General features: G+C 52.2%; 7 protein-coding genes across 9 annotated transcripts in view; 3 read left to right on the top strand and 4 right to left on the bottom strand.

The window, feature by feature from the left end:
* Positions 1-1,524, top strand: part of NES (nestin) — an 8,849-nt gene extending 7,325 nt beyond the window's left edge. Inside the window, exon 4 of the mRNA XM_081306868.1 lies at positions 1-1,524. This exon is cut by the window's left edge and continues 3,027 nt beyond it. Within this exon, the coding sequence (XP_081162994.1) occupies positions 1-1,121 (1,121 nt within the window). The 3' untranslated portion in view covers positions 1,122-1,524.
* Positions 1,525-12,733: 11,209 nt separating this feature from the next.
* BCAN (brevican) lies at positions 12,734-29,245 on the bottom strand. Its single transcript, XM_081308102.1, has 14 exons — positions 29,193-29,245; positions 24,562-24,672; positions 23,645-24,016; positions 23,250-23,424; positions 22,893-23,020; positions 22,207-22,500; positions 20,369-20,602; positions 19,005-19,598; positions 15,784-15,891; positions 15,162-15,320; positions 14,392-14,474; positions 13,902-14,046; positions 13,211-13,401; positions 12,734-12,902 (listed from the first exon to the last, which is right to left on the bottom strand). Exons 2-14 carry the CDS (start codon positions 24,650-24,652, stop codon positions 12,780-12,782), a joined length of 2,697 nt encoding a protein of 898 aa, XP_081164228.1. The 5' UTR covers positions 24,653-24,672; positions 29,193-29,245; the 3' UTR covers positions 12,734-12,779.
* A 13,780-nt stretch (positions 29,246-43,025) lies between these two features.
* Positions 43,026-48,379, bottom strand: HAPLN2 (hyaluronan and proteoglycan link protein 2). Of its 2 annotated transcripts, XM_081307831.1 has the most exons (7): positions 48,091-48,379; positions 47,716-47,890; positions 45,091-45,201; positions 44,515-44,868; positions 44,217-44,333; positions 43,922-44,104; positions 43,026-43,608 (listed from the first exon to the last, which is right to left on the bottom strand). In XM_081307831.1, exons 1-7 carry the CDS (start codon positions 48,262-48,264, stop codon positions 43,328-43,330), a joined length of 1,395 nt encoding a protein of 464 aa, XP_081163957.1. In that variant the 5' UTR covers positions 48,265-48,379; the 3' UTR covers positions 43,026-43,327. The 2 variants fall into 2 exon arrangements, with proteins under 2 accessions (XP_081163957.1, XP_081163958.1); XM_081307832.1 differs by lacking the exon at positions 47,716-47,890 and having other exon boundaries at positions 48,091-48,182.
* Positions 48,380-56,024: 7,645 nt separating this feature from the next.
* GPATCH4 (G-patch domain containing 4) lies at positions 56,025-65,845 on the top strand. The gene is made up of 8 exons (XM_081308843.1): positions 56,025-56,815; positions 60,333-60,461; positions 60,920-60,993; positions 61,088-61,180; positions 61,280-61,363; positions 63,469-63,560; positions 63,944-63,994; positions 64,203-65,845. The coding sequence occupies exons 2-8, from the start codon at positions 60,383-60,385 to the stop codon at positions 65,047-65,049; spliced, it is 1,320 nt and encodes a 439-aa protein (XP_081164969.1). The 5' UTR covers positions 56,025-56,815; positions 60,333-60,382; the 3' UTR covers positions 65,050-65,845.
* A 140-nt stretch (positions 65,846-65,985) lies between these two features.
* Positions 65,986-69,076, bottom strand: NAXE (NAD(P)HX epimerase). 2 transcript variants are annotated; one of them, XM_081308845.1, is made up of 6 exons: positions 68,814-69,076; positions 68,606-68,714; positions 68,373-68,483; positions 68,176-68,289; positions 66,671-66,874; positions 65,986-66,239 (listed from the first exon to the last, which is right to left on the bottom strand). In XM_081308845.1, exons 1-6 carry the CDS (start codon positions 68,993-68,995, stop codon positions 66,180-66,182), a joined length of 780 nt encoding a protein of 259 aa, XP_081164971.1. In that variant the 5' UTR covers positions 68,996-69,076; the 3' UTR covers positions 65,986-66,179. The 2 variants fall into 2 exon arrangements, with proteins under 2 accessions (XP_081164971.1, XP_081164970.1); XM_081308844.1 differs by having other exon boundaries at positions 66,727-66,874; positions 68,814-69,074.
* A 3,431-nt stretch (positions 69,077-72,507) lies between these two features.
* TTC24 (tetratricopeptide repeat domain 24) lies at positions 72,508-79,869 on the bottom strand (the record flags this gene model as incomplete). The annotated part of the gene is made up of 9 exons (XM_081308743.1): positions 72,508-72,678; positions 73,124-73,217; positions 74,470-74,573; positions 74,668-74,765; positions 76,485-76,583; positions 77,320-77,432; positions 77,603-77,731; positions 78,842-79,045; positions 79,179-79,869. 9 exons carry the CDS (start codon positions 79,867-79,869, stop codon positions 72,597-72,599), a joined length of 1,614 nt encoding a protein of 537 aa, XP_081164869.1. The 3' UTR covers positions 72,508-72,596.
* Positions 79,870-86,459: 6,590 nt separating this feature from the next.
* On the top strand, positions 86,460-126,087 carry IQGAP3 (IQ motif containing GTPase activating protein 3). Its single transcript, XM_081308483.1, has 38 exons — positions 86,460-86,538; positions 88,834-88,921; positions 90,702-90,858; positions 91,588-91,665; positions 93,427-93,503; positions 94,140-94,207; positions 94,296-94,409; positions 94,632-94,810; positions 95,266-95,344; positions 95,927-96,090; positions 97,419-97,506; positions 99,153-99,316; positions 101,165-101,322; positions 102,881-103,002; positions 103,105-103,268; positions 105,391-105,481; positions 106,440-106,607; positions 106,698-106,837; positions 106,941-107,111; positions 110,579-110,662; positions 110,822-110,893; positions 110,994-111,063; positions 112,877-113,085; positions 114,465-114,617; positions 114,825-114,988; positions 115,720-115,944; positions 116,885-117,025; positions 118,171-118,255; positions 118,585-118,817; positions 119,165-119,297; positions 119,424-119,526; positions 120,092-120,218; positions 121,898-121,985; positions 122,679-122,891; positions 123,335-123,501; positions 123,742-123,843; positions 124,319-124,427; positions 125,000-126,087. The coding sequence occupies exons 1-38, from the start codon at positions 86,502-86,504 to the stop codon at positions 125,111-125,113; spliced, it is 4,899 nt and encodes a 1,632-aa protein (XP_081164609.1). The 5' UTR covers positions 86,460-86,501; the 3' UTR covers positions 125,114-126,087.
* The last annotated feature ends 11,338 nt before the right edge of the window (positions 126,088-137,425 follow it).

Below are 137,425 nucleotides of genomic sequence, written 5' to 3'. Positions count from 1 at the left end.
TGGAAGGCGGGGCTGAAGCCCTGAGAAAGGTGGAGGGTGAGCAGGAGGAGTTAGGTCCTGGAGACATCTCTGAAGACCCCCAGGAGGAGGGAGAGGAAAGCCGAGAAGAGAGCGAGGCGGATGAGTTAGGGGAAACCCTTCCGGACTCCACTCCCCTGGGCCTCTACTTCCAATCCCCTGCCTCCCCCAGATGGGACATGGCAGGAGAACAGAGGCCCTCCCCATTAGGGGAAGCCAGGAAGGAGGGCTGGGATCCCACTGCCCTGGTCTCCAAGGGCCCCGGGGCCCAACCTTCAGAGGAGGAGGAGGAGGAGGAGGAGGAGGAGGAGGAGGAAGGGCAGGGCCAGGACTCTGACCTGTCAGAGGAGTTTGAGGATCTGGTGACTGAGGCGTCCCTTCTTCCTGGAGACCCCCGGGAGCTGGCAGAACCTCTGGGCCAGGTGCCCCAGATGCTGAAGCCGGAGGTCTGGGACGGGGATGGGGAGTCGGATGGGTTTGCAGATGAGGAGGAGGGTGGGGAGGAGGGAGAGGAGGAAGAGGAGGAAGAAGAGGAGGGGAGGGGTCCCGGGGCTTGTCGGTGGGGGCCAGGGGCCTCTGTTAGCAGCCTCCAGACTCTGAGTAGCTCTCAGAGAGGGGACCTGGAGCCTGAGACCGTGGGTGTCAGTGTCCCCTGGGATAATGGCTTGAAGGCCTCTGTGACTGCCCTGGAGACTGAGTCCCAGGACAGTGCTGAGCCCTCGGGCTCCGAGGAGGAGTCTGACTCCGCTCCTTTGGAGAGGGAGGACCCAGACTCCGGGCCTTTACAGACTCCCAGAGGGGAGGAAGACCCGGGCCCCCGGGCAGGGGACCCCCTCAGTGTCAACGGTCAAGACCACAGCTTGGAGGAGGAGCCAGAAGACGGGGATGGAAGGGTGATGAATGGGCTGCAGCAGTCCCAGGGCACAGGGCAGGGGACGCCTGAGGCCCCTGATGGGGACAGAGAGATCCCCTTACAGGAAGAGGAGGGGGTTGCCCTGAAGACCCCTCGGGCAGGGGCTCCTGTCCACCTGGGCCCTGGCCAGTTCCTGAAGTTCGCCCCAAGGGAAGGAGAGGGGGATTCCTGGTCCTCCGGGGAAGACTAGAAGTGTGGCACCCGGGACTTGGTGGTGGGCGATTGGCCCTAAGTCCCCTCCCAGCTGAGAGGCAGCACCCTTAATGGACAATCCTAGGTCTGTGGTTTCTGAGGGACGAGATGCCCGGCTGGCTAAGGTGAAATGGGGTGTGTCAGGAGCCTGTCCCTAAAAACAAAGCCTTGGGGAGTAAACACTTCAGATTCTGCCATCTCCCAAGGGAGGGGACAGTGGTGGCCTCCACCAGGGCTACCCAGCCCTGTGCCACCCGCTGCAGCAGTCTCGTCCTCCTGGGAGGCCTGCCCTGTGGCTCATGGACGTGAAGAGTGTGCCCGTGTCCTGACCCCTCATCCGGGCCGTACTGTCACCCTGCCTGGCTCACCCCTGCTTGAATAAAACCATGCCTCCACCTACAGAGTCTGTGCTCCTCCTTCCCACACTCAGGGGGTCTTCAGGGCAGGCAGAAGAGCAGAAATAGTGGGGAGATTTGGGGAAGGAAGCAGGAGAAGCCAGCGTCAGGAGGGGCTGCCTCCCGGGAGGCCTGGGGGCGGGGGACACTAGGCGAACAGACCCACGGACTGGGGCAGCGGGCAGCAGCCCTGCAGAAGGCCAGCCTGGGTGACCTCAGTGTCTGCAGACGCCGGCCCTCGTCATCTCTGCCTGCAGCACTGATTACAATGATTAGGTCTTGGGCCACCCCACCCCTGTGCGTCCTCCCCATCAGCCCCTCAGTTCCGCCAGCATAATAAGCCCCCTTGTCCCCAAACCTAAACAGTTGTCTGGCCTGTGATAACCGGCTGAGTCGGAATGGGGCGAGGGGGGGGACGTCTGGTGTGCATTAACCTGGCTGTGTGGCCTCGGCTCAGGGCTTTCTGCACCTCAGATTCAGCCGTGCAGGGGGGAGTCGCACCCCGTGACTCCATGACTGGTGGCCTCCTGGGGCAGGGAGAACAGGAGAGAGGCTGGGGAAGCCTCTTAGAGTTTTTGGAGGGGGTGGGGACTGGGAATTGAACCCAGGGGTGCTTAACCACTGAGCCACATCTCCTTTGAGACCGGGTCTCGCTGAGTTGCTTAGGATCTTGCTAAGTGGCTGAGGCTGGCTCTGAACTCACAGTCCTCCTGCCTCAGCCTCCCGAGTGGCTGGGATCACAGGCCTGAGCCACTGGAGCCAGCTTTAGATCTTCAGCTTAGATCTTCAGTAGGACTTTCCTCACAGGATAAGCAGGAGAAGGGAAAGTGGGGAGGAGGGGAGTAGACCAAAGCCATCAGGGGTCAGAGCGAGGGAGTGGGATAGTTGGGCTTTGTTAACAGTGGGTGACAGCCACAACCAAGCCTCTGCTGGGCCCCCAGACCCCCACTTCCCAGTTCTTTGGTCCTGGTACAGGCCAGGGAGGGCCCGGGAGTTCCCGGATTAGGCGGAGCCCGAGGCCTTGAAGTCAGGATACCTAAATAGACCAGCTCTGTGCTCAGTGCTGGGGGGAAGGAGGACCCGGCGACCCCTCTGAATACCTGGGGTGGGGTGGCAGGGGCTGCCAACCAAGGTTCCTCACTTGGAGATGCTCCCACGCCTGGGAGTGGGCTCTTCTGCTCCTCGGGCCCAGGGCTGAGGGCTGGGGAAAGAGCAGGGAGTCAGCGCCCTGCTGGCCCTGAGTCGGGTCCTCTGGCCCAGGAGGGGCGGGCGGGAGATCCCTGGCAGCCTGGCTGGTCTGCCTCTGTCTCATCCAGACCGACTTGGGCACCAGACCCACTTCCCACTCTCCTGCCCTGGAGGCCCAGGATTGCCCCCCCCTCCTGGCAACACAAGCCTCCTGGCTCTTCCTGTGCCCTGCTAACAAGGCCCTATCGGATCCCACCAGGCGGCCAGACACTGGCAGGAGGCAATGAGGCCTCCCTGACCCTCTAATGGGACAGGCGCACCCTGTGCTTGATCCTGCCAGGCCCATGGGCACCCCTGCTTGGGCGAGTGCCCAGGACAAAGGCCCAGCCAAGCGGCCCTTCCCTGTGCCTGGGAGCACATTCCGCCTGGCTCCTTAAGTACCAGGGTCCCCTGCAGAGTTACCCAAACAATAATCCCAAACAGGGGTTAGGGATATAAGTTAGACAGAGGAAGGACTTTTCTAAAGGGCATCTGTAAGGTCACGTTGGAAGTCAGAGTGTGTCAATGCAGCAAGAGAAATGAGGCTTGGACAGTTTCAGGGACATAGGTTGTGATAATGGGAGTGATTGTCACTTTTAAGATTTTTACTTGTTTATTTATGGTGCTGGGGATTGAACCCAGGGCCCTGTGCATGTGAGGCAAGCACTCTACCAACTGAGCTATATTCCCAGCCCATGACTGTAATTTTCAGCAGCTATTTTTTTTTTTTAAAGAGAGAGAGAGAGAATTTTTTAATATTTATTTTTTAGTTTTTGGCGGACACAACATCTTTGTTGGTATGTGGTGCTGAGGATCGAACCCAGGCCGCACGCATGCCAGGCGAGCGCGTTACCGCTTGAGCCACATCCCCAGCCCCTTCAGCAGCTATTCACTGAGCAATTAGTATGCACCAAGCACTATGCAGGCCTTGGGAATCCAGGGACAAACAACAACCTGCTTCCTCTCTCTGAAAGCCCTTACCTATTAATTGAACAAAGTCTTCCATGAGGAAATCTTTTTTTTTCTTTTTGGTACCAGGGATTGAACCCAGGGGTGCTTAACCACGGAGCCACATCCCCAGCCCTTTTTAAAAAATGTTTTCTTTAGAGACAGGGTCTCTCTGAGTTGCTGAAGACCTCCCTAATTTGCTGAGTTTGGCTTCAGACTCGCAGTCCTCCTGCCTCAGCCTTCTGAACTGGTGGGATTCCAGGTGTGTGCCCGGCATGGAAATCACATTTGAAAAGAGAGAAGTCCCCTAGGTTTGGGGACCATAGAGCAGGTCACCTCACCCGACCAGGCCTGGGGTATTTCGACAGGGAGCGGTCAGGGAAGGCTGCCCCGAGGGCCTGGAGGATGAGCAGAAGTGGCCAGTGGGTGGAAAGGAAGGAGGGGCGAGGGGCTAGTCAGTGGGAGCAGCATGTGCAAAGTCCTGGGGCCCGAAGAGTGATGGGGCCCTTGAGGGGCAGGGAGAAAAGGGCATGAGGGAGGGGTCCTAGGGGACTGAGGAGAGCCAGGGGCTTCCTCCCAAGAGAAACGGGGAGCCTAAGTAGGGGCCGTATGGCCAGAGGGCCAGGTTCCATTTGTGAATGTTGCTTTTTTTTCTCCCTCCCTCCCTCCCTCTCTCCCTTCCTCCCTCTCTCCCTCTCTCACTTCCTCCCTTCTTTCCTTCCTTCCTTCCTTCCTTTCTGTCCTGGGGATAGAACTGGGGGTGCTCCACCACTGAGCCACATCCCCAGCCCTATTCTGTATTTTATTTAGAGACAGGGTCTCCCTGAGTTGCATGGCACCTTGCTTTTGCTGAGGCTGGCCTTTAACTCGAAATCCTCCTGCCTCAGCCTCCTGAACAGCTGGGATTACAGGCGTGGGCCCTGCTCAGGTTTTCATTGTAAGTAAAGCCTGGTTGCTGCAGGAGAATCTATTAGAGCCGGCAGCAATGCTTCAAAAAGGCCACCCAGTGGTCCAGGCCCAGAGGGCAGCAGCCAGGATGGAGAGGAGATGCGGATGGGGAGCAGGGTCTGCTCCTTGGTGAGCCCTCGGGGGAGGTGGGGGACACAGGGCAGCAAAGCTCCCTGTGGCTGAGATGGAGAATCTGGTGGGGAGTTGTGACCTCCAAGACAAGGTGCTGTGGGCGAGGGTACCGATGTGGATCTGGAGCTCAGGAAAAGCTGGAGGTAGGAGTTGGGTCTCCCAGGACAGAGCATGAAGGAGGAGGAGAGGCCAGACAGAGCCCCTCAGGGACACGCAATAGAGAGCAGAGGCATGCGAAGGCCTGGAGGAGCCACGGAGACCAGTCGGAGGGTCTCCTGGGAGGCTCTGGGAAGCCAAGCAGTGCAGCAGGAAGATCTCAAGTTCAAGGCCAGTCCTGGCAACTCAGCAAGGCCCTTGTATTTAAAAAATAAAAGGACTGGGGCTGTAGCTCAGGATAAAGTTCACTACTTCTCAGTGTCCGTCCCCGCTCCACCCCCCCCTCCCCACAAAAAAAGGACAGGAGGAAAACGGGTCGAGTCCCTGTCATTGTGGAGAGCTTGCAGAAGGCCAGGACTTTGTCCTGCTCTGCACCCCGAGGCCAGATGGGTGCCCGGGAGCCCACTGGATGCGCCATAAACACAGTGAATGACCAGGAAACGGGACACACTGCTGGGGTGGAGTCCCCAGGGAGGATCTGAGGAGGGACTGAGGAGGGACAGCACCCCCGCCCCACACACACACAGCAGGAGGACAAGTGGGAGGCTATTCTGGGGCCTCCTCTGGGTAAATATAGCTTCTGAGTGGGGCGGGGACAGGGTGGGGGGCCGGAGGTGGCTTCCTCGGTTTGTTTGGGGCATTTCCTTATAAGGCAGCGCAGGCTGAGGCGCCTCTGAGGGTGAGGTCAGGGGCTGAGCTCTCCATTCAGCCCAGCCTCACGCTGTCCCCTCGCTGCCACTGCGGGCTGTTGCCAGAGTCTCAAAGGAAATCAAAGCCCAGGCTTTGGGATCTGGCCAAGGTTGCTCAAAGTGTGGCTCTTAAAGGGCCCCTCTGCTGGCCTGTCGTGTGGGAGCTCAGCCCCGAGCCCGGAGCTCGTTCTTGCAGGGTCCTCTCAGAAGGAGAGGTTACAAGGATCGCTCCGTGGAGCCTTGGTTTTCCCAGCTGGTCCAACTGGATCACTCCGCGAGGCTCAATGCAGAGTGGGCGCCCCTTGGTCTAACCCTTGCCCCTCCTGTTGCCATGGCTACCACGGTGGCTCTGGCCTCTGGGGCCAAAGAACCACAGCTGAGCCGGAACAGTGGCCCATGCCTGGAATCCCAGTGGCTGGGGAGGCTGAGGCAGGAGGATTGCAAGTTCAAAGCCAGCCTCAGCAACTTAGCCAGGCTCTCAACAACTTAGTGAGACCCTGTCTCTAAATAAAAATATAAAAAAGGGCTGAGGGTGTGACTCCATGGTTAAGAGCCCCTGGGTTCAATCCCCAGTACCTCCACCCCCCAAAAAAAAGAACCACAGGAGGTAGGACCCTCATAAATTTGAGGCCAACCTTGGCAACTTAGTGAACCTTTTTCAAAATAAAAAGGGCAGGGATGCGGCTCAGTGGTCAAGTACCACACACGAAATCTCAGCTCAGCCACGGCCTCCAAAGGAAAGTCCTGGCCCCTCCACTCCCTGCAGCCCCGGCCCCCACCCAGGGGGACCAGCTGCTGTGGGCCTGACCCTCTGGTGTCACAGCTGCTGTCAGTGATGCCATCCTCCTGGGGAGGGATGGAGGAATGTGATTTAATTTCATCTGGAATGTGCCCTCTCTGGCTGCCCGTTGGAGGGGGAGGGGACAGAAAGCCAGCTCACCCTGGCCTCCTGTAGGCCTGGGAGAGGCCTCTGGGTTCCTAGTGGACCCCCACCCGACCTGACAGGGGAGGGCCAAGCGCCAGGATTGGGTCCTGCAACAGGCTGGATGGAAGTTAGACTGGAGGGTCTTCCTGGGAGGCAGAAAAGAGAAAGTTTCTCCGGAAGGCAGTACGAGGGGATCAAGGCGAGTCCGCAGACCTACCTTAGGAAGGAAAGGAGGGAGCCCCGAGCAGAGGACCCTGGGGAGGGGCTGCGTGGCTCAGGACAGGGGAGAGAGGCAGAATGCCCTCAGGTGAGGGGCCTCAGAATCCGCTTTTGGAAGCAGAGAAAAAGGTGATCCCATTTTTTTTTCTCAGGGCCTTTCCCTCTCCCCGTCCTTTTCCCTGTCTCTCCTGTCCTCTCTGGGCAGGGCTAGGGACCGGACACATGGGCACTCCACCACCGAGCTACGTTCCAGCCCTTTTCATTTTGAGATAGGCCCTTGCTAAGTGGCTGAGGCTGGCCTTGAACTTGCAATCCTCCTGCCTCAGCCACCTCCGTCACTGGATTACAGGGGAGTGCCGCTGAGCCCGGCTCACCTCCTTTCTAACCCAACATCCCCGGCTGGGCCAGGCCTCTCTCTTCTGCAACCTTTCAGGAGCAGCACATCTGCCTCCTGTGGCCAGACCCCTTCCCCAGCCCCGCCACCCCGGGGACTCCAGTGTAGACGACCTGCTGTATCTAACTCCAGTTCTTGACAATCTGCTCTGAGGGATGACTCCAGGCCCTGAATCCCAAGTCCTGAAGCCTTTTCCTCCTCCCCAGCCTCTACCTCTTCCATCCAGACTCCCCTCCCCCCTGACTCAGCTGTGGCTCCAGAAATAGACCAAGGCAGGTGCCAGGGGCCTCTGTCGAGGAACCCCCTCCCAGCAGCTATAGCTCAGCTGCTGACAGTTGGCCCCTGGGCCCCTGGAAGGGTGGCTGGGACACTTTGTTTGGCTCTGGGCCCCTCCTGCGTCCTCCAGGACTCCGTCCTCCCCACTAAAGACAGACACCCCCAGCTGTCAATCTCACAGGACTCTCAGGAATCCAGCTCTCCACCTGTTCTCACCTACCTTCTGTCTTTTCTAAAAGGGGGCACCCCGTAGTCCCTTGTCCATGTTCTATAGACCCTACGCAGCACCTCAGGACTCCTTGGATCATCGGCAAGGGACATCTCACTGTGCCTCAGTTTCCCCAGCAAAGTGAGTTGAAATTCACTCTGACATAATTTGGAACCCAGGGGCGCTTAACCACTGAGCCTCATCCCCAGCTCTATTTTGTATTTTATTTAGAAATAGGGTTTCACTGAGTTGCTCAGCACCTCGCTAAATTGCTGAGGCTGGCTTTGAACTCGCCATCCTCCTGCCTCAGCCTCCTGACCGGCTGGGCTCACAGGTGTGCGCCAGGCACCTGGCATAGCCTCTGTCTTGACTCACTCTCCCCCTCCTCCCTCCTGAGTCCTTGGGCTCTTCAGGATTCCCTGTGGTTCCAGTGGCCTCCTTCGCCAGGAAATTATGTCAGAGTGAACTTCAGCTCACTTTGCTGGGGAAACTGAGGCGCAGCGAGATGTCCCTTGCCAATGATACAGGAGTCCCGAGATGCTGCTTAGGGTCTATAGAACATGGGCAAGGGATTGTGCGTGGCCCCCCTTAAATATGAGTGCAAAGGGCTGGGGATGTGGCTCAAGCGGTAGCGCGCTCGCCTGGCATGCATGCGGCCCGGGTTCGATCCTCAGCACCACGTGCCAACAAAGATGTTGTGTCCGCCGAGAACTGAAAAATAAATATTAAAAAAAAAAATTCTCTCTCTCTCTCTCCCCTCTCTCACTCTCTCTTAAAAAAAAAAAAAATATGAGTGCAAAGTACCCGGCTTGGTGGCACCTGCCTGTAATCCCAGTGGCTCAGGAGGCTGGACAGGAGGATCTCGAGTTCAGAGCCAGCCTCAGCAACAGTGAGGTGCTAAGCAACTCAGGGAGACCCCCTGTCTCTAAATAAATACAAAATAGGGCTGGGATGTGGCCCAGTGGTCAAGGGTCCCGAGTTCAGTCCCCTGTGTGTGTGTGTGTGGTCAACAGCTCTCCTTCTGTCCACAGTTCATCTAAACAACAAGGAGGATGCATCGGCTATAAACACAAGAAGCCACAGGTCCACCCACTGGACAATGAACTGAGTCCAGAGTCTTCTAGAGGGGACAGTTTTATGTTGCATCCTCCTTCCCTCTCAACACGGCTTGTTTCTCCTCCTCTTCTTCCCATTTATTTATTTGTTTGCATTTGGGATTGAACCCTACTTTGTATTTTATTGAGACACAGGGTCTCACTGTGTTGCATTAGCACAACACTTTTGCTGAGGCTGGCTTTGACTTTTGATCCTCCTGCCTCAGCCTCCCGAGCTGCTGGGATTACAGGCTTGTGTCACCGCGCCTGGCTCAATCTTTTTTTTTTTTTTGAGAGAGAGAGAGAGAGAATATTAATATTTATTTTTTAGTTTTCGGCGGACACAACATCTTTGTTTGTATGTGGTGCTGAGGATCAAACCTGGGTCGCACGCATGCCAGGCGAGCGCGCTACCGCTTGAGCCACATCCTCAGCCCCTGGCTCAATCTTTTCTTAATGCTCTGTCCACCCATCTTTCAGTTCTCTCTTCCAGAAGCATGTAGGCAGCTTTGCAGAAGGCGGAATAGAAGTGAGACCTCAGGAAGAACCTTCAATCCGGGGAAGGAAGGAACTGTGCATCGCTGGGAGAAAAGGCACCTGGGTCCTCACCCTGGGCAGGGATCTAAGGGCAACCCCCACCCCAGGAAAGTCCTCCCGCCCACCGGGGTCTGAGGGCTGAGCATTTCTGGAAGTCTTCGGGAGCTGCTGTGTCACAGCGGGCAGCCAGGACAATGGGGTCCTTTCATTTACTGTGCAGGAGACAAGCCCACAGACAGGGGTCTCAGCACTGGGACAAAGGCCCCAGTGAGGTCAGGGCCGCGGTGTGAGGGAGGAATGGGAGGTGGGTGTGGGTCAGAGCCGCCTGGGGAAGCGGGACCTGTGGATGGGGACCTCTGGAGGGCCCTCTCCCGGCTCAGGCCTGGGGCAATACTTCCACCCAGTCTGAGTCTTTCCACTGACACTCAGACACCCTGACCCTCCTCATCCCCAAGGAAGAGGGTGGGCCCCATCTTAGACAGTGGGAGGGGGGTGGAACCAAACTGAAGGGGCACCCCCTTTCTCCACTGAAAAGCCCTCTTCACCATGGCTAATCAGTCATGGACTGTCTTTAGAAGAGTTAGGACTGTCAGCCAAAGTCTCTGAGAAAGAGTCCAATGTAGATAAACTTCCTATTTTCCTATTGCCCTGTTTACTTGGCCACTGGCTGAGAAGATACCAGCACTCCAGGTGCTGGGCCCCCCTTACTAGTTTTTCACAAACGTATCCAGTATAGTAATTTGTAGAAACGTGCAAACAAGGCCTCTGGCCTTGAGCTGGGCTTCACAGAGATGTCTACATTTTTAAGATAAGTTACAGTTGGGCTCCATGGTAACAGCTGGCAGGGGGAGGAAAGAAAGGGGAGAAGAAGCTCTCCCCTTCTCAGGTGTTGTCCTTGAAGAGTTAACTTGCCCACAACAGTGAAAGAAAAAGCTGCTTTTATGGGAACTTCTGCAGACTGGGAACTTCTGAGCCCCTCCCCTTACATGCTGGGTATAAAACTCTGAAACTCCCTGAACTCAGGAGATTGATTGATTACAGCAGAAGCTATGCCCTCTGAACCTGGCTGCAGCCAAACAAAACTGTCTCCTGCTGTTTTCGATGCCTTGCCTCTTTGACCCTACAAGGGAACCACTATCTAGGGCCTTGGGGCGGGGTGGGGGGGGTGGACAAGGGCAGATCTGTGCTGTGCAGAGGCAACCCCAGGTGTGGCCCTTGCTCCAACACCCCAGAGGGGCCAGGACCTTTCCTCAGGGACAGGAGACACACGCTGGGCCGGCTGGGATTCTGCACAGGCAGCTCTGCTGAGTCATCCCCAGGCCAGCTCCCCTTTCCCCAGGAAGCCCAACAAAGCCAGCCGAGGCTTCCGTTTCCGGCCAGGCCACAGCAGCAAGCAGGTGTGGGGAAGGTGGGGGGGTAGAATTCTAGTTCCAACCCTCCATCTATCTCTGAGCCCTCCTGACCAGAGGGTCAGGGAAGACCGGGACCCTGCCTAGATGGGACTAGGTCCCAAAGCCTCTATGCTCCCAGAGGGAGTACCTCCCATAAGACCCTAAGGACAGTCAGGCTCAGTGACATGCCTATAATTGCAACCACTCTGGAGGCTAAGGCAAGAGGGTCACAAATTTGAGCCCAGCCTGGGTAACTTGGTGAGATCCTGTCTCAAAATAAGTAAAGTTCAGTGGTGGAGTAGAGGGAGCCTAGGTTTATCCCTAGAACCACAAAAGAAAGAAAAAAAGGACACATCCTGCCCTCTCTCCCCCTGCCTTTTACTCTTCTGGCCTCCTTCAAAGACTCCCCAGGGTCTTCACTCATAATCCCAGCTACATACCTTTCAACCCTAAAAGGAATCTCAAGCTAATACAAGATACAGCAAGGGGTCTACTGTGGCCCCAGCCTCACCCTCTTTCTTGTAGCTCCTTAAGAAAACAGCCTTATTCCCCAGGCATGCTGGGTGGGGTTGTGCAGGGAAGGGCAGAAGGTGAGCCCTGTGAGGAAGGAATGTGGGGGTAGCTGGGTCTAGGAGGTCAGTGCTGGAATCTCAGAGACCAACTGTTTGGGGTTGAATATAGGGTGGGGAAGGCTCAGGAGTTAGTTGAGAATGGTCTGGAGGGGCCCTTAGTTCCCCCAGCACACACCTGTCCCGAACTGTCCCTGTCTGTCTGGCCTTGCTGTCTCTGGGCGTCTCCACATCTCTCAGTTTTACTAGATCTTACTGACACTTAGGGAAATTAGTAAGAATTGCACACGTTGGTGCATGTGGTGTGAGAGGGCACAGATGAGTGTGAAGTCATATGAGTGTCCACATGTGTGTGCATTTGTGCCTGAGTGTGGCTGGGTGCCAGGATCTGCAGAAATGACTCATCCGCATCAAGACTGACCACATCCTGATACACACTTGACCAAAGGCACAATTCTGTGTTCTGTGATGAGGACCACGGAAGAGCTTACACACACACACACACACACACACACACACACACACACAGTCATTCTCCAGTTCTCAGAATGACCTCATCATCTCAATCTCAGCTGACTCACAGTCCCCAGCCCTGGCCGGAAGCCTTACCCTCCGCAGCCAACTACCCGCCTCCCCCGCCCCGGAAGAATCGGAAAGAAAGTCCGCAGCGCCCCCTGGCGGCCTCCTGGGACTCTTCACACATCTCCCGCCTTTGTCCACTCACGCATGCGCACACGGCTCTCTCGGAGCATTCGCAGCGCCCTCTGCAGTCCACACAGGTTAGTACGCAGAATCCTGCCCAGGCTCTTCACCGCCCTTACCTTGGTCTCCTAGTTCCTGCATCTGTGTCTTCCCGGCTGGAGCAAGCCTTTCTGCCATTTAACCTCCACTTCACCTCACTCACACCGACCCCAGAGTAGCCCCAGAAGCTGCCTTCCTCTCCGGGACCTCAGCTCGTCCTCCTCCCGACTGAACCAAACATCCTCATTCTGAGCCACTCCTGCTGTCCCCACCCCTTTGACTTCTTTCATTGCGTGAATGTTTGCTGGGCATCTAGTCTGTGCCGGGCACTGTTCTGCCCTTGACATGGCGGGGACCTCTCCAACCTCTAGAAGCGAATACCCGGATGCTCTACTCTATGAGCCCTGCCCCCCGCCCCCCACAAAGCAGCATCAGCACTTCTTGGGGCTGAACACATCTTTATTTCCCGCTGGCTTTACAGGTATTCCATCCTGCAAATCCATTTCCTTGGAAAATCAAAACTGAGTGGGCACAGTGCCCTTTAGAAAAATGGAGGGGACAGGGTAGCTGGCAGGGAGAGGGCAGCTGAGGCACTTAGGGACTGACCCGTTGCCCTGAGGGGGAAACCTGAAGCCCAGGCCGATGGGCCTGGGCTGGGCTGGAGGCCCCCAGGTATTTCCCAGAAGCCCTTCAGGCTGTCACCTGGGCTCCAGCTCCACCCTCTCATGTTTTCACTTCCTGTGGCGGGAAGAGCTCAGGGCGTGAGGGACCTTGGAGGCCCGAGGGCAGTGCTGGGGACAGCAGCATTCAAGCCTTTCCCACTTGGGGACCGGGAGGAGGGCCGGAAGGGAGGGTCCACAGTGCCTTCCAGCGTCCTGGCAGGCTCCCTGGATGTCCTTCTGGGATCTTCACGGCATGCAGAGCCCGGGCCTGGGGACACACACACACACACACTCAGCCTCCACCTGGGCTCCTCTTCCTTCCCAGCCCACCCTGGGTGTGGTGTTCCTGCTCCTGGGCCCTGACCTCACCAATACTTGCCCCATTCACCCCTTAGGAGCACAGAGTGGCTGCTTGTGCTCAGGCACGACCCCTCCAGGGCATTCAGTCACTTCCCTCTACCACTGATCACCCAGGTGTCACTCCAGTTTACACAGCCAGCTGACTGCCGCGCAGAGCTGGGATTGGAGCCCAGGGCTTCTGTTGGCCATGACCCCCACCAGCCTCCTGGCACTCACAGGCCTGCGGGGCACGCAGGAGATCTGAGGGGGCTCCCAGCGACCATTCTCCTGGCAGCGAATCAGTGGCAGGTTGCGCTGAGCCAGCCCGTCGCGGCACCGATAGCGCAGCACCGTGTCCACTTCATAGCGCAGCCGTGGGCGGCCGAACACTTGAGCCAGAGGCAGCTCCGGAGGGGGCCCACAGGACACTGCATGGGGAGCACAGTTAGGCGTTAGGAAACTTGCTCTGTGGAGGAGGGTTCCCAGAATCCTGATAGGGAGAGGAAATGAGTGGCCACAGCATTACAAAACCACCAGGGATGATTTTTTTTTTTTTTTTTTTGGTACCCGGGATTGAACCCAGGGGGCTTAACCTCTGAGCCACATCCCCAGCCCTTTCAAAAAAATATTTTATTAAGAGACAGGGTCTCGCTGAGTTGCTCAGCACCTCGCTAAATTGCTGAGGCTGGCTTTGAACTCGAGATCCTCCTGCCTCAGCCTCCCCAGCACTGGGATTACAGGCGTGCATGCCACAGCACCCAGCTCCCCTGGGGATTCCAAGTGGACTTCCGTAATTCATTATCCACCACATGGTCAGCCTCCTCTGGGTAGCTTTGTACCCTCCTTCCGTAAGCAATCCTTGGGACCCCCTGGGAAAAGAAAGGCCACCCCTCCTGGAGGGCTTGGACCCTCCCTTGCCCATCCTCACCCAGGCCCATCTTGCAGGTGTAAGACAGGTGATAGTTGCAGGGCACATCACTCCATTGTCCCTCATCGTGCCACACCATGACCACGCAGTTTTCTCCAGACAGGAAGTAGCTGTCAGGCTGTCCAGGGTTCCAGTTCTCGTAGAGCTGGGGGGACGGAGGTGGGAAGAGCCACCGCACCGTGAGCACGGGGTGGGAGAGGGGTAGAGGACTGGGGAGGGTTGGGAGGGACCTCAGGGGAAGGAAGGCTAAGGGCCTGGGGGTTGGAGACACCCGAAGAGGGAATAAGGGGCTTTGGGAGAGGGAGAAGGGGAGCCAGAGAGAGGAGAGAGGGACCTAAGGAGGGGAGGCGGGCCGGGAGAAGAGGGAGGGGGCCGGGGTAAGGAAAGGCCATCAGCAAAGGAAGGGGCGGAGGTGGGTGACTGCTGGGGGAGGCCAGGCGTGCTTCGAGGAATGAACCAGAGGGAGTGAGGTCCAGCTGAGGCCTCTCACCAGAGGGACGCCGTCCGACCACAGGAAGTCGCCTTCAATGGTCCTGTCATTGAGCCCGATCCACTGGTACTCCCGGTATCGATCTGGGGAAGAGCCGCCGGAGACGGGGCGTGCGGTGAGCGGCACTGCCAGCAGATGGCGCAGATTCCCTGTTACCGGGTGGCCTGCGGGGAGTCCTTGCAGAAATCCAAAACCCACGCCCTCCCCGGGTTTGGCTTTTTGTTTTGTACCCGGCGCTAAGGAACTCGCGTCCTGCGCAACCTCTCTACCACCGACCTGCATCCCCAGGCCCTCGCTATTTTCTTTTTTGTCTCTTTCGTGGGGATTGAACCCAAGGGCACTCCATCATGTACCTGTGAACTACAACACCAGCTCTTTTAATTTTTCATTTTGGGACAAGGTCTCTGTAAATTGCTGAGGCTGACCTCGAATCGGCGATCCTCCTGCCTCAGCCTCCTAAGTAGCTAAGATTACAGGCGTGGGCCACCGAGCCTGGCCTATCGCTGTTTTCTTTTTTGATCCCTCCAACCCCGGCACGAGGGCCAGAGTCGGGGCAGAGAGCGGGGTGGGGGCTGATACAGCCGTAAGTTCCGGTGGAACCCCAGCCTTCCCCTCCCTAAAGCCCCCTGCCTACGCGTAGAGAGGGAAGGAGAGAGAAGGAAACCGTGAATGAACACTGGCTGAATGAGGACAGCCAAGTGATGAGGGTGTCAGTCTCGAGTGTGTGCGAGGCGATGGCGAAGGTCCCCTCCCGCCCGGCCCCAGCCCACTGTTGATGAAGTCCTGCTCCTCGGGCGTGCTGATGCTGGCCAGGTGCGCGCCGTACATCCGGCACTGGGTCTCCGCCTCCTCCCAGCTCCTTCGCGTGGAGAAGTGCCTGTAGCAGGCGCCCTGGAAGGCGTCCCAGCCCGGGCTGCAGAAGCGGAGGCCTGGGGCACAGAGGGACAGACATCTTAGGCCGGAGGACCCGGAACGCAGCGAGGTCAGATCTGCAGGCGAGGGACGCGCCTTCTCCCCGCGCTGCAGACCGCGAGGGGCGGGACCAAGGGACAGGAGGGCGGTGCCAAGAAGCTAGCTGGGAATGAGGAGGTCCTGGGCAGGGGTATCGGTGTCTTCTCCAAGACACAGGGACCATGAGTGTCTGCAATGCTCCATCCTAGAGAATTCGGCTGTCCTCCCTTCCAAGGAGGAGGGCAGGTGGCGTGTACGGAAGGCCAGCAGTGTGCCTCCAAGAGCGACAAATGGAGAACAGGGCTCAGAAAAGTTGTGTCCCCAGGCCTAAAGCGGGGACTCATGGCCCAAACTCGTGCCCTCCCTCTGCCCTTCAGCACTAGCATATTGGGGCAGGGTCCAGGCTTCAGGTATGCCCCCCACCTCCCTCAACACACTCACCAACATCGCATAGGTCCCCCCCATAGCCAGGCAAACACAGGCAGCGGACCCCCTCCTCCTCCTCCAAGCATGTCCCACCATTGTGGCAGGGGCTGGGGACACAGTCACCTGAGAGGGGGAAAGAAGTGAGGTGGGGGAGCAGGGGAGCACACCCATGCAGTCTGAGCCCTCTGGGGAGGGCCCAGGGGGTCCCCCAATCTTGACCTTCCTGTCTTGGGAGTTGAACGTGGTCCCTGGAGCCAGCCTCTGGTCACAGCCCAGCTCTGAATCCTGGGGCTCTTCCTCCCCTTTCCTCCTGCCCTTCCCTGAGCTCATCACTGGCTCAGCCTGTGCAGGCCACTGTCATGCCCACCTATGTGGGCCCAGTCCGCGAGGGCCCGAGGGGAAGCGGCCAGGAAGGCTCCAGAGTCACTATCGGGGAAGATCCTGGGCTGTCAGTTGTGCGACACTGGGCAGGTCACTTCCCTTCTCTAGGCCCCTTATCTTTGTGCCAGGCCCCAGCACACTTCTGTATAGTGTAGGTGGGCCACTGGGTGGGACTGCAGAGACCACCAGCAGCAGTGGGTGTGACCTCCCTGGACTGTCCCTGGCACCTGATATGGGTGTGGTCCAGGCGACTGCTGACCATTCTTTCTGATGTCCACTGGGCAGAACCTTCCAGCCCAGAAGTTGCCAGTGGAGATCCAGCCCACTCTCTGCCCTCACCACCGGCACCATCACAAGGACCTTAGGCCAGAGGACCCCAAAACCCAGAGGGGCTAAGGCTGCCCACTGAAAGGGGCGGGAATAGGCAACCTCTTTGCCCCCATTCTTGTCTCACCCAGACTTTCCCTCCTTACCAGCCTCCACTTCGGGCCTTCTGTAGAGTGTCTAGCCTGACCCATCTCGCCCCCTTTTCGGCTCCCCCTCTTCCAGGCAGTCCTCTTAGGCCAACATGCTGCTCTGAAGGCTTCCGGTTTGGTTTGGGGATCTGGCTCCACTTGGCTAAGTCACCTGCCTTCTCTAACTTTCTAGATCCTGGGGTGCAAGGTGGCTGCTCTTAGGTCCAGTCCGGGTGCTGGCTACTGTCAGTTTCTACTCCTTTCTTCACAGGACCCAGGGGATGATGGTTCCACAGACCACCAGTGCTTGCATCCATGACAGGAGGAAACCACATTGAAGCCCAGGCCCACAGTGCTTCACACTGACCGGCCTGTGGTGTCCACTGCCTGGTGGGGTTCGGAGCAGGGACTGGGGAGAAGCTGGAGTTGATTCAAAGAATTATACTGGGATGACCTTGCCGTTTGGGGTAAAAATGAATCAGCTTTTCTAGCGCCTCTCCCTCCCTGGTCTCCCCTCCTGCCAGTAGTTGCTGCCCAGCTGGTCATGCCTCCCCTCCCCCACAGGTGTTTCATTTCATCCATTAAGTGCCAGACCCAACAGAGAGGCATCCTGGCCACCCCCTGTGCCTCACACTTTCCCGCTGCTCCTGCTCTCCTCTCGGCTTCCCATCCAGCCTTCCAAGCTGGGGAACAGGACCATCTCTGGTCCTGCCCCACAGGCCACAGCTCCTAGCCCTGGCTGTGACAGCAGGACCTGAGCCCAGGGTACACACTAGGGTGAAAGGACGTGTCTTGGGGCTTTCTCTCCTTCCTCCCTCCCCCTTTGAGGCCAGCTACAGTATACGCCTGAAAGCTTTGCCTTTCCTCTTGTTGCAATAGCAGGTCTGGGGACCGCTTGCTCCCACCTCTAGCTGGGGTAACTTAAGAAACTGAAGAGACCCCCCCCCAGTGGTCTTTTCCCACCAAACCCTTTCCTTACCCTGCAGAGGGCCCAACTCCAGGGCCAGCTGAGCAGAAAGCCCACAGTTGAAATGGGTGAGCCTGGCTTGATGCTGGGGTCCTGAGCCCACCCTGGACCTTCTAGTAGGGGGGCCTGGTTCTGGCCTAGCCTTCTCCACGAGCCTGCACTGGGATCTGAACCTTCTGTGAGTAGGTGGGCTTCTCCCAGATCCCCGAACCTAACTTCTCGCTCCTTCTCCCTCCACATTCCTCCTCTAGCATCTTCTCCAGGATAGGAGACTCTGAGATCCTCTGGGTTCGGAGAGGGGAAACCATTCTTCCTGGGGGCAGGGGTGGTTATTAGTGCAGGGGTTAGTGGAGGGGAGGCGAGAGCAGCAGCTGGAGTTAGACAGTGTCTCCTGCTGAGATGTGGGGGTGGGGATGAGGGGCCAGGGCACCTGAAGGCCAAGGAGCTGGCCCTATGGTTTCTCGATCAATACTCTCGACAGGAGCCACCCAAGTGGACCAAAAATGAATAGAAATGCTCAACGCACTGCCCCAGGCTGTGGGGTCCCTCCCCGTCAGGAGTGGGGGACCACAGCTCTCAGTGCCCCTGCAGACAGACAGCTGACCGCTTCTCTGGGGCAATGCGTGCAGTCAAATCTGGGATGTCAGCGGCAAAGAGGGGGAGTGCAGACAGGTGTGAGGAGGAGCTGGGGGGCAGCAAGGGGCGGTTAGACCATGAGGACAGGAAAGCCTGAAGCCGGAAGAAGAGACCAGGAGACACAGAGAGTCTGTGACACGGAGCCAAAGAGAAGCTCCCGACACAGAAGCATGGGGTGAGAAGGGTGGGCAGCTTCAGAGGGAGACAGGGGGCCACAGTTTGGTTACAAAGCAGTTTAATAGAGATTTATTTCCAAGGCTTGTTTTCCATGAAACAGTCGGAAAAAAAAAATACTTCACAGAAGTAGTCGCTTAAGGCTCTGTAGGGGGAGGGCTCTCCTGGACCCCAGAGGGCGAAGGGCAGGGATGGACTCCCAGGCTTCCCTGAGATCAGTGGGAGGTGACCAAAGGGGACAGCACGGGAAAGGGGTCGGGAGGGAGCAGAGGAAGACAGGCCTGACCCCAAAGAATGCCATGGGTGACCAGGGCATCCTGAAGAGGCATGAGGAGGTACTGCGGGGTCAGTGAGATGTGAGTCACAAGTAGAGGTCCCGAGGACAGAAGGGTCACGGGTGGTCAGCCGTGGGGCTGGGGTCACAGGGTGAGGACTCAGAGAGCTGGGGTGGAAGTCACCAGGTGGGGTACCGAGATGGGAGACCCACGGGGAAGAGAACGAGGAGAGTCAGGACAGGAGAGTCGGGGACAAGGGGGATTAAAGGACCCCGGGTCGGGTGATCCCGAGCTGCAGGAGGGGGAAAGGGAGAATCACGAGGAAGCTCGAGCCCTGGGCAGAGTTACCTGATGAGGGGGCCACGGCCACTCCACCTCGGCTGGCGCTGTCAGTGGGCAGCACTGGCTGGGCCTGCACGGAGGTCCCTTCGGGGATGGTTCTCCCAGAGTCCTCTTCAGAGGGGGCTTCCAGCTCTCTGGTCCCCTCGGGGGCCTGTGTGGCTGGAGGCAGGGAGGTGGCATCCTCGGAGCTCCCTGTCTCTTCGCTCTCTCCTCGAGGGACCTCAGATAGCTCAGGACCCTCAATTTCCTCCCCAACCAGAGTGGAAGATGGTGGGGACGCGAGGGTCCCCTCCCTGGGAGTGGGCAGAGTCTCGGTAGGCGGTCCACGGACCCTTGGAGGCCTGGGAGTTCCTGACTGTCCCTCGGGAGGTGGAGACGCTCCGGGCTGCAGGACTGCCCTTGCTGGCGGGGAGGCCTGGGACAGCGAGTCCTCCGCTTCCGGCTCAGTGGGGACAGGGCTGCTGAACTCGCTGGGCCATGCCCATAGGTCCTCGTCCTCCGCCGCCTCCTCTTCCTCCTCCTCCTCTGCCTCTTCTTCGTCCAACATCTGGTCCTCGTCAGAGGACCCGGTGGGCAGTACAACGGACTGGGTTTCAAATTCTGGGCAAAGAACAGAGTTCAGCACCAGGGACAGCACCCCACAGTCTTGTGGGAGAAAGGACGGGAGGGAAAAAAGGGGGGGCTGGGGAAAGCGGGTTGGGGAGAGCCTGGCCTGGGAGGGCTGGTCTGTGTTCCACACAGGGGGACTTCAACCTGAGCTCCACTGTTGGGGCGTTTTTGTTTGTTTGGTTTTTGGTCCCTGGGATTGAACCCTGGGGCATTTAACCCCCTGGGCTACATCCCAGCCCTGTTTTCCATTTCATTCAGTGACAGGGTCTCATTGAGTTGCTTAGGGCCTCACTAAGTTGCTGAGGCTGGCTTTGAACTTGCCATCCTCCTGCCTCAGCCTCCTGAGTCGCTGGGATCACAGGTGCGCACCGCATACCCGGCTGTTGGAGCCATATTTAAGAAGGGCTGTGAGCTGTCAAGAGCTCAGGAAAACAGGGCGGTTGTGTCCCCCTCTTCTAGTCTGTCAATCCTCTGTTTCAGATAGGAAAGGCAAGGAGGGGCCAATGAAGGGACAACTCTCTTTCCCAGGGGCAGCCCCTTAGTCCAGGCATCTCTAGCTCCAGAGAGTCGGGGGGTGGAGTTGAGCAGAAAAGCAACATTCAGGAGAGGGACAGGGGAGAGGCCACACACCACTAAGCCCAGAAAGGACAGGCCCAACTCATGGCAGCCGCGCCCCCAGCATCTACCTGGGCTGTGACCCTCTGCCCTCAGCCTCTCTGAGGTGGCAACATCTCCCCAGGGTTAGGGGACATTTGAGTTACCTAGGAGGGTCCTGGGGGCCTCAGCCGGGTCCTCTGGAGTGGAGCTTCCGCCTCCTCCATCCTCCATGACGGGAATGGAGTAGATGGCTCCACGGGACTCACTCTCCACAGCCTCCGGAGGCAGCTGCAGTTCCTCCAGGGTCTCCGTCACTGTGATGATGGCCTCTAGTCCATCAGAGCCTGGGTCGGAGGCTGGGAGAGAGACCTCGGGTGTGGCAGAGGGCTGGGCAGCGTCTGGCAGGAGGAAAAGTCCAATGGATGACTGAACAGACCCTGGGCCCCCCAGGGTCGTGGTCTGCAGGCAAGGGCTCTGGGTTAGCCTGTCCGACACCCCGGGATTTTCTCAGCTCTCTCAAAAACTCTCCATGGAGGGTCCAAGGGGCAGCACCCACAACATTGTCACCAATTCCCCAAGTGTTCATCAAGGGTGTCATGCTAAGCCTTCTCCTGGGCATGGAGGACACAGTGCAGAGTCAAATAGCAAGCTTCCTGCCCTCAAGGGGATTTATACTCTAGATACAGGCGAAAAACAGATACGCACAGTTATAATGAAACCATATAAAGGACAATTGAGCGGGACTAGAAGACAGTGATGGGAAGTTCTGTGCCAGAAAGACCCAGGTGAGAGCTGATCCCTTGAGTGAGGGGTTGGAGGTGGAAGAATGGATGGGAGGGTCTCAGCACCTTGAGACCCTGGTCTTGGATTAAGGTGCCAGTCATCTTAATTTTTTTTTTTTTTTTGTACTGGGGATTTAATCTCGGGTGCTTTGCTACTGAGCCACATCCCCAGCCCTTTCTATTTTTTCTTTTTTAATTTTGAGACGGAGTCTCACTAAATTGCTTAGAGCCTTGCTAAGTTTCAAAGGCTGGCCTTAAACTTGAGATCCTCCTGCCTCAGCCTCCAGAGCTGCTGGGATTACAGGCATGACCCACCACGCCTGGTGGGATATTTGAAATGGATCGGGACAGGCTCCAACCCCCTGGTACCGGAGGAACACTTGACAGTCTCTACCTGAGGATCTGAGTGTTGAGACAAGAGGGCAAAGGAAGGGGCCATGTCCTTGGGGGCACCTGCTGTTTTCAAGTATCCAGAGGTTTGGGACAGATCACCTCATCCTCTGGGAAGGGGACTGAGAGCAGAAAACCAAGGAAGCAAAGGGCCAAGAAAAGTCCTGAGGGCTGGTCTGTGTCCAGCCAGGTGGAAAAGGGACAGTGCGTCCCTGTCCTGTCACCTGCCCCAGTGAGCCTGGCTCCTGGGACCAGGAAACCTGGTCTCTGGGGCCTGTGCTCCACCTGTAGTCTTCCTCCCTGCTCCTCCTCCTCCATCTCCTCCTCCTGCTTCTTCCTGGAGAGAGGTTCTGGCCTCATAACTGTGCCCAACTGTCCTTGAGGACCTGCTTCCTGTGGGGGTGGGGATCCTCCGTCCATCACTATCTGGTGGCTGAAGATCTGACACCTCTAAGCTGCGTTCTAGTTCTAGAACCCTTCTGGAGGCCTTGGGTTAGCAGAAAGAACAGGAGCAGATGGTTTTCATTGGATGCAGAGGCTGTCAGTCATCTCTGCTCTGCCAATAAGCAGGCAGGAAACGAGAGGCCGAGGTGAAACTGGAGGAGACAGGCCTGGACTAGTGTTGGGAAGGCGACGCCAATGGTGACCACTCCCTGGGGCCACGTAGTGGAGTGAGACCACACCAGGGGCAGCCCAGGAACTCGAGTCCTGGCTGAGAAACTGGGGACCAGGCCAAAGACCCAGGAGAAGGGCTTTGGCTGAAGCTGGGGCAGGACTTCCAGACTGCCCTGGTCCCTGAGGGCGGCCCCACTCTGTGGGCAGGGGCTCACCTCGGAAGCAGTAGACGTTGAAGCGGCTGTGCTTGTTGGGGAAGCCGGTCTGGTTGGGGAAAAGGAAGAGGGTCTTGACGCCGGGCAGGCCCCCGCCACAGCGCTGGCTGGGTGTGACGATAGGGTAGCGCACACTGCCGTCGGCCAGCCAGCCCGGGCTGCAGCGGTCCAGGCCACCATCCCAGGCCGCGTAGAGCTGGCCCGTGGTGGCGATCTCGGCGCCCCGCTCCCGGCAGTAGGCCCGCGCCTCCTCCAGCGTCAGCTTGTCTGGAGGGGCACCGAGGAAGAGTTCTCCTGGGGAGAAGAGGAGGCCAGGTCACCGGCGATCAGTGGACACTTCTACCCTGGACACTCACGGGACCCTGAGCAAGCTTCTCCGGGCTTCTGTCCCCTGGTGTGTGGTCAGCTGTCCCCCCTTAGAGGATCAAAGTCTGGCAGAACCTCACGATGGAGATTAGGGCTCAGGGGAACCTGGCCCCACTTCCTCCTTCTGCTGACAGTCATGCGCGGGGTCTATGATGACAGTTTACAGAGAGGGACACTGATGTCTCCTTACCCCGCCCCGCGCCTGCCTCCCTGCCTCGGGAAATGCATGAGGGACAATAAGGCCCTGTGAGGCGGCAGGAGGACCTATGGGCGGTGCTGGAGAAGGGACTTGTCCCCTGGGAGCCCTCAGTTCCAATCACCGTTCAGGTCTTCAGCGTAACAGTAGACGTCGTAGAGGTCCTCTGGGTCCACCACTCCGTAGTTCCGGACCCCCGGGAAGCCGTCCATGTCTCCGTAGCAGGCCTCGCGGGGGGTCTGGATGGGGTACCTGGGACGGGAGGGCAGAGGGTGATGAGGTGCCTCTGCCCGGGAGCCAGCCTCCATGCGCCCTGCTCAACCATGGCCCTCTCAGCGCATGGCTGCCAGCCCAGCTCTGCAGGGAAGCAGGTCCTCTCCCGCCCTCCTCGACCAGCCTCCTTCCCCAGAGGCCAGGAGCCTGGTGCCTCCAGCCTCATGCAGAACCGGAGGCCACGGCCTGGGTCACAGCCCCCGCGCACCTCACGGTCTGGTCCGACAGCCAGCCAGCGTCACACTGCTCGTAGCCCCCCAGGTAGGCGGCGTAGAGCTGCTCCGGGGTGGCGATGCGGGCTCCAATTCGGGCACAGGCTTCCTGGGCCACGGCAAAGGAGAAAGCATAGCGGGCAGAGCCCTCCCGGTAGAGGAAGACGACCCCTGAGGGCAGAGAGGACCTGAGCCAGGTGATCACCCAGTAAGCTGATCCCCATCCCCCAGCCTCCTTGTGCACCAGGGGTAAAATCCAAATTGCTCTCACTCTACAGCATGAGAGACTTCAGTTAGACTGTGGCCCCTTTTCCAACTCAGACTGCGGGCTCCCTAGAGCAGGAGTCTTTGCCTCCCTCCCTCCCGGATCCTCTAGGCGGCGCACTCTTACCTTTGACCTTGACCTCTATGGCGTCGCTGCTGTCGTCGATGCCGTGCTGGACCTCGCAGCGGTAGATGCCAGAGTCGTTGGGCCGCAGCTCGCTCAGCACCAGGGACACGTCGGTGAGCAACGCGGGGTAGGCGGGCAGCGCCACGCGGAACCGGTAGGCCTCGCTCACCTTGACGCGCAGCCCCCGCGCCACTAGCACCTCGGCCTCGCGGCCCCCGGACAGGAAGGTCCACTTGACCCGCGGGGACCCCGGCGCCGCCCTGCGGCTCGGCGGCCGCAGGTAGTGGACGTGGCACGGGATGGTGAGGTCGCCGCCCAGCACCCCCCGCAGCGGCGCGGTGCCCGCGATGCGCACGCGGAAGGCGCGGTCCTCTGTGGGCGGGAGGGACGCGGCGCTGGACTGGACCCTCGGCCACCGCGCAGTCGCCACTCCGCCACCTGCAGTCCCTCCTCCACCCCAGCACCCCGGCCGGCTGGACCAGGTCCTGCTGCCCTGACTTTAGGTCCTCCAGGACCGTCCCCTAGGGTCCCCCGATGCCACCCCAGGGTCCTCACGCTGCACCCCAAGGTCCTCCAACCAGGACGCCCGGGGCCTTCAGCCTCCCAGACTCCCGGCCTCTCCCCTTCAGGGTTAACTCCAATTCCGCTCCTTTCTGCCTCCAGATCCACTCATCCTGCCCTAGCCTCCCCCTCTGTCCTCCACTCAGAGGCCCTCAGCCTCGTCCTCGTGCTTCTTCCTAGCCCTGCCACCAACCAAGACACCCCTGCCTACTTTGGGACCCCCACCCTCTCCGCAGGCCCCCCTATATGACCTCCTCCCAACGCCCCCCAAGGCTGGAAGCAATTGTTAGGGTTGAAAAGAAACCAGCCTCTACCGCAGGGGACAGAGGGAAAGGACCCTGAGCAGGGATGCTCACCTGAGCTGTCCCCTTCCAGGACATCAGCGAGGGCTGCAGGGACCTGGGTCAGGGCCAGGGCTGTCAGCAGGCCTGCCAGGAGTGAGGCCATGCTGCAGGCTGGTGAAGATACTAGAGGAGGAAAGATGGAGTTAGACTTCAGGATGGACTTCCCCTGGCTGACTGCCACACCCAGCTCCGGAGGTAGACAGCGTCTGCAGCACCATCAACTCTGTGTCTGGTCCCTGTCCCCTTGCCAAGGGATTCCTCCTCAGAGCCAAGGTCTTCCTCCTAGTCAACACTGTGTGACCTGGGCCAGGTTCCTTGCTCTCTCTGGGCTTTTTTTTTTCTTACTGTGAAAACAGCATTATTAACTCCCACTTCATAAGCTGCACTGAGCCTTGGGCTTTGTGAGAGCTTTACATTAAACAACCATCATTGTCGGCCACGGTGGTGCAGGCCTAGAATCCCAGCCACTTGGGAAGCCAGGGCGGGAAGACCACAAGTTCAAAGCCAGCCTCAGCAATTTAGAGAGGCCCTGTCTCAAAATAATAAATAAAAAGGGGCTGGGGGGCCGGGGTTGTGGCTCAGTGGTGGAACACTTGCCTGGCATGTGTGAGGCACAGGGTTCCATTCTTAGCATCGCATATAAATATATGAATAAAATAAAGGTCCATCAACATCAAAAAAATATATTTAAAAAAAAGGGGGCTGGGAATGTGGCTCAGTGGTTAAGTGCCCCTGGGCTCAATCCCCAGTACCAAGAACATAAAAGAACCCCTGTATCGATGCACAGCATGAGGCACACAGTAGGAGATTAGTAAATGCTTAAAACATTAGTAAATGCTTATAACAGTTGGCCTTCCCTATCCGTGGGTTCCATATCTGTGCATCCTGCACATCAAAATATTCAGGAAAACCTGTCTGCACTGAACACGTACAGATCTTCTTGTCATTATCTCCTGAGCAGCGCAGTGTAATAATAACTGTTTCTGTTGAACTGGGAAGTGTAACAAGTCCGGAGATGACTTAGAATCACAAGAGGTTGGGCTGGGGATGTGGCTCAAGCGGTAGCGCGCTTCCCTGGCATGCGTGCGGCCTGGGTTCGATCCTCAGCACCACGTACAAACAAAGGTGTTGTGTCCACCGAAAACTAAAAATTAAATATTAAAAGATTTAAAAAAAAAAAAAAAAAAGAATCACAAGAGGTTGTGCACAGGTCTTATGCACATAGTAGGCCACTTTATATAAGGGACCTGAGCCTCTGCAGAGTTTGGTATTCATGGGGGGGGGCAGGGGCTCCTAGAACCAATGCCCCCCCCCCATTCTGGCAATAGTACTTAGAACTCCACCTGCCCTCCCGGTGCCACATGCCTTCCTTGAACCAGAGCCTCCTCTTCCCATAGGACCCCTCCAACCTTTCCTGCCCATTCCTTCCTCCCTGGGTACCATACCCACCTGGCCTCCTCCAGGAAGGCCTCCTGGCCTGAACCTGGGCAATGCACAAATTCTCCCCAACCCAGCCCCTCCTCTTCCTCTGTGTGGGGGTTTTCCTTTTGGTTTTTGTGCAGGGGATTGAATCCAGGGCACTCCACCATGGAGCTAAGTGGTTGAGGGTCTTGCTAAGTTGCCCAGGTTGGCCTCAAATTTTCGATCCTCCTGCCTCAGCCTCCTGAGCTCCTGGGATTCCAGGCTTGGGCCACCGTGTCCAGCCAGCCCCCTGTCCCCTGCCTCTGCTCTGCAGGCCCGTCACCCTCGGACCCCCCTTCCCCACCACCCTCCCTCTTCCTCCCAGCCATTCCTTTCTGCCTGGCGCGGGCTTTCCCACCGGATCTCCTGGCTCACAAACCAGCTGGGACAAAGCCCCCCGTCTCTGCCAGTCTGGACCCCATCCAGCCTCTCCTCCCCCACCCCACCTTTTGTGAAGGCCCCAGGCTGGGGGTAGGCTAAGGGGGGGTGAGAATAAGAGGGAGTGAGCACCCCTTCCTACCCCTGGTGGTCAGACGCTCCGGAACTCAGAATCCTAAATATCTCAAATCTTCTGAGAGGTGGAGTGGGAGACTGGGAAACGGAGACTGATGCCCAGAAAGGGACAGAGCTGCCCCTAGGTCCCCAGCAAAGACAAGTAGGGCACAGGCCAACGTGCCCTCAGGAGGGAAGGCTGGAGAGCTAGTGTCCAACATCAGCTTTAAGGGTCAAGCTAGACTTAGAAGAATATGGGGACCCACGTTGGCTGTGGAAGAAGCTGATGATGCAGCAGGAGGGATGAAGGTTAGACTGCAGGCAGGACTCCTAGAGATCAGGCTTATTCTTACTGGCTATTCACGGCCGCTCCTGGTACACTGAATGTTTAACCTCCATCTTCCCTGCCCTTTCAGGGTCTGCCTTCATACATGTCCTCTCCCTCCTGAGCCTGAACTGATGGGAAATTATCCTCTCCTCCTGGATCCTCTCCTAGGCTCTCCTGCCTCTCCTCCACTTCAACCTCTGAGCTGGTCATACTCAGGGAGGAGAGGCAGGAGGCTCAGGGCCTCTGACAGAAGGAGGTTGCTGACAGGGCCAAGCAAGGGGGTGCTGAGGCCAGCTCCGGGGTGGGGACCCTGGGCTGGAAGGGGGACCTTTTGGCGTGAGCGGCAGGGCTCACCGGTGCCAGGAGACCGTGTGCCATGCATCTGAGCTGGCTGGGCCCCTCTCTCTGGTGGAAGCGGAGCTGTTCACAGACCTCGGCTCTCTGACAGGCGCCCAGAAACCCATACAGTCGAAGCCTGTCTGGGGCCAGGACCCGGGCCACCCTCCCCCCTCTGCCCGACAGGAGGACGAGGGAAGAGGCTCTGAGGTCAGGGAGGACCATGGAGACCTGGAGGCCAACCCACCCCATCTCTAAGAGTGGGAGTCCCAAACCAGAGGGTCCAGTTCTTGGAGAGCGCCATCTCTCCTCTCCCCAGGGTCACACGGGAGCCCTAGATTTGGATCCGGGTGTCCAGGGGCTGGGTCCCGCCCCTGCCCACACCACCCTCTCCGCTCCAGCCTGAGTCTCTGCCCTTGTCTTTTTTTTTTTTTTTCAGAGTAGAAATTAGAAGTTTATTAAAGGACAGCAGAAAAGACTTCTCCCGGAGGAAGAAGGGGACCCAAGAGGTGGAATCCCTCTGCCCTTGTCTTATGTCCCAAGCTGTTCAGGAACTTTCCTCCTGTTACAGGTCATTGCTGTTGACCATGGACATCCACCTCCTGCCCAGACCCGGTCCACGGGGAATCAGGAGCCACTGCACACGCGCCTGCCCGGGACACCCACCACCTGCATGCTGAGTGCCCACTGGGTGGCAGTCCAAGGTCTGCTCCAGAGGACCTGAGCCCCAGCCAGCACCCAGCCAGCAGGGTCAGTAGGGAGGCACGGAGGCCAGACCTCCACCTCAGCAGGAGGGAAGCTCTGGGTCACGCCTTAGTGACTGTCTGAGGAACAACTTGTACATACACAATACCAGTGAGGCCCGGGGGCACGGTCCTGTAAATGGCCCTATTTATCGCAAAAACAACTAATAATAGTGTGAGCCACATCCCCAGCAGAGCTGCTGCAGACCTTGTGAAGTCTGAGATGTGGGGGACACGTCCTCAGAGGCAAAGTCAGCTGTAACCACCCAGGCGCTGGGACCCTGTGGGAGGGCCTATTGGGAACACGGTTCACCAGGGATTGAACCCAGGAATGCATGACCACTGAGCCACCTCCCCAGCCCTTTTTAAGTTATTTTGAGACAGGATCTGGCTGAGTTGCTTAGAACCTCTCTGAGTTGCTGAGGCTGGCTTTGAACTCTCCATCCTCCTGCCTCAGCCTCCCCAACCTCTGGGACTAGGGAACACGGTTTCTGGACCCGACTGGTATCAACTGCCATCTATGTGATGCAGATCCCGGTGCCAACAAAATCAACGTCCATCCCTTGCTGGTCCTGCTAGAATCCTGACGTTAATGGGATTGGAGGAGGGTGTGGGAATACCTGGGGCAGGAAGCCTCCAGCCCGGGTCGGTTAAGAAGGGAGGACGAGGAATCCCAGTCCCAGCCAACTGTTCCCGGGGTCCACAGGAACCAGGCCCCCTCCAAGGGCCTCCGTGGATAACCTCTTTGTGCTTCCTTCAAGTAAGGAGGAGCCCAAGGTCACACAGCAAAGTAAGTGGCGGAGCTGGGAGTCCCGCTCCAGAGTGGGCGCCGCTACCACCCTGTGCTGCGCGCCCTGGGGAGGTTCCCAGAAGGCGGCCGCTGCTGCCCGCGGTTCCTCCCGGGGACCCACCGCTCCTGCGTCGCCCAGGGCCAGGTCGAAGTCCTCCCGCCTGGAGGGGCGCGCATCGGGCAGCAGGACAGGGGGCGCTCCCGTTGACCGGACCCCGGGCTGCAGCCGGACCGCAAGCAGCCGAGTGCGCGCGTGTGCGCGGGTGTACGCGGGTGCGCGTGTGCGCAGTGTGCAGTGCGCGCGCCCAGGCACCGCTCAGGGCTCGGGTGGCAGCAGGAGCCGGCGCCGGGACCGCTCCCCCGACCCCGCCGGGCGCCCGGGTCTGCGAGCCGCGGCCTCCGAGGCGGGGGCTCCGGGTGCAAGGCCGGAGGCCGGGGGGCGCCCCTCGCCTCGCCCTCCCACGCCCGGCGGCCGGGCTGCGGCGGCACTCACCTTCCCGGGGCCGGGTGTGGGCGGCACTGTCCAGCTCGCCGCCTCCTCCTGGGGCTCCGGGACCCACGGCCGGTCCTGCAGCCGGTGCGACTGCGGCGGGCACTGCGCGGGCGCGAGGGGAGGCCGGGCCTGCAGGACGCGAGGAAGAGGGCGCCGGCCTGCCGGGCGCCGCACAAAACCCCCTTTCTTCACCCCCCACCCGCCCCGCCCTTTCCTGGGGCCACCCCCCGCCCCCTGTCCCGGAACGAGAGGGGCTCGGGGTGGTCACGGGACCCGCTGCCTTCTCTGCGTCGGTTCCCGGCGGCAGCGGAGAGGGCAAGGACAAGCGAAGTAGGACATCGTTCCGGGGATACGATGAGGACTTGGAGTAGGAAGGGAGGGCAGAAGGGGCGGGGAGGGAGCGCCAGAAGATGATGTTGTAGCTGGAGGGATGGAAGTTAGACAACTGGAGGGACTTCCCATTGGTCAAAGAGGGAAGAGGAGGGACTCAAACTTAGTAGGGAAAAGGATGAAGGATCCTGGAAGGAGCGATACCCCGCCTCCCACCCCCAAAATGGGAAGCTGTCTTTTGGAGACAAGGATGAGGTGCAGATGACCTCGGCCATCTCCCTGGGGGATGTTCTGATTGGGTTCTGACTCCGGCGGTGCTCCCACTGCCTGCCCAGAGGAGGAGCTGACTTTGCAGCTGGGGGGATGGAGGTTAGACAGCAGAATCACGGGTGAAGCAAAGCGAGTCAAGAAACCTCTAGCCGAGGGGGTGCCCGGGGCACTCTGAGCCGGTGCCTCTGGTCATGCAAACCAATGTGCACAAGTCGCCGCGTTGCCGGGCGCCCAGAGCCTGCCGGCCAGGGCCGCAGCTGCTCAATGTGCAGGCGGCTGCCAAGGGGTGGGCCTGAGGCCCCAGCAGTTATCAGGGCTCCGCAGCGGCCAGAATACCAATGACGCTTCCTCCGCTTTCCCAGGCCCTCTGCTGGGCTCCTCTCTCCCTCCCCCTCCTGGGACTCAGGGACACCCCTGGCACGGACCGCAGGCGTCGGTGCCTGGATCCTCTCCTGGAGGAGAGGGCAGCTTTGTGATCCCTGTAAAATGCAGCCACAACCTCAAAATATTGCAAGCACAGTGGGGTGTCCACCGCAGGCACAGGCTCCCACAGGCCCTGGCTCCCTCGGGACTGCACCCCAAGTCCCTCCTGGGGGTTCTGGACAGCTCCCTACCGGAAGCCCACCCCCAACCCCACGGCCTGGGTTTGCACCCCTGGACCAGGGGCTGAGTTCCCAGAGGCTTTGAGATGTCCCCAAAGAGCTCCTCCCAAAGGCTTGAGGTGGAAGAAGATTCCAGCCACTCCCCAGAGGTCCCTCTACTGTAGGGACAGAAAGATCTGGGGTGGCAGTGATCAGATCCCTCAGCAGGTGACTCGCACAGATGCAAGACTAAAGGGCACAGGGCAAGGTGCCTCGGGAGGCCGGGGGAGGAGGAGGCCTCGCTTTGTTCATTTCATTAAACAAATATTAACTCAATATTAACTAAATGCCAGCTAGGAACCAACGTGGGCCAGGCACTGTTTAGGATCCAGGAATGCAGCGCCTGGCCCTTACTGTCCTGGAGAAGCTGAAGAGATGGAGAGGTGGTACCGAGAGGCCCTCTGGGGACAGGTCTGAGCAGTGCTGTTTGCTCACCTCGACCTCTCGACCTCCCGACCTCCCGACTCAGGGCTGGAAGAGAGCCCCCGCCCTCAGGGGGGTATTGACAGGGTGGCCTGTGTCCCCTGCCCCCACAGGCTGGGGCTCACCCCCACCAGGGCTCCACAGACAGGGCTTCAGGCCAGCCAGCCTGAGCCAGGCCACCAAGTGGCTGACATTCAATCCCAGTGGCTGCTGGATGTAACCACAGTTCCTGCCCCGGGGAGACCTGCCTGGGACCAGAGAAGGCCCAGAAAAGTGACCTTCCCGGCCACCCCCCTCATGACCAGAAGTCCAGGTGCACTGCTGCTGCCCTAGGGGAGTCCGACCTTGACCCAGGGCCAGCACCTGGGGCAGTGTGTTCAGGAGGCAGGCTCCTGGGGAGGGAGCAGGGAGGGACAGGGAGGAGGGGGAGTCTCAGCACTGCAGCCAGAGTCTCCACCTGCCATTCGCAGTGGGAAATCTCAAAGGGTGTCACTCCTCTAACACCATTTTGTCACTTGTACAACGCTCTGATGGACACCATTCACCTGCACTGGGGGAGGGGTGACCCAGTCCACGGCTCCGGCTCTGAGAAGATCTGGATTTTTTTTCTTTTTTCATATTTATATTGGTACTTTTTTTTTTTTTACTTTTTAAAAAAGTATTATTATTATTATTAGTAGTAGTAGTAGTAGTAGTGGTACCGGGGATTGAACTCAGGGGCACTCAACCACCAAGCCACACCCCCAGCCCTATTTTGTATTTTATTTAGAGACAGGGTCTCACTGAGTTGCTTAGCACCTCACTGTTGCTGAGGCTGGCTTTGAACTCGTGATCCTCCTGCCTCAGCCTCCCCAGCTGCTGGGATTACAGGTGTGGGCCACCAGCACTGGCATAAAGCATTATTTTTTTTTAACTTTTATGTTATTTATGTATTTTTATGTGGTGCTGAGGATCGAACCCAGTGCCTCACAGGTACTAGGCAAGTGCTCTACCACTGAGCCCCAGCCCCAGCCCCACATTATTTTTCAAAATTGTTTATTTGGTTTTTTTTTAGTTACACGTGAGGGTAGAATGTACTGTGGCTTATTGAACATGCATGGAGTGTAACTGCCCATTCTGTGGTTGAACGTGATGTGAGTCACACTGGCCGTGTGTTCCTATGTGAACATGGGAAAGTGATGTCCCATTCATCCCCCTGTCTTTCCTGTCCCCATTCCCCCCTTTCCTTCATTCTTTTTTGTCTAATCCAGTGAATTTCTATTTTCCCCCCTCCTGTTGTGGGTTAGCATCCACATATCAGAGTATATTAGGCCTTTGATTTTTTTGGGATTGGCTTATTTCACTTAGCATGATAGTCTCCAGTTCCATCCACTTACCAGCAAATGCCACAATGCCATTCTTCTTTATGGCTGAGTAATATTCCATTGTGTATATATACAACATTTTCTTTATCCATTCATCTATCGAAGGGCACCTGGCAGGCTGGGGATATAGCTCAGTTGGTAAGTGCCTGCCTTGCCTGCACAAGGCCCTGGGTTCAATTCCCAGTACCCCAAACAAGAAGGGTCCAGAGCTTACCCATAGTGAGTTGAAGATCTGGGTCTTTTCCTTTGCCAGACAGTGTTCTGCGTGCGCAGCTCTAATCTGCACCAGGCCTCCTGGCCAGGAGCTCACAGCCCTCCCCTGTGAATGGAGACGGGTCTCGTCATTTGGGAATGGAGTCTTCCTGAAGTTTTCTCAACAAGGCAATGAGCATCTCTTTAAGATCCTTTCAACATCTCTAGCTGGGAAAGCCTACATGTCGTCTAACCTGCACTCTGAGGTGGTAACTGCTGAGTGGGGACTTTCCTTGCCGTTACAGAGCCCTTCATCTCGACACACAGCCATAGGACTGTCCCCCATTTCTATTTGCTTTCTGAGAAAAAGCCCCTCCAAATCTGCAGGCATTTGCGGAAATCAAGCAGGACCAACAGAAGCAGGAAGGATAAAAGTCAGACTTCAGGTAGAAATCTCAGTTATCTTCGGGACGAGGACATGAGACCCCCCCAAAGGTGAAGTAAAGTTCAGGGGCACCCAGTAGGGAATTAACTGAGACCAGCGCAAAAGCCCAACTCTCCTGCCTCCGGGGCCAGAGGTCCTGCCAACACAGTCTTCTCAGGGGAAAGAAAAGGAGACGGAGAGAGAGCCAGAGGGGGAGAGGGTGGGCAGGGGAGAGAGTGGGCAGCTCTCCCTGCCCCTTCCACGTGCAGCCCAGCTGGCCACCTCCTGCGTCCACCCCACCCCCACGCAGGCCCAGGCCAGGACCCAAGTGGGGAGAGCCTCCCCCATCCCTCCTGCGGCCCGTCAGCCCTGGCGGTCCCTGCTGGTCCATCCACAGTGGACGCTGGGAGAGCCCATCCTTCCAGAGTTTTCTACGCGCTCCCACACCAGGAGGTGGGAGCCAGGCAGCTGAGTTCCTCTGATGTCTTGCCCGTCGTCGCACAGACACCTGGGTCCAGGCCTTGAGGACATGGGATGCTGGCCCAGCTGTGTTCAGAGAATGGGGGCTTTGACAGCCTCTGAAAGACCCCAGCGCAGGCGGGCGGAGGGGAGGGAGCCTGGGGCAGCTCTGAGGGCTCTGCAGCCTCAGGGGCTGGTGGCAGAGATGTGGGAGACCCTGCTGCATCTGCCCGGCCTGCCTGTCCCCGACTCTCACCAGGGGGTACAAGCGAGAGCATCCAGAGGTCACTCCCAGCCTGCTCCAGGGACAGCAGCCATGAAACCAAACCAGGGCTCACCCCAAGTCTGTGCCCATCTACTCTGGAGCAAAGTCTGTCCCCCCAGGAGGTTCCCCACAGCCCCTCTCCCCGCCTGCCCAGGGAAGGCCCCTTGTTTCTCCACGTTGTTGGGACCCTAATCTCTTAGCTTCAGTGTCTTCACGGGTAAGATGGAGAGAACACCCGACTGGATTTGATTTTACTTATTTGGTATTGGAGATTAACCCAGGGGTGGTGTACCACTGAGCCACCTCCCCAGGCCTCTCTATTTTCTATTTTGAGTCAGGGTCTCAGCCAAGTTGCTTAGAGCCTCTCTTAAGTTGCTGAGGCTGCCTTTGAACTCTCCATCCTCCTGCCTCAGCCTCCCAAGCCACTGTAATGACAGGTGTGTGCCACCACACCTGGCTCAACTCCCGATTTGGCCAATTCACGGGGTATAGTGGATCCAGTGAGTCTCCCACCCGCTCCCCCTTAGCGGTCACCCCTCCAAGCCCAGGGCCGCTTGCTCCTGAGGCTGTTTCTCTGTCTGCAGGGTTTTGCTTAACCTGAGTACACAGCAATCAGGAAACCAGAGGGTTGGTTCTGTTGGTGGCGATCCAGCAGTGACAGATGGGACACTGGACAATCAACACCTCAGCCTTCACGGCCCGGGTGGGAAGACTCTGAAGGAAGTCTGTCTCCCAGGGTCTCCCAGCACGGCCATGAACTGTTCAATCACACACCTCTCCCAGACCCCGTCCCTGTTCACATGCCTGTCACTATCTGAGAACTTTCAGTGTCACCCCATCATGAGGACACCTAGGCACAGCAGCAACCCCCATGGTGTGTTTGTGGTTAGGTGTCAGCAGGTTCAGAGGTCCAATGAGCAGGTGGCCCAGGTCCCATGTCACCTACCTCTGCTATCCCTCGTCTCTTATCTTGCCTCACCCTGTACCTTGTGCAGTTTTCTTTAAGACCAGACTTCAGAGGAGGAGACCTCCAGGCCTGGTTTATGGACCCATCCATCCATCTGGCACAGTGGTGTGAGCTCAGTACGAGGGCACCCCGTAATCCCAGCAGCAAGAGGGTCACAGGTTTGAGACCGGCCTCAGCAACTTAGCGAGACCCTCTGCAACTGGCAAGAGCCTGTCTCAAAATGAAAAGGGCTGGGATGTAGCTCAGTGGTTAAGTGCTCCTCCTGGATTCAACCCCAGTGCTACAATAAATTTAAAAACGTTAAAAATAAATAAGCCAGGGCTGGGGTTATAGCTCAGTGGTGGAGTGCTTGTCTTGCATGTTCGAGGCATTAGGTCCAATCCTGGGCACCACATAAAAGTCAGCAGATAAAGTAAAGGTCTCGTGTCCATCTACAACTAAAAATATTATAAACAAATTAACCAGGTATGGTGGCGCACACCTGTAATCCTAGCAGCTCAGGAGGCTGAGGCAGGAGGATTTTTTTTTTTTTAAAGAGAGAGAGAGAGAGAGAGGAGAGAGAGAATTTTTTTTAATATTTATTTTTTAGTTCTCGGCGGACACAACATCTCTGTTGGTATGTGGTGCTGAGGATCGAACCCAGGCCGCACGCATGCCAGGTGAGCGCGCTACCGCTTGAGCCACATCCCCAGCCCAAGGCAGGAGGATTGCGAGTTTAAAACCAGCCTCAGCAAAAGCGAGACCCTAAGCAGCTCAGGAGACTGTGGCTCCGAGGTTAAGCCCCTCCTCCCCTGGTGCTCAGTACCTAGTCCCAAGTAAATAAAGGAACAAACATGCCCTGTCACCAAACTCCAGCCACCTGGGGAGGGCAGGAAAGACCAGAGCAAGGGGAATCCTTCCAGGAGGAGGTGTCCAGCGTGGCTCCTCTGCCGCAGGAGAGGCGAGTAGAGGGCAGTATGTAGAGATGGACTTCTGAGCAGCAGAACGGCTTGGCTGGCTGGTCAGGAACCAGAAAGAGAGAGATGGGAGGGTGGGAATAAAGAAATCAGGAACGGAGGTCTGTGGATGGACTCAGGGCAGGGAGCACACGGTACACAGAGCTCTGTGTCTTAGGTCAGTGCCGTTACAGAGCCCCCACTGCAGAAGAGGCATTGAACAGCTAGGGGACACAGGACTCCAGGGCATGACAGGCAGCCTCTGTCCTCCTCCATGTGCGGGCTTGCACGAGGGGACCTGAATGAGGTAGCTGTGCCATGGGTATGGAGACTGGGCCAGGACTTGGCAGCAGCAGAGCCCCGCGCTCATCCCCCAGGAGCCACCACCCTGGAGTAAGCCCCCACACCAGGCAGGGTCTCTGAGCACGGTGGTTACAATGTATCTTTTCAATCTGGAAGGAGTCGCCATCTGTCCTCCTGGGATTAGTGCATATTCTGGACGTGGATTTGCCTTACCTGACTAAGTGCGTTGGCCAGCACCGACATCCAAGGGCACAATGGAAATGAGTCCCCTTATGGTATCAACTGTAAGAGAGAGGATCCACTTTAGCTGGGCGCAGCGGCCCACGCCTGTAATACCAGTAGCTCTGGAGGCTGAGGCAGGATGATTGCAAGTTTGAGGCCAGTCTGGGCAACTTAGCAAGGCCCTCAGCAACTCAGAGAGACCCTGTCTCAAAATAAAAAATAAAAAGGACTGGGGATGTGGCTCAGTGTAGAATGCCCTGGGTCCACTCCCCAGTGCTGTGAAACAAAACAAGGTCCACTTTATAGAGAAGGAAATGTGACAGTAGGCACGTGACCCCTGATCCGTTGGCCCTACAATATACCACATCACCATAAGTGCCCAACTCGATAGTTGACCAGCATGGCATTTTTTTTTTCTTTTAATACCGGGGATTGAACGCAGGGGCACTTAGCAACTGAGCCACATCCCAAGCTCTTTTCTTTTTTAAAATTTTTAAGAAAATATTTACTTTTTAGTTATAGGTAGACACAATATCTTAATTTTATTTTTATGTGGTGCGGAGGATCAAATCCAGGCCCTCGCACATGCTAGGTGAGTGCTCTACCACTGAGCCACTACCCCAGCCCCCCAAGCTTTTTAAAAATATTTTATTATTTTGAGGCAGGGTCTCACTAAGTTTCTGAAGCTGGCTTCGAACTCGAAATTCTCCTGCCTCAGCCTCCTGAGCCACTGAGATTACAGGCGTGCACCCCAGCACCTGGTTTAGCATGGTCTCTTTACAGCATATCCAAAACCAGTTTGGAGAGAAGGTCCTCTGGCATTGGGCTGCTGCTTCTCAAAATGCAGTATATTCTTTGGAGCCAACGGTCCTTATGCAGTGCTGAATCCTAGGTAGCTAGGAATCATGGGCACAGGAACTAAGGCCTGAAAACGACCACCTCCCTCATCATCAGCCCTAGAGGCCCATTTGGGGAACTGGTGCTTCCACTTCCTATCCAGTTAGGCTCTGCAAGACCAGAAGCCCTGGTTCCTGGGGCAGAGGACGCATTACCAGAGGTCACAGTAAAGGTACCACTAAACCTAAGGCCACAGCAACTACAGGGTCATTTTGGGCACCTCATGCCAATTGGTCAGTAGGTAAAGAAAGAAATTATATTGGCATAGACATTTGATTTGTTTTATACAGTGAATGGACCCCAGGGGTGCTCTACCACCGAGCTAGAGCCCCAGCCCTTTTAATGTTTTGAGACAGGGTCTCACTGAGTTGCTCAGGGTGGCCTTGAACTTGCAATCCTCCTGCCTCAGCCTCTGGGGTTACCATGCACGGAGGATACTTGATTTTGATTATCCCATAAACAAGAAGTTGTAGCAACAGTGGTTGGTGAAGAGTTTGATATTGAAAGACTGAGACCTTCAGGGATGAGAGTCTGTTTTTCCACTGGAGAGCTCCAGAGAATGAATCGTAGAGGAGGGAAGTGTTACGTGTGATGCAGGCTTGGAGCTATAGTGACTGTAGTTGGTCCCACTGACCCTTCTGTTGTAAGACTTTCTTTCAAAGCAACAGAAATCGTGAGCTAGGGATGTAGCTCAGTGGCAGGGCGCTTGCCTAGCATGCTGGAAGCCCTGGGTTCACTTCCCAGAGTGGAACCAGAAATAGCAACGAGAAGCTGAGGCAGGAGGATCATGAGTTCAGAGCCAGGCTCAGCAATTGGGCGAGGCCCTACACAACTCAGGGAGATCCCGTCTCTAAATAAAATACAAAATAGGCCTGGGGATGGCGCTCAGTGAAAAAGCAATGAAAGAAAAGAACTAGCAATCAGTCGTCACCTTGAAGCATCAGCGTGACAGGACAAAGGGAATCAGTAGATCTAATACAGGCACAAAAGATCTGAGCAGGCAGAGTGGATTGCAGCGGTGACCCAGTTTTCCAGCATTCACCTCTACAAGGAGAAGGGATCTTTGTGACATCTGTGACTCTGCCTGAGGGATTTTTTTTTTCTTGATGTGAGAACACTTTTGGACTCAGGACAAGCCAGAAATGCTTGAGAGCTAAAGCTCCCAGAGGGGACTCAACCAACAGTGGAGGTGACAAATAAAATGTGTATGAATATATGCATATATATGTATTGGTACTGGGTCCCAGTTCTGCTTCTAGTCCCAAGTAGGATTGTTCTCTCCTGCCCCCTTGTGGTTGTGCGGGGCTATGCAATTGGTTCTGGCCAATGAGGTGTGAATTTAAGGGACAGGTGTCCCTTCTGCGTGGGAGCCTTAATTGCTAGGGCTCTTTCTTTTTTTCCTCCTGGAGTGATGATTGAAGGCATTTGAGATGGTGGCTGCTCTATCAGCCTGGGTCCTTGAATGTCTAAAATAAGATGACGCCTCTTTGTGAGGGGTGTGTGGGTGGTAACCAGGATTAAACCTAGGAGTTTTTATATTTTATTTAGAGACAGGGTCTTGCTGAGTTACTTAGGGCCTAAGCTGAATTGCTGAGGCTGGCTTTGAACTTACGATCCTCCTGCCTCAGCCTCCTAAAATGTTGGGATTGCAGGTGTGCACCACTGCACCTGGCTAGATGAGCCCTCTTATTGACCACATGTAGACTGAATGAGAAATAAACTTTTGCTGTTTTAAGCCCTTGAGATTTGGTCTAGCTAATCTTGAATAATACGTTCACATACAACAACCAATCCTACAGGCTGCCTGGTAACATCCTGAACAATAATTATTACTGCTGCTATGTTATTGTTACCATGGTCATTACAGGTGCCACTTTTGAGTGCCTCTTGTGTGGACCAGGCATATGCAACCCAGTGTATGCAATGTTTCCATTAATGTTTACAACAAATTCAGGAAACAGTTATTATTATCCCACGATCAAGATGAGAAAACAGAGGCTTAGGGGTTGGCACAAATGTTTTACTTGCTGTACTGTGGTCATTGAAGATGCTGTTCACTCCCTGATCCTTAGCTGATGTCCTGTGCAATCAATGCTTTTTAACAATGAGAGCAAAATGATTGAACAGTTATTGTCCCTTGGAAGACAACTTTAAAACATGTATCAAGCACCATTAGAATATTTATATATTTTACCCCACTCATAATTATGGTTTAGGATGTTACCAGGCAGCCTGTAGGATTGGTTGTTGTATGTAAATGTATTATTCAAGATTTGCAGTGTAGTTAGATTACTTGAGCAGTAAATATGGTCACTTACTGTATTTCAGTCAATTGAGGACCCCATATATAATAGTGGTCCCATAAGATGATCATGGAGGTGGGAGGGAAGAATAGAAGAATCCTGGACTAGACAGCTGGGACTGAAGGGAAGGGTGGAGCAACAGGAAATAGGAAAGACAGTGAAATGAATCTGACTTAGCTTTCCTATGTACATAAATACACACAGTGAGTCTCCACGTCATGTACAATCACAAGACTGGGATCCCAATTAGAATAAGATGTATCCCATGTTTGTATGAATATGTCAAATTATGCTCTATTGTCATGTATAACTTTAAAGAACAAACTTAATTTTTTATTAGAGCTTTATAATTCTATATAGTCGTTGGGTTAACATACCATTGTGTGTGTGTGTGTGTGTGTGTGTGTGTGCGCGCGCGCGCTGGGATTAGAACCCAGGGCCTTGTACATGCAAGGCAAGCACTCTATTAGCTGAGCTATATCCCCAGGGCTTAAAAACAAATTTAAAAATAAATAATGTTCAAAAGATGATAACGGAGCTGAAACGTTCCTATTGCCTAGTGAAATTAAAGCTAAAGAAAGGCAAGAGAAAAGGAAACTTCAGAAGAAAAAGAAGTCCCAAGAAAATTCACAGTGAAGGGCTTGGCAGAAGCTTTGTAAACCTCAGAAATCTCCTTAAAAAGTTTGAAAGCGTGGATGGGGCTGTGGCTCAGTGGTAGCGTTTTTTTGTTTTTTTTGTTTTTTTTAAGAGAGAGAGAGAATTTTAATATTTATTTTTCAGTTTTCGGCAGACACAACATCTTTGTTGGTATGTGGTGCTGAGGATCGAACCCGGGCCGCACGCATGCCAGGCAAGCGCGCTACCGCTTGAGCCACATCCCCAGCCCCAGTGGTAGCACTCTTGCCTGGCATGTGTGAGGCACTAGGTTCAACTCGGCACCACACATAAATAAATAAAATAAAGGCCCATCAACAACTAAAATAAATAAAAAGTTCGAAAGCACAGACCCAACACTGAAAGGTTCTCATTTATAAAGAAGAGTATTATCCACGTGAAAGCAAATCACCATGAAGAGGGAAGCAAACCACCATGCACACAGTTCTGCAGAGTGCCACCTCTTCAAGAGCCTCAGGAGGCCCTTCAGGGGTGATTCCAGAGAAGGCGTCTCTGTCAGAGGAGACGCAGCTCCGGCAGCTCCCAGTGTGTTGCTATCCCTAAATACCTTCCAGGGGGACAAGATGTGAAGGTAGCAGACCGTGGCAATTATGATTCTGGCCTCGTGTAGGCTAATATGTGTGTGTGTGTCTTAGTTTTTAACAAAAAAGTTTTTAAAAAATGATTAGTAAGGGCTGGATGCGTGGCTCAGTGGTAGAGCGCTCGCCTGGCCTGTGTGAGGCCCTGGGTTTGATCCTCAGCACCACATATAAGTAAATAAAAAAGATCCACTGACAACTTAAAAAAATAAAGAATGATTAATAGATGAAAGCTCATAGAGTGAGGATATAAGGTAAGAAATATTTTTGTATGGCTGCTATAATGTTTGTTTTCAACTAAGTGCTATTACAAACAGAGTGGAAAAGTTTTTAAAGATCTCAAAATTTATGAAGTAAAAAAGTTACAGTGCAGGGGGGTGTAGCTCAGTGGTAGGGAATTCCTCTAGCAGATGTGGGGCCCAGGGTTCAATCCCCAGTATCACCAAAAACAGAACAATCTAACAAAAAAAAGGGGGGGTGGAGTTACAGTAAGCTAAGGTTAATTTGTTAATGAAAAAAGAAAAATGTTCTTTATAAAGTTGCTGTGGCCTAGAGTGTTTATAAAGTGTACAGTAGTGTACAGTAGGGCATCAGGTCCACTCACTGCACAGTCACTGACTCACCCAGAGGAGCTTCCAGTCCTGCACACTCCACTCACCATGAGGGCCCTGGACAAGCTCACCATCTTGTTGTCTTTCATACCATAATTTTACTGTAACTTTTCTATTTTTAAATCCCCCAAACACCATTGTGTTATAATTGTCTACAATATTATGTACAGTAACATGCTGAACAGTTTTGTGGCCTGAAAGCAAGACTCCACCCTATAGCCTAGGTATACAGTAGGCTCTACCATCCAGGTTTATGTAAGTACACCCTGTGATGTTGGAACGAGGAGAAAATCACATGAGTTCTTAAAAACATTTCCTTGTTGTTAAGCTATACATAACTGTGTGTGTGTGTGTGTGTGTGTGTGCGCACACGTACATGAAATACATGAAAAATAAATTGGTAACATTAGAGTTTGTCTATTGATTAGTAATTTTAGCCATATGTTTAGAGGGTCATTGTTCTAGTTCTGGGTTTGCCTGTGGCCTGGAGTTTGGTGTTTGTCTCCTCTGGAAGGATTAATTTCCCATTGATTTTAACAGCTGTCTTTCCTTTTGAATTTATTTATTTATTTATTTATTTATTTATTTATATATACGTACCAAGGATTGAACTCGGGACACTTGACCACTGAGCCACATCCCCAGCCTTATTTTGTATTTTATTTAGAGACAGGGTCTCACTGAGTTGCTTAGTACCTCGCCTTTGCTGAGGCTGACTTTGAACCTCCTGTCTCAGCCTCTTGCGCTCTGGGAGACTGTCAAGATGTAAACACATTTTGAAATATGTTTAGGTCCACAGTATATTTGTTTTCTGGGGCCCAGAGGGCAGGCCTCGGGGTGTGCAGCTCTCCTAACAGGAGAACTAGAGGAACCCTAGGTGAGTGCGCGGCGCCCCCGCGTGGCACCTGTCGCAGTAACAGTCTGGGTTCTGGGGGGGGGTCCTGGGCCAGGAGACTTTCCTGCTCTCTCCCTTGGTCTGTGATAGCCCCCCCTTTTTTTTCACCTTTTAAAAATCACATTTATTTTTATACATTTACATATCCACATATTTCTAAATTTGATACATACCATCACATATCAGGTTTGAGTATTTGTACAGCATGTTTCTATATTTGGTAAGTTACATTTTAAATATTTTATTGCCTGTAGTATGCCTAGGGTGCTTCTTACTCCAGCGTTAAGCTTTGATTGTATTACCCTTATTGAAATATTTAGAATCTTTTAAGTCGTGACAAAGGCACCTAGGAAGTGGGCCCCAAAGATATGCTAGGCACTTTTACCTACACTTTTTAATTCTCAGTTTGGTCATTAATGTCCCCACTTCAACAAGGAGGCTGAGACCAGAGGGGTCAGAAAAGTCCTTCACCCACGTCCTTCATCCACTCCGCATTAGAGCCTCCATGTTCCTCTTCCTCCCCTTCCTCTTCTTGGAATCACAGGGTGACCCAGGTCGTCAGGTGTAGCCTGGGTGAGGGACTTCCAGCGCAGGTGTACCATCGCCCTCTCCTACTGCACCTGCGTGGCCTGCCCTGCCCAACAGGGGCATTGTTCCCCAAGTGCGACCAGGACACTGGGTCCCTAGTGTGTATGAACCCTCCAAGCGGGCCGTGGACTTTGCTCTCTGGGGACACTGAACTCACGGCCAGAACTTCACCCTTCAGGCCGCCCTGTTCCTCCAGCTGCTCCAGGAAGCTCCGCGCCGCGTCCAAATTGTGGCTCATGGCACCATCGGCCAGCAAGGTCGGGTCCAGTAGTTGCGCTCAGCGCTACCAGCCTGTGATAGCCCTTCTGTCGCAATGCTGTCTTCTGATAACCCATCCTTTGGAGGCAGTGGATCCCCTCCTCCTACCCTGTCTTCTCAGGCGCGCAGTCTGCACGCTGGGTCCCGGGTCATTCCTCCCGCACACCCACACCCCCACGCTTCCCAGCCTCATCAGACACGGAAGGTCCCCACGTTATTTTATTACTGTACGCAGAGGCCAGTTAATTCCTCGGGGCGACCCTCCGCCCTGTGTGTCTGCGTTCTCTGGGATAGGAACCCCGTGGGTCTGCGGTCCACGGGTCCAAGGGTCGCACGCAGCCGCGAGGGATGCCACCACCTCCCCTCCCCAAAGCCGGGCCAGCCGGAGTCCATGGCCCGAAGCCCCTGGCTGGGAAGGCAGGTCAGGACGGACCGCTCCGCGTGTGGCGTGACAGAAAGAAGGCTCCTGGGAAAGGGGCGGCAAGTGACCCCGCCACCACTCTTCTTGGCGGGCGCTGATGGGGGGCCGTGGATTCTACTCCGCGTAGCAGTAGGTCCCGTAGGCCGCCTGCTGGGGTCTGGGGAAGCCGAAGCTGCGCACCCCGGGGTCCGGGAGGCCCCCGCAGCGCGGCCTTGGCGCAGTGATGGGGAAGCGCACGCTGCCGTCCGCCAGCCAGCCGCCGTCGCATTGGTCCAGCCCCGAGAACTTCCAGGCGGCGTAGAGGTGCCCGACCTTGGCTACCACCGCCCCGCGCCGCCGGCACGCCGCGTGCGCTTCGGAGAGCGTCAGTCGCCCAGGCACGAAGAACACCTGGCCTAGGGACCAAAGCGGGGTCACTAGCCACGAGGAGCGGGGAGGCGCGGTGGCGCCAGGATTCAGACCCTCGGGCTGCGGAGCAGGGCGCAGGGCCAGCACCACTCGGGTGGTGGCAGAGAAAGGGTCGCGGCAACCGGATGCAGGTGGGTTTCGGAGCGGGGAAGGAGCCCCGGCGGCGGGCTGCTGGAGGGACGGCGGAACCTCGGGAAGGGAGGCCACCGCCCGCGACACGCGCTTTGCGCCCCGAATTTTCCGTCTCTATTCTTCAGACCCCGCCCCAAGTCCCAGTGGCCGGCTCCCTCCGCCCCTCACCTGCCAGAGCCGAGGTGAAGCAGAAGGCGTCGTAGCGGTCGCGCTTGCGGTCGCGTGGCCCGTAGCTGCGGATGCCCGGCCGCCCTCGGCCGCCGCACGGAGCGCGCGCGGTGAGCACGGGGTAGCGCACGGAGCCCTCCAGCAGCCAGCCCGCGTTACACCAGTCCAGCCCCTCGGTCCACGCTGCGCAGGGCGGAGGGCGGGGGAAGACAGGCGTCAAGTCACCGGGCTCTCCGGTTGGGCCCCCGGTGACACCCGGGGTGGGGTCGGGCGGTGCCGGGGCTTGGCCGCTCACCCTGGTACAGCTGGCTGTAAGTGGCCAGGCGTCCGTCCTGCTCCTCGCACGCCTGCTTCGCCTCGTAGTAATTGAACTGGTACCGGCCGCGGCTGGGTTGGTAGGGAAACACCACACCTGCCGGGGCGGGGAGTCGGGCGGGGCGACAGGTGGGCGGAGGGGAGAAGAGGGCGGCGCGGCCTGGGGAAGCTGCTGCGAGGACCCGGGAGCGGCGGGACGGTGCTGGGACGGAGTTCTGGGAGACCCGCGCCAGGCGACCCTGTCCAGGGAGGAACAGAAGGCCGCGGAAGGGCCTCACCTTCTAGGCGCAAGGTCAGCGCCACGCTCTCGTCCTCGAGGCCGTTGACGAGCTCGCAGCGGTACCGGCCCTCGTCCTCCAAGCGCACGCCCTCGATGACCAGGGAGGCGTCCAGGCGATGGCCCCTACGCATCCTGGCGCGCCCTCCCAGAGGCCCATAGCCCCGGGCGTGCAGTCCGTTGGTGATGAGGATCAGTGTCTCCCGGAGCTCCCCGGGCTCCACTTTGCTCCAGCGTACCTTGTAACTGGGAGGCGAGGCGCCCAGGACGCAGGGTAGCGTGGCCGTGGCCCCACGACGAGAGTGAATGACCTCGTGGATGGGGGGCAGGAGGTAGTGGGGGCCCGGGTGGAATGCTGGGCAGAGGGGGCCACAGTGGCAGGAACCCCCTGATCCTCACTGCCCCAAGTGCCCATGCAGACCCTGCCCCCAGAGACTTTCCCCTGGTCCCCTGACCCTCTCCATTGCCCATTCCTCACTGACTCTCCTAGTACCTCTAACAGCGGCCCTTTCCATCTTCCCACCCCTGATGGCTCCCCCCAGTGTGTTCCAGGTTCTGGGCTGGGCTGGGGTCTTACCTGAATCCCCCAGGGCTTTGTGGAAGATAGCAAAGGCCCAAGGGAGAAGGAGTCGGCACAGTGCAGGAAGGGTGAGGCCACCTGGCATGATGAGCCGTCGGAAGGCACGGTCTGCAGGGCACAAAAGGGGCATTCCCTAGGACTGGGGGGAATGGGGTGGGGAAAGAAGAACCCCCTTAGGAACTCCCGGAGGGAGCTATCCAACTGGGAAGCCCAGGGGGCAGAAAAGGAGCTGGTGACAAAAGGAAGGTATGGCGAGGGGAGGGAGTAAAGACCCCACCCACTCTGCCAGAGGGCCATCCCTCTTCCTGGCCCACCTCTCCTCCATCAGCAGGTCCTGATATAGCATCTCTGTCCCCTCCCATCCCAGGTGCTACTTCCTGAGCGTGCCATCCAGTTGTCATCTCCAGTCTGTTCCCCCCACACCCTTTCTCCATCCCAAATTCAGAATAAATATAACCTTGACATCTCCTGCTTGAAACAGTGGCTCCCCAGTCTCCCGACTACAGCTTCCCAATCTCCCTATGATCCAGTCTCCCCTGCACGGCTGAAATCGGCCCGGTGCTGTCCCTCACCATCCCCCACTCTTCACTGTGCTCCAGACATGCTGGACTTCTGGCAAATTCCAAAGCAGCCCAAGTTGAAGGTCACGTCCTTTACACAGGCATCAGTTGGCCCCCACCCCCTCTGGGAAAACTTTTCTCATTCCCAGTTTGCTATACTGTAGTGCACTGTGATCTAATGTACTGGACTGGGGATTGTTTTTCCTTAGAAGTAATTTTATTAGTATCTAACCTAATGGTGTGCATTTGAAAATAATCATGTGCATGTGTAGATTATATAAGTGAGGTTTTCCAGAAGTTATAAAGTATAAAATTATAAAGCCATAAAAACTATTTCAGGACTGTGGTTGTGGCTCAGTGGTAGAGCACTTGCCCAGCATACAAGAGCACTTGCCCAGCATACAAGAGGCACTGGATTTGATCCTCAGCACTATATAAAAATCAACCAATCAATCCATATATTTAAAAACTATTTCAAATGCAATTGTCTATTTTGTCAGACGATTCCCCCCTTCTTTGTCATATCTATTTTAAATTAGACTGAGGACCCCTTGACCTGGTTTTATTTTCAAATGTGGCTCTTCCACATCCTAACTGTAGAACTTTAAACAAGTTATTTAACCTCTCTCTGCCTCCTGTCTGCATTAGTAAAATGTGGATAATAATAGCATACCTACCTCACTGAGTAGTAAGTAGTTGTGAGGATTTGATGAATTAATATGGTAAATGTAAAGTGTTTAAAGCAGTTCCTGATACAGAATGTGTGTGTGTGTGTGTGTGTGTGTGTGTGTGTGTGTGTGTGTGTGTTTGAGTGCTTTCATCACCATCATCTCCGGTTCTTAGCTCTTGTTTGTGACACACAGTAGGAGTGTCTGTGGGTGTTTTAATGAATGAACTTATGTTAAGGACCTCTGATAGGAAGAGAGAGGGTATGGGGAGAGCAAGGAAACTTCCTGAAGAGTAGCCAGAAATCTAAAGAACTGAGCTCCATCTTCCTGCAAATGAGGGCCAGACACTAACGTGCTGGAGAAACAGTTTAGACATAAGTAAGAAGTTCCCAGTGATTCAAAGTGAGAGTACTTGGGACAGGATCTGAATGAGAGACCCTCTTGCACTGTTAGGAAAACCTGCTAAATAAGGGTGACCATGGCCAGGTGTAGTGGCACACACCTGTGATTCCTGCAGCTGGGAGGCTGAGGCAGGAGGACTGTGAGTGCAAAGGCAGCCTCAGCAACTTATCAAGGCACTAAACAACTCAGGGAGACCCTGTCTCTAAATAAAATACAAAAAAGGGCTGGGGATGTGGCTCAGTGGTTAAGTGCTCCTGGGTTCAATCCTCAGTTACCCACCCCCACCAAAAAAAAAAAGAGTGACATGAGAACTGACATTGAATCTGGAACCAACTATAATGACAGCTAGCATCAACATCTTAAATGTTCAACATGTATAAAGACATGAATTGGCGTGAACATACTTTATACAAAGATATGAAAAATTGTGCTCTATATGTGTAATAAGAATTATAATACATTCTACTGTCATGTATTTTTAAAAAATAAATAAATAATTTTAAAAAGAACTCTGAAATGACTAAAAAAATGTTTAAAGTCAAATATGCCTGACACCACTTCAAGCACTTTGTGTATATACTTATATACATAAGTGTGTATTTCCCCTTCCTAGCAATCCTGTGAGGACAGGAACTAACAAACACCACATGACACATGTTGAAACAAAGGTGCACACTTTTTAGGAAACTTCAGTGTGGTCACATAGTAAGAGGAAGGATCTGCTGGGATTTGAACCCAGATCTGACAAGCTCTTTATCACTGATCTATATTTCTGTATTGTTTAAAAAATATTTTCTTGTCAATGGACGTTTATTTATATATTTATATGTGGTGCTGAAAATCTAACCCAGTACCTCCCACATGCTAAGCAAGTGCTCTACCACCGAGCCACAACCCCAGCCCCATATATTTCTGTAGTTTAAAATGAGTCCACATAGTGTTTTCATCCTCTTGCCAAAAATGACATGGTAGCCAGCAGCCCCATTGCCTACCTGTGAGTAGCTGGTCTCTTTCAGAGACGAAGGGAGCAATGCTCAAGGCAGTCAAGTGGGTCCTGGTAAAGGTGTATCTGGGTCTCTCTGGAAGTCCAAGCACTTTGAAGCCCCAGGGCTTGAGCACTTGACCAACGTGGTTACTCCCTTTATACCTGTGAGAAAGGCTTCCTCCCTGTGCTCAAAGAAGAAGAAGAGTGCTGGAAGCGTCTCTCAACCATCAGTCACTAAGCCAGGCTAAGTGACCTGTGTCCAGCCCCGCACCTTTATCTGTGGAGCTCACCGTCCTGGGACCAGGAGGAGATGATGGGCTTGGAATGAGGGGTGGGAACCAGGAGGGAAGATGGAGTAAAGGGTCAGCTCAGAACTGATTACCTGGAAGAGTGCAGAAAGCAGGTGCCTTGTTTCTTCTAAACGCTCCTGAACCAGAAGGGGGTGGACTGACCAGTGGGCGTGAAGGTGTAGGTGGGATGGGAATGAACCCTGAATGTGGCTCACAGATCCATAGCAGTCAAGCTCGGTTCCTCTGCATTTCCATGTGGGTCTCATTTAGGCAGCTCCTCTACCTCCCGTCCCAGCATCTTTGCCCACCGGTGGCATCTGGGTGTGCATGGCCCTTTGGGAAGAGGCTCTTAAGGTGGGCTGCTTCAAGGAAGCTGACCCCTTCTATCCAGCTCTGCCCTCCCCATCTGTCTGTCTGTCCTTTCCTTCTCTGTTCCCACCCATCGGAAGCACAATTTCCCATTGTCTCTGTCTTTCCCCCTATTGTTGACTAACAGGGCCCCTTTCTTTATGCCGTGGGTAATGGCAACGAAATGTCAACAGCTGGGGATGTGGGATGCAGGACCGGCTGGCACATACCACCGGAAAAAGAGCCTGGGTGGGGGGCGGGTTCGGGACAGGAATTGACATCCAAGGAGAAGAGAATGGGCTGAGGGGGAGAGAACAGGTGGTGGGAAGGTTGAAATGGGGTCTTCCTCAGAATTTCAAGTTGCAAGATTCTGAAGAGATTTTATCTGAGTCCAGGGGAGTGGCCTGGTGCTACTATTAATGCAGAGACATAGAAGAGGTGGAAATTAGAAGAGGAAGAGGACTTTTCTTTCTTCCTTTTTTTTTTGGGGGGGGGTACCAGGGATTGTACCCAGGGGACTTAGCACTGAATAAACCACACCCCCAGCGCTTTTTATATTTTATTTAGAGACAGGATCTCACTAAGTTGCTTAGGACCTCACTAAATTGCTGAGGCTGGCTTTGAACTTGCGATCCTCCTGCCTCAGCTTCCCAAGCCACTGGGATTACAAGTGTGTGCCAGTGTGCCTGGCTTAAAGTCTTTCTGTTGAGGGATGATTCACATATTCAAAGAGCACACAGATCTTAAGTGTAAGATCAATGACTTTTTAACCTGTGTACACATCATGAACACAGGTAACCCCCTCCAGATCAAGATACAAAACATTCCCAACAATCCAGAATAAATCCAACTCCTTTTTGTTTGCTATCAAAGCAGATGAAGGACTCCCACTATACATCCCCATTAATAGTTGTTTAGGAAAATTCAGGGCTTTAAATGGCTTCTTAGCTTTTTTTTTTCTCTCTGCTGAGCAAACCTACATCTGTAGCCTTGGGTTTCTAGAACCATACAGTTCCAGAACTGGGGGTCACCTCAGAACAGTGAGCTTCCTCATTTACCAGATGAAGAAGAAATGGGGAAAAGGGTGGTTTGTCCCAAACCAGAACTTTCTGCTTTTTCCACAAATCCCTCTTTGGTTTCTCTTCAAGTCACAAGAGCTCCAGGTTCTCACTTGGACCACACAAGGGCACCCCAGTTATACTCTTCAGGGGTCCAGTTGGCTGTATTCCTTCTGTTCACTCCATCCCTGTCCCCAAGCCTTTCCTTCCTCCTCCCTGGACAGTCTCTCATGAGAGAAGACAAATAGCCCCCTGTCTCCTCGCACAGGACGCCCTGATCCAGTGCATCTGATTGGCTTCTTCCCAGAACAAAGAGAGGGAGAGGGAGAGGGAGAGGGAGAGGGAGAGGGAGAGGGAGAGGGAGAGGGAGAGGGAGAAGGATGGGAGGGGAGTGTAAATGGCTTCGCAGCAGCCTGGATGGTTGTCTCTTTCCCAGGTTCACGGATCCTCCTCCTCTCCTCCAAATCACTTCTTAACTGTGGCTGGAAGTCTTTGGTGTGTGAACCCATAAAGGCTGAGCAGGGCAGAGAGGAAGGCCTTGAAGTATTTGATAGACACAAGAGGAACCCTTTGAGGACATCCAGAAAGGGTCAGTGACTGTTGGAGATCACATAGTAATTAAGTAGCCCAGATAGCTCATCTCCAACGCTAGAGGAGTTCTTCCTTGCCACGAAAGAAGAATCCCTCCAAATGTAGAAAAAGGTGAAAAGAGGATTGCTTTGTCTCTCTCCCTCCCGCCCCGTTGTGTTTTGTTTTATTTTCTACTGAGCCACATAACACCCACTCCACTTTTAAAATTTTTATTTTTTTATTATTTATTTATTTATTTATTTATTTACTTTGGTGCCAGGAATTGAACCCAGGGCTGCTTAACCTCTGAGCCACACCCTCAGCCCTTTTTTATTTGTTTGAGACAGGGTCTCACTAAGTTGCTGAGGCTGACCTCCAATTTGTGATCCTCTTGTCTCAGCCTCCCTGGTTGCTTGGATTACAGGTGTACACTGTGTACACCACTATGCCCAGCTTTTTTTTTTTTTTCTAAATCTTATTTTAAGGTAGGGTTCTGCTAAGTTGCCCAGACTGGCTTTGAATCAGTGTGGGCAATTTGTGAGCCAGCCTCCCAAATCTCTGGGATTACAGGTGTGCACAGCCCCTCCCAGGTAATTTGGATAAACATAAAAATGTTAGGCCTAGGGCTGTGGATACAGCTCAATGGTAGAGTGCCCGCCTGGCATGGGAGAAGCCCTGGACCCCACAGAAAATTTAAAAAGAATCCAAAAAGCCAGGCACAATGGTACACACCTAGTAATCCCAACTACTCAGGATACTGAGGGAGGAGGAGCACAAGCTCTAGACCAGCCTAAGCACCTTAGCAAGACCCTGTCTCAAAATAAAATTAAAAGGGCCAGAAATGTTTCTCAGTCATACAGAACCCCTGGGTTCAATCCCCACAAAAATACATATATAAAATAAAATGAAATTAAGGTTAGGAGTGTAGTTTAGTGATAGAGCTTTTGCTTCGCAAGAGCAAGGCCTTGAATTGGGTTCAATCCCCAGCACCGAAGAAAAAATGAAAATTCCCCTTTAACACTTTGTTATCTATCCTTCCAATCGTGCAAGGCAGTTATATATTATACATTTACATTTCCATACATTATACATATAATTTAAATGGTAACATGCAATACGAAAGAGCGCCAGCAGGTGGAGCAAGAGGGCTGCGTCACCGCGCGGACGGCCTCTGCAGAGTTCTGGGCGCCACACCCAGTTCCTGTCAGGGATCACCAGATGTTTAAGGCAGAGGATGCTCAAATCAAAGACTTCACCGCTCATGTGGTGTCCTCCGACTCAGAGCGCCCTGCGGACGCTTGTTTTTCTTGTGTTCGGCTAAGCTCTAGTTGTGAAAGAGGGAGTCCCAATTTCTCAAGATGCCTTGCTTCATGTTTGGGGCAGCAGTGCCAGGAGAAGAATAAGGCTGGGATTCCTTGGTGTCTTTTTTGCATGGTGGTTCCCTTTCCCATCTCTATTCTGGCTGGTGTTGAGATCTTTTATACAGTCCCTTTCGGATTTTTTTTTTTTTTTTTTTTTTTTTGGTACCAGGGATTGAACTCAGGGACACTCCACCACCGAGCCACATCCCCAGCCCTATTTTGTATTTTATTTAGAGACAGGATCTCACTCAGTTGTATAGCACGCTCCTTTGCTGAGGCTGGCTTTGAACTCTCGATCCTCACATCCCCGCCTCCTAAAAAGCTGGGATTACAGGCCACCACGACTGGCCCCTTTCAGAAATTTTTCCAAAGCTTTTTTGTTTTTCTTTCCTGTCTCTCTCTTTCTCTTTTTTTTCTCTCTCTCTTTGGTACCCAGGATTGAACCCAGGGGTGCTTAACCACTGAGCAACACCCCAGCCCTTTATATATATATATATATATATATATATATATATATATATATATATATATATATATATAATTTAGAGACAAGGTCTCACTGAGTGCTTAGTGCCTAGCTAAATTGCTGAGGCTGGCTTTGAACTGGAGATCCTCCTGCCTCAGCCTCCTGAGCCACTGGGATTACAGGCCATGTGCCACCATGCCCGGTTTCCACAGCATTTTTGCTGATATTTCTGAAACTATTCCATTTGGATTTTTAAAAAAAAGCACAGGGTGCAATGGTGCACACCTATAACCCCCAGCTTCTCCAGAAGCTGAAGCAGGAGAATCACAAATTCGAGGATTACATAGGCAATTTAGCAAGTTTCTGTCTCAAAATAAAAAGGACTGGGAATGTAGCTCAGTGGCAAAGTGCCCCAGGGTGCAATACCCAGTAAGGAGATGCAGAGAGAATGAAAAAGAAATAAAAGAAAGCCAGTGTGTTGAAACCTGCAGTCCCTAGGACAACTGTAGAAGTCCAGCAAGCACTGCAAAGGAGAGCCGGCCACCAGCGGTTACACAGGCTGGGGTCCCAAGCCCCTCGAGAGAAGTGTGGCCATGGAAAGGCGAGGCACAACTAGAGGAACGGGACTTAGGGGTCAGAGACAGGTCTTGACCCAGATCCCAGAGAACAGTGGCTCCAAGGGCAGATGACAGCACTGCGTCTAGAGAATAAATAGTGAGCTGCACCCACACTGACGGCAGTACTAACGCGGTGAGCACATTTTAGCCCACTTCCTGTCTCTGTGCTCTGCCTGGCCCTCAAGTTACTCATCTACAACTGGAGGCAATTACATAAAATATGGGATAATGGTGAGAATCAAAGAAATCACCCCTCAACATCCACAGGGGATTGGTGTTAGGACCACCTGCAGTACCAAAATCTGGATGCTCAAGTTCCTTACATAAAACAGCCTTGTATTTGCATGTAACTGTGGCACATCCTTTCAAAAACTCTGCTGAGCAACATCCCCAGCCCTTTTCATTTTTTTGAGACAGGGCCTCTTAAATTGCTACAGGCCTTGCTAAGTTGCTGAGGCTGGCCTTAAACCTGCAATTTTCCTGCCTCAGTCTCCTAAGAGGCTGGAACTATAGGCGTGGGCCACCACACCTGGCCCTCCTGTATATTTATTTATTTTTAAAATTTCACATTTTTTTTTAGTTGTAGATGGACACAATACATTTGTTTTGTTTATTTTTATGTGGTGCTGAGGATCAAACTCAATGCCTCACACCTGCCAGGCAAGCTCTCTGTTTTTCTTCTCCAACTTTTTTTTTGAGGGGGGGTACCAGGGATTGAACTCAGGGCACTCAACCACTGATCCACATCCCTAGCCCTATTTTATATTTTATTTAGGGACAGGGTCTTACCAAGTTGCTTAGCACCTCACGGTTGCTGAGGCTGGCTTTGAACTTTCCGTCCTCCTGCCTCAGCCGCCCTGCTGAGGTTATAGGCAAGTGCCACTCAACCTGGCCCCGATATTTTTTATCTGTGCTTGGTTGAATCTGTGGTTACAGAGGGCCAGTTATATGTTGATGTTTGTGAAAAATGATATTTTAAACTATAAACCACTGTGCAAAAATGTTATTTTATTTATTTTATTTTATTTTCATACTTGAGATCGAAATCACAGGCACTTAACCGCTGAGCCATATCTTCAGCCCTTTTTATTTTTTATTTTGAGGCAGATTCTTGCTAAATTGCTGAAGCTGGTCTCCAACTTGAAATCCTCCTGCCTCAGGCTCACAAGTTGCTAGGATTACAGGCGTGTGCCACTGTGCCTGGTAAAAATGATTTTTAAATGGTAAAGCACAGTATGCTAGGAACTATAAAATTTTTACTCTCATGAACTCAAATGGTTAATGAATTAGGAAAATTAGAAACTGCCTAGACTGAGGATTAGGAAAGATCTTATAAGATCAGGCACACCTTTTTTTTTTTTTTTTTTCTGAACAGAAAGAAAAGTAAATAACATTCTCTTAGGTAAATATTGCCAGTATTTGTTATATAAGCATAAAAAACTCACATTGTATTGCAACCACAGATAGTTTCTCTTTCTGCAATTTCAGATCCACTGATGGGAATAAAAATGAGAACAGGGGGAGGAAGAGAAATGGCACCCTAGTCCATGAGCCACGGAGGTTTTTTGAAATGGAAAGCTTTTTAAAATTGTTCCTCACCTTTGGCCCGTTTCCCTCAGCACTGAGAAACTCTAATTTGTATCCATTTGCTATTTTGAAATTATTATTCCTAATGAAAATAATGCATTAATTGATTTTTTCGAATGGTATTGGGATCGAATCCAGGTCCTCATTCATGTTAGGCAAGTGCTTTAACACTGAGTTAGCACTCCCAGCCCTGATCGCTGACATTTTTAATTGCAAAGATTACTGTTAAAGAAAAAGCTTATTTGTTGATGTTTCTCAAAGCACAGTAAGGCGACTTCATTCAGGGCCAGAGAGACAGGTTTAGATAGGTCATGGTAATGGAATTCTGCATTGGGGGAGAAGGATTGGGTTAACTCTGAATAGAATAGGGGCAAGTGGAAATTTATAGCCAAGGAGTAGGATGGGTTATGAAGAGAGAATGTGAGGGGTGAGGGGATTCTGGCTAAACCAGCCTAACAAGGTGATCAGGCATCACTTGGGGCTGGTAAAGGATGAAGAACCTGATCAGATATTGAGAGTGATCAGATATGAAGGGTGGGGGGTATTGCTGAATGGATTTAGCAGGGTTCTTTGCTAAAACTGAATTTTATAAAGTGCGTAGATTTGGCTGTGAGAAGCTTCAATAGATTCAATAGCCTGACTCAAGTTTGGCTAAGCAATCATTGTCAATATAAAGAAGGGGGAAAGGGCATGGGGGTGGAGCACAGGATTAGCCTGTTCAAGGGTTCAATCCCCAGCACTCCATACCTGCACCCCTCAGAAGAAAAGAGCAGGCCAGGTGCAATGGCGCACACCTGTAATTCCAGCAGCTTGGAAGGCAGGGGCAGAAGGATCACAAGTTCAAGGCCAACCTCAGCAACTCAGCAAGGCTCTATGCAATACACTGATGCTCTTCCCTTGTTATTTTTGTGTGCTTATGGAGAATGGTGCATGCCTGTGAACCTAGCAAATCAGGAGGCTGAGGCAGGAGGATTGCAAGTTTGAGGCCAGTCTGAGCAATTTAGTGAGACTCTGTTTCAAAGTAAATAAAGCCAGTCATGTGTGTAATCCCAGTGACTCAGGAGGCTGAAGCAGGAGGACTGCAAATTCCAGGCTGCTTCAGCAACTTAGTGAGACCCTGTCTGAAAATAAAAAATGAAAAGGGCTGTGTATGTAGCTCAGTGGGAAAGAACCCCTGGGTTCAATCCCCAGTTCGGGGGTGGGGGGGAATCTGGATGGAAAGGAACCTTGAGGGCTAAATCATTTGTTTTCAAACCTGACTTTCTATATATATATATGCTGTATATATATATATACACACACACACACACAGATACATACACACACACATTTTTGTTGTTGTTGTTGTTGTTGGAACTGGGGATGGAACCCAGGGCTTTGCCAATGTGAGGCAACTGCTTGGTGGCAGAGCTACATCCCAGCCCTCACACACACAAATAAGATAATGGGGGTAGAATTGGGGGAGGGGTAGTAGAAATTGAAGTCCTGTCTGTGGAATTTCTGGGATCCCTGAAATACTATAATAAAACTCACTTTGTGAAAAAGATTGAACCAGTCCAATACTCTAATTGAACTTATTAGGGCAAGGGTGTTCTTGATGCTAAGAAGTGATTTGTTCAAGGTCACACAATTAGTAGCAGAGTGAGAAAAGGACTCCCATTCACAGAATGCTCTTCATTTGGATCCCGCTAGAGGAATGTCTTTGTGGCATCCCAGGTTCCTTCTGCAAGAATCTAAATTTCCAATATCCAGGATCCAGAGTTACCATATTTTAAAGTAAAGGTAAGACGCGGCGTGGTGGTGCATGCTGTAACCCCAGGGATTCGGAAGGTTGAGGCAGGAGGATATAAAGGAGGATCCTAAGTTCAATGCCAGCCTTAGCAATTGAGAGAGGTAGAACATCCCTGGGTTCAACCCACAGACTAAAATAAATAAACAAATTTGTGGAAAAAAACTTCACGGAGGATGAACTAGGTATAGTATTCTAAGTATCGGTGCCAGGCCTAACTGTGAAATGGCATTTTTTTTTTTCTTTTTTCTGTTTACAAGTGTCCAGGGGCGTTAAGCCCTCGGAGGACGGATGTGCGGAGGCGGGTGAGGGGCACTTGTCGTCCTCCCTGGGCGGCTCAGGAGACCCGGGGCCGGTGAACACTGGGCACAGCTGCGGTCGGCGGCACGTGCGGCTCCTCCCGGGCTTCCTGGCGGTGTCCTCCCTCCCTGTTCAAGGACCCTCGTGTCCACAGGGAAGCCCAACGGCCCGGGCAGGCGTGCGGGCGGGATCCCGCGGGCTCGCGTCTCCGCCTCCCCGAGTCCCAGGAACCGGCAGGTCCAGGCACCCCGGGCGGGCTGGGGCGGGCACAGAGTGTCCGAGGAACCTACTGACATTTCTAGTCTCAGAATAACTGTTCCCTAAAGCTGAGGTCCACTCCCGTCCAGCACAGCTCGGCGGCCACCCCCTGCCGCCCCACGACCTGCTCAAGCCGCCCCCAGCGCAGCCCAAAGCTGTACTCGGCATCCCGCGGGGACTCGGTGACGACGCAGTCCCCTGTCCCTCGTGGCCTGCGGGGAGGAAGCAAGTGGACCACCCAGGGAACCCGGGGCAAGGCACACCCCAGCGCCCAGCGTCCACGGCACCGAGCCTCCGAGACGGCTTCCGCAGTGGTGTCTCCTGGGAGGACTGGGACCCTAGGGCCCACTAACGTCTCTATGGTTCCCGCAGCCTAGAAGGACCGGGACGCCATTTCCGGGAAAATGGCGGCGCCCGAGTCAGGCGTGGCACATGTTTCCGCGGAGAGCACCTCTCGAGTAGGGTAAGGCTCCCTTCCCCGGACTAGGAGCAGCTGGGAGGGTAGGAGAGTAATTCTGCCCGAGAGACCCTGCAGCAGGAGGTTGGAGGCCGGGGAAGAGCAGCCGGCTCCAGGGCTGCTCTAAGACAGAGGCCCTGCGCCATCTGGGAAGACAGGTTGGGCAGAGAGTGTCCCCAAGCGTGCCCGGCCTTCACGAGGATCGCGGGGCACCCCCGAGACTTAGTTTTCCCCGCACCCATTGGAAGTCCGTTTAAAGCGATCCCCATGCATGTCATTCGGTTCGACAAATGACCCAAAGCATTCTCGATTTCTGGAGAGGCTTTACGTGTCAGGCGAACAAAGCCTGCTTCTGTATTGAGGGCCTGTGGTTTTGAATTGCCAAGACAAGGGTAGACTTGGTAAGCCTTACCGCAGAGAGCAAGAGGGGCTGTAAGGAACCGAAGAGCTAGTGGTTAAGGACAACAGTTCTGGAATTGCCCGACTACCGATCCTGCATCCACTCCTCGCTAGCTATTTGATTTGGGCAATAGCGTGTCTGTTTGCTTTTTTTTTTTTTTTTTTTTTTTTCAGTTGTAGATGGACACAGCATCTTTATTTTTATGTAGTGCTCAGAATCAAACCCAGGACCTCATGCGTTCGAGGCAAGCGCTCTATCACTGAGTCACAACCCCAGCCCCCTGTTTGCTTTTTTTTTTAATTACTGATAACGCCTCCTAATGTCGTTGTTGATCAGGTGAAATGTGATAATCCATATGAAGTAGTTAACAACAGGCTGGTACAGAGTAAATGGGCAATGTGTAAAATACGATTGTTGAAATCTGGGGATTGATCAGAGATGACTTCTGAAAGGAGATTGTTTTGAGGTGGCCTAAAAGGCTTCAGCATTTGAATTTTACTTGTCTTAGGGTATCAAGAAACAAGATAGAGCAATTTCTTAAAACTTTCTGTCGAAGCTCACAAGGTAGCAGCTATGGTTTCAGGTTATCATCTTTCACAGTAGAAATGTGAAGCATCCTGAATTTGTACTGGGGCTGCTCACCATTCTTTTTTTAATGTTTAACGGAAAATGCTTAGAGCAATGCATGTTTACACGTGGATTAGAAAAAAAATGGTAGAATCCCCAGGGCTCTTCTGCTGGGATGGAAGAGGGGGGATAAAAGATTCACAAAAACCCCCTTAGATAGAAACTGCCCCTAAATATTTCCAAACAAGTTTACAAAACAGGCCAACAGTCTCCTGCTCACCATTCTTAAATCTAACATATTATGTTTAGGAGGAGTGGCTGTAATGGTGTGTCTCATTTTTTTTTTTTTTTAAAGATACTTACTATGTCTTCTTAAACAAAAGTTTTCCCTTAAGAGTTGTCACTTTGGAGACTGGGGTTATGGCTTAGTGGTAGAGGGCTTGCCTAGCACATGTGAGGCACTGGATTCAATCCTCAGCACTGTATAGAAAAGTAAACTCATAAAATAAAGTTGAAAAAAAAAAGTTGTCACTTTGGGGGCAAGTCGTTAGTAGAGCACTTGCCTAGCATGTGTGAGGCATTGGGTTTGATCCTCAGCACCACATAAAAATAAAAAAAAAAAAACAAAATAAAGGTATCGTGTCTGTCTACAATAACAACAAAAAAGAGTTGTCACTTTGGGAGGGTATGAATTACCCTGAGTTATTCTTGACAGTCATCTGCAATAAATGAAATGTCTATAATAAATGAAATGTCTGCAGATATTAGCACAAGTTAACTGTGAGTCAGCATTGATAATCTTAGTTTTCACTGTCTTATGTGATAAGACACTTTAACCATTTCAGAGGCAAATTTACATATAAGTTGGATAATACCATTCTGGGTTCAAATAGAACAACATGAGTTACTGTAAAGAAATGCCTCTAATTGATGGAGTGAGAGGGAACCACTCTGGAGTCAGGCTGATTGGGCTATTATTCCATTTTCATCAGCTGTGCTCGGGCAAGAAACTCATAAAGGAAGCATAACTTATCTCGGAATTGTCAAGATTATATGACAATATGTGCAAATCTACCTGTTAAGCACTAAATGCTCAGTATGAGTGTCCTTCTAAGCCAGGCATGGTGGTGCATGTCTATAATCCCAGCGACTTAGGAGGATCACCAATTCAAAGCCGCCTCAGTAATTTAGTGAGGCTGATGAAACTCAGTGAGACCTTGCCTCTAAATAAAATATAAGGGCTAGGATGTGGCTCAGTGGTTAAGTGCCCCGGGGTTCAATTCCTCAGAGTGCCCTTCTAAGCTGGACATTTTCAGAAGGGGAGCTCCACCAAGGCAGACATAGCAGCACTGGGGGAAAGTGTAGCTCCTTACCAAAAGGACCCTGTAAATGCTGTGACATAGTAGAGAATGTAGGCTTTCCTAACTATTACCTTAAAACTCAGGTTGATAAGGATCTTATAGCTTTATTTTTATAGGATAATATATTTTGGGAGGTGGTATATATGGTGGTAGAGTGTGGACTCTGCAGATGAGCTGTCTGGTTTGAATTTTGTACACATTCCTGTGTGACCTTAAGCAAGTTACCTAACCTCTTTTGTAAAATAGAGATGTTTGTTTATATTGGTACTGGGGATTGAACCCAGGGGTACTTAACCACTGAGTCATATCCCAGCCCTTTTTAGTTTTTGAGACAGGGTTTTATTAAGTTGATTAGGAACTCGCTGACTTGCTGAGGCTGGCTTTGAAGTTGTGATCCTCCTGCCTCAGCCTCCTGAGTCACTGGGATTACAAGTGTGAGCCACTGTGCCCAGCTAAAATAGAGATCATTATAATACTTTCCTGAATCCACATTCAGGAAAGCATTAGCATCCCTTTGTGGTGAGCTCTCCATAAATCCAGGCCTTAGTGTTTACACCGTTCCTTCTTGACTCTGAGATATGTTGGTGTTGGACAGTCATGGAGCTCCCCAGGAGCAGTCAGGAAGAAACAGGCCCTCCTTCCTGTCTCTCCTGAGAGCTCAGGAAAGAGAATTCTTACAAGAGCAGCCAGAGTAGGGTTCATTCTGCCATGCGACCAGCGCGAGCTTCATAAAAGAAGGTTCGATGCATAAGAAATTGCTAGTGAGTTTTAAATTAAAAGAGACAGACTTTCATTTACCTTTAACTCCAGCTCATGAGACGGCTTCTCCTAGCTCCCGCCTCCAGCCACCTAATGCGGTGGTGAGGTTTACAGAAGAGACAAACGAGAGAGGGAGAGCACGCCAGGGAGTGAGCTTTTTTGGGGGAACAAAAAGATTCAAGGGAAAATCCCATCCAATGAAGGTTAAGGGGGGTGGCATCCCAAGGTCAGGGCCGGCGATTGGGTCTTCAGGTCAGTTGCCAGGCATGCCTCTGAACAGACAAGCCCTCGGACCTGGGAAAGGGTCTGGGATGGCTTTTACACCGCTGTGTCCAAGCGCCTCTCACCCAGCCTGAGAGGTAACTCAAATCACGTGCGAGGATGGCCTCCCACAGTTCATGGCTGCTATGGGCACTTTCTTCTTTCCTCTTAAAAGGATGATGTCATTTCTCCTCCTCTGGTGAAAGCCAAGCCTCTTTGCCCACCATGAGCATCACCCCAGAGGTCAAGAGTCGTGGGATGAAGTTTGCTGAGGAGCAGCTGCTAAAGCATGGATGGACTCAAGGTTATCCCCATGGAGCCTCTTCCATAATCCCCAACTCCCTGCCTACCTTCTGCCTTGGGGAGAGGCCTCCTGGATTACCCACTGTAGTCCTTTAGTCAGAGGAAAAGGTAGTTTAAAGGAGAATTTTACAGAAGAATAAGTTTTCTGATTTATTCAGAAGAGAGAAGAATGGGGAAAATTTGACAGTGGATAACAAGAAGAAGTGGTTGGGAGGACCCAGGGAGGGAGGGAGGGACATGGACTCTGTCCCTGAAGAGTCAGGGTAGAAGGTTAGCTCAGGTTTAGACACAGTGGGAATGCATAGAGTGGCACTAGAAAGAATGAGACTAGAAGTCCTTCTAAAAGGGACAAAGTATACCCAAATGCTAAGGTGTACAATGGCAAGGAGTGACGTGTGGAGTGGCTGGTGGCTCAAGGCAGGCTGCAGAATAAGCCAAGTTATTCACTGTTCTCTGCAGGCAAAGGACTAGGCCGGAAGGAGAATGGCATCACCCAGGCCATCAAGGTGACTCTGAAGCAAGATACTCATGGGGTAAGACTGGGCAGGCTGGTCAGCACCGACGAGAGAGGGGACTCTTGAGGGCTTGATGGACAGGTACTCAAGGTTCATACTGTTCCCCTGGCAGGTGGGACACGATCCTGCCAAGGAGTTCACAAACCACTGGTGGAATGAGCTTTTCAACAAGACTGCAGCCAACTTGGTAGTAGAAACTGGGCAGGTATGAGCTCTGATAGGCAGGCACAGGAAATGGAGGGCCTGAGACATGGTGGGAAGGGAACATATGGTATGTCACCTACTCACTGATACCTTCCTGCAGGACGGAGTGCAGATAAGACGCCTTTCCAAGGAGACCACTCATAATCGTCCCAAGCCTAACATGCTGTATCAGAAGTTCGTGAAGGTATTAGAGGCTGGGGTGAGAGGGCCATCCTTTTTGCCTTCCTGGCTTCTCTTGGAGCCTGAGCAATTGCTTTGTGTGCCTTACCAATTATCAGGACGGTCATAACCTAGTATGATCCTGTGCTCATCTTTCTGGGTTAACTTAGACTGCCCAAGTTCTTAGTAAGAATGGAGATCTTCAGAGCTGGATGAGTGGCACATGCCTGTAATCTCAGCAACCTGGGAGGGTGAGGCAGGAGGATCATGAGTTCTAGGCTTGCCCTGGCAACTTAGCAAGACCTATGTCAAAAAACAAAAAGGGCCAGGGAGGTAACCTAGAGTGCACCTGAATTCAATCCAGTACTAACACACACACATACAAATATTAACAATATAGGGGGGATATAGCTGAGTGGCAGAATGCTTGCCTAGCGTGTGAGAGATGCTGGGTTCAATCCCCAATACTGCAAATATACAGATCTTCAGCTGCATGGATCCCTGCCAGTCACTGGGGGAGGAGTAATAGGGAATGGAGGGTAGGGTCCAGATGGTGGCATCTGTGTCTATTCAAAGGACTTAGAAGGTAAAGGGGACCTGAGAATTTATCTAGTCCATCCTTATTTTGCATGTGGCTAAATGGGTGAAAAGTAACTTGCCAAAGAGCCCAGTTGGCTAGTAACAGCAAATAGGACCAGAACTCAGGTGTTTGGTCTCTCTCTCTCTTTTTTTTTTTAATATTTATTTTTTAGTTGAAGTTGGACACAATACCTTTATTTTATTTGTTTATTTTTGTGTGGTGCTGAGGATTGAATGCAGGGCCTTGCACATGGTAGGCAAGCACTCTACCTCTGAGCCACAACCCCAGCCCTAGTCTACCTTTTTTTTTTTTTTTTTTTTGGCACTGGGGATAGAATTCAGAGGTGCTGTACACTGAGTACATCCCCAGCCTTTTTATTTCTTTTTTGAGACATGGTATTGCTCAGTTGCTTAAAGCCTCACTAAATTGCTGAGGCTGACCTTGAACTTGTGAGTCTCCTGCTTCGGCCTCCTGAGTTACTGAAATTACAGGTGCGCACCACCTCGCCCAGCTGGTTTGATTTTACTGTACCAGTAGAAGGGAGCTAACATTGAATGGCTATTATGTGCTCAGGGCTTTGCATATTACCTATCAGATCTTTCCACTCTGTTTCTCTCTGTTGTACTACTCCAGTTCATGTCATGGTCACTTCTTTAACAGCCTCTTCACCCCTAGTCTCGCTCCCCACCCCAATCACTTTACCCTCTACAAAACATCCAGGATGTGGGCTCTAAAACAATTTTCAGCATGTCACCAGCTCTTCTTGGACTGGGATGGTGCGGTCCAGGTTTATCTGGCTGTGTACATGGCCCTTCATGCCTTGTCCCTGCCTCTTCTCCAGCCCCACGTCTTGCCAGTTCCTCGAGGACAGTTACACTTTAGCCAACTAGAATGTTTCTTTTCTTTGAAGGTACTGTGTTCTTCCACCTGCAGGTTTTTGCATGTACTATTCCCTCTGCCAGGCGTATTCTCCTTTTGCTGATTTTCTTGTCTTCTAGACTACTCATCAGTTACTTTTAGAAACCCCCTCCCAAGCCCTTAAGTCTGACTTGGGCCCCCCTCTTCTACCATCATAACTGCCTATGTTGGACTATATTTCTTACCCCTTTCCCTATAGCTCCACCTGGGCTGGACCCTTCTCATTTTTATTCAACTTTATATCCCCAGCTCCTTGGCCCATTGTAGATTCTCAGTTAATCTAATTAAATGAAGGTGCCGTGAGTCGGTATTGGGTGGGGGTGGGTGGATGCCATCTTTATTGTCAGTTGTTGGCACCTATTCTGTGACGGTCTGATGACCCAGAGCACTCCCTTCCTGTCTGTTCTGCCCACCAGCCAGCTAGGAGCCCAAGGTTGCTTGCCTCCAGCAGCTGCAGTCCACCTTCTGCCAGGTTGAAGTATGCAGGCCCCCCGTGCCTGTGGCTCTGCAAGGAGCAAGTTGGGGGCTAGCAAATTCCTGCCTAGGCTATGAATTCCTGGGAGGCTTCCACACAGGAAGAGGGGTGGTAGTGGTGTTGAGTGGGCCATGTCCACGCACTTCATCCCTCCTAGACGGCCACGCTGACTTCGGGTGGAGAGAAGCCAGACAGAAACTTGGAGAGCAGCAGTGATGACGACAGCCAGGGGCCCAGGCCCCCAAAGATGTGAGAGTCCACTTTAGCATGGTGGGCAGGGGTTGGGGAGGGAGAAAGAGCCGAGTTCAGTGCCTGCCTGGGTTTCTTGGGGGTGGAATTGAGTTGTATTAATTAGTATGTCCTTAGCACTTCAGAAAGTGCCAGGTCTTGGGCCTGGGTTGTGGCTCAGAGGTAGAGCACTTGCCTACCATGTGTGGAACGCTGGGTTCAATCCTCAGCACCACATAAAAATAACAGAGATACTGTGTCCACCTATTACTAAAAAGTAAATATTAAAAAAAAAAAAAGTGCCAGGTCTTGAACAAAAATCTCAGTGTTAAAGAAACATTTTAGAGGGAAGGAGAGGTCAAGCCTTTCTGCCAATCTGTCTGTAACTCCTCATCTGCCCCCAGCCTAACTGATGAGATGCTGCTCCAGGCCTGTGAGGGGCGAACGGCACACAAGTAAGTAGTAGTCACTTCTGGGCTCCCTTCCTTTCTGCCTACCAAGCTTGTGCTACCTTTTGATTATTTCTAACCCACAGAAATAATTCTTGCTGTCTACCCATATACTGCCTGAAAATAGGTAGTTCTCTGTCCCCAAGCCCCAACTTTCCCTGCAGGCCTAAGGATAGGCCCAACTCCCAATACCCTTGCTGACACTCTGTTTCAGGGCTGCACGTCTTGGGATCACAATGAAGGCCAAGCTTGCTCGGCTAGAGGCCCAGGAGCAGGCCTTCCTGGCTCATCTTAAAGGCCAGGTCTCTGAGGCCTCTCAGCCACAGTCTGAAAGCCAGCCTCCCAACCCCCCCAAAAAGAAAAGGAAACAGAAAGAGCCTAGAGCAACTGAGCAGAGTGTGGATGAGGAGCACCCAGAACACACTGAGCACAGCACCAGGAAAAGCAAAAAGAAGAAAAGACGACATCAAGAAGAGGTCTCAGGTGAGAGAGGGAGGAGTGGAGAGAACGAGGCCGCGGGGCCCAGGGGGCTCGAGGAACCCAGGAGCAGAGAGCAAGCCCGTCAGTCTCTTAAGAAAAGGAAGAAGAAGAAGAGGCAGCACCATGAAGGGGAGGAGGGGGAGGAAGAGATGGGGGTGTTGGGTGGAGAAGGAAGAGGGAAGGATCCTGCAAGTGGTGTCGGGAGAAAGGAGGTGACGAGGAGAGCGCACAGGGACCCCTGCCACAGAGACAAGAAAAAGAAAAAGCAGCAGTGGCATGAGGAGGACTTGAGCGTGGCTGATGGGGACGGGGAGGAGACTGCTCTAGAGGGTGCAGCCAGGGAAGCAGGAAGCTCGCCCTGCGGTAACAGAAGCAAGAAGAGACAGCAGTGCAGGAAAGAGGAGGAGGTCTCGGAGGTAAGCTGTGAGGGTGACAATGACAGGACTGAGGAAATAGAGAACAGAGGTAAGAAGAGGAGGCGGCAGCAACTCGGGGAGGAGAGAAGGCGAGTCAGCACTGACCAGAGCACCACAAAGAAGAAACAGAGGAAGAGAGACTGCAGGCCTCTCAAGCTGGAGTAGTTCCTTTCCAGTTGTAGCCTCCGAGACCAGGGTCAGCGTCCTACAGGAGGAACCCCTCCCAAAGAGGAGACTGAGCTCAGGGACAGCAGTCTCCTGCTGGAAGACTAGTGCCGCGTCTTAGTCAAGGGAGTGGACGTGGTCTCTCCTACTCTCCCTGCAGCCTCCAACCCAGAGACATGAACTCGAGTGCCTCCAGGAGCCAGGCAGCTAAGGAACAAGGTAGACAGGGGCAGTGGGAACAGGAATATAGACAGGCGCATCCCTACCAAAATACACCAAAATGCAGACTTACGGGAAAGGTCCTGGCTTTTAAATATCATGAAGGCTAAGAAAAACACAAATTTGGGGTTATGGGCTATATTCAGCTCATAGGTTGCTTGTTTCTAACACTATACCAATTGACTATAAATAAATACGAACTTGAGCTCCCAGCCTACAGGTACATACAAATTGGCATCTTTAATTCCAGCCTTGGAAGGTCCTAAATACAAGGTGTGGTACACACAACTAGAATCCCAGTTGAGGCAGAAGGATCACAAGTTCAAGTTGGACCCTTTCTCAAACTAAAAACGGGTGGGGATCTGATCAGTAGTAGAATGCTTGTGTAGCATGTTAGAGGCTTTGGGTTCAATCCCCAGTACCATAAAAAAGAAAAAGAAATTTCCTTGAAGTCTTTTGAAGAAGTTCCTTCTGTTAACCTCCTGGAGTCTTGCTACATTAATATAAATGGAAGTAGCTTAATGACAGCATTCAGCTCGCTGTCTCAAATGGATAAGTGTCACTTGTGTATGAAAAACAGCACATCTGACTTGACAACTAGTTAATTATCATTTTTTTCTAAATGCCACATGACCTCTCTTGCCTGTTCTGTTCCCCCAGAGAGGCAATACCACCACCCATTAATCGTTACATCCAGAAGAGCTCCCAGGACAACAGTTCTGGGAAAGGCACTGAGTCTTTATTGAGGAGAATTCCCACCCACCTGCCTCACTGCAGGCGGTAGACGCATTCAGTGTCCGGGTAGGATGGCAGGTTCAGCTGATACTTCTTTTCCAGAGCAGGTGGTACAAAACGACCTCCCAAGTAATGGTAGCGACCAGTGAACTGGGTAGCAGACTTTTTAGGTGCTGTCAGAGAGATGAGCAAGTCTGGCTGGATCCCTCCAGAGTTTCCCTTCTCCACATCCCATCCTGAAAAGAGGGTGATGCTCAGAAGTGTGGAAGAGGCCATAGGTCTAGTCCCCTTCTTCACTTCGCTTTACCCTAGCCTTTTTTTTTTTTTAATTGTAATTGGACACAATACCTTTATTTATTTTTATGTGGTGCTGAGGATCAAACCCAGGACCTTGCACACGCTAGCTAGTGCTCCACCGCTGAGCTCCAGCCCCAGCCCGATTTACCCTAGTCTTAAGGACTGGGATGCCCCTTCAGTCCTTGCTGGAGGAACTGTCACCATAGGAGCTCCAGATACCTCTGGGCTTTGTTTTCTTCATGGGGCCAGCATGTGAACTCCTCCTCAGCCCTAAAAAATGTGGGACCTGGAAAGCTGTGTTCAACCCCTCTATACTCGTCATTTTAGACCTGGTCCGAGCTCTGGCTCAACAATCAGGATTCCAAGGTACCTGCTTTGCGACAGAGGGTAGAGCCCCAATTCCCCCAACCTTCTGGGTCCCAGCACCTGAGGGAATGTCGATGCTGGCAATCGGCACAGTGAGTCCACTGAGGACACTCAGGATGCTGCGGAATGGCTCCCGAACATCACCCTTGAAGCTGAAGCCAAAGATGGCATCCACCACCAACTCGTACAGCTCATCAATCATCATGGGCTGTGGTGGAGCAGGAAAAGGCAAGGATGTCAGACCAGCAGCTGCACAGAGAGCCTTAACTGGGGAGGGCTGTCTTCTGTACCCACAGAGCACTCAGAGGCATAGAAACTATCTCACTTGAAGCCATCTTTTTTTTTTTTTCTTGGCACTAGGAATTGAACCTTGGGGTGCTCTAACATTGAGCTACCTCTCCAGCCCTATTTATTTATACCAGAGATTGAAACCAGGGGCGTTTAACTACTGAGCCACATTCCCCAGTCCTTTTACTTATATTTTTTTAATTGTAGGTAGACACAATTTATTTTTATGTGGTGCTGAGGATCAAACCCAGTGCCTGACACATGCCAGGCGAGCCCCAGGCCCAGTCCCTTTTTTATTTTTTGAGACAGGGTCTCACCAAGTTGCATAGGACCCTTGCTAAATTGCTGAGGCTGGCTTTGAACTTGGGATCCTCCTGCCTTATTATTCCAGGCCACTGGAATTACAGGCATTTGCCACCATGCCCTGCTTGTTTATTTATTTTAATTTTTTTTTGGGGGGGGGTGGTACCAGGGATTGAACTCAGGGCACTTGGCCACTGAGCCACATCCCCAGCCCTATTTGGTATTTTATTTAGAGACAGGGTCTCACTTGAGTTGCTTAGTGCCTCACCATTGCTGAGTCTGGCTTTGAACTCGAAATCCTCCTGTCTCAGCCTCCCAAGGTGCTGGGATTATAGGAGTGCACCAACAAAGGGCATACTAGAGAACGGGGGGGGGGGGGGGGGGGGGGCATGGCCGCGGATTCAGGCCAAGCTGAGTTCACACACATTTTCTGAGTGCTTGCCACTGGAGAGGCTACAGTGCAGAAGAGCCCAGGACAGAATCAGGAGGGCCCAATTTCTGGTCTCAGCTCTGCCATGATTCAATTCTGTGATTTTGGCAAACCACTTAACTGCAACTCTGTATCCTTGTCTGCAAAATGTGTTAAGAATTTTTCTAATAAAAAACTCATGCATCTGCAAAAAGATTTAGAGTGAGGCAGTTACTCCAGCCAAAGAGGGACAAATCATGTTTACAGCATTCGAGGGGAAGAGGATCTGACTACAGAGGGACTGGGGAAGAAAGCTGTAAAAGTGGTGGCATTGGGGACTCATATGAGAACACCTTGTGGAGGAGGAGGGGCTACCACTTCTATTCAAATAGCATCCTTTAGGCATCTTCTGTGCTGGGACTGGGTAAGTGAGCTCCGCCTGGAAATGGGCAGAAAGCAGAGCCTGGAGTGGTTACTGGGGAGATGGGCTATTGAATGAAGCCACCTACCTCTGGGGGCATTTCACCAAGGAAAGGGATGTCCATTTTCTGGCACTGAGTCACCAGTGCAGTGAAGAGTGGTTTGTTGGGCCTTTTGGGGTAATAGATGGTTGGCTGGTAACCCTAAATGCAAAGGGAAGTGGCAATTTCACTTCAGATCCCAGAACCCTAAAGCCCTCCCCCAGGGCTCCTCCCCACATACTCACAAAGAGTTTGAGATGTCTAGCGCAGACCAAACCATCTCCTCCGTTATTGCCGGGGCCACAGATGACCAGGACAGTAGGGGGGTTCCTGGCCATGGACGAGGAGGGATATGCCTGAAGGCAGAGCCAAAGGGTTTTCAGGCAGTAACAGACCAGTTGGGCCAGCTCCTATCCTTTATGCTCAGGAGTGTGACACCTCCTTGCTCCTCCCGGAGATCGCGGGTTGTGCCACTGACCTTGGCAATGGCTGTAGCGCAGCTCAGCCCAGCCAGCTCCATAAGTTGGTCCACGCTGAACTGGTACTCGTTGAACAACTCCTGGTCCACGGCCTGGGCCTCCTCCTGGCTGAGGGAAGCCCTAACCTGAGATCCTGCCCTCGGGTGTCACGAGGCGCCGGGCCCGAGGACAGCCGTCCACCGCGTGCCCGCCCCCGGCCTCGCCTACCTCAGGTACTTTACCGCGGTGCTCGCCATGGCCTCTGGGTCCCGGGGCCCACCCACGCTCAGCCGCTGCGTTCCCCACCACGTGGGGCCCGCGCGGCAGGCGCCGGCCTGACTTCTGACTCGAGGCAGGCGTGAGCCGGCAACCAGCAGCCCGAAGCCCAGCAGCGCCCGCAGCCCCGACATCAGCTCGCAGGCGCGCGCCTCCGGCCCGGCCCAGTTCCGGCGCAGGCGCGGCGCTCCTCCCACCCGGAGAGGCCCGGCCGCCGCGCAGGCTCCGGAAGCGGTTTGGCCGCGGGATTCGGGTCCGCCCCGCCCGAGGCCGGACTCCCGTGCGCCTTCAGTGACCGCCGGAGCCCAGCCCTTCCCGAGAGCGTGGACTCGTCTCCTACTCGTAGACGTACTGGAGGCCTCGGGGAGTGACCCGCGATTCTCCAGCTCTGCCTGGCTGTGAGCGCGGCGGCCGCTGGACCTGCTGGGGGGACTTGGGCCTCCTGGTGGCGGGGCCGCACACACACACCGGGGAAGGGAGGACCTGCATCCAAAGCCAGGCGAGGGCCCTCGGGAATGCCCGACACAATAAGCTCATGTTCATATTTACCTAATCTAGGAACCCCCTCCACTACGCTAGTTCCCACCTCGGTTCCTACCAGAACATCACGCCGTACTTGTCTACTATAAATCCTAAATAGGTTAAAGATGTCATTGAAACCAGAGGGTCCCAGGTCACGCGATGTTCCATTAGGAACCTTGAGGAGAATAAATTTTATGCAAGTTCTTTTATTTACCTATTTGCAATACTAGGGATTGAACCCTGGGCCTCGCACATACTGGATACCCTACCACTGAGCTTATATCCTCAACCCTTTATTTATTTATTTTTTCTTAATTTCATTTTCAGGTAGGGTCTTGCTGAATTGCCCAGGTTGGTCTTTTGTAATCCTCTTGTCTCAGCCTCCGGAGTAGCTGGTGTTACAGGTGCACATTGGCTATCCAAGTACTTTATTTTTGGGGGGATTGAACCCACGGGCACTTAACCTCTGAACCATATTCCTAGCCCGTTTTTTTTTTTTTTAGAGACAGGGTAGCGTCTCTCTTAGTTGCTCAGGGCTTTGAACTTGTGATCTTCCTACCTCAGCCTCCTGAGTTGCTGGGATTACAGGCATGCACCACCACACCCTGCTATTCGAGTACTTTTGAGAATGCAAACAGTGCTGCATGGGTAAGAAGCTGGGGAGTGTACTCCCTGTGAATTCGTTCGTGGTACACCAAAAAGCCTCAAAGGGTGACAGAGTATGCCACCTCAAAATATGCCACTTTGGCATAAGGATTATTTTGAATTAAAGTCATTGGAAAAACAGTAAGAATAGAAGGCATTCCTACCTCCCCTTTTCTTCTTGTACCAGGGATAGAACCTAGTGGTGCTTTACCACTGAGCTACATCCCCGCCCCCCCCTTTTTTTGAGACAGGGCATTGCTGGGATTACAGGCATGCATCACTGCCTGCAGCCCTCCTTTCCTTCTTGAAAGCAAGAGAAATAAGATTCTTTTTTTTAATATTTTTTTAAAGAGAGAGTGAAAGAGGAGAGAGAGAGAATTTTTAAATATTTATTATTTTTTAGTTCTCGGCGGACACAACATCTTTGTTGGTATGTAGTGCTGAGGATCGAACCTGGGCTGCATACATGCCAGGCGAGCGCGCTACCACTTGAGCCACATCCCCAGCCCGAGAAATAAGATTCTCATGTGAAAGACATGCTCCCTGTACTAGGAGGAAAGAAATATTCTTATTCCTGAAGACCGGGAACAGAGGTTAAGAACTCTGTACAAACTCTGTTAAAATTCAACAGTGTATCTTCCTTTAGCCTCCATATATATTTTAGTTGATTTTCCACAATTTCTTCCTTTTTTTCAACCTAAAACATTTAGGTTTTGCTGCTTTTTTGAGTTGTTCCTTTTGTTATTAATTCTGTGTCACAAAATTTATATTAAATATATTTGTATGTGTTTCTCTTTAATCTGTTTTACATCAACTTAATTCTCAGGCACAGTCAGAGCCTCCAAGGAGAGTAGAGGTTAAATTTTGCCTCTCCTACACCCTCTTATCAAATATGATCAGGATTGAATTATCTCATTTCAGCTTAAAACACAAAACACATTCATTTGCTTCTTGTCAAACTGGGACCCAAGTCTTTTCTCTGAGGTTAGGGCCCCCTTTTTTCTTACATAAACCTCACCAATTACTTATTACCTGCAATTTCCAGTTTTCTTCCTTAAAATGAGTCAATTAATGGGCATGTCTGAAGCAATCCAATTGCAGAATTCATCTAGAATCTTGTGATTTCCTCCCAATTTGTAATAATTTCCTTGTTCAAGTCTAATTCAACAGCAGCTTTTAAAAGTGACTCACCTTAATCAGGTCTTTTAAGGATCCTACTTAGTTTTTGTAGAAACACTGCTTGTTTTCACACTTAGTTCATCAATTTATACAATATTTAACTAAGTTATATATTATAATAAAACAACCATCATGAGCACATTGGAATAAATCACTGGCTGAGGATGTGGCTCAGTGGTAGAGCGCTTACCTAGGATGTACAGTCCCAATCCCTAGTACTGCATGCATAAATAAACAAATAAATAAAATAAATCACACCAGACAGCAAGCACCTAAGTTTGAATCCTGCCTTCTCCACATATGGCTTGTGTGACCTGGAAATTCCCCTCTGAGATTTCTTTTTCCTATCCGTGAAAGGGGATAATAATAGCACCTCATAAATTTTGTTGTAAGGAGAAAACACTAGTAAAGCACTTAGTATATGGGACATGTGCTAAGTACTCAATAAATGTTAATAATGTCATTGCTAGCCGGGCACAGTGGCACACACCTGCAACCCTAGTGGCTCAGGAGGCTGAGGCAGGAGGATCACAAGATCAGAGCCAGCCTCAGCAACCAGGAGGCGCTAAGCAACTCAGTGAGACCCTGTCTCTAAATAAAATACAAAATAGGGCTGGGGATGTGGCTCAGTGGTCAAATGTCCCTGAGTTCAATCCCCAATGACCCCAAATAAATAGTGTCATTGCTATTGCCCTGGCTAGCAGCTGGCCTTGTCCTACAGGCTGTGGGCCTGAGAAAGCAGTGAACAGAGGTCTGGTCGGTTAGTGTAAGGTCTTCTGTAGCATTACATCTCCATTTCCCATCTGAGAAAAGAAGGTCTGCAGAAAGTCAGTGACTTCAAAACCACCTGACCAAGAAGTCAGAGTTTTAGTGGTTGATTGTTCCTGTGTTGAGCCCATGGGTGCTTTACCACTGAGCTATATCCACAGCCCTTTTTAGTTTCTATATTGAGACAGTTTCACCATGTTACCCAGGCTGGCCTTGAACTTGTTATCTTCTTGCCTCAACCTCCCAAGTCTCTGGGATTACAGGCATGTGCTGCTGTACCTAGCAAGAAGTCATAGTTTTTAGAACTGGCAAGGGCTTTAGCAATCATGAGGTCTAGACTCAGAAGGAAAAAAAAGAGAGAAAAAAAAAGCAGGGTAGGAGTTCACTATCCATTTTCTTTTTCTTTTGCCTCTTGAGTCCAGTTAGGAGCAAAGAGAATCTCTTGGAACTGGGACTGCAGAGCCCTTAGCCCACCTGCTCAGGAGTCCACTCAGTGACTGTGTTGTTCTATTTCCATACAGGGTTCAATCATTTGGGAAGAGGCTCAGTTCCCAGAAGTCTATGAAGTGTGTGTGTTGAGGAGTCCTGCAGAGGTGAGGGCTGCAGCGAGCAGGGTGCAGGTCACATGATTATGCAGAAGCCAGACTGGGTGACTCTCCTCTGAGGGTTCTTGTGGAGGGCTTCCCTGGGCCGCCTGGCTGACCTGAAGGAGGGAAGGAGGGGTTGGCCAGTGGGATCAGCGAGGGAGAAGAGCAGGGGGCCTGCCCTGGCTCCAGCTCCCTAGGCCCTCACTGGCCTCCACTGGTGGGCTCCAGGGGAGGAAGCAGAAGGCTTAAACTTCATGTTCCCCACTTCTGTAGAGAGAGATATCTCCCTCTCCCTCTCCCCCCCCCCCCCCCCCCGCTCTCTCTCTCTCTCTGAGTCCCATAGTCAGGCCATGCAGGAGGCAGGGAGACCCTGGGCTCCAGAGCTGGGTGAGGGTTGTTCAAACTGCTGAAGTAAGACAAACATTCAGGGCCCCATATCCCAGGCACCAGATCATTTCTTTTCCCAACTATGACAGTGGTCATGTTCCATCAAATATCATCCCAAGCCACACACATCTTCTGCTTCCTTCATCCATTCTTCTCCCCTCCTCCAGGACTCACCTATTGGCTTGGGAGCCATTGGGTATCAGGATACCAGAGTACTCTCTAGGGGCACCCAAACCTCCAAATGGAAGATGGGTCCTGGGTCTTGGACCTAGAATGGAGAGGGTCAAACATTCACCACAAGCCTCTTCACACCAAGGAACATCATGGTGGGAAAGAGAAAGCTCTGGGGGAGGAACAAGGAGGGTGGGTGTCAGAAAATGCATTGGTCCTGGTACAGGGAGGGTGTACCATAGACTGTGCCCTCAGCTGGGCATGTCTGTAATCCTAGTGACTTGGGAGGCTGAGGCAAGAAGTTTGCAAATTTGAGGCCAGATTGAGCAACTTAGTGCAACCCTGTCTCAAAAATAAAAATAAAAATTTAAAAAGGGGGGTGCTGGGGATGGAGATGTAGCTCAGTGGTAGAATACGCTTGGGTAATCCTCAGTACAAAAAAAAAAAAAAAGAAAGAAAGAAAGAAGAAAGAAGGAGGAGGAAGGAGGAGGAGAAGGAGAAGAAGAAGCCGGTGTGGTGGCACATGCTTATAATCCCAGCAGTTTGGGAGGCCAAGACAGGAAGATGGCAAGTTCAAAGCCAGCCTCAGCAACTTAGCAAGGCCCTCAGCAACTTAGCAAGACCCTGTCTCAAAAAAAAAAAAAAAAAAAAAGCTGGGCTGGGGTTGTGGCTCAGAGGTAGAGCACTCGCCTAGCACGTGCAAGGCGCTGGGTTCGATCCTCAGCACCACATAAAAATAAATAAATAAAATAAAGGTATTGTGTCTGACTACAACTAAGAAAAATATTAAAGTAAAGGGGCTGGGGATATGGCTTAGTAGTAAAGCACCCCTAGGTTCAATCCCAGATTAAAAAAAAAAAAAAAGACTATGCCCTCTCTCTATAGGGGCACATGGGCCAACTTAAAAGCTAGTAGTCAGTACAATTTGCTGTGCTTGGAAGGAGCTCAGCAACTAACAAGGAACTTGGCTCCCAGAGTTGGGAGCCTTTGAGGAACATTCTAGTGAAGATTAAGCTGGGGTCAGAAAAACACCCAGCCTAGTACCTGGAAGGTAGCAAGCTCTCAACAAACCTTGGTGCTCTGAGATGTAAACTTCTAGAGGTTAGGAAAGCCTGAAGCATGGAGGGAGAGGCCAATCTGGAAAGGGCTAGGGTTGGGGTGGAGCTGAGGTGTCGAGGAACAGGCCAGGGCCTTGAGAGGGAGGCAGAAGTGTGGGGAGGACTCTTCCAGGGGTTGGCAATCTGGAGAGCTGGATCTGGGTGACTCAAGGACAGACGGAGGGCGGGAGGACCAGGAAAGTAAGGAGAGAGCACCAGCTGAGGTGAGACGGGAACCACCCCTTGACTCACCCTCTAGTTTCTGGGACACAGATGTGGGAACATTCACGGATCCCTCCTCTCCTTTCTCCTCCTGGCGCTCCTCAAATTCTTTATCTTCCCATCTACCAAAAGGTCTGCAGGGGCAGGTGACCCAGGTGTGGAGGGGCAGAGGAGGTCCCACCCCTGCCACACCTCCCAACACCCAGTCTCTGACCCAAGCTGCCTCACCTGTGCTGGGCATCTGCTGTACTGCTTTGTACCCTGGTTGAGGTCCCTGCCACTTGGCTGACCCTGCCTGGAGCCTGGGGTCTTCCTGGTGCTGGGGTCTGGGAAGAAAGAGGAGTCCAAAGAATTGATTTAAGAAAAACCCCTCCCCACTGCATATGCGTAAGTGAGTGTGTGTTCCCTTCACCTGCCTGCAGGGAGACATCATGGCCCCAGAGAGACGGTCTCACCTAATAGAGACACCCCAGGTGTGCCCCCATTACTGGGAATAAAATTCCAGGATAAAGTTCTTTATTCCATTAAGGTCCCCAGTAACAATTTTCAAGTTAGAACTCAGGCTCATGGACCTGGCCAGAGCCTGACTACCGCCCCATCCTGCCTAGGGCCTCACCTAGCATAACCACAGAGTTAGTGGCAGATTTCAGGTGGGGCCCAGGTCTTCTGACCACAAATCCAATCTCCTGCCTGAGCCAGGCTAATATTTTTTTCAGAACTATTTTCATTTTTCCCATATTTTCTTACTGGTGCATTATAATTATACAAAATAGTGGGATTCATTATTACATATTTGCGCGCGCGCGCGTGCACACACACACACACACACACACACACAATATAACAATACAATTTGGCCCAGTGTTCCCTAGTATCTCCCCAGCCCCATTCTGGTCCCTTTCCTCCAGTCTACTGGTCCCCCTTCTATTTCCAGGAGATTCGCCCCCCCACATACAACACTTTTCCTCCCTTTTTTTCCATAACTTCTACATATGAGAGAACACATATGACCCTTGACCTTCTGAGTTTGGCTTATTTCACTTAACACAATGCTCTCAAGTTCCTCTATTTTCCTGCAAATAATATAATTTCATTCTTCTTTATGGCTGAATAAAACTCTACTGTATTTATATCCCACATTTTCTTTATCCGGTCATCCATTGACAGACACCTAGGCTGGTTCCATAATTTGGCTATTGTGAATTGTGCTGCTATAAATGTGGGTATGCATGGATCACCAGGGTATGCTGACTTTAATTCTTTAGGATAAATACCAAGGAATGGTGTAGCTGGGTCATTTAGTGGTTCCATTCCTAGTTATTTGAGGAAATCCCATACTGATTCCCATAGTGGTTGAACTGATCCCCACTAACAGTATAAAAGTGTTCCTTTTCTCCCCACATCCTCTTATTTTTGCATATCCCTCCCCCAATCTGGAGACTCTCCAGTAAGATTTCCTCAAACCAACATCCCCATCCTGTGGCCATTTAGGGAACTGCAGCTAAAGATTTACACCTTTCAACCCTTCACAAATGGCTTGGTATCCTTGCTTGAACTCATTTACTTGCACCCAATGGGCTTGCTGCTACCAACCAACCAAAGCCCTGGAGCAGCCCTTGTTTTGCTTTCTTTTTTGGTACTGGGGATTGACCTCAGGGGCACTTTACCACTGGGCTACCCCTACTGCCCTTTTTATTTTTTATTTTGGAGACAGGGTCTCACTAAGTGGCTTAGGGCCTTGCTAAATTGCAGAGGCTGACCTCCAACTTGCAATCCTCCTGCCTCAGGTCTCCCAAATCACTGGGGATTACAGGAGTGCACTACAGCTCCCGGCTCCTGGAGCAGCTCTTGTGCTGGATGTGTGCCACAATCCCTGCCCACCTCCCAGCCACTGAGAAAGTGATATACATCCCACACGCCAACCCAGATGACACAGATGAGCAGTCAAGCTCAGCATCCCTGAGAACATCAACCCTGCTCACTGCCCCTTCTCCAGGCAACCTCTCCCTCCTCCCCTGCTTCGTGTTTCAGGTGTCATATCTCACCGATGGGTGAACCTGGACCAGCCCCACCTGGGCCAAGTGGGTCTTCATGGCATCTGCCAGCTTGGCCACCAGCCGTTCCCGCACAGAATCTGGCTCCTTCTGGAAAGAGGGAGATAGTGAGGGAAAGGAAAGGCCTGGACTTTGTAGTTCTCAGGGAACTGGGTGAGAAAGAAATAGGAAAGAGGGGAGGGAAAGGGGCTTTATCTCCCCTCCTCAACCCCAGCCCTGTGCCTTTCCCAGTGTCCTGACACTGACCGCTCAGTGGACAGAGAATGCCTCTTCCTCCCAGTAGTATACGGGACCCAGCACTCAATGTGTCCAGTGTATGGTTTCCTTTTTTAAATTTTTTTTAGTTGTAGATAGACAGAATACCTTTATTTTATTTATTTTTATGTGGTGCTGAGGATGGAACCCAGGGCCTCAGATGCGTTAGGCAAGCACCCTACTCCTGAGCTACAATCCCAGCCTCCAGTGTATGTTTTCTTTTCTTTATTCCTTTTCTTTTCTTTCTTTCTTTCTCTTTCTTCTTCTTCTTCTTCTTCTTCTTTTTTTTTTTTTTTTGATTTGTTTTGATACTGGGGATTGAACAGAGCCACATCCCCATCCCTTTTTATATTTTATTAGAGACAGAGTCTCGCAAAGTTGCTTAGGGCCTCACCAAGTTGCTGAGGCTGGCTCTGAACTCAGGATCCTCCTGCCTCAGCCTCCGGAGCAGTGTGCACCATCACACTCAGCTCCAGTGTGTTTGAGAATGAGTGAGTAAAGGAGAAGGAGTAAAGGCAGGAGTGTCACCTGGGAGGGCTTCTTGGAGGGACAGTGGGGAAGAGGACCTCACCTGACACTGTATCAGCGCTTCCTTATAGTACTTCAAAGCCTGGTCATATTGTCCCAGTCTGGCTGCAGCAGCCCCAAGACCCTCGTAGGCCTGCCACTGCCCCTTCGTGTCCCCTGGGAAAGAGAGTCTGAAAGGTTCTCTCATCCTGTCCCATCCCGTGTATTGTCCACTCCAGAGGTACTCCCCACCCCTAGATCCCCCGTCTGCCTCCCTCCCCATAGCCCCAAGGATCCTCAGTTTGGGGGTACCCCACCCAAGTCATGGCTCCCCCCTCAACTCTTACCAGCATCCTGGGCAGCCAGCAGGGCATGCAGATAGTTGTCCCTGGCAGCCCTGTGGTCCCCCAGCTGGCTCAGGGCAAATGCCAGGCTGCCAAAGCTTCGTCCCTGCTCCCACCGCTGCCCCAAAGAGCCTGATGATAGATCGCAGCCCGTCCTCAGAGGGGACTTTGGTTGCCGGGGCATCAGGACCCTGCCTCCCAGCAAGTAGGGAAGGGTGCCCAGGGATGCCGCGCCCAGCCCCGGCCCAGCTCCAGGTGCACCACAGAGACCTGAACTCTCTGTGCCAGCTTTTCTGTCCTGAGCTCTGACCCCGTTGCCCACCCTGGCTTGTTTTACCATGCACCAACCTCGTGAGGTAGGCAAGGCACATGTTTTGGTTGGTTTGGGTTTTTGTTTTTTTGTTTTTTTTTTTTTTGTAGTCCTGGGGATTGAACCCAGGGGCTCTTTACCACTGAGTCACATCCCCAGCCCTTTAAACTTAATTTAAGGGGCTGGGGATGTGGCTCAAGCGATAGCGCGCTCGCCTGGCATGCGTGCGGCCCGGGTTCGATCCTCAGCACCACATACCAACAAAGATGTTGTGTCCGCCGAGAACTAAAAAATAAATATTAAAAATTCTCTCTCTCTCTCTCTCTCTCTCCTCTCTCACGCTCTCTTTAAAAAAAAAAAAAAAAAAAAAAAAAAAAAAACCTTAATTTAAATTTTTTACTTTTAGGTATCGAGGAGGGAACCCAGAAGTACTTTGTCACTGAGCTGCATTCCCCAGTCCTTTTTATTTTTTATTTTAAGACAGGGTCACACTAAGTGGCCCAGGCTGGCCTTGAACTTGTAGTCCTCCTGTCTCAGCCTCTGACTGGCTGGGATTACAGGCATGAACCTCCTTGCCTGGCAAAGCAGACCTTAATAGCTCCATTTTATATGGGTGGAAACGGAAGCTCAGAAGGAGAGCTCACACACTCAGTCAGAGGAAGGGCTGGGCTCCGCCCCGGGCCTCTTATCCCAACCAGTGCCCTTCCCTGTGTCCATCGCTGCCTTTGCAACATGGGGCCCCAGCTCCTGGGGCCGCAACCCTCTGTCCCATCTGGCTATCCCATTTCCTGTACTCTCAGCCCTCTCCTCCTCACTCTCGGCTTCCAGGCCCAACGACCTTGCAAAGGTCATCTACCTTGAGTCCTGGGCCCCACTGAAGCCCCCCCCTTACTCCTTGAGCCCCAGTCTCATTCCCCAGCCCCTGCACTCACCATGGAGGTCAGCAGCCTTCTGGTGAAACTGCTGGGCTTCCTGATAGTTGCCAAGGGCATTGTGGGCCATCCCCAGGTTCCTTAGCACAGTGGCCTGCTCTCCTGGCCTCTGGCACAGGGACAGGGCCTGGAGGAAGGTCTCCACGGCCAGAGGGAACAGCTGGAGCTGGGAGTAGCCCAGGCCTAGATCGTTATAGAGCTGTCCTGGAGGACACAGACAGAGCAGTCACGTCTAGGGCCTGCAGGTACGACCGTCCACTAGCCCCTTCCCCGACCTCACAGTAGCATCAGCTTGGTGTTGCCCCAGACCCCACATCTTCCCTCCCCAAGGCCTCACCCAGCAGCCCCTGCTTGGTGCTCCTCTTGGCCAGCCTCCGGCTCCCCTCCAGCGCCTGCACCACCTCGCCCACCCCGTGCCGCCCACTCTTGAGCATACACCCCGCCGCAGCCCCCAGTGCCAGGGCTGCAGCCCGAGGCTGGCCTGCTTTGGCGTAGGCTTGGCTTGCTTCCTTCAGGCACTGGGCTGCTCTCGCGGGCTGTCCCAGGGCTTGGTAGCAGGCTCCCATCTTTGCTTGGGCTTCCCCCTGGTCACCCTGTGGCTGGTAATGACTCAGGGCCTTGTGGTACCAGTTCAAGGCTTGTGGCAGGTCACCCAGGGCATGGTAAGCCAAAGCCACGTTGAAACACTGGTCACCATGACACGTGCCCTGTGCCTTCTCCTCAGGTTGGGCTCCAAGGAGCAGCTCAAGGCCTCTGGCTGGGTCCCCAGTCTCCACATAGGCAGCCCCCAGGTTGAGGGCACAGGCCCGAAGCACAGGGGTGTTTCTGGTTCGTGGGGCCTCACAGGCCAGGAGGAAAGCCTTCTGGAAGCTGCTCAAGGCCTCGTGGTTCTGACCGGCTTGCAGAGCCCGGTGGCCAGCCCTGGTGAGGGCCTGGATAATGGGCTCTTGCTGTAGCCACTTTCTTTTCTTCTTGTCACTCGAGGGCTCTGGCTCCTGGGGGATATCCTCAGGACTGGGGGGAGACATTGGGCTGACAGTGGGGAACAGAGGGTCAGTACATCCACCCTGGCTTCCCCAACAGGATCCCTAAAGGGCAATCCAACTCTGCCCCTGTCCAGGGGAACCCACAGGTTCCAGGGTCTCCCTCTGACATCTCACCTCATGTCATCTGTCCCATTGTGCTGCAGATTGACACCGATTCTGAGGTCTTGTTCTTAGCTCTCCTTCAGCTCTCAGGATTCTTATTTTTTCTTTCAGAAAGTCCCCTTCCCTGCCACCGACTGGAGACTTATGTGGTCCTACAGCCCCTTATGCCTGTGTCTTTTACGGTATTTATTTCACTGGTTTGGAGATGCTAACTTTCTTGTCTGTCTCTCTCATTAGATTTGGAGCAACTTGAAGGCACAGAATAGATTCTTAATAAACTTAATGAATGAGATCTAGGGACGGCTGCTGGTGATGGGTATATAGTGTGAGTGTACTCAGTGCCACCAAAGTGGACACATAAAAGCCTGTAATCCCAGTAGCTCAGGAGGCTGAGGCAGGAGGACAGCAAGTTCAAGGCCAGACTTAGCAACTTATCAAGGAAAAAAGAAAAAAAGATAAGGAAAAAAAATGGTGAGAATAACTGGGCATAGAGGTGCAAGTCGGTAATCCCAGCTACTTGGGAGGCTGAGGCAAGAGCATTACAAGTTGGAGGCCAGCCTGGGAAATTTAGTGAGATCCTGTCTCAAAATAATAATAAAAAGGGGTTAGGGTCATAGCTCAGTGATAGAGCACCATTGGGTTCAATACCTAGTACTGCCACCTCTTCTGGCCTCAAAATTTTCTTTTAATGAAAATGGGGGTGTAGCTAGTGGCAGGGTACTTGCCTAGCATGCATAAGGCCCTGGGTTCAATCCCCAACACACACACAAAAAAATTTTTTAAGGTTAAAACAAATTTTATATTATATCTACTTTACCACAATAAAAAAGTTTATGCAAGCCAGGCACAGTGGTGCCCGCCTGTAATCCCAGCGGCTCAGGAGGCTGAGACAGGAGGATCTCGAGTTCAAAGCCAGCCTCAGCAAAGGTCAGGTGCTAAGCAACTCAGGGAGACCCTGTCTCTAAATAAAATTCAAAATGGGGCTTGGGATGTGGCCCAGTGGTCAGGTGCCCCTGAGTTCAATCCCTGGTACTCCCCACCACCAAAAAAAAAAAAAAAAAAACAGTTTATGCAAAAAAAACTTTTAAAGTTTATGGAATGAACAAAGAAAGAACAAGAAACACAGGACCCCTGCTCCGACACCTCGTCACACTATACCTGCACATACACTTGCCCAGTCATAATCTAGGCTCCTGCTGTCGAATCCAAGATGTAGTTGAGGTCAGTGAGCTCCTGTTGTGGTCAGGAGCCATAAGAGGCATTGGGGGCCCAAAGCTGAACAGGCTACTGAATGGGCAAGGAGCCAACCTCCAGAAGAGCAATTCTGTCTCCAGATCTCCTACATCCTCCCTTCCTCAGGGGGGGCTTCTCTCTCCCTGTCTCTGCCTTCTACCTGCTTGTCGGTTTCTGTCCCCCAATATCCTGCTCTAGTCCCCAGAGTTCTCTTCAACCCCAATACATTCATCTCATCCACATGTGTATCCTATTAGTATTTTTCCTGTTGAAACAAATGCAAAGCCCATTCCTGAACTCTTTCCTAGGACACAGGAAAAGGAGTGGAAAAGACCCAGGTGTTGGGCTCTTGGCCCCTCCTATTTTCTCCCCTGTCTCCATCTTTTTTTAGGAAGGGCTGGCAGAAGTGAGGCGTTCTCTTTTTAAATACAGTCTCTTTGGCTGGGCGCAGTGGCACAAGCCTGTAATTCCAGGACCTCAGGAGGCTGAGGCAGGAATATTGGAAGTTCGAGGCCAGACCCAGAAACTTAGTTAAGACCCTGTCTCAGAATTAAAAGGACTAAGGAAATAGCGTGGGGGTAAAGCATCAATCTCCAGTACCAAAGAGTTCAATCTCCAATATCAAAAACAAACAAAAACAGACCCAGACCTCCTGACTTTCCAAGATCCTCGACCCTGGGGTGTTCCTGGCCATCCCCACCCAGTCTGGGTGCCCTGCTGCAGAACGCCTTACCTGTTGGGTTTCTCTCTGCAGCTGGCTTTCTGGAATGGTTCCTCTGGCTTGGGTTACTTCCCCTAGCTCTAAGCTCGGAGCCCCCAGGGTTACCAGACAACGGGGTACCGCCCTCCACTCCCAGGGAATTGAGTGACAGCTCAGGTGGCCTATGTTAGTGCTATGCCCTGATGGTGCTGAGACACAGACACCAGAGGTCTATTCCCCTTCCTGTCCCCCATCCCTGCAAACACCCCCACCGCAAGTCCCTTCCTTCAAGGAAAGTATCACAGCCTCATAGGGCTGGTTACTAATTAAAACTCTAGAGCTCATCTCTCCCATCCCTTCCCTGCACAGGCAACATGGCTGAGGCTCAGAAAGAAGATGTGACTTCAAACAGGGCCCAGAGCAGTCATGTAGCTGGGATTAGACCCCAGGTTTTCTGGTTCAAGATAATTAGCCCCAGCCCCTTCGCCATGCTGTGATTACAAGCTTTAATGGGCTTGGGCTGTTCTGGAGGTGAATCCTTTCACAGACACACACACTCTGACAAACTGTGCCTCTGTGTGGTAGTCTCACATTTGGGAACAGGGTGAAAAAGGTTGATGGTCAGAAAAGGCCTGAAGATCAGAAGATCTCCCTGCCCCCAAACTCTTTTTCCTAGCTCCACTGATCTGCAACCTCCAGGTTCTGCTTAATGAGAGGACAGCAGGCCCCAGGACCACAGGGACCTAATGACCCAACTCTCCAAGGGTGGCCTGAATCAGAAAGCACATGTCCTCATTTACCTAGAGAAAGGCTTCTTTTAAGTAGAGAGTTCTTTGCCAGAAACGAACCTATAAGGAAGTTGTTGGGCTCACCTGCGTTTGCCCTGCAGCCTCTGCTGAGTGCTGGCTGTGGGCAGGCATCCTGCCAGACATCCTAGAGGGTGCCCTTGCCCACGGCAGGCTCCTCTAGGCCTTCAGGACCCTACCACAGTCTAGCCCCGGGTTAAATACGTAGCTCAGTCGGTCCTTCAATCAGCAGCCTTCCTTAAGGACAGATAGGATGATTTGTGGTGAGGGAAAGGACCCAAACTGCTCTCACCAAGGTTCCAATGACCTTCCAATGATCCAGCGACCATTTCTGAAATTTTTTTTTTTTTTTTTGTACAAGTGCCAAGCTACATCCACAGCCTGTTTTATGTTATTTAGAGACAGAGTCTTGCTAAGTTGCTTAGAGCCTTGCTAAATTGTGCTGAGGCTGGCTTTGGACTTGTGATCCTCCTGCCTCAGCCTCCTGAGCTGCTGGGCTTACAGATGTGGGATTACAGAAGCACATGGCTTCTGAATAATTTCCTTGTTTGGTTTCACGCTGTATCTACCACATCCTTGCACCTCTCCATTTACTTTCCATGACCCATGTGTCCTGGCTCTGTCTTTCCTTCGCTGACAATTTCTCTTTCCACCTCCTAAGCTAGTTTTCCCCAAACTCTGTCCTTTGCCCTCTTTCAAGAACATTTCATCCACTCCTTTGATTTTGACACCACTGATAAGTCAATAATTTCTGTAGACTTAACTTGTCCAAATGAAACTCGTGTTTCTTCATGTTCATAGTGTTACTAGTAGAAACCCAGAAGAAAACCTCAGCTCCTTCTTTGATTCTTAGCCCAATGATTGCACCTTTCTTTCTTTTTCTTTTGTTAGTGGGGTGGGGAGTGGGTACTGGGGATTCAACCCAGGGGCATTTTACCACTGACTTACATCCTCAGCCCTTTTTATTTTTTGAGACAGAAGCGCTTACAGCCTCACTAAGTTGCTGAGGTTGGCTTCAAACCTGCAATCCTCTTGTCTCAGACTCCAGAGCCACTGGGATTACAGGCTCTCCAGTCCTTTTTTAAAATTTTGAGATAGGGTCTCACTAAGTTCCTCAAAGAGGGTGTCCCTAAATTGCTGAGGCCAGTCTCCAACTTGCAATCCTCCTGTTTCAACCTCCTAAATTGCTGACATTACAAGTATGTACCTCCTCACCTGGTTAATGGTTTTACCTTTGAAATTCATGTCCAGTGTATATTCTTTTCCACAGTTGCATGACTATGACCTTGGAGGTGAAACTGTATATAGTGGCTAAGAACTTAAACTTGGAAGGGGACTATCCAATTTAAATCTTGGCTCTACCTGTAGAGAGCCACAGCCGAGTCGGAATGGCGCCTGGCATACTACCAGAGGAGTGGTTGAGAGGTGACGCCAGCGAGCCATTAAGATGATGTTAATTAAGTTAAGCTGTGTATAATTGCTATGACTGGATGATGCTGGATTGAAACAGGCTGTCTATTCAGTTGTATATGGACCCCTGCTGTCTGGCAATAGGGCAGCTCCTGCTGCCTCCAGCGCCCGCATGCCCAGTTGAGTTCCCATTGAGTTCTGGTTGAGCTCTCGCCCGGATTCCTGAAGAGTTCCTGTTGGTTGGTGAGGTTCCGGTGGAGAGAGTTCCGGTTGGTGTGTGGTGTTCCTGGGAGGGCCGCGTGGGTGGCGTTCTCGGGAGTTGGGCAATAAAGGAGTTCCTGTTTGAACCTACAAGTGCCTCGTGGTGGCTCCATTATTTTGTGCCCAGCCAGACTGCGGCATCTACCAATTATTAGCTGTGTAGAGCCTCAGTTTATCATCTACATTGTGAAGATTAAGTAAGATGGTTCTTATGATGTTAAATAAAGCATCTGGAATATAAGCACTCAATACATATTGACGTCATGTGTTGGTATATAACTTTGGTGTACAAGAAATACATCTCTACTCGTCTCTGTTTCTTGCCCCAATTCTGCTGGGATTGTGGAAGCAATGTGAGTCAGTTTGGGGGTTTGCTCTCTTCTTTCTCCCAGGGTGGGGCCCAAGAGGAGATGATATGATGATATGTGCTACCAAGTCTTGAGAGGGGAGGCCCATCTGGTCCTCAGCCATCTGTTCACAAAGGTGTCCACTGACACCACCCTCCTTCTTATCCTGCTGACCCTTTCAGGCCCAGACCTTCACCAAGCAGAAGAGGAGGGAACTTGACTTCTTATTGGTTAGGGAATTTCTGCACAGCTGTCTAAGGGTGTATCTGCCTAGCTTCTGAAACTCTTCGTCTCAGGGTCCAGTACTACTGGAAGCCTTCCCAGCCTCCCCAGGAAGTGGAATATGGAACTCCTATCACCAGGAGCCCCCGGGCACCTGGACTCTCTCTACTTCCCCCAGCTGGCAAGAGGCAAGGGGAATGACCCCCTCACGTCTTCAGGGGAATACTCACTGTCTTCAAATCTTACTTTTCTGAGTATTGCCTCAGCACGGAATCTTCTCTGTTCCTCTGAAGGCTGTAGGTTTGGATGCTTTCTGTTTTCTGCCCATTCACACGTCTCCCCTGATTCAGTGAGCATAGATGGCCTGGTTACTTGAGTGGAGATAGGAAAAATACAAGATGAGGGACCCCATCAAAAAACATGCCAAAAATATTTTTCAGCATAATTATTGTTATAGTTCTCTTTTATTAGTTCAGGTCTTTATTATCTTTCATCAGGGCTACTGCATTAGTCCCCCGTTGGTCTCTGTCCTTAGCAACATCTTCCTCCAAGCCCCTGCTATAAGAGGACTCTTTCTAAATTGTAAATCGGGTCCTGATCTAGGTCTAAAGGGCTCCCTGACTGATAACTGCTAACCAGACCCCATCCCAACACCTTAGCATGACACCATGGTTGTGTGGGACCTGGCTTGACCTCAGAGATCCCATCCTGCCTCTCCCTGGCTGAACTTTGTCCTCCCCTGAAGCTGAATTTGGTTTTATTTCTCCAAATCACTTAAAAACAAAAACCAAAAAACCGGGGATTGAACTCGGGGGCACTCGACCATAGACCCACATCCCCAGCCCTCTTTTGTATTTTATTTAGAGACAGGGTCTCACTGAGTTGCTTAGGGCCTCTCTAAATTGCTGAGGCTGGGGTTACAGGCAAGAACCACCCCTCAGGCTTCTCCAAATCACTTTTTGAACAAGCTGTTTCCGCTGACCCGAATGCCTCTCTCCTTCAATCTGATAAATTCGCTTTCACTTTTCAACCCACATCAGCTGTCAACCTCCAAAAGGAAGACTGCCCAGCCCTTCACTGCAAGGACTGCCTCCCTCCTGTGTGTCGCTGACCCTAATGTATCTAACGACACGGCTGTCTGGCTGTCCGTCCTAGAACAGCAAACTCAGCTCCAGCTTTCACTGCATCATCCATCGCTGCTCCACCACCTGCTTTAGTGCACAGCACCTAGTAGGCCCGCAAGCTAGCGAGACCCAAGAAAACAATGGGAAACGGGGCCGGTAACGGGAACACTACGGAGGAAGGACAGAGGCGAGGCTAGGGGCAACGAAGGAGCCTGGGGGAACCGCGAGGCAGGAGAGCGCCGCCTCAGGTGGCCCGCATCCTCCCCACCTGGGCCGCCGGTCTCCGCGGCCGAGGACTACAAATCCCAGGGTCTCCCGCGGCGGACACCGGAAGTGTCCTTCCCAGGGTGGCGACGGAGAGGGGCGGTGGCCCAGCGGCGGGAGATTCAAACCTGGAAGAAGGAGGAACATGGAGGGGAGAGGAGCGGGCCGGGGCCGGGCGGCCTGTGAGTGCTGAGAGGGTCCCTGAGGGTCCGGGGGGCTGCTGCTGTGGGGTCGTGACCATGGCGGGCTGGGTGGCTCGGGGGCTTCGCCGGGCTTGCGGGGCGAGCGGCGGGGGACCTGGCCGGTGCGAAACGCCCCCCGCTGCCGGAGCTTTCCAGAACCTTCTCATCCCCGAACCGTGGGACTGCAGGGCGGCAGAACTGCAGTGGCCTAGGCTCCTGAAAAACTCAGCTGTTGCTGATGACCGACGGCCTTGCCCAGCGCCGCCGAGGAACGGGACTCCTGGGGAACCTGGGAAGCCCTTGGGCTTTGAGACAGTGTCCCTCAGGTGCCCGAATGGCCCGAGAGGCTTGATAGAGTGCAGATTCCCAAGTTCCACCCCGGAGTTCCCGCTCTGTAGATCTGGGTTGGAGCCCGTAGTCAGCGTTTATAAGGAGCACCCCACCCAGGTGGTGGAGGCCGGTGGTCCTGAGCCTCACTTCCAAGACACTGCACTAGGGACCGAGATGGGTTGGAAGGAAGGGAGGGCAGGTCTCCGTCAGATCGTCGGAATGACAGGCAAAACCTGCTAGCTCTTCCTTCACCCCCTACTTCTCCATTAGGATTGAGAGAAAGAGAGAGAGAGTGAGAGTGAGAGAGAGAGAGAGAGAGTGTTGTGTGTGTGCAAAGTCCTTCAGTCCTCAGTTCATAACTCTGAGGTGATGTCACCCACTTACTGTTTTATTTTCCATGCTCAACAGCCAACACTTGTTCCTTGTACACCCCCTCAGAGGAACTGATGGATTTCCTGTGGTTGGCCAGTACTTTCAAATCTGTATTTGGAGATGTGTGTGTGTGTGTGTGTGTGTGTGTGAGCTTTCATAACTGCCAGTTCATAACTGCTACTGTCCTGCCCTCTCCCAAACCATATTGCTGGATATGCAATATGAGGAAATAGGATCAGGAGTGAGAATGACATTAAATGCTGAGTCAAAGACAGAATCACCAAACTCTGACTCTCTAGGATCTCTCTGTTTATCCTTCTGGTGGGTGTGTTTCGCTTTCTCTCACCCTTTGTGTTTGATTTTGAATTGTCTTCCCTAAAGAGAAATATATATATATAAATTTCTTTTAATTTTATTAATTTTTTTTGAGAGAGAATTTTTTATTATTTATTTTTTTAGTTTTCGATGGACACAACATCTTTATTTGTATGTGGCGCTGAGGATTGAACCCAGGCCTAGAATATAGAGTTGGGGGAGAGGAGGAGGCAGAGCTTAAATGGAGGCTGAGGCTAAGTTCACGCAGGAGGACAATATCATTTAAGGCATTTCCACTTCTCAAGTTTAAATTCAGAATGCTGTCTGCATTTTATTTAACTTGAAAGTTATTTTGCTCCTCGATGACCTATAACAAAAGAATAGCTAAAGTACCTTTGTGGTTTACAAAAATTCTCTTTGCCCTTCCACTTAATCCCAAGTGAGTGGTGTGGTTCTCACTGCTGGACCACCTTTTCTTCTTTCTGTTTGCTTGTTTATTTATTTCTGTAATACTCAGCACCACATATAAATAAATAAAATAAAGATATTGTGTCCACCTACAACTAAAAAAAAAATATATATATATATATATATAAAAGAAAAAGTAAAGTTCTGGGGGCTAGGAACATAGCTCAGTGGTAGAATACTTGCCTAGCATGCATGAAGCCCTGGGTTTGATCCCCAGCACCATTAAAAAGAAAAAAGAAGAAGGGGCTGGGGTTGTAGCTCAGTGGTAGAGCGCTCGCCTAGCACGTGCAAGGCCCTGGGTTCCATCCTCAGCACCAAATAAATAAATAAAGGCATTGTGTCCAAGTACACCTAAAAAATAAATATTAAAAAAAAAAAAAGAAGAAGAAGAGTAGAATCCACTAGTGCCCAGGGCCTGGTCAGAAGGAGGTATTGAATGAATGAGTGGCTGTTGATTGATGAATCCTGGGTGGTTCTGTTAATTGAGCCTTTGAGAGAGCACCTGACGAGGATGGCATAGGTCACCCTCTTGGAGAACTCAGAGGCTAATTAGGAATAAATTATGGAGTGAAATTCTCAGCCAAGGAAGGTTCTAGACAGCCCTGCTTGGGCAAGATGGAGGGAAGGAGGAGGAGGACAGGAAGATGTCTACAGAGGCAAAGGAAGAAACGCCTCTGGCATAGGAGGCCCCCGGTAAAGGCTGTCCTGGAAGAGGAATGGGGATGTATCAGGACTCTGAGCAGGGCTGCCTCGGGAAGTCTGTTAAAGCTTCAGTGCTGAGGCCTTCACTGGACCTTCTTCCCTCCGCAGACGAACGCCTCACAGCTGAGGAGATGGATAACCAGAGGAGGCAGAATGTGGCCTATCAGTACCTGTGTCGGCTGGAAGAAGCCAAGCGGTGAGTGAGGCCCAGCAAGATGGACTCCTGGTCTCCTTTCCCACTCCCCCACCCCCAGGCACCTGCTCCCAAAGCAAATGCAACAGGATGAAGGTCTGTTCTGTGGGAAAGGGCAAGCTAAAATAGCATCTTCTCTCTTGAGGGGGTTATTTTGGTAGTAGGGGTTGACTCAGGGGTGCTTTACCATTGATCTACTCTCCCAGCCCTTTTTTATTTTTTATTTGGGACATTCTCACTAAGTTGCCCAGGCTAGACTTGAACTTGCCTTTTGCCTTAATCTCCCAAGTTGCTGGGACCACTTGCGTGGGTCAGCATGTTCTGTTTCTTTAAGGCAAACCCCAGACATTACATCTTTTTAATCCCTTTCATACTTCAATGCATATCTCCCAAACCTGTGGACATTTGCTTACATAACCTCAGCGCCATTATAATACCCAACTAAATTATCTGTCAGTCCCTGGAAGATCAATGCCCAGGCCATTTTCAGATTGTCCTGATTGTTGAAAAAGACAACTAGTTTTTTCCCTTCGACTCATTCAAATAAGGTTCTAGAGAAGCTCTCGTATTACACTTACCTCTTCAGTCTTCTTTAATCTAGAGCAGCTCACCTCCCCGTTTTCCGTTTTTATGTCATTGACTTGTTTAAGAAACTGGATCACTTTTCCTATAGAACATCCTACATTCTGACTTTATTTGCTTCCTTGTGTCATTCAACTTGTTCCTCTAAACCCCAAATTTCCTATAAAAGGATGTTGGTTCTAAAGGCTTGATTAGATTCAGGTTCAACATTTTTTTGACAAGTAGACTTCATGGGTGGTGGTGTGTTTCACCTCACATCTCATAGGAGGAACAGTGTCTGCTTGTCCCACTTTTAGGGATGTTAGTGTGATCTGGGAGCTCAGGTTATAGCCTTTTCTTTACTTCATAAAACTCACCATTACCTTTCTAATGGTTTCCTCCATGGTTGACCCACCAGAATCTATTATTTTATTGGAAATGCAAAGTAACTGTTTTCTAATTCTGTTATGTCTTCTTCATTAATCAGCTGAAAATCTGCTCAAACAAGACCAAACAAAACTTTCCCTCATCATCTTGGGACTATTTGGTTATTCTACCATCCAATTTATCCAGGAGGAGGAGCAGGATAAACATCTAATTCTTTCCTTTTAACCAACAGTCCTTTTGTGTGTGAGGGTGGGGAGGGAGTACTAGAGATTGAACCCAAAGTGCTGTACCAGTGATCTAAAGCCCCAGTCCTTTTTATTTTTTATTTTGAGATAGGGTCTCATTGAGTTGCCGAAGCTGGCCTTGAATTTGTGGTCCTCCTGCCTCAGCCTCCAAAGACTGGGATTACAGGCGTACACCACTGCGCCTGGCCAAAGCTGAGTTATGAGCCACATAACATGAGCTTTCTGCACCCAAACATGAGCAAACATGAGCTTTCTGCACCAGCTTCCCAGGGAACAATGCAATATGGAAGAAGAAGCAGATTCACCTTGGTTCAGTAGATTGTTACGCAGCCAGGCAGACGAGAGCAAAGTCTGTTTAAGCCTCACTGAAGATGGGCAGCTGCAGGATCCCTGAGGGAGGATTTTCTGGGGTCACTGAGGCTGAGGGTTGGCTTGTCCAGGTATTTGGGGCAGCTTGGAAGAAGGTGGGATCAGTCAGGCAACGGGGCAGAAGGGGAAGGGTGTGGGAGGGAGGACAGGTCCTGCCGTTGGTATAAACGAGCATGGCCCACCAGAGCGGGTGAGAAGGCTCTCTGCTTTCCTGCTCCTAGCTGGATGGAGGCCTGCCTGAAGGAGGAACTTCCTTCCCCGGTGCAGCTGGAGGAGAGCCTCCGTAACGGAGTGTTGCTGGCTAAGCTGGGCCACTGTTTTGCGCCCTCTGTGGTTCCCCTGAAGAAGATCTACGACGTGGAGCAGCTGCGGTACCAGGCGAGCACTCTCTACTTTCCTCCTCTCAAGCTACCCGGTCTCCTTGCAGCTGTGAGGGTAGAGTGCCCATATAATCTATTGTCCAAATCTGGATACTTTAAATGATGAAAGAGGATGCTATTAATCATTGCACTGGGACAACAGGTATTAATCAGTGTCTCTCTGTCAAGTGGGCATGGATCATTTTTAGCAGCAAGGACACTTGCTAGGTGTGTTTTAAGATGGTCCTGAAGGGCTTGGGATGGAGCTCAGGGATGGAGCTCAGGGACAGAGCACTTGGGTAGCATGTGCAAGGTCCTGGTGTTCATTCCCAGCACAGCAAAGTTAAAAAGAAAATGATGACCCTGAGATTAGAACTGCTTGCAGACTCCTCTGCCCACAGGCTTCACACGGTGACTTGTGGGCTTTGCCACCTGAGTTCTTCCTGGGCATGCACTTCTTCTCCATGCTGTAGCCAGCTCAAACCTCCTCTCAGCTCCAGACTCCCCTTTGCTGGATTGTTAGCCCCACCCCTGTGCCGTCAATTCCAGCTGTCCAAGTGGATCATCCATTCCTGGTGGCTTCTCTGTCGTGTTCCTCTGTCCTGGGAGGATGGGAAATCCACAGGGTGGGGTCCTCCGGCTTTCCCCACCCTTTCCTCTTGACTCTCTAAGCTGTGGTCTGCTCTCTGCCCATAAGGAGCACTGACAACTGTGGAAATAAATTCTTCTCTCTTCCCTTCCCTTTCAGGCAACGGGCTTGCATTTCCGCCACACAGACAACATCAACTTTTGGCTGTCGGCCATTGCCCACGTTGGTCTGCCTTCGGTAACACTGGGCCTCAAGATGGTTTCCCATGCTCGGGCTCTGGGTGGGAGCTCAGTGGCAGGATGCTTGTCTAGCATGCATGAAGCCCTGGTTCCATCCCCAGCACCGCAAACAAACAAACAAAAAGATTGTTGTTCATCTTTACCTTCATCAGTCCCCCCCTCCGACCCCTAGCTCCATAAGCTTTATCTTCCTGGGCTCCCATCTTCATGTATCTTCTAAATGACTCTAAGAGAACAATTCCTTGGGGCTATGTGTCTTTGAACTGAGTTCCTTAGTCTCTGTTCCACTTCCCTATGGATGAAATGAGGTGAAGGTCTTCTGGCCTGAGTTGCAGCTGCCATTCTGCAGTGGGCCCCTGTGTCACCCCACAGATATGCTTATGTCAGCCAGCCATCTCTCCATGAGAATTCCAGTGGAGTAGGGACATCCTTAGGTGGTGGGCTTCAAGTTGGACTCCTAGGCCCAAGACCCTCGCTGGGTGCCTGCTGCATGTTCCTTTACTCTGTGAATCTCAATTTGTTTCTCAACTTTGAAATGGATAAAGAACCCTGCCCTGTTTTATCTTCTGATGGGATCCCATGCTCAGTGCAAATCCTCTTTGTAAAGAACTACAAGGCATGATAGGATTCTCTAAGGTGTGGTTCTTTTGCATTTTGTTTTCCTTCCCTGTAGAAGGGAAACAGTAGTGAAGAAAGATGCCCCCCCCCCTTTTTTAAGATAGAGAGAGAGAGAGAGAGAATTTTTAATATTTATTTTTTAGTTCTCGGCGGACACAACATCCTTGTTTGTATGTGGTGCTGAGGATCGAACCCGGGCCGCACGCATGCCAGGCGAGCGCGCTACTGCTTGAGCCATATCCCCAGCCCCCTTTTTTGGTTTTTGACGGGAGGCAGAAGCGATGGAGGGCGTGTGCCTTCAGTGGGTCTGGCATTAAGTCTCTAGATTTGGTCCTTTATCCTAAGCCTACATGTAACCAAGATGTATTGAGGTTAGGTCTCATTATAGTCACCAGAGAAGACATGCCTGGGGTGACCCAGTTCTTAAAGGGGCCATCACTGATCAGGGCCTCTGACTTGGAGACAGGGATGACATACCCTGATGTCTTTGTGCTCCCTGGCAACGCATGCCTTGTTGGGCTCCCCAAGGGAACATGGCCAGCCCCCCAGCATATCGCCTTTCTGGTGGGAATCTAAGGTGAGGGGCACAAGCATAGGCTTATTGTGGCTATAAGTGACTGGGGCCTGCTTTTCCTGGAAGATAGGGTTTGTGTCCTGTGGCCTTGATAGCATCATCTGGGGTTGAGTTAAACCGGGCACCCTGTGACTGAGTGTCTGTGGCTGTCTTGGCTTAGTGTGTCCCCAGTGCCGTTCTTTTATTATTATTTTTTGGTACTGGGGATTAAGCCCAGCGGCACTTAGCCACTGAGCCACATCCCCAGTCCTTTTTTATATTTATTTAGAGGCAGAGTCTCACTGAGTTGCATAGGGCCTTGCTAAGTTGCTGAGGCTGGCTTTGAACTCACGATCCTCTTGCCTCAGCCTTCTGAGCAGCGGGATTCTAGGCGTGCACCACCGTGCCTGGCTGCCTTTCATTTATATTGAACTGCCTAGAAATGACTAAGGAGACTGACGTAGAAGCCTCAGGCATAGGGGACACACCTCGGGTTGGAGAGGAAGACCCAGTTGCTCCGCTCCTCTGTACATGCCTGGTGCTGCTCAAAGGTCCTCAGTGGTGATAACTGGCTGGTTTCCCCTCTAGACCTTCTTCCCGGAGACCACAGACATCTATGACAAGAAGAACATGCCCCGGGTGATCTACTGCATTCATGCTCTTAGGTGAGAGATCCCAAATTCTGTCACCCAGGTTCCTCTGGGTAGATGTAACCAACAATTGTCAAGAAACACAATAGGAAGGAGGGAGGGTAGACCACAGAAAGCACCTCTCCAGAAAGTTAGACTCACCAGGGTAAGTTGAGATTTATGTGACATTTATGTGAGAAAGAGCAGTTGGGGTGGATCCTTCAGCTTGTGACTGGGGTATAAAGGAATCAGAATAGGACCCATCCAGAGCATCACATGCAAGCCACTGAGTGTGAATGGCAAAGGCTGTCATTTAACTAAACCACAGACCAGTTCCTGTGGTCACCATGCCATCTCTTCCTGCCTTCCCCTGTCCTTTGTGCCTCCATTCCTGGGCTTGCTGAGCCCTTCCTGTCCTCCGTCTCCATCCTGTGACCTCCTACTGCAGTGTACCCTTTGCGGAGCCTTCCCAGTCCCCCGGACCTCCCACAGCATCTTGCTGACCTTCTGTAGCACTTGCTTTGGGCTGATGGATGACATTTCTCCCTGTGAATTGGGGGTGACTTGAGGGCAGGCGTTGAGTGGCCTTCTGGTCCCCACAGTGTCCCCACAAACTCACTGTAGGCAGAGCACTGAAATGAACAGGCCCCAACGCCTTCCGTTCTTCCCCAGTCTCTTCCTCTTCCAGCTAGGATTGGCCCCTCAGATCCATGATCTCTACGGGAAAGTGAAGTTCACAGGTGAGCCCAGCTCCTTCCCAGACATCACCATCTGGCCAAGGCCTGGGGAGGCCTGGCCTGACCAAGGGCACCTGTGGTCTCTTTCCAGCCGAGGAACTCAGCAACATGGCCTCTGAACTGGCCAAATATGGCCTCCAGCTGCCTGCCTTCAGCAAGATCGGGGGCATCCTGGCCAATGAGCTCTCTGTGGATGAGGCTGCAGGTGGGGCCTGGGCTCTGCCCTGCTGGGAGTCGGCCCAGTGAACGTGGGAGGACTCCAGGCCTCACAGTGCCCGGCTCTGTTCTCTGACGTCCATAGGCGTGGGTGGTCAGTTACCTGGCTTCTGGGGATGAAACAGGGGTGACGTAGAGTGGCCCACAACTGGTTGGGCTCTGGCCTGGCATTTTTCCTGGCCTTCTGACCTGTTCCCGTGTCTCCGCCCAGTCCACGCAGCTGTCCTTGCCATCAATGAGGCAGTGGAGCGAGGGGTGGTCCAGGACACCCTGGCTGCCCTGCAGAATCCCAGTGCCCTTCTGGGGAATCTTCGAGAGCCTCTGGCAGCCATCTACCAGGAAATGTTGGCTCTGGCCAAGGTGGAGAAGGCTGCCAATGCCAGGAACCACGTAAGGACCACAGGGGAGGGCAGAGCCAAAGTGAGTGGCTTGGGAAGTCTCAAGTGGAACAGGACACCTGGGTCCCGTCTCTAAGTCCCGAAGCTGCTTCTTAGAGAAACTGTAACTAGAGTATCTTAGAGAAATGGAGAGGAACATGGGAGAAGGGTGTGAATTCAGAAGAGTCAACTGGAGAAAAGGCTCTGGCGGCGTGGTCTCCAGGGGAAGCCTGAGCGGCTCTGGAATGGGGGACAGGATGAGATTAGACTGGAGATTCCAAAGGTGGGTCTGGTTTAACTGTGTCAGGGTCAGGGGTTCGACCCCACACCATCCCCAGAGTCCTTAGGAGTGGACTGACCTTTGGTCTTGGGAAGGTCTACAGAAGAAGAAATCAGTGTAGACAGGGAGGGAGGAAAAGAAGACTCCATTGGTCTTCCTAGGAGTCCCACTCAATGTGGTTTTTGCAGGATGACAGGGAAAACCAGGACATCTATGACTACTACCTAACCCAGGCTGAAATCCAGGGCAACATCAACCATGTCAATGGTAAGAGGCGGGCCTGGAGGGGCTGGAGGGGCTGAAGGGTGAGCCTTTGCACTGAAAGGCTGAGGGATGCCTTCTCCGGCCAGGAAGCCCTTGGGCCCCACTTGGGCCAGCTGTTACCTCCGGGAAATCTAGGTCTGAGGAGTGCTGCTCTGCTTTCTAGCCATCAGTGTCCGGAGGAGAAGTGGTCCCTCCAGGGAAGTTTCTGTTTGGTTGAAGGCCCAAGGAGGGAGCAGAGACAAAGGGGCAGAACTTTCAGCTCCTGGTGCAGGGGGGCAGTTGGACCTGGGGTCCCTTGGAGAAGGGAATGGGGTAAAGATGAAGGAGATTAGGGCAGGAAGGGCAAGATGGGTGGGCATTTTCCAGTTAGGGTTAGAATATCCTCAGGGTCCAGGATGGTAAGATGGAAAGGCTGTGAAGACCAAGCTGAAGAATTGGGGCTGGACCAAATGGGCCCTGGAACCCAGGGGGCAAGGGTGGAGGTAATTCTGGGCCTGTAGGAAGAAGCAGATTCCCAGGGCTGGGCTGGGCTGTAAGAGATGGGCTGTCTCACACTAATCATCGTGGAGTCTTGGTCTTTATCAGTCCGTGGGGCTCTAGAAGTCATTGATGAAGCCCTGGAAAGACAGAGCCCTGAAGCCTTGCTAGAGGCCCTTCAGGACCCTGCCCTGGCCCTGCAAGGGGTGAGAAGAGACTTTGCTGACTGTTACCTGGAACAGCTGAGCTCAGACAGGGAGCAGAAAGCACAGGTGAGGCCCTATTACCTGACACTCTTCCTGCGAGGTAGGAGAGGGCTCTTCTCAGCGTCTCCACTGTTAGTTCTTTGTATTCAGCAGGATGTGATCAACTGCTTAGATGGTTCAGTCACCCCAAAGCCTAGTGCATGAGACTAACCAGCTTCTACTATCTGACAGTCCCTCAGACTAACTGGGAGGGACCCAGGAGCCGTCTAATTGGCAGACTCCCCCATTGCTGAACTGAGACCTCAACTTAGTCTTGTTTTCAGTGCTGCGGACTTTCTCTCTGACACTGTGGACATTTGTGTTGTCTAGGTTGTTGCTTCAAGTTCTTGGTAAGAAAAGTTAACGATGGGTTAATTGCCTGGGTGTCATAGTGCACACCTGTAATCCCAGCTGCTTGAGAGACTGAGGCAGGAGGATCACAAGTTCCAGATCATTCTCAAAAACTTAGCAAGACTGTCTCAAAATAAAATAAAAGGGAGGGCTGGGGTTGTGGCTCAGTGGCAGAGCGCTTGCCTAGCATGTGTGAGGCATTGGGTTCAATCCTCAGCACCACATATAAATAGATGAATAAAATAAAAGATTCATCGACATCTAAAAGTATTTTAAAAATATAAAGGACTGGGTGTCAGATGCAGTGATACCCATAATCCCAATGATTCAGGAAGCTGAGGCAGCTTCCTCAAGAATTCCTCAATTCCTCAAACTTGAGAATTGCAAGTTTGAGGCCAGTCTGAGTAACTTTGTGAGACCCTGTCTCAAAATTTTAAAAATGGCTGGGGCTATGACTCAGTGTTAAAGTACCCAAGGGTTCATGGAGGACACTTGTAATCCAAGCAACTCCAGAAGCTGAGGCAGGAGGATCACAAGTCCAAGGCCAACCTAGGCAACTTAGGAAAACCTTGTCTCAAAAACACAAAAAAAATTTTTTTAAGAGATGGGGGTATAACTGAGAGGCAGAATGCACCTAGGTTCAATCCCCAATGCCAAAAAAAAAAAAAAAATTAATAATAATAAGATAAGTAAATAGAAAGGGCTGGGAATGTAGCTTAGTGGCAGAGCACTTGCCTAGCATGTGTGAGGTCCTGGGATCAATTTTCAGTACCAGAAAAGAAAAAAAAAAAAAAAAAAAAAAATATATATATATATATATATATATATATATATATATATATGGGTTAATAGGGATGGGTTGACCAGGTTATTTTGCCTAAAGGCGAGTGAGGTAGGACTGGGGGAGGGTGGGTTGGTGGACCTTGGAGCTCTTGCTGGCCACTCCTGAAGCATGTCCCTGGTCCTGGAGACTTTTCTTTTACTGGATCTCTTCCGTCTTTCAGGAGCTGGGCCTGGTGGAGCTTCTGGAAAAAGAGGAAGTTCAGGCTGCTGTGGCTGCAGCCAACACCAAGGGTGATCAGGAGCAAGCCAGTAAGTCCTCCCCAGGCCGAGGCCCAGACTGGGTGGCTCCCAACCCCTTAGAAAAGCATCCCATCCCTTCCTGGGTTCTGTATTGAGCAAGGCTTACGACTGCCCAGTGTCCCAGCCCAGCAAGGGACTTTCCCCCTCACATACTCTGCTCCCATTCCTGGCTGGCTGGCTGGAGGGACACTACAGATAAGTTAATCAGGGCCTTAGAGATAGTGCCTTGTCAGTGCTACACTGGCCTGGACTCCTGGGCATGCAGTTTCCATCCGGGCACTTCACCTATGATTTTGACAAGTGTCAACCTGCTTGAATTTCTTTGGCTTATGAAATGTAGTGATTTCCCAGGTGAGAGAAGAAACTCATATTCTAGCTCAGTTTCCTTTAAAAAATTACTTACGAATATAATTCCTTATTCAAAGAATGTGAATGAGTCATGATTTCCCTCCAAGAGGTCAGTCTGTCTAGCCAGAGTGAAGAGAGGGATGCTCAGGCCGGCTACCGTGGCCTGCAGACACTAGATCGGTCACGATTGCTTGACTCGGTGTGACTTGCTGTCAGGTTCTGAGGTTGCTTGGTAGCCATTTACCTATGCCTAGCAGCTTTCCAACGCCAGCTCGCAGTAGCCCCCAGGTCACTCCTGGCTAGCTGCTTGCCTTATCTGCGTGGCTGGAACATTCCCGCTGGCTGTTGCCAGAGGAATCTCGAGCACAGATCAGATCTCCTCTCCCTTGTTGAACATCTTCAGATCTTCGTGGGTTCTTTCATTATTTATCCTCCACTTTGGTCCTATCTCCTTGGCCTGGCAGATAAGACCTTTCCAGAATTCTTCCCCACCTCTTCTGTCCGCATTCCATCGCGCTCTGCTGAGCCGAGGACCTGCTCCCGATGCCCCTAGCCTTTCCCGGCACCAGGCCTCTGGTCCTCTGGATTGCATCTCTCCCACATTTTCACCTGTCAGGAGCAGACGGAGACACCTCTTAGAGCTGTCTCAAAGACATGGTTTTCCTCCGTGAGGCCTCGCTGCTCCCTCCCAGCCAGAATCCCTCCTCCCCTGCTGCTGCAGCCTTCCCTGGGGACTGGGGGCGTACTTCTCACCTGGCCTTGACAGCAGTGCTCCAAGGGTATTTTTGTAGCCGTATTTCTCCTCAGGAGGCTGTTGTGCTCCTTGATGCCAGGGTCCACATCTGCCCAGAGTTTGTAAACTGAAACTACTCAAATGCACCATGGCCCCCTTCGAGTTTATTCCCGCCTGTTGGAGCTGGTTCCATACTCCTCTGCGCTGTCACCAAGGTTTGGTCCCTGGAGCCCCTTGACTAAGCTTCTCTTAGTTACGCTTCGTAGCCACCTGTCAATCTTGTGCTCACTACCTTAGGAGCTCACCTCTGCCTTGACAGCCACTCCTGTTCTTGCTGAGCTACTCTACTTCCAGGCCTGACAGATTGCTTCTTCAGGAGCCTCTTCTTAAAGCAACCCAGCCCCTTTTCCTCCTGAACATTTAGAAACACGTTTTGAGCCTGAAGAATGAATGGCTTTCTAGAGCGGTTACAAGGCCATTACCCCTCAGAGGTCCCCCGCAGAGCCCAGTTAGCCAGGAGAACTGGGGCAGGGAAGGCTGAGCCTGGGCATCCTCTTGCTTTCCTCCCCTGCAGTGCTCCAGGCTGTGAGGCGGGTCAACAAAGCCATCCAGAGGGGAGTGGCCACTGACACTGTGCGGGAGCTGATGTGCCCCGAAGCTCAGCTGCCTCCAGTGTATCCCTTTGCCGCCACTGTGTACCAGCAGGAGCTGGCAGTGCTCCAGCAACAGCAGCAGGGGGTAAGCCCAGAAGGGCAGGGCCAGGGGCTGCAGGCAGAGGGACCAGGGCAGTCCATTCTCCGAGATGCTGGCACGAGATAGGCCAGGGAAAGTGCTGTCACTTTTGCTTTCCTGAGCATTACCCAGCCAACGCCCCTGAGCAAACCCTGCTCCGCACTCACTTAGTCCTTAAGGGGACCCCACTGGGTAAGGAGGAGTATTTCCATTTTAGAGGTAAGGAAACCGAAATGCAAAGTAACTTGTGCAACTAGCAATGCTGGGAGTGAATGCGAGGTGGAATGTGTCCTGAAGCACATGCTCTCAACAACTCCACGTTCACCTCAGTCCAGTCCGTCCAGCTTCTCTGACAGTGAGATGATGGGACCTCGCTCAGGGACTCCCTGTCTATGGGGGAGTTATAAAACCCCTGTGGGTTCAGACAGAGACAGGAAGGGAGAGCAGACGTAGCTGCAAGAAGGCTTCAGAGCAGGGGGTGAGGCAGCAGAGCCCGGGCCCTGGGAAGGCTTCCGGAGACAGGAGAATCGTCCACCCACAGCAGGCATTTGCAGGGCGGCTACCCTGGCACAAGCTGCGCCTTCAGGAGGAGCAGTCACCACCTTCGAATCCCCTTAGAACAAGGAAGCGTGAAATGAGTACCAAGAGGTAAACCAGAGCGAGCGAGGTTAGGGACTTCAGAGGCCCCAGTTTACGTCTGCTAGTCCTTAGCTGTGTGACATTGGGCAAGTCGTTCACCCTCTCCACCCATCACTGTTTTGTGAAAAAAAGGGAACAATAAGCCAAGCATGGCGTCTCATGCCTGTAATCCCAGCAGCTCAGGAGGCCGAGGCAGGAGGATTGTGAGTTCAAAGTCAGCCTCAACAACTTAGTGAGACCCTAGGCAACTTAGTGAGATCCTAGGCAACTTAGTGAGACCCTAGGCAACTCAGTGAGACCCTATCTCTAAAAAAAATATATATATATAAAAAAGGGCTGGGGATGTGGCTTCTTGGGTAAGCGCCCTCTGGGTTCAATCCTTAGCGCTTGCCTAGCATGCATGAGGCGCCAGGTTCGATCCTCGGCACCACTTAGAAATAAACAAATAAAGGCATTGTCTCTACAACTACCAATGATAATAATAATAATAATAAAAAAGACAGGGGGCAACAATCATATATCTACTCATTGGATTGTCATAAGGATTCAGTGAGTTAACAGGTGCTTAGAGAGAGGGCCTGGTAAGGAGGTTCTGGCTATCTTTACTATTTGTTGTTATTTGCACTGTTCTATTTATAGAAAGCAGGAAGGGTGCTCAGACAGAGAGAATAGCATCAGCAAATATTTGAAGAGGAGGCGGATGAGAACTGGGCAGAGAACTGGGTCCAGGGCCTTGCCATGCGCAGCACAGGGTGGAGGTGCCCCTCTGCCCCCATCTCTGGCCTAGCGCAGTTCTCTTTTCCCCTGGTACTGAGGATGAAGACCAGAGCCTTGCTCATGCTATCAGCCCAGAGCAGGACTGACGTGAAGTAGAGACTAGAAGGTCTCTGGCAGAGTCCACTGCTTAGGTCTGCGCTCTGGAATCTGCAGTTGGGTTCAACAGACATTATTGGCCACGGGCTTGGCTGTGAGATGGGACTCTTCATGATACTCGCCTCATTGGCTTGTTATGAAAATTAAATGGTGCTATGTGTGAAGTGCTTCTAGTTGCACAGAGTAAGCATCCCCAGGTTTTGAGTACAATTGTTGTCAGTGAGTGAATCCAGACCCCGGGCTTTGAGCATAGTCTAGGGAATGGTAGGACCCTGGGCAGGTCAGCAGGATTCCCCCAGGGGCCTGGCTCCCCGTTGGGAACCACCCTCCCTCCCATTGCAGGAGCTCTGCCAGGAGGAGCTCTTCGTGGCTGTGGAGATGCTGTCGGCCGTGGTCCTGATCAACAGGGCCCTGGAGGCCAGGGATGCCTGTGGCTTCTGGAGCAGTCTGGCGGATCCTGCCACTGGCCTGGCGGAGGTGGAAGGAGCAAATGCTCAGCGGTGAGAAAGGTTCCGCCCTGTGGGAGCCGGGGATGGAGGGAATACGGATGAGACTAAGAGTTGTGCTGGAGATCAGCCTTTAGCGGGATGCTCCATCCTGGGCCCAGGCGCCCTCTGGGTCTGTTCACAGCTCTGGGCCTGTTCTCCAGTGTGGGTGAGTTCGTTCCCCTTGTCTCCACTGACGGATTCTTTCACAGCAAATGTTTGAGTAGCTACCCATAGGCCAGGTACTATTCTAGGTGCCGCTCTCCTCAGACCTCCGTGAGAGAGCAGGAAAAGGGTGATTACCAGAGTGGAAGCCAGGAAAGCCGAGGGCAGGCGCACGGGAGGGGCGGGCTTCCTGTTCCCACTGTGCGATTTCAGATGACCTTCTGCATGGGGGGTCATCCAAGAGGGACCTAAAGGGCCTAATGAGACAGAGGCCTAAGAAAGAAATATTCTGGGTGCATTCAGAGGACACCAGGAAGGACTGGGCTGTTAGCTCAACTGCCAAGCAGGTGCTTAGCATGTGCAAGGCCCTGGTTTGATCCCATCCCTGGGGCCACAAAAAGTGAAAACAGAACATGAGGAAGCCCGAAGCCCGGGTAGCAGGGTGACCTGAGGCAGGGAGAGGAGTGGGAGGTGAAGATGGGGTAGCAGAGGCCAGACCATGGAGGCCTCTGGATTTTACTCCAAGTGAGCAAGGAGGGAGACAGCTTGACCTACTTTAGCAGGGTCGTTCTGGCTGCTGGGCTGAGGATCGATGGCAGGAAGACCTGGTAGGAGCTATTAGAGTAATCCAGACACTAGTGATGGGCTGTGGCCCAGGGCAGCAGCAGTGAGGGTGGAGAGAAGCGTCAGCTTGTGGCTGTTTTGAAAGCAGAAGTGGCAGGGTTGGGGGTGGAGTGATGTGGGATGTGACAGGGAGTGGAGTCAGGTTGACTCCAGGGTTTGGGGCAAGGAAGAGACCTTGGGACACAGTGTAATGGGGAATCGGGAGTCCAGATGTGAGCTGAGGGGTGTCTGCGTTTTTGTTGTTGTTTGTATCAGGGATTGAACCCAGGGTGCTTAACCACTGAGCCGCAGCCCCAGCCCTATTTTGTATTGTATTAAGAGACAGGGTCTCACCAAGTTGCTTAGGGCCTTGCTAAATGTCTGAAGCTGCTTCGAATTCCCATCCTTCTGCCCCAGCCTCCCAGGGCACCAGGATTACAGGCGTGCGCCACTGTGCCTGGCCCAGGTGCTCCTTGTACACTCTGGTGGAGGTTCTGAAGAGGCTGCTGGATATCTGGCAGCTGGAGGTGTGCCTTGGGAGTCATTAGCATTTAAGTCCTGAGGTTAGGGGTGAGAATTCAGGGAGAAGAGTTCCACAGACAAAAAATTAGGATGTGCCTATTTAGAGATCGGGAGAAACCTGCAGAGAAGCCTTAGAAAGAACTGCCTGAGGCGGAGGCAGGGGTGAGGGTGAGCCCAGAGAGTGTGCTGTCCCGAGGCCATAAGAGGAACTGGCTCAAACGTCTCCTGACTCTGGGTGACAGTGCACACACCACTCACCTCGCTCCCCTCTCCCTGCTGCCAGGTACTTTGATGCCTTGATGAAACTGCGACAGGGACGTGGAGTAGATGGGACCTTCCTGAGCTGGAATGACCTGCAGGCCACCGTGAGCCAGGTCAACGCCCAGGTCCAAGAAGAGACCGATCGTGAGTATAGTCCAGGCCAGGGGGAAGGCGGTCTCACTAAGGCAGTCCCTTCCCTCGGCCACAGTTCTGGGGCCTCTGCCCATCTAGGTCTCTCTTTCTCAGAGGTCCTTGCAGTCAGTCTTATCAATGAGGCTCTGGATCAGGGCAGCTCTGAGAAGACCCTGTCTGCCCTGCTGCTTCCTGCTGCTGGCCTGGAAGATGTCAGCCTTCCTGTTGCTCCTCGGTATCATCTCCTCCTTGTGGCAGCCAAGAGGCAGAAGGCCCAGGTGAGGTTAGGGCTGGCCGGGTGGGTCACCAGAGCAGGAGGAACAGCCCTGTGGGTACAGCTATGCCCAGCATGCACCCAGGTAGAGCTCCATCCTGATGGCCACACGCCAAGGTGTGGGGCACAGGCAGAATTCAGATCTCACGGGGGAAGCATGGTTCCAATTGCCAGGGCACTGGACAGCTGGGAAGAGCACAGGCCTGCTGTCTCGGGCGCCTGCTACTTTTTAGTTCCCGTTGAGTTCCGAGCCCTGTTGAGGGCAGGGAGAGTTCCTGGGGAGTGCGCGTGGAATGCCAGTGAGAGTTCGGGCAATAAAGTAGTTCCTGTTTGAACCTACAAGTGCCTCGTGGTGGCTCAGTTATTTTGTGCCCAGCCAGACTGCGGCACCTACCCATACAGGGGACCAAATGTCGCAGTCTGGCTGGGCACCAAATCGGGAGGTCACGGGAACTCAGGGAACTCAACGGGGAACTCCAGGAGAACTCAAAAGTAGCGGCAAGTAGCTGGAGGCTGCAGGGGTCTACATACAACTGAATAGACAGCCTGTTTGAATCCAGCATCATCCAGTCACAGCAATTATACACAGCTTAACTTAATTATCATCATCTTAATGGCTCACTGGTATCACCTCTCAACCACTCCTTCTGGCAACATGCCAGGCGCCATCCTGACTCAGCTGTGGCTCTCTACAAAGCACTAAGCAACTCAGAGAGATCCTGTCTCTAAATAAAATACAAAATAGGGCTGGGGATGTGGCTCAGGGGCCAAGTGCCCCTGAGTTCAATCCCTGGTACCAAAAAAAAAAAAAGTACTTCAGCAGGACACAGTGGCACACTCCTGTAATCTCAGTGACTTGGACGACTGAGGCAGGGGAATCAAATTCTAGGCCAGCCTGGGCAACTTAGTGAGACCCTGTCTCAAAATAAAAAAGGGCTGGGGATACAGCTCAGTGGTGGAGCACTCGGGTTCAATCCCTAGTACTGATAATAGGATCCTTCTTTCTCTCTTTCTCTCTCCCTTTCTCCCTCCCCTCCCCTCCCCCCCACTCTCTCTGCGCCTGGCACATATTTATTAAGAAAATGTTAGTTTCCAACGTCTGCTACTTATGAGGAGAGTTGGGAGGGAGCAAAACCTAGGGTTGGGTGTCAGACTGACACTGTCACAGGCACAGGCTGTGTTGTCCTGTGGTCTCACCTAATCTTCCTTCTACCTTGTGGAATTTGTCGGATTGAGGCCTGTGGAGCAAGAACAGTAAGGAGTAGGTAAAGGTTGGGGCCAGGACCAGCCTGAGAAGGTGTGAATTGAGGTGTTGAGAAGTGGGGGTGGGGGCTGGTAGGTGGAGACTCCAGAGTGGGCTGTCCCTAGGCAGGGCTGAGACACAGGGCAGGGAATGGAGCTATTGGGAAGGTGGTAGAGACTGAGATGTTGGTTGGAGTGGTGCACACCTGTAATCCTAGCTACTCTGGTCACTGAGGCAGGAGGATCACAAGTTCAAGACCAGCCTGGGCAATTTAGCAAGACCTTGGGAATGCAACTCAATGGTGGAGTGCACACAGGTTCAGTTCCTAGTCCTGAGGAAAAAATTAAAAAACTATATTGAGGGTATGAGAAGATAGGCAGGTAGAGACCCATGGACAAGTGGAATCAGTGCTTGGGACAGCCTGGATAGAAAAAGAGCCTTCTGAAGTTGAGTGCAATGGCACACGCCTGTAATCCTAGTGGCTCAGGAAGCTAAGCCACTAGGATTAGATTAGGCAGGAGGATCGTGAGTTCAAAGCCAGCCTCAGTAGTTTAGCAAGGCTGAAAGCAACCTAGCAAGACCCTGCCTCAAAATAAAAAAACAAAAAGGGCTGGGGGTGTTGTTCAGTGGTTAAGCACCCCCAGATTCAGTCCCTAGTATCACACACACAAAAAAAGAAAAAAAGCCTTCTGTGCCTGGGTGCCTGGTGGCAGTCCCAGGGAGCCACAAGGCCATGCCTGCGTAGGAAAGAAGGGAATGAAGTTTGTCATCCCTGGGCTCCTGGTGTCTGCCTGCAATTTGGTTCTCCCTGGCTCCTTAGCCTGGGAACCTGGAGAGGTCAGCTTAGAGTCTTATCTTTTTTCTGTCTCTCTCAATTTTCCAGGTGACAGGTGATCCTGGAGCTGTGCTGTGGCTGGAGGAGATCCGCCAGGGAGTGGTCAGAGCCAACCAGGACACAAGCACAGCTCAGAGAAGTAAACCGGCTGAGCAGGGGCACTGGGAGGGCAGGGGAGAACACAGGGACTCGGCAGCATCCCAGATAAGCAGCCACCCAGCACCCCCACACCCCACCCCGCCTCTCCCTCCAGCTTCTGAGAGGAGGCAGAACAGGAGGCTTGCTGCCTGCACCACAGGGTGGATTTCCTGGCAAGCAGCAGGGCAGGAAATTCTTAGGAATGAACAGCCTAGCCCACCACTGCTTCCTGCTTTGCCCTCCTGTGGGCGCTTTCCCTGCAACATGAGCCTATAAGATCATGGGGTGGCCCAAAATCCACCCCGTTTCTGCTGGTCGGTTGAGTTTGCTTCCAACAATGAGCTCTGGCTTGGCTAGAGAATGTTGATCCTGGGGAGGAGAAGAAAGGTTGGCTGGAGTTGGAGGGGAATGGGCAGGATTGGGGCAGGCAGACCCTGGTGTGCTGGGGGTGCTCAGGGGGCCGGTTTTCAGGGTCTGTGGGGACTGGAGGGCAGGTGCGCATTAGCCCTTCCCACTTCTGTACTCTCTTCTTCTAAGAAACTCTCCCAGAATTCCTTGCCCATATCCTGCCTTTGACCTTGGAATGAGCCAATTTTGCTTCCCCTGAGCGCCTGCCTGCCTGGCCCACTTGCTTCCTCAGGAGCCTCCCGCACAGCCAGCTCCTCCTTCAAGCACAGCACCCGCTGTTGCTCCTCATGACTGTCTGTCCATCCTGGGATATCCCCATCTCCATCAGATAGGGTGACCTCATGGCCTTCTATTTTTTTTTAATTTTATTTTATATTTATGTGGTGCTGAGGATCGAACCCAGTGCCTCACACCTGCCAGGCAAGCGCTCCACCACTGAGCCCCAGCCCCAGCCCTGTCCTTCTCTTTTGAGTCCTGCCCCACTAGGTAGGACAGGGCCTGTGGGAGGGACTTGGAGGGCAGGACTGACTGCTCTCTCCTGTGCCTGTCAGTGGCCCTCGGTGTGGCTGCCATCAACCAGGCCATCAAGGAGGGCAAGGCGGCCCAGACAGAGCGGGTGTTGCGGAACCCTGCCGTGGCCCTCCGAGGAGTGGTTCCTGACTGTGCCGATGGCTACCAGCAGGCCCTGGAGGGTGCCGTGGCCAAGAAGAGGCGTGCAGGTAATGGCCCCGCTGGCCCTCGGCTTCTCTGGCTACCCCGGCCAACTCGTGCCTTCTCAAACCTTGTCTGCTTCCTTGGCTCCTGCTCAGGGGACACAGCTTTCTGGGTTCAACATGACATGCGGGATGGCACTGCCTACTACTTCCACCTGAAGACCTTCCAGGGGACCTGGGAGAAACCCCTCAACGGCCACCTCCACACCTCCCACCTGAGTCGTGAAGAGATCCAGGTGGGCAGGGACCCTTCCAGGGCAAGGGGTCACGGACGGGGTTACCCTAAAGGAGAGGCTCCTACCCGTCAGAGGACTTAGGCTTTCTCTCCTGCCTCCACAGTCGGCCATCACCAAAGTCACTGCTGCCCATGACCGCCAGCAGCTCTGGAAGGCCAACGTCGGCTTCATCGTCCAGCTGCAGGCCCGCCTCCGTGGCTTCCTGGTCCGCCAGAAGTTTGCTGAGCGTGCACACTTTCTGAGGACCTGGGTCCCAGCCGTCATCAAGATCCAGGTGCATCTCCGGCTTTCTAAGTGTCCTGGGCCCAGGCTGACCTGAGCTGTAGGGGGATCGCTCCCCTTCCTCCTGACCGCGGGGATTGGGAGGTCCTGGGCCTGTAGACGGTGGCAGTGGAGCACAGAGCCTGGAAGGGACGACTGAAGTTGGAAGCCGGCCCTGCCCCTGTTAACTGTGTGACCTTCAAAGTCACTCTCTCTGCCTGTTTACTCCCAGAAAAATAAGAGATGATGGTAGGGTTGTTACAGGGTTCAGTGAGTGACGTTCAGTGTTTATGAGCAGTGCCTGCAAGCAGGCAGGAACATGACGTGACCTGGTTATTGGCCTCTTCGTCACTGTCCAGAGAACGGAAGGGGTGCTTTTTAGCCTCCCCAAAGGAAGAGTGAGGTGTGATTTAGTCAGACACCAGGGGGATGTCCTCACGAGAAAAGGGGGTGTGAGGAGGTGAGAGGGCTGGACTGTGCCTGGGGACAGGGGAGCCTTCCGCCTTTCCTCTGCATCCAGCCAGCCCTTCGGGTTCGTCCACCCTCTGGGTGGTCCAGTGTGGCCTCTGAGGCTGGCCCTCACGCACCTGGCCAGCTGGGAGGATAGCTGGGGGCACTGTGCAAGCCGGGAATAAGGGAGACCTTCCAGGCAGGGATATCTGGAGGACTGCATGGGGATGTTAGCTTGATCTATTTAGTGCCTCTGAAGGCCCCGCATCTGCAAAGCACGCCACACGGCAAGCACGGGAGATGGGCTTGAGACCCAGTGAGTGGTCACATCTCTCCCCTCGCAGGAACTGCAGGCAACGTTAGATGTTGTGACAGTCAGGATACAAAGACAACAGCAGAAATACCAAGAGAGACACATGTGAGCCTGAGACTGGCAGATGGCCCTCGATTATGACCTCGGGCCTGCAGGGCAGGAACTGAGAGCTCGGGCTTTGAAGTCAGAGGCCAGAGTTTGCCTCCTTGACCTACCCCTTCCAGGTCAAAGATACCGTCTGTGCCCCTTACCCTTCCGGCAGTCAGTTTTCTCGTTGATAATGAGGGTACTCGCCTCCTCTGTTGACGATGGGGAGTAAGTAGGAAATCACATGGAAGGCTTAGTGGCTCCATTAGTGGTTGCTGTTAGGAGATGTTGTGATTAGGGCACTGGTCCCTCAGCTCAGTACAGAGCTTGTGGAATTTCAGGTAGTGCCTGAATCATGGGGACTCCCCTCCTGAGCCGAGGCTAGGATTTCACACCTGGAGATGAAGAGCCACACGGCAGTGGGAGAGGAGACGGGGATGGTGTGCGTGTTTGTGTGCCAGGGGCATTTGTCTCTCATTCTAGAACTGTGGGGTCCTGGATCAGAGAGGTAGCTGAGACCCTCAGGCCACTTGCCCTCCAGCCTCAAAGATGAGACTGACTGGGCATGCTAAGATTTCAGTCTTTCCTGAAACCTGATCCAGCTGGAACCCAACCAGGGTTCTGAATTCTGACTAGTCCAGATTAGGAATCGTGTGTCTTTTGGTCGTTTTGGGTCATTTTGTGGTGCTGGGAATCCAACTTGGGGCCTGGCTTATCTGAGGCAGATTCTCTGCTACTGAGCCATGCCCCAGCCCAGGAGGCAGATTATTAAGGAAGTGCTTTGTTGGGGCTGGGTAGGGACTGAGCAGAGAGAGAAACCCTCTGGTGCCAAGTATGGTGGCACACTCCTGAAATCCCAGCAACTTGGAAGGCTGAAGCAGAAAGATTGCAAGTTCGAGGCCAGTCTTAGCAATTTTGTGAGACCCTGTCCCCAAATTAAAAAAGAAAAAGGCTGGGTGCAGTGGTGCACACCTATAATCCCAACGATGCAGGAGACTGAGGCAGGAGGATCACAAGTTCAAGGCCAGCCTCAGCAACTTAGCAAGACCCTGTTTAAAATAAAAAATAAAAGGGGCTGGGGATGTAGCTCAGAGGTTAAGTGCCCCTGAATTTAATCTTTAGTACCAAAAAAGAAAAAAATAAAAGCAAAGAGAGGGGCTGGGGATGTGGCTCCAGCAGTAGCGCGCTCGCCTGGTGTGCGTGCAGCCCGGGTTCGATCCTCAGTACCACATACCAACAAAGATGTTGTGTCCGCCAAGAACTAAAAAATAAATATTAAAAAAAAAAAAAAAAGCAAAGAGAGAAGAACCCTCTGCCTGTCCCTACCGTGCTTTCCACTGGGTACATCAGCAGAGGCTGAAGTGGGCGGGGGAGTACAGAGGGCAGGCAGGGGTTTGCTGGCCTCTGGGCTCCAACATGGACCGCTGGTGGGGGGCCAGGCTGCCTCTCTTTCATCCTAGCTTAACAGGGACTGAGTAGCCTGAGGAAGAAACCTATCCAGGAGAAGTGGCTTTAGGCAGGATGGGGGGACAACTGGGTGAAGCCACAGCAGTGTCAGTGGTAGAGGACCACCTAGGCTTGCACAATGGGAAATGCTTGGCACTGGCCTAAAAGACAGGAAGAATTTCAGTGTGTAGAGGTAGAGCTGGGGCTGGGGGTGGGCACAAATAAAGGTTCAAGGTCAGAACCTCATAAGGCGTGAAATGTCCGCTGTGGCCGGCATCCTTAAGATGGTCAAAGACCAGTGGAAAGTCAGGTGGGGGGTGGGGCCAGAGGGTCGGGAACTTGTGTCCGAGTGCTATCCAAGTGGTACTTCAGAAAGGTTGATCTCACCCAAGCCTGGGGTGAAAGGAAGAGGTTCCTGGGAAAGACTGAAACAGGAGGGCTGTGAGGTTTGCATTTGAGAGAGGAGATGGGGTGTGGCTTGGGGAGGAGTTGGTCAGGTAGATCCTTTGCAGCAGACCAGCCCCAGAGAGGCCAACAGACTGACAGCTATTCAGGAACCTTGGCGGGAAGATTTGCTGAGAGCTGGGGTCCACTGCTGGATGGTGTCATTATAGAGAAAAGTGTGACTTATCAGAACAATAGGAACCTGCTGCCCAGGTGGCCGCTGGTGGAGATGGACACACGGCTCTGTGCCTGTACATGCTTCCCATCCGCAGCTGCATGTTGCTCCAGAATGTTCTCTACCCACTTTCTGTGCGTGTGAGGGAGGGAGTGTGTGATAGGGTGTGGGTGGTCTGCATATGGGTGTCTTGAGTGTATTTTGGGGGGATATGGTGGATGCTTTGGTGAAGTTGGTGAGTAGGTGTTTGCTCTATTAATAGATCATCTCTTAGACCTGTTTCTTGCAGTTGAGTTTCCATGAGTGGGTGTTAGTGTGGAGGGGTGGTGTCTGTGTGTCTGCATCTGTGTCCTCTGGGGCCAGGCAGTGTGCAGGAGACATGGTTGGCTACGTGTAACCATTCAGTCTTCCCCATAAAGTGGGAAGTTCTTTGAAAACAGGACCAGTTTCCCTTCCTCCCTTTCTCCTCACCCTCTCTGCAAACCCTAGGACAGGCCATTCCTGCAGGTCTCTTGAGCCAGAGGACACCTGCTGTGGTTACCTCCTTTTCTCTTCTGCTCTGCAGGCTCACTGGCGGGGTTATAGACAGCGCAAAATTTACCTGGAACAGTTGCAGTATTTTAAAGCAAACCTGGATGCCATAGTCAAGGTAGGTATTGTGGCTTGGTGGGTTTCTGAATTTTGAGGGACGCTCTGAGAACAATTCTGTAGTCCTCTCGCAACCCTGTGACCTCTGGAGTTGGCTGGGTTGGCCTGGGTCTGTGGGTGGGTCTCTAGCCTTGGGCTCTGAGGCAGAGTCTCCTCCCAGATCCAGGCCTGGGCCCGGATGTGTGCAGCTCGGAGGCAATACCTGAGGCGCCTGCACTACTTCCAGAAGAATGTGAGTGTCACCCTGGTCCCCTGGCCCCTAGTCCAACCTTTGCCCATGAGACCAGAGCAAGGACAGCCAGCCACCTTGTTGCTGTCTGTGTTCACGGCAGGTTGACTCCGTTGTGAAGATCCAGGCATTTTTCCGAGCCAGGAAAGCCCGGGATGACTACAGGATGTTAGGTGAGCTGCCCGGCCTACCCTTCCCCTCTTGATGGGGACATAAGACCCCAGAGCCAGGCAGGTCTAGGTGGTCCTTCTTGGGGTGCACAGCAGTTAGGGGACAGGCATTCACAAGTTGCCCGTGCAGGAGTGTGGAGCGGGGGTGGTGACACAGTAACAGCCCGTTGCAGGCAAAGGGCCTCTCGCCAGGTCCTCTCTGCTTCCGGCGTATCTACCACAGCAGACCAAAACGACAAGATTCCCCTCCTCTCCCTGCGGCTCCCACTTTCTCCAACTCTGTCGCTTCCCTGGCCCGTGACTCTGCCACCTCACTTTGTGGCCCCCACACATGAGGCCTTAGCAAGGCGGGCAGTCTTTGTACCACGCAGGGGAACTTGGAAAGCACTGGAGGGGGCGTCATCTTCCTGCCCTTTATTTCCCAAGAACACCCTTCTCTGCTGCTCTTGGCCCCGTCCCTCAAATCCAGAAGCCTAGCCTTGAGGTGCCTTTCTTTTCTGTGGAATTGACTAGTGTCATCTCCGTGTTTACCTCTGGCCCCGGTCCTACAGCCCCCTGCCTCTCTGGCTGGAGGCTATGCACTCTTGGGCTTCAGGTTGAACGTGCCATCTAGAGTCCCCTCCCTCACTCCTCAGTCCTCTTTCCCCCTTCCTGCCCTTCAGGGGCCTCGGGCATCTCCAAGGCAGCCAGCTTCCTTCCCTGCCCACCTCTCCCAGCCTGGCTGTTGCACTAACACAAGACCGTCCTTTATCTTTTCAGTTCTTAATTTTTCTAGAAAAATTTGTTCTTCCCGGTCTTGTTTGCCAACTTCTTCAGCCCCCAGACTCTGCCCAGAGCTCTGCCACTTGCTAGTTGTGTGGCTCAGACAAGATACCTAACCTCTTTATTGCCTCACTTTCCTCCTTTACACGGTAGAGATGGTGACACCCATCTCGTAAGGTCATCAGTAAGATGGATGGTTATGGTGTCTGGACCTCGTGGAGTGATTTTAAAACACTTAGAACACTGTGGCGCATCCCTGTAATCCCAGCAACTCGGGAGGCTGAGGCAGGAGAATCATGAGTTCAAAGCCAGCCTCAGCAATTTAGTGAGGCCCTAAACAACTCAGTGAGACCCTGCCTCTAATAAAATATAAAGGGCTGGGGATGTTAAGGTCTGGCTCCATGGTTAAGCGCCCCTGGGCTCAATCCCCAGTACCCCTCCCCCCCAAAAAAAGAAAAAGAAAAACCAAAGCCCTTATCATGACGTCCATCCTATATTGGACGTTGTATGCATTGGTGGCTTGGCGGCTCAGAGGCTGCTGCTTCCTCTTCTTCCTCTTCTGTTGCTCCTCCTCTCCTCCCACCTTTTCTCTGTCTTTCTCTGACCTCCCCGTATTATGGAACACGTCAACCACCCCATCTCTTGGGCTCCCCTGCATGCACAGACCCTCCCCACAAGAGCTCTGTGCCAGGCAGCGGGGCCAGGAGGAGGCTGGTCAGTGCGAGGAGAAGCAGCTCAACCCAGTAAGAGGGGGATGGATGGGAGGAGGCCCCCAAGGAAACCCGAGGGAGTTGGGCTCTGGCTGTGGTGTGGCAGGTCACCTACAGAGGGCAAGGAGCACATCAGGGCAGAAGAACAGCTCCCTGTCCACCCCAACTGTAAGACAAGGAGCCCAGGGACAGGCCTGGCCGGGAGACAGAGCCAGTTAGAGCGGATCTGAAGTTCAGGGCCTGTGGCCTCGAACAGAGGTCAACAGAGGGGCCTGAGGGTGAGCTGACTGGAGTGGAGAGAGGCTGGGGGAGGCCTCTGACCCCACACCTCTGCCCTCCGGCAGTGCACGCAGCCCACCCCCCGCTCAGTGTGGTGCGCAGGTTTGCCCACCTCCTCAACCAAAGCCAGCAGGACTTCTCAGCCGAGGCCGAGCTGCTGAAGCTGCAGGAAGAGGTGGTCAGAAAGATCCGCTCCAATCAGCAGCTGGAGCAGGACCTCAACCTCATGGACATCAAGATCGGCCTGCTGGTGAAGAACCGGATCACCCTACAGGTGAGGGGCCCTCAGCCACACCCCCACCGCCAAATCCAGCTGCCTCTGGGGAGGGCATGTTGGCCAGTCTCTGGTTGCTGATGAAATCTTTTCAAAATGTGTGGATTTTTTCACTAAAGCCTGAGTCCTGTTCCAGTGGTCCTCTGGCCTTGCAGTGAGCCATTGGCTAGGGATGTGGGCAAGAATAGGGGAGGTGGAATTGGAATGTCCGGCTCTGCTGCCTGCTAGTGAAGAGCTGTGGGTGGTCATTTCACCTCTAAGCCTGTTTCCTATTTAGGAAACTGAAATAATAAGAGTGTTTACCGCCCCACCCTCAGGCCACATGTGAAGGTAAATATGGAAACTTCTTACTGAAACTGTTAACGGACATACAAACATGCAGTGAGAAGATGGTAGTGACACTGTGATATTTCCCTCAAATTTGCATAACAGTCTAATACGAAATAATAGCAAACTGGGCACAGTGGCACACACTTGTAATCCCAACCCCTAGGGAAACTGAGGCAGGAGGATTGCAAGTTTGAGGCCAGCCCTGGACAACTTTGGAGACACCCTGCCTCAAAATAAAAAACAAAAAAGGGGGCCAGGTGCAGTGGTGCACACCTGTAACCCCAGTGGCTCAGGAGGCTGAGGCAGGAGTATCACAAGTTCAAAGCCAGCCTCAGCAACTTAGCAAGGCCCCAAGCAACTTAGTGAGATCCTGTTTTAAAATAAAAGATAAAAAAATATAAAGGGCTGGGGATGTGACTCAGTGGTTAACAGCCCTGGCTTCAATCCCCAGTACCAAATTAACAATAATAATAGTAATAATTAAAAATAAATAAATAGGACTGGGCTGGGGCTCAGTGGTGGAGCCCTTGCCTAGCATGTGGGAGGCACTGGGTTTGATTCTCAGCACTGCATATAAATACATTTTTTAAATGACCATCGACAACTAAAAAAAATTTGTAATTAATTAATTGACTTAAGGTATTGTGTCCATCTACAACTAAAAAAAAATTAATAAATAAATATACATAAATAAGGGCTGGGAATGTAGCTCAGTGGTAAAGTGTCCCTGGGTTCAATCCCCAGTCTTGAAGGGGGAAAAAAAGAAAAGAAAGAGAGAAAGAAAGCAAAACACAAGTAGACACAATGCCTCCAGCCTGGCAGCCGGGTCCTCTTTGGGGACTCACTCCTGTGAAAGCAGAGGTGCCAGATGGAGTCTGGGCAGTAGGAGGGGCCCTCCCTCGCCCCAGAACCGCTGCTCTTTCCTGGCTCACGCCTGTTCCCTGAACAGCAGAGAGCCCTGGCCCGTCCAGGTGCTGATTCTAGACCATATGTTCCGTGCGCGGTGCTGGCCTGGGCTGGTCGCATTGCCTGCTCTCCTGCGCCTGCAGGAAGTGGTCTCCCACTGCAAGAAGCTGACCAAGAAGAATAAGGAGCAGCTGTCAGATATGATGGTTCTGGACAAGCAGAAGGGATTAAAGTCGCTGAGCAAAGAGAAACGGCAGAAACTAGAAGCTTACCAGCACCTCTTCTACCTGCTCCAGGTGAGCAGAGGACTTTGGAAGAAGTCTCTACCACCCCCTCAGGGCCCAAGACCTTTTCTGTGTCTTTTCCCCCTTGCAAGGTATCCTTTCCCATAATCCTAATGCCCCATCCCTGGGGGAGAGACTGTCTGCTTCCTAAGAAGGTGAGACTACTTTCTCTAATCTGGGTTCCATATCAGCCCTTCCTGTCTCCCCAACTGTTTGCAGACTCAACCCATCTACCTGGCCAAGCTGATCTTTCAGATGCCACAGAATAGGACCACCAAGTTCATGGAGGCAGTGATTTTCAGCTTGTACAATTACGCCTCCAACCGCCGGGAGGCCTACCTGCTGCTCCAGCTGTTCAAGACTGCGTTGCAGGAGGAAATCAAGTGGGTACTCCAGATGCAGAGGAGGGGAAAGGGTGGGCTCAGAGGTGATGCCCTGGGACTCCCTCACAAGGTGACGGCTCCTCTGGGCACGGTGGCGCACACCTGTAATCTCAGTATCTGGGAGGCTGAGGTAGGAGGATCACGAGTTCAAAGCCAGCCTCAGTAATTTAATGAAGCCCTAAGCAACTCAAGGAGACCCTGTCTCTAAGTAAAATATAAAATCGGGCTGGGGATGTGGCTTGAGAGTCCCTGGGTTCAATCCTGGTACCGAAAAACCACATAAGATGATGGCTTGTTGAGGTGCAGGGTAGACTGGCAGCAGAAGCCCAGTCTTCTCTGCCTCCGTGGAAGGACTGTAGGGCATTTCCGGGTAGCACAGTGGGCCAACATGGGCTGACATATTAACAAAAAGGATGAAACCGAGATAACAGGTCATTTCTTAAGATAAAGACACTATCTGGGCATGGTGGTGCATGCCTGTAATCCTAGTGACTCAAGAGGCCGAGGCAGGAGGATTGCAAGTTTGAGCAACTTAGCGAGACCCTATCTGGAAATAAAAAATAAAAAGGATGTAGCTTGGTGGTAAAACACCCCTGGGTTCAATCCCCAGCACCAAAAAAAAAAAAAGAGACACCAGAGCAGGCTTCCAGGAACCAAAATCCCAAAAAGAAAAAGCAACTATCTGTCCTACACAGAGCGGAGACCAGCTGCACTGATCTTTTGAACCACAGGTCAAAGGTGGAACAGCCCCAGGACATAGTGACAGGCAACCCAACGGTGGTGAGGCTGGTGGTGAGATTCTACCGTAATGAGCGGGGACAGAGCGCCCTGCGGGAGATCCTGGGCAAGGTTATCCAGGATGTGCTGGAGGACAAAGGGCTTAGCATCCACACAGACCCCATCCACATCTACAAGAGCTGGATCAACCAGACTGAGGCCCAGACGGGGCAGCGCAGGTGAGCAGATGGGCAGAGGAGAGCTCTCTCTGATCAGCTTCAGCTGGACCTCACTGGGGAAGCCTGGGTGTGTTTGAAGGTGACATACGGATGAGCATGCTGATTCATGCAAATATGACACCACCCCTATAGGAGTAAATAAGGTAGCCTTTCAGACCCGTTCTGGTGATTGACACCGGTGGGCTCAACATAGAGTGGGCACACATGACTATGCTAGTGTGCCTCATAGCTGTGGAGTTAGGATGTAGACTTCTTATTGATAGGGGATCATATGAATATTCAGATTTACAGATAAATAAGCAAATGAGAACATGGAAGTAATAGGTTATCCTTGTAGGTTGGGGGCATTGCTCAATTTCACAGGTGCTAGGAAATGGATCCAGTGAGGAGATCTGGAAATCCCAATGGCTGCTCTGGATGGCATAGGAGGCTATAAGTGAGGGAAATACAAGTCCCCAACTTTCCCTGTTGTCCCAAGTGCCAAAGACTATTTGATGGGGCGGGGTACAATGGCGCACACCTGTCATCCCAGCAACTTGGGAGGCTGAGGCAGGAGGATCACAAGTTCAAGGCTAGCCTTAGCAACTTAGCAAGACCCTGTCTCAAAATAAAAAATAAAAAGGGCTGGGGATGTAGCTCAGTGGTAAAGTGCCCCTGACTTTAATCCCAAGTTCCATACACACACAGACACACCTCGATGGGCAGTCCCCTTATTTCCTCTGGTTCCCTTAGGAGTCTTGACACAAATTCTAGGTTCTCCATTCCTTCCCACACTCTCCAGCCTCCCGTGGGTACGCTAACTCTTCCTCCCCTGCCACACAGTTCTGTAAACCTCCCCGAGTCCTTAGCAAGTCAGTGTGAAACCCTGGTGTTGGGAGAGAGATTGCGGGAGAGAGGCAGCAGGAGGGGCTCTGGCTTTACCTGGTCTCTCTGCCCACAGCCGTCTCCCCTATGACGTCACCCCCGAGCAGGCCTTGAGCCACCCCGAGGTCCAGAGAAGGCTGGACATCTCCCTGCGCAACCTCCTTGCCGTGACTGACAAGTTCCTCGTGGCCATCGTTTCTTCTGTGGACCAAATTCCGTAAGTAGGACTGCTGTGCTGCAGGCTGGGCACTGGATGCCCAGGGCAGCCATCAGGGGAGGGCAGAACTGGACGACAGCCCGAGGGAGGAAGCCAGAGAGGGGAGTGAGGCTGGAGGTGCCCGAGCGGGCCGGGAGCCACTGCCAGGGTGGAATTCAGCGGCGGGTCTGTCCCATTGGAGGTCACGGGAGCCAGAGCAGGGAACCTGAGATGATGATGGGGACATTACTGTCTGAGCAAATGGGGATCAAATGGAACTCTTTGATCCACAAAGTCAAACAGAAGAAATACTTCGAAACAGTAAAGCACCTTATAGTTTTTCCCTTCTTAAAATTTAGTATAAAGAATGGGTGGGGTTGTTGCCCCTAGGTTCAATCCCCAGTACCAAAAAATTTTAAAAAATTAAAATAAGCTAGAAAGGACAAGAGTGGTCATTGCCACTTTCCAGACCAGAGAACACACCCTCAGAGGGAAAGGAAAGGGCCTGAAGTCTCCGGCTGGTGAGCAGTCGGACCGGAGTGTCCACTCCCGTTCATTGACCTCCTTGGGCAGGCCCTGCCCCAGCCCCAGCAGGCCCTGCCTCGGCCCAGACAGGCCTCTCACAGCTCCTAAGATCCCTGACAAGATTGGCTGCCTCTGGGGCTGGGTCGTGGCTCAGTGGTAGAGCACTCGCCTAGCACGCGTGAGGCACTGGGTTCGATTCTCAGCACCACGTATAAATAAATGAATAAAATAAAGGTCCATCAACAACTAAAAAAAAAAATATTTAAAAAAATAGAGCCTCCCGGGTTGTCTTGGGCCAGTGTTGTGTCTATGAATGCCGGATACCCAAGGGGTAGGTTAAAGCCTCCCTGGGGAAGGCCGGGGATAGGTGACCTGGGTATTCTGCAGAGGAGCCGGGAGTCTCAAAGAAGAGACTCTCCAGCCGTGTTGGAGGCAGTGGGAGAGCTTTAGTAGCTGACCAGGCCCTGTCTCTGACAAGGCTCAGAGGTGTTGGAGGATGGCCGCAGGGGCCTGCCTATGGAAGTGGAGGGACAGGGATCGGGCTCAGCTTTGGTGAGGCTGGGAAGGCAGAAGCAGCCAGCCAGCCAGGCCACGCTCTGGCTAGGGATGGCAGAACCGGCAGACCTACTGCTTTTCCCCAGCTATGGGATGCGGTATGTGGCCAAAGTTCTGAAGACAACCCTGGCAGAGAAGTTCCCCGATGCCACAGAGACTGAGGTCTATAAGGCAAGTGTCATCTCCCCCTCCCCCTCCTGAGCCCTGCTGGCACCGTACTCCCGATAGGCAAAGGGACAGAGAACCCTGTGCTGTAAAATCTAAGGAGGAAATATGCTCCCCACTGTGAACCGTGGCTTCTTGGGTTCTAGACACGCCTCCTGCTCAAGTTTGATGCATGACCTTGAGCAAATTGCCCACCTGCTCTGGGTCTGGTTTCTTCTCTGCCAAGTAAGGGGTTGGCCCAAGTGGTCCCTTCTAGCTACGAGAGCTGGGAATATAGAGGGGTAGCTGTGAGGGTGGCCTCTGGGCGTTTCTGGGAAAGTGTCCTCTGCCCTTAGGTGGTGGGGAACCTGCTGTACTACCGCTTCCTGAACCCTGCTGTGGTGGCTCCTGACGCTTTTGACATCGTGGCCCTGGCAGCGGGCGGTGCCCTGGCCGCCCCCCAGCGCCATGCGCTGGGGGCCATAGCCCAGCTCCTGCAGCACGCGGCAGCTGGCAAGGCCTTCTCTGGGGAGAGCCGGCACCTGCAGGTGCTGAATGACTACCTGGAGGAGACACACCTCAAGTTCAGGTCTGGTCCTGGCATCCCATCGCCCTCTGTCCTTTCTCTCCATTCCCACGGTCCGTGGCCCACTTCTCCCCTGTGGAGAGCATGAGGGAGGGAGGCACAGGGGTGAGAGGCGTGGTGACCAGGCGGGGGCCAGGCGGCGGGAGGGCTGCCCAGGGGAGAGGGGAGGGCTGTGTTAGAGGAGGTTGGTTTGAGTGGGACACTGGGACAGAGCCAGGGCAGAAGCTGAGACTGGAGAGTCAGAAGTGGTCCCAGCGGTCGCTAGAGAGGGTCAGGGAAGGAATGACGGGGACAGAACACGGTGGGGATGCCAGCCCTCCCCATCTCACTTGCCCTCCCTCTGGGGACAGGAAGTTCATCTGCAGAGCCTGCCAGGTGCCAGAGCCAGAGGAGCGCTTTGCGATGGATGAGTACTCAGACATGGTGGCTGTGGCCAAGCCCATGGTGTACATCACGGTCGGGGAGCTGGTCAACACACACAGGGTGAGGGGCCGGGACAGAAGGATACCGGCTAGGTGGGGAGGGGATTGGAAGCCCACGGTGGGCAGGATGGTCCCAGAAGGAAGGCCTTGCTGGGTCCCTGCAGCTTCTGTCCTTCCTCCGCCGCAGCTGCTGCTGGAGCACCAGGACTGGGTCGCTCCTGACCACCAGGACCCCCTGCACCAGCTCCTAGAGGACCTTGGGGAGCTGCCCACCATCCCTGACCTCATCGGTGCGTGCCCCCCCCCCCCCCCCGGCAGCTGGGACCTGCCAAGAGGGAAGGACAGGAAGGGGCAGTGGGAGGGCACGTGGGCATGTCTGCTTAGCCTGGGGTGCGTGCCAGCAGCTGGTGATGTCTCCCTCCCTCGCTTCCTTGTCCTGAGGTGGACACGGGCCTGCAGACTGACCTGGAGAGAGTGGACAGATCCCAGAGGGACCCACTCCCATTATGTCGATGGCCAGTTCAGTCATGTGCAAGAGACGTGGAGGGACAGGGCCTTTCGGGGGTCCCAGAAGGTTTCTCTGATAAGGAGGAATTTTAGGCTGAGGAGTGAGAGGAAGATGTCTCCAAGGGTAGAGGACGGAACGAAGGGGTTGGGGTTGAGCAGGGGCACCAGGCTGTGGGGGGGACGGCCCAGCCCCCGCTCTGGCCCCCAGGGCTGAGGTGTGGGGAGCATCACCAGCAACGCAAGGTCCTTCCATGGCGCTCAGGTCGAGGGTATCGTGTGGAACCATGGGGGAGCCTGGTGCTGGGACCCAATCTGAGCACTGTCCCTCTTGTTCCTCAATCCACCCAGGGGGGAACGTAGCTGCAGATGGGCACGTGGATCTGAGCAAGCTCGAAGTGTCCCTGACACTCGCCAACAAATTCGAAGGGCTTGAGGCAGAGGCTGACGACACCAAGGCCCAGAGCCTGCTTCTAAGGTGGGTGTGGTGGCCCCTGCCCCCCTGAGACCCTCCCTGGCCTTGTGCCCCATACTGTGGCTCCGCTTTCCTGTTGGCCCCTGAGCCTGTAGGAGGTGCTCCCTGAAGCTCAGCTTGAACTCCCCTTGCTTCCATCTCAGCCCTCTGCCACCTTAACTTTGTGCTCGGGTTATGGCTGAAGAAAAGGACGGTTCAGAAATGGGCGACAGCCAAGCCTGTCACCCCAGCTGCTCGTGAGGCTGAGGCAGGAGGATCATAAGCCCAAGTTCAGCCTGAATAAGTTACCAAGCTCTTGTCTCAAAAAGAAAATTAAAAGAGAGAGAAAGAAAAGAAAATGTAATAAATCAGTCCTTGGTACAGTGCCTGCTAGTTTACACAAGGCCCTGGGTTTGATCTCCAGCACCACACACAAAAAAAAAGGGAAAAAGAAAGGTTTAAGCAAATCCTATAAACTTAAATAAGACGTTGCCTTAGTTGGGAAAGGTGGAGCATGCCGGTAATCATAGTGGCCTGGAGGATCACAAGTTCAAAGCCAGCCTCGGAACTTAGTGAGGCTCTAAGCAACTTAGGGAGACTCTGTCTCAAAGTAAAAAATAAAAAGGGCTGGAGATGTGGCTCAGTGGTTAAGCTCCCTTGGGTTCAATCTCTGATACAAAAAAAAAAAAAAAAGACCATAACTTAAAATAAAGAAAGGGTTGGGGATATAGAATGCCCCTAGGTTCAATCTCCAGTACCTACCTCCAACCCCCCTGAAAAAAAAAAAAAAAGATATGGACAACAATCAGAGTTTGAATATTGTGCTATCTATACAATTTTTGTAATTAGAAAATTTTTCGTGGGTGGTACTGGGGATTAAATCCAGGGATACTCTACCACTTAGCTACATCCAAGTCAGGGTCTCACTAAGTTGCTGAGGCTGGCCTTGAACTTGTGATTTGCCTGCCTTAGCCTCCTGAGTTGCTGGGATTGCAGGCAGGCCCCGCTGTGCCCAGCCAAATTCTTTTTAATGTCAGCGTTTAGGACAAGCTATGGGTGGTGGTTTCCCTCTTCATAGCTAAGCAAGGAACTCAGTCGGTAGGAGACTCCTCCAAAGTCCCACAGGCCGTGGGTGAGGGAGCTCACGTTCTCATTCCCATTCCTGTGATAATAAGGATGGGGCGTGGGGCTTTTCTTCTTCACCCCACTGCTGCAAGAGTGAGAAAGAGAGAGAAAGAAAAGAAAATGTAATAAAAGGACCCCAGCAGGACTGGGCCAGTCACCTGGGCAGAAGAGGAGCCAGGCAACCAGATAGTCTCCTGGCCAACGAGGCAGCTGCTTCCATTCACTTATTTGCTCAGATACAAGCCAGCAAGGCCTGTGCTTGGTCCTCATCAGAGCGCACAGTAGGGTGGGCTGGGGAGAACACGGCCACCAGGAGAAGGAGGTTCCAGGTACCCTGAGAGCGCTGCAGAAGGCACACCAGGGCTGCTAGGAGGATGTGTCCCTCAGCCGAAGGACTCCGAGGGAGACGCTCTGAGGGAGAGGTGTCCTTGGCCACACCCTTCCCCCCCCAGCCCTCACTCTCTCCTTACCCCCCCCAGGGCCCCAGGCAGCTGTGATATGGGGCAGGGTACGCCCACCCTCTGGTCCAGACCCTGTCCTGCCTCTCCACTCCCTTCCACCACTCCTTCCCTCCACAGCACCAAGCAGATGTTGGCCGATATCATACAGTTCCACCCTGGGGACTCCCTCAAGGAGATCCTGTCCCTCTCAGCTACCGGAGAGCAGGTGAGTGGCCAGGTGCCCAGCCTGCCCGTGACAGGGCTCCGAGGGCCAAGCATCTGCCCCCCACCCCAAGCAGGCTGAGGGGCAGCCTTGCCTCGGGGTACCTCAGATTGCCAGGTGGGGGGGGCCATGTCCCTCCCACTCCCCACGCTGAAATGAGCTTTCCTGGGGGTCTGCTGTGCTGGGGCCGCAGGGGGCATTCCAAGAGGTACTTGGAAGAGTGCAGAAGGGTTTTGCTCCCCAAATGACGGCTGCAGGCAGGAGAAGGTGGGAAGTGGGTGGGGGCTGGGGCCAGCTGGAGTAAAGACGAAGCTGGGCTCCCCAGAGGAAAAGGGGTGAGGGCAGTAGAGGCAGGTCCTCAAGTAGAGCAGGGAGGGAGGTGCCCCCGCACCCTGAGCGGCACAGAGCTCCATGGTTGGGAAGTCACAGCCATGTCCATCCAGATGTTTTATGCTGCAGCCTCTGTCTGGTTCTCCTGGGGGCCTCTCCATCCTGTGGCAGTCCACGAGGCCTGTCCGTGTGTCACACCAAGTGTCAGGATGTCACACTCTGATGTTTTCCACTGCTAGGCCCTTTCCCACCACTATTCCCCCCAAAAGCTAGGCTCTGGGGGGTGCTTTCCCTGGGTTGCTGGGGTCCCTGGCCTGTCCTGGTTGGGGGGAAGAATGGCGCCCCATCCAGCATCTCTGCCCCTAGGAAGCAGCCCACAAGCGTCTAATGAGCCGACGCCAGGCCTGTGAAGCCCAGACCCCCGAGCCTCTGCGTCGACACCGCTCCTTAACGGCTCACTCCCTCCTGCCCCTGGCAGAGAAGCAGCGGCGTGTCCTGCGGAATCTGCGTAGACTAGAAGGCCTGGGGCTGGTCAGTGCCTGCGATGGCTATCAGGGACTGGTGGATGAGCTGGCAAAGGTAATGACCTGGGTCTGAGTTCTGGGTATCTGCACGCAGGCACCTGTGTATGTGCGTGCGAATGCTTGCACACACCTGTACCAGGTACCTGCACACTGACATGAGGGGTCCATGGGCAGGCCTGTCCCTGGTGAATGCTACCCAAGATTGTCACCTGCCAGAGGAAGGACAGGGTTCTTTTCAAAGAAAACTTTCTAAATTTAGCCAGGGAAGGGGATGTTCTTCCAGTTCTTTTACTAAGAAATGAGGGGCCTGGAAACCAGTCAGAGTCGCGAATGCCTTAAGGGCCTGGGATGGTATCCTCGAGATGGTCCTCCTAGGAAAAACAGTGGAAATCTGCCTCTTCCTGCTCTTCCTAACATCCTCCAGTGAGTGTTTCGCGGCCTGTCAGACCCCAGGGGGGAAGGGCCAGCTGACCCCCCTCCCTCGGTCCCAAACTCCAGGACATCCGCAACCAGCGCAGGCACCGGCAGCGGCGGAAGGCAGAGCTGGTGAAGCTTCGGGCCACGTTCCAGGCCCTGAGCACGAAGACGGCCTTCTACGAGGAGCAGGGCGACTACTACAGCCAGTACATCCGGGCCTGCCTGGACCACCTGGCCCCCAGCAACAAGTAGGTGCTGCCGCCCTGCACTTGGAAGTTACCTGTGACCGCTACCCTGCCCACGCCCCCCTCTGCCCGTCTCTCCCAGTTTGGAGCTGGGAATCTCAGCACAGCAGCCCCCTCCTTTGTCTCCCACCCTGAGTGAGGCACCTTCCTCGGGCCTCGTTTCCTTCCTGCATCCCGGGGAACAAGGGTCTGTGGTGCTGGAGAGCTTGTTGGATGAGTTCTTTGGGCCCTTCTTTTCATCAGGAGCTCCAGGAAGGGGAGGAAGCAGCCATCTCTTCATTACACTGCTGCCCAGCTCCTGGAGAAGGGCGTCCTGCTGGAAATCGAAGATCTCCCCACCTCTCAGTATGTGTGTTTGGAAGGCAGGATGTCAGCCCTTCCTGTCCCCTGTTGGGGACGGCTCTGGGCAGGGCACAGGGTAGCAGGGGGTAGAAGGGAAGGAGGAGCGTGGTCCCTGCCTTGAAGGAGCCGCTTGCGTGACGGTGCAGGCAGGGCACCCAGAGTCAGGACCGTGAACGTGGTGTAGGACGGTTCTGGATGGACTCAGGGTGCTGGGAATGGTTTCAGAAGCAAGGACACCAGGCAGGATCAGCAGGACAGATAACCTGTGAGCAGATGCAGAACTGGGAGAAGACAGAGCTGCCCCCAGCCCACCCTGCCCCTGCTCCACCCTCCCCCCACTCCACCCACCCAGGGAGACAGACAGGAAGACTGGGCTCTGGATGTCGCACACTGTCACCTAGGAAGAGAAGCAGCAAGAGCCAGGTTGTAGCTCTGGAAAGAGGCCATGGGTCCCTGTTTTGAATTCTGTTCCCGATAGCTTCAGAAATGTCATCTTTGACATCACCCCTGGAGATGAGGCAGGAATGTTTGAAGTCAACGCCAAGTTCCTGGGTGTGGACATGGAACGATTCCAGCTTCACTATCAGGTGAGGGGACACTCCATGACCCTCAGGACACCCAGTGGTGGGCTTTAGGTGCTGGCCTCAAGAGGATGGCCACCCAACTTCCCTAGGCCTCATGACTTCAGCTTGGCTCTCCACCGATCAGCGGGAGGTCTGCTGCCCTGACACAGACCCCAGCACTACCCACGGGGACAGTGGAGTGGCTGGTGGTGTCAGAAGCCCTATCACATGTACCTCATTTAGTCCCCTCTGCTGCTCTGAGGCGTCATCCCTGGTTTACAGTCCCTGGGGCTCAAAGGTCAGGAAGCCAGCCTAAGTCAGAGCCCGTGTTCAGGGAAACAGGGGTTTTAAATCCAGATCTTTCTGCTCTGCCGTTTTGCCTTTTGAGTGAAAAGACTGATTTCAACCCTGCTCTGCCCAGTGACCTGCCCAGTGACCGCACCCCTCTGGGCCTTGGCTGCCCTGTTTGTGAAGTGGGTTTTCAGGGCCCTGTCTCAGTGGCATTCAGCCAGGGCCACCTGTGGCGAGGGAAGGCTGCCTGGGCCGCAGCCAGAAGCCCTCAGCCGCCCTGCCCTGCCCTGCCCACCGCTTCCTAGGACCTCCTGCAGCTCCAGTATGAGGGCGTGGCTGTCCTGAAGCTCTTCAACAAGGCCAAGGTCAACGTCAACCTTCTCATCTTCCTCCTCAACAAGAAGTTCCTGCGGAAGTGATGGAGGCAGTGGGTCCACGCCAGACGCCCTCACCTTGCTGGACGTCTTTCCTCGACACTAACCTGCCACGGTCCCCGCAGACATGCCCAGAGCTCAGGACGGGGCAAGGCTCAGGGACTCTCCCCCAGTCCCGTTGCCAGAGTCCGCCTCCCTGGCCACACAGTATTGCTTCTTATGGCGGAAGTGGCCTGGCCTCTGGGTCTGGCTGCGTGGCTCTTACCACACAGGACCAACCCGTGATTCCCCAGCCAGCGGGGGATGAGCCTAGGGCTTCTACCTTTCCTGGGAAGGCTGCTGCTCTTGGGTCTGCCACTGCCTCCCGGGGTCACCCCAATATTACAAGCACTGTCCCAGCAGCCTGATTTCCCCTCTCCCTGCCTTCTCTCTGCAGACCCCCAAAACCTGGGCCGGGCTCCATACCCTGCCTCCCACTCCATCAGCAGGGGCTGGTCCTGCCCTAGCCCGGCCACGCTGCGGCTCAACACCACAGCACACGTTCCGACCCCTCGCCCACACCCCCGCAGGGACCAGGGAATGCAGTGTTTATGGGTGCCCATGTGGCACCGTTGTCCTCTGGGGCAGGATGGGCAAGGTGGCCTTCCATGACCCTCAAGCCTCGCCATGTTTATGGTCTGTTTATATGTGGGTCCCTGGGGTATTTATTTTCTCTCCCATCCTTCTGCTCCAAGCCAGCGTACAGCCTTAATCACAATTTTAATTCTTTCATCTTCTTGAGCTCAAAGAAAGAGTTCTCATTTGCCCTGTTCAAACTAATATCCATGCTGATCTTTCCACCTGGTGTTGCAGTCACCTTGGGTCAGGGCAGTAGGGTTCCTGCTGGTGTTTAAAATCTCGTTATCTCAGCTTCCTACGGTACAAAGAGCTGTCTCACTTTTCCCTCCCACCCTCAGGACTCTTATGCCTTACAGCTGTCTCCTCAGGTTCTACAGATCTGCAGGCTCACTCTGCCACTCTCTGTCCACCCCACCTCTCCCAACTTCCTGTCCCTGTTGCCCTTCTGATTTCTTCTTAATAAAAGCAGCTGTCAGCCTCACATCTGTTGTTAACCCCTTATTTCATTTCCTGCAGAGTAGGCCTCAAGTTCTGGGCTCCGCTCCCCCAGCCCCCTCCTGCCTCGGGTGTGGGCCCCTCTGCCTGCCTGAGCTCGCAAAGGCTTAATGAGATGTGGCACTTGTCCCTCTCTTCCCTCCCACGGGGACAAAGAAGAGGAAGGAATGCTTAGGTTTCGATTCTGTGTTTTTGGCCACTCAGAAGACTAAAGCTCGGAGAAGAAACCTGCCCAGGCTCTTCCCACACACTGTGCCCACAGTTCCAGCAGGTCCCTTTCCTGGGCCTTGAGTGACAATACCAAAGGTGCCTGAGCCACACTCTTTGGGTACTGCAGGTCCTATGCTGTGACCAAGATCCCCTTTCTGCTGGAAAAGCGCCCTTTCTCTCTCCCCTGCATTCGGGAAGCGAGGAGGGGCGCATGCACGCGCACACACACACACACACACACACACACACACACACACACACACGACACCTGCCCTGACATCTGAACTCCCCACAGCCCCTATTGGGCACCCACGCTTGCCTGGCGCAGCCTGCCTCTCTCCACTTTATTCCGTTCTGTCACTCAGGATCTGCCTTGCTGTCACACTCAATCTCAGTCACAGCCTCTCCCCCCCCCCAACATGTCACAGCAAAGATTTCAAGTACTGCCTTGCTCTGGGTGACAGTGACACATACCAGTGGATCCTAGCTTCTACCCGTGCTCAGTCATCATTAAAAATCTCACACTCACCAAATGGCTCCAACACCACCCCACGGTGATGCCCCCCACAGTCACAGGAGCGCAGCCACATATACCACATATAGAAATGTCCCAAGAGCCACTGCTATTGAGGGCCTGTCATGGGCTGGGCTATTTATGTGTGTTTCCTACTCAGAACAACCCTACAAAAGTAAGCAGTCACCATCTCGGTGCAACAGATGATGAGACTGAGGTTCAGAGGGCTGGAGAGCTAATTGCCTGTGGCTGCTTAGCTGGTAAAGAGCAGGACAGGTTGTAAGCTCAGGCCCTTCTGCTCAGAGTTCAGATTCCCCCACTTTTTTCCCTTTTCTGAGGAACATTTTCATCATCTTCAACCCACCCTCTCTGTCACCCCGTGTATGTATGCGAGGAACAGGGGATTGACCGCAGGACCTTGTACTTGCTAGGTAAGTGCTTGACCACTGAGCTACCCCCAACCCTTTTTAAAATTTTATTTTGGCACAGGGTTTCACCAAGTTGCTGAGACTGGTCTCCATCTTTTGATCATCCTGCCTCAGGCTCCTGAGTAGCTGGGATCTCAGGTGTGCGCCACCACCCCCTGCTGATGTCACTTTCTCTCTAGCCCACCCCATGCTGTTCCACCCTGGGGATGGTCCCCGTATGCTCATCAGGTTCATCAATGTTCTTGCTGACCTTTCATGGCCAGAGATGTAGGCTCCTTTAGGTGAGAATATACACCCAGACAACCTCTTTGGAGGACAATTTGGCAATATCAAAAATGTAAGTGCAAAGTGCTGATACGGTTCCATGGGGAAAGAGTAGTCTCCAACAAATGGCGCTGGGAGAACTGGAGAGCCACACAGAAGAGAATAAGGTTGGAGCCCTACCTCACACCACATACAAAAATTAACTCAGAACGATCAGCGAACTAAATGTAAGAGCTGAAACTATAAGACTCCTTGAAGAGAGCATAATTATAAATTTTCCTGACTTTGAGTTAGACGATGGTTTCTTAGCTAGAACACTAAAAACACAAGTTAAAAGCTGATGCTACAAAGGACACCTTCAGGATAAAGAAAAGGACTCTGAATAGGAGAAAGTATTTGCAAGTCACATGTCTGACAACAGACTCACCTCTACAAAATATAAAGAACTTTCACAACTCAATAAAAAGATAACTCAAGGGCTGCGGTTGTGGCTCAGTGGTAGAGCGCTAGCCTCGAGGCACTGGGTTCGATTCTCAGCACCACATATAAATAAAAAATAAAGGTCCATCAACAACTGAAATAAATAAAATTTTTTAAAAAGACAACCCAAGCCAGGCGTGGTGGTAGACTCCTTCAATCCTAGTGATTTGGGAGGCTTAGGCAGGAGGATTATGAATTTGAGACCAGCCTCAGCAATTTAGCAAGGCCCTAAGCAACTTAGCAAGAAACTGTCTCAAAACAAAAACGATTAGGGATGTGATACAAAAAAGAAAAACAGAAATGGGCGAAGGATTTGAATAGACATTTCTCCAAAGAAGGTATACAATGGCCAATGAGCACATGAAAAGATGCCCAACAACATCACTAGGGAAATGCAAATCAAAATCACTATGAAATACCACTTCACCTCCGCTAGGGTGGCTAAAATAAACAGACAAGAATGAATCTTGGTGAGGATGTGGAGAAATTACAACTCTCTTACGCTGCTAGATGGGTTGTGAGCTGGGTGAGCCCCAACTGATAAATAATTTGGCAATTTCTTCAAATATTTAATAGTTACCATATGACCCAGCAATTCCACTCCTATATGTACCCAGGAAAATTAAAAGTATATGTCCACACAATAATCTGCACACAAATGTTCATGGCAGAGTTAGACATGGTAATGTCTCAAAATAAAAAAATAAATTGTCAGGATGAACCCAACTACTACATACAACTATAGAGTTCTAATAAAACAAATAAGTAAAAAGGTTGGGGATGTAGCTCAGTGGTAAAACACCCCTGGGTCAATTTCCATTCCAAAGGAAAAAAATGTGGTTGCACAATTCAAGAATATAGTAAAAGCCACTCAATCACATTCTTTTAAAAGCTCAATGTTATGGTATAGGGATTATATTTCCATGAAGCTTTCTTTGTGTGGTGCTGGGTTATCGAACCAAGGGAGGGCCTCACATCTGCTAGGCTAGCACTCTGCCACTGACCTGCATCCTCAGCCCTCGGGTTTTTTTGTATAACTTTACTTTGTTTATTTTCTGTTTATTTTTTTTTAATGTGGTGCTGAGGATCAAACCTAGTGCCTCACACATGCAAGGCCAGTGCTCTACCACTGAGCCACAACCCCAGTACCTTTTTATTTTTTATTTTCAGACAGGTTCTCACAAAGTTGCCTAGTCTGAGCCCAGCATGGTGGCGCAGGCCTGTAATCCCAGCAGCTAGGAAGGCTGAGGCAGGAGGATCACGAGTTCAAAGCCAGCCTCAGCAGCAGCGAAGCCCTAAGTAACTCAGTGTGACCCTGTCTCTAAATAAATACAAAAAAAAAAAAAGGGCTGGGGATGTGGCTCAGTGGTTGAGTGCCCCTTAGTTCATTCCTCAGTAGCCCCTCACTTCCGCCAAAAAAACAAGTTGCCCAGTCTGGCCTTGAACTTGCTATCCTCTTGCCTCAGCCTCCCAAGTCACTGGGATTACAAGCATGCACCTCCATGACCAGCAAAGCTTTCATTTAAAAAAATGAAAGTGCACATGTCCAGCACTTAGGAAATTTCTAGAAATTTTCTTGTGTATCTATCTGGATATTTTGGCAAAGAGCTCCGGAGTATTTATTGCAGCATTGTTTGCAATGGTAAAGCACTTAGTAGGGCAGCCACACAATGGAACATCGTGCAGTCACCTCGAATGATAAACTAGACTGTGTGCTGAGGTGCAAAGCTGTCAGTGCCATCTATTGTCTGGATTGATGCAGAGGCCATTTGGCAGTGGTGTCACCTTAGGGGAGGAGCGATGAAGGAAGTCTCTTTCCAGGCTGTTATTAAAATGAGCTTATATTACTTTTAGAAAAGGAAAGCCCATACAGAAATCGTCTCTAGACTCAGGTGTGCGCTGGGGGTGCACGTCGCTTCGTGGTAGAGCACTTCCTAGCATGTGCAAGGCCCTGGGTTCCAGAAGGAGGAGGAGGAGGAGGAGGAGGAGGAGGAGGAAGTGGAGAGGGAGGGAGAGGAGGAGGAGAAGGAGGAAACAACTGAGATCTGGGCCCTGTGGAGGATGGCTTGTCCCTTGTCCCTACACTCTAGAGCAGCGTAAAGCCCACTGCAGTGAACTTCACAAGCTGTTACTAGTCTGCAACCAGATAAAGCAGAAACTGAGGACAAGCATTCAGAAACTTACAATAAACCACTAATAATTCCATGCCTGATAATAGGGAGAAAAAATCGAGGCTTGTCTTTTTAATTTCATTTTTCTAGTAACTCATTTGTTTTATATTTCATAAAAGTATCAATACCTAACAGATTGGATTTTTTGTTTCCTTCTCTACGCTCTAGCAGGTGTATTTTAGTGTTTGTTTTGTGTTTTATTGTTTTCGCAAGCCCTGGGAGTTGAACCCAGGAGTACTCTACCCCAAGCTACATCCCCAACCATTTTAATTTTTGTTCAAAGACAGGGTTTCAGTAGGTTGCTGAACTGAATTTTTGATCCTCCTGCCTCAGCCTCCAAAGTTGCTGGGATTACAGGTGTGTGTCACAGTGCCTAACTGGAAAAAAAAATTGTAAATGCATTCTTCTCTACGCTTTAGCAGGCGTATTTTAGTAATGTGACATAGGAAGGCACTGGCTCTGTGGAATTAAACTAGACAGAAATATACAAATTTGCCAATTCACAATAAAAACATAAGTAAATAACAGCAGGGCATGATGGCATACACCTGTAATCCCAGCCGATTAGGAGGCTGAGGCAGGAGGATTACAAGTTCAAAGACAGCCTCAGCAATTTAGTGAGGCCCTAAGCAACTCAGCAAGACCCTGTCTCTAAATAAAATATGAAAAAGGGCTGGGGATGTGGCTCAGTACCCCTGGGTTCAATCTCCGGTAACAACAACAAAAAAAAGGTAAGTAAACTGGACTGAGTCAAGTTGCAGAGATCATATTGCATATGCAATTTTAGATTGTGCTCTATTCACTTAGCCATGAAAAAAACTCTCCTGTATCTTCAAAATTCCTCCAAAAACATTATAAATGCCAATAGTATATAGCCCATATATATATTTATTTTTTATTATTTAATAATATTTAAATTATTTATATATATTTATTTTTTATAAGAATACAGTTTTTTTTTAAAGAGAGAGAGAATTTTTTAATATTTATTTTAGTTTTGGGCGGACACAACATCTTTGTTTGTATGTGGTGCTGAGGATCGAACCCGGGCCGAACGCATGCCAGGCAAGCGCGCTACCGCTTGAGCCACATCCCCAGCTCTATAGCCCATATATTTAATGCTTTTAACATTTCTACAGATCAGATGGTGGTTTTTCATTTTTACTATTATACATATGCTGGTGTGGGTGGGGGTACTGGGGACTGAGTCCAGGATCTTGCACATGCTAAGCACCCACTCTACCAACAAGATACACCTCTGGAGGTTCATTATTTATAAATTTCTAGCCAAGTGTGGTGATGCACGCCTGTAATCCCAGCAACTCAGGAGGCTGAGGCAGGAGGATGGCAAGTTCAAGACCAGCTTCAGCAACTTAGGCCCTAAGAAATTTAGCAAGACCCTGTCTCAAAAAATAGAAAGGGCTGGGGAATGTAGCTCAGTGGTTAAGCATCCCAGGTTTGATTCCCTGGTACCAAAATTTGTTTATTTATTTATTTCCAGAAGGGAAGTTGCTGGGTCAAAGTACATGCACTTAAAAGAGGTCTTTTAACATGAGTTCTGTTTAGAAAACCTGTACCAATTAACAGAAAGAAAGAGAAACAGAAATTCAGGAGATTTTTTGGGTGGTCGGGTGTGTGGTGTGTGCGTGTGTGTGTGTGTGTGTGTGTGTGGTGTGTAGTATGTGGTGTGTGTGATGTGTGTGTGGCGTGTGTAGTATGTGTTGTGTGTGTTGTGTGTGTTGTGTGGTCTGTGTATGTAGTATGTGGTGTGTGTGGGAGGTATGTGGGGTGTGTGTTGTGTGTGTTGTGTGTATGTCTGTTTGTGTGTGTGTGTTTGTGGTGTGTGCCTGTGGTGTGTGTATGTGTGGAATATGTGTGGGATGTGTGATGTGTGTGTTGTGTGTGTTGTATGTGGTGTGTGGTGTGTGTTTTGTGTGTGTATGTGTGTGTGGTGTGCGTAATGTGTGTATGTGTGTGTGGAATATATGTGGGATGTGTGTTGTGTGTGTTGTGTGTGGGGTGTGTTGTGTGTTGTATGTGGTGTGTGGTGTGTGTTTTGTGTATGTGTGTGTGGAATATGTGTGGGATGTGTGTTGTGTGTGTTGTATGTGGTGTGTGTGGTGTGTGTTGTGTGTTGTGTATGTGTTGTGTGTGTTGTATGTGGTGTGTGTTTGTGTGTTTGTGTGTTGTATGTGGTGTGTGTTTGTGTGTGTGTAGGTGTGGAATATGTGTGGGGTATGTGTTGTGTGTTGTGTGTATTGTGTGTGTTGTATATGATGTGTGGTGTGTGTGTATGTGTGTGTGGAATATTGTGTGTTGTGTGTGTTGTGTGTAGTATGTGGTGTGTGTGTGGTGTGTGTGTGGTATGTGTTGTGTGTGTATGTGTTGTGTGTTGTGTGTTTTGTGTGTTGTGTATGTGTGTGGTGTGTGTGTTGTGCTTTGTGTGTGTTGTGTATGTGTGTGTGGTATGTGTTGTGTGTGGTATGTGTGTTGTATATGTGTGTGTGGTGTGTGTGGTGTGTGGTGTGTGTGTGTTGTATGTGGTATGTTGTGTGTGTGGTATGTGTGTGTTGTGTATGTGTGTTGTGTGTTGAGCATGTGTGTGAGGTGTGTGTGTGGTATATGGTGTGTGTGTATGTGTTGTCTGGTGTGTGTGGCGTGTGTGGTACGTGTGTTGTGTATGTGTGTGTGGTGTCTATGTGGGTGTGTGTGTTGTGTATATGTGTGTGTTGTGTGTGTGTTGTTTGTGTGTGGTGTGTGTGTGTTGTATGTTGTGGTGTGTGTGTGGTATGTGGTGTGTGTATTGTGTGTTGTGTGTGGCGTGTGTGGTACGTGTGTTGTGTATGTGTGTGTGGTGTCTATGTGGGGTGTGTGTGTTGTGTATATGTGTGTGTTGTGTGTGTGTTGTGTTTGTGTGTGGTGTGTGTGTTGTATGTTGTGTTGTGTGTGTGGTGTGTGTGTGGTATGTGGTGTGTGTATGTGTTGTGTGTTGTGTGTGGTATGTGTGTTGTGTATGTGTGTGTGTTGTGTGTGGTGTGTGTGGTATGTGTGTGTGTGGTGTGTATGTGTGTTGTGTATTGTGTATGTGTGTGTGGTGTGTGGTGTGTGTGCATGTGTTGTGTGTTTTGTGTGGTATGTGTGTTGTGTATGTGTGTGGTGTATGTGTGTCTGTTGTGTGTGTGTGTGTGTGTGAGATACTGGAGATTGAACCCAGGGGTACTTTACCACTGAGTTCCATCCCAGTCATTTTTATTTCCTATTCTGAGGCAGGGTCTGGCCAAGTAGCTGAGGCTGACCTTGAACTTGTGCTCCTCCTGCCTCAACCTCCCAACCGGCTGGAGTTACCACTGCGTAAGAGCGCAGCAGTTCTCTGGGGAGTTACTTTCTCTCCTTTAAAGGTCCATAAAAAGTAGCAAAGTGGAACCCCTGAGGGGAGTCAGTCAAAGCTGCTTTTGTTTTCCCCACCCGCTGTGAACAGCTTTTGGTTTTGTCTTTTGGTACCCAGGATTGAACTTGGGGCACCCACCGCGCCTGGCCATGAATAGGTTTTTGGTGAGAAGCCACTGCCTGGTGTCCACTTGCTCCCTCTCTTCGGCCTGAGGTGGCACGTCAGTACTGGGCGCTGGAGGAATGCATACAGTAGCCTGTGCACACCACTGGGACCAAAGTTAGAGAAACCCAGAGGGAGTTTGCCACAAATCAGCACAGATCAGTCCTTGCTGTGTTTGTGAAACCCCTCGGTTGCCTTTCCACTAGCATGAGGGCCCCTCTGCCCACACGGAGCATGAACATGCCAACACACAAAAATATGTACTGGCAGATGAAGTGTGGTACCCTGGGTTGGATCCTGACAGACAAAGAGGATATGAATGGGAAAATTGGTGAAATCAAACATATTTTGGAGTTTGGTTCATAGTAAAAAAAAAAAAAAATGTTCCTACTGGCTTCTTAGTTGTCACCAATGGACCACAGTGACACGCGATGTTACCCCTAGAGAAATTCAATGAGGAACACACAGGAGCCCTTTGTGCTATCTTTGCAACTTTTCTGGAAATCTAAAATTACAACAAAGTTTATTTAAAAAATGGATTGCTTCAATTTATAATCCCACTACCAGGGACCAAAGCGTCAGTCTTACCACACCCTTGCCAGCAGCAAGTATTTTTTTTTTTTTTTTTAAAGAGAGAGTGAGAGAGGAGAGAGAGGGGAGAGAGAGAGAATTTTTAATATTTATTTTTTAGTTATCGGCGGACACAACATCGTTGTTTGTATGTGGTGCTGAGGATCGAACCCGGGCTGCACGCATGCCAGGCGAGCGCGCTACGGCTTGAGCCACATCCCCAGCCCCACAGCACTTGTCTTAGCATGGATGAGGCCCTGGGTTTGATCCCCAGCACCACAAAAAAAGGAGAGTGATCAGGAGAGACTTCGTTGACAGGCAATATTATAGCTCTGACTTGAAGGAGATGACAAGGTCTGTGGGCATCTGCAGGGAAGCCTGAGAGGTAGGGTAGGAGGGCAGGTAGGTCACATGGGGCAGAGCCACCAAACACTCACTTAAAACCTCCAGTTACTCTGCAACCTTCCCAGCCCCCTTGCAGTTGTGACTAGTTTGGGACCATGAAATGTGGCGGGAAATATGAGTTATGTCACCTCCCAGGCTCAAGGCCATAAAAATCCCATATGTGATTCTCTGATCTCTCCCTGACATGGTATTTGTGCACCCAGAGAGTAGAGATTCCAATCAGCCTGGAGCCCTGAGTGACTCTCTGGAGCATCTCCTGCTAACCTGTGTGTGACGTGAATCAGGAGCTGAGTCACCAGCTCCGTAGCACCCTGGAGAGACAGCCACTAGCCTGGTTCTGAGACGACCCTTATGATGTTAAACTCCTGATACGTGGGGGGTGGTTATCCTGCAGCACACTCAGCCCATCTGGCCTGTATGGAAGGACTTGGCTCTTACCCCTGGGTTACAACTGAGTCAGCCGTTCATTCCAGAAGAAGTTTTCATGTCTTTGATAACGAATGTAGCAGGTTGTATTTTCCAAGGTGGCCACAACAAAATCTGCCATCCCCTATGCCCCTCTATGTCACCCATTCAGAGGTGACATCTATGTCCTCTCCGCCTGAATGTGGGTGGGCCTCTAACTACAGTAAAGGTGAATTTGTGCAATTTATAAATCCAAATGAAAAAAGCAAAATGGCTTCTTCCTGGTCCTTTTGGGCCATTTGCTCTTGGAATTCTACCATCGTGCTATAAAGACCCTGTCATCTGCAAACAGAGGAGCAACTCTGAGAGAGTAGGGCACAATTGTGCACACCTATCATCCCGGCAACTCAGGAGGCTGAGGCAGGAGGATCGCAAGTCAAGTTCAAAGCCAGCCTCAGCAATGTAGGGAGGCCCTCAGCAATTTAAGCAAATAAATAAAAATATAAAAATAAAAATATAAAAAGGGCTGGGCTTGGGGCTCAGTGGTTAAGCAACCCTAGGTTCAATGCCCAGTACTATAAACAAAGCAAAAGACTATAAAAGCAGCGTGTGCAACTTAGTGAGATCCTGCCTCAAAATTAAAAAAAAAAAATCAAAAATAAATAAGAAGGGCTGGGGATGTAGCTCAGTGGTAGAGGGCTTGCCTGGCATGAAACCCTGGGTTCCATCCGACTGTACCACACAAAAAAAGAGGGAGCACATACACAGATACGTAACCTCCCTGTCACTTGCCATGTGAAGCCTTGTGCCACCCTGGGACTCTGCCAGCAAGGAAGTCATAATCCAGTGTGGCCCTTCAACCTTGGACCTCCGTAACTGTCAGTGAAAATAAGCCTCTGCTGTGGTTACTCATGAATTCCCCAGACTTGCAATACTGTGCTTCTAGCAGCAGGAAACAGACTTGGTCCCCTTGGTTTTCTCTCAGGCAATATGCTCCCCCGCACCCCAGTACTACCACTCAGATACATCCCACCCCACCCAACCCCTTTTATTTTATGGTTCTGGGGATTAAACCTAGGACCTCATGCATGCTAGATAAACTCTCTACCACTGAGCTACACTCCCAACCCTTTTTTAAAATTTTATTTATTTTGGGGGGCAGCGGTACTAGGGATTGAACTCAGGGGTACTTAACCACTGGAGCTATATCCCCGGCCCTTTTTGTTTTTTTTATGTTGAGACAGGACCTCACTAAGTTGCGAGAACTATAGTAAGTTGCTGAGGCTGGCCTCAAACTTGTGATCCCCCTGCCTCAGCCTCCCAAATAGCTGGGATGATAGCAGTGTGTCAACATGCCCAGTCAGGCTATATGCTTTTTGAGTCCCTAAACCCCCTTGTAAGGAGTGTGACTCCCTTGAAGTACCCATGCCGGGGAGACCACAGGAAGAAACGAGAGAGAGAAAAGGATCATAGCTGTCCCAGACTCCACCTGCTAGAATGTGCTCAGCCCAGGTACCAGGCTTGCAAAGACAACTTTGGGAAGACTTATCACCCAAACCCCATCAGACTGCAACAGTATGGAGCCCGAGAGACAATCATCCAGCTAAGTCCAGTCCATCCCCACCATAATAATGATTATTAGGGCTGGGTTGTAGCTTGGTGGTAGAGCGCTTGCCTAGCACGTGTGAGGCACTGGGTTCCATCCTCAGCACCACATAGAAGTAAACAAATAAAGAATAAATACAATAAAAGTATTTTGTCCATCTATAACTAAATTTTTTTAAAAAACATCATGATCGCTGCATGGTCACTGAGTGTGGACAGATAATTAATATGCATGTGCTCATACGTGCTTATTTGCATAGGTGGCCTGCTCTTAAATGTACTCTGCTGAGATTTGCTGGTTCCACTGAACAGTGTGCCTCCAGCTGTTCTGTGTCAGCAAGCTCAGATCCACTCTGTGCTCTGCACGACTGTGTGGCATTCCACAGCACAGATGTTTCATAACATAGCACAGATGATCTTCAGATGTGCGTGGCTGGGGCCTGGCACTTCAAAAAGGGAACTTGGAATCCCACTGTGCAAAGCAAGTCAATGGAGCCACGGGGCAAAAGGGACAGACCCCTACCCCGCCTGGAAGGAGAGGTTCTCAAAGAAGCCTGTAGCTTTCGGTGGCACCTTTAAAAGCGCTTCTAGGGGCCAGGAATAGTTTCCATGTACCTTCAGCTACTCTGTGACTCTAGTCAG

Source organism: Spermophilus citellus (assembly GCF_964194105.1).
Source record: "Spermophilus citellus genome assembly, chromosome: 9".
Classification (NCBI taxonomy): Eukaryota; Metazoa; Chordata; class Mammalia; order Rodentia; family Sciuridae; genus Spermophilus; species Spermophilus citellus.
This window is presented reverse-complemented; position numbering and strand designations above follow the sequence as displayed.

Bases quoted from the DNA above. Each gene is read 5' to 3' on its own strand.
- HAPLN2 (XM_081307831.1), bottom strand. From the start codon at position 48,264: ATGAGACCCACATGGAAATGCAGAGGAACCGAGCTTGACTGCTATGGA. The intron at 45,202-47,715 runs GTAGGCAATGGG...TGTGCCCTGCAG, and splicing joins AAGAGACCAGCTACTCACAG to ACCGTGCCTTCCGACGGCTC. The intron at 44,334-44,514 runs GTGAGGCCCTTC...CCGCCCCGGCAG, and splicing joins GCTGACCTTGCGCCTAGAAG to GTGTGGTGTTTCCCTACCAA.
- IQGAP3 (XM_081308483.1), top strand. From the start codon at position 86,502: ATGGAGGGGAGAGGAGCGGGCCGGGGCCGGGCGGCCT. The intron at 88,922-90,701 runs GTGAGTGAGGCC...TCCTGCTCCTAG, and splicing joins CGGCTGGAAGAAGCCAAGCG to CTGGATGGAGGCCTGCCTGA. The intron at 118,256-118,584 runs GCAAGTGTCATC...CTCTGCCCTTAG, and splicing joins CAGAGACTGAGGTCTATAAG to GTGGTGGGGAACCTGCTGTA.
- NAXE (XM_081308844.1), bottom strand. From the start codon at position 68,995: ATGTCGGGGCTGCGGGCGCTGCTGGGCTTCGGGCTGCTGGTTGCCGGC. The intron at 68,715-68,813 runs GTAGGCGAGGCC...GGCTTCCCTCAG, and splicing joins ACCGCGGTAAAGTACCTGAG to CCAGGAGGAGGCCCAGGCCG. The intron at 68,484-68,605 runs GTCAGTGGCACA...CTCTGCCTTCAG, and splicing joins GCGCTACAGCCATTGCCAAG to GCATATCCCTCCTCGTCCAT.
- GPATCH4 (XM_081308843.1), top strand. From the start codon at position 60,383: ATGAGCATCACCCCAGAGGTCAAGAGTCGTGGGATGAAGTTTGCTGAG. The intron at 61,181-61,279 runs GTATGAGCTCTG...ACCTTCCTGCAG, and splicing joins TGGTAGTAGAAACTGGGCAG to GACGGAGTGCAGATAAGACG. The intron at 63,561-63,943 runs GTGAGAGTCCAC...ATCTGCCCCCAG, and splicing joins GGGCCCAGGCCCCCAAAGAT to CCTAACTGATGAGATGCTGC.
- BCAN (XM_081308102.1), bottom strand. From the start codon at position 24,652: ATGGCCTCACTCCTGGCAGGCCTGCTGACAGCCCTGGCCCTGACCCAG. The intron at 13,402-13,901 runs GTGAGGATGGGC...CTCCCCATGCAG, and splicing joins CACCTGCAAGATGGGCCTGG to TGTCCTGTGGGCCCCCTCCG. The intron at 12,903-13,210 runs GTGAGTGCCAGG...GTGTGTCCCCAG, and splicing joins CCTGCGTGCCCCGCAGGCCT to GCCCGGGCTCTGCATGCCGT.